The sequence below is a fragment of the Triturus cristatus genome, chromosome 5_2, assembly GCF_964204655.1.
Source record: "Triturus cristatus chromosome 5_2, aTriCri1.1, whole genome shotgun sequence".
In the NCBI taxonomy this organism is placed as follows: Eukaryota; Metazoa; Chordata; class Amphibia; order Caudata; family Salamandridae; genus Triturus; species Triturus cristatus.
In genome coordinates this window covers 311,347,830-311,492,008 of record NC_140588.1, presented here as the reverse complement: position 1 = coordinate 311,492,008, position 144,179 = coordinate 311,347,830, and positions in this window count along the sequence as shown.

The window sequence follows — 144,179 nt, the reverse complement described above, 5'->3', positions numbered from 1 at the left end:
GCAGGTTCCAGTGGATGCTGGTGATGTCACAGGTGGCCACCATTTTGTGCTCCAGGCCCTCAGACAGAAGTTTCAGGGGTAGGTAAAATGGCTCCCTGAATCTGCAGCAACACGAAAAAGTCTGGTGGTTCCCAAAAAGGAAAAATTCAAACAGGGTTTGAGGCAAAAGTGGGACAAAATAAATAATGATGAGGAGGGACCACCCAAAGGGCTGACAGGTCTAACAGTCCCTAAGTGCCAAAGTACATGCAGAATCTTCAATTAAATATTTGGAATGTAAATATACAAGCAAAATGTAAGAATATGATGAAGATTTTATAATGTAAGAAATGTTTATTTAACCATACAGTAGGGGTTTCCCCTTTATATACAAATGGATCCCAGATTGAACTGGAAATCAGTTACCTTTCGATACGAAGGGATTAATATCTTCCATTACCCCACTGATTTTTAGGATGGGAATCTGGACAGAGCGGCACAGTGCATCAGAGCCCAGTTTGCTTTCTGGTCTTCTCGTCCACTCTCAGTATTGGGCCACGTAGCACTAGTGTTTGGTGGTGCTACCCCAGTTATTGTATTATTTTGCCAACCTTCACATACTGATCCCTCGTTCCTTCTTCACACACCTCCCATGTCTGATTTGGGGGCTGCACACCACCGTGTAGCTCTTTTCACTCTAAAGCCACCTATTTGAGTGGGTGGATTAGTCTGTCTGGACTTAGAATGCCATTATTTAGCTGCCCAACTCCAATAGGTGTTTCTCAGGCTGTCTGGCTGCCCCATGCATAAGACAAGGTTTACCCATAAAGACGTTGAGGAGGGCTTATTGCACTACTCATTGTTTTTACCCAATTCCACCCAAGATCACCCCACCTGGCTTTTAGAACTGGTAAACTAATCAACACGAAGAAACTCTATGCTCCTGCTTTACCTTTGCTAGGCCTCTTCACTCGCACAGGATGGTTTTACTCAGGGCAAGTCCATCAGGGGCATATTAAAGGCCTCTCAAAATTAGGGTCGTTGTTTGTTGACAACGAGCTACTAGATATCCAAAGCCTTATGGCAGACTAGTCTTTACCTGGGTCAATTATTTCATTACAGACACCTTGAACAATCATTTAAGGACCTATTTCATGTCCACCACCTAGAACCAGCCCCACATGAAGTGTACCAGATGCTCTACACCATCGAACTGGCAACAAACTGATATGATCGGTGTACAGAGCTTTCCTGCAAATTGGGGACCACTATAGGGCTTCCCTCCGTGCTAACTGGGAAACTGACATGACCAAACCTCTGCCTGATGCAAACTGGGCTAAAATATTGAAATATTCCCACAAAGTATCCTAAGGCTGCCATTTCAAGTATATTCAATTTAATATTCAATTTATATTCAATGTTATATTCTGAACTGAGCCTACCTACACTGGCCCACATTAAGAAAATACACCTGGAAGCTAGAGCTGCATGTACTCACTGTATGCTTTTAGATGCCAATCTGTTTCATATGCTATGGACTTGCCCCACACTCATTTCATACTGGCAAAGAGTTCTAGAAGTGTTGCGACCACGATGGGCCGTGTACTAACAAATTTCCCAGAAGTGATCCTATTGGGCATATTTCTCCATCCTAAGTGCGAGAATCCCTCCACCAATTTCCTCGACCTGGCTCTTCCTCTAGCAAAACCTAATATTACACAGCTCTGGAAGTACTCAATTCCTCCAGCTATTGTAAGTTGGAGCAAGGTCTCGCTCACTTGGTTTTGATCTGCAAGCACACTGTTACACAGGAAGGAATGAGCAGGCCTGATAAAATATTTTATTGTACAGGCATAGGATATTTTGGTGGAGGACTTTAAAGACCTAACCAAGGATGATACTCAGCCCCCATAATCCACCTCCCACAGCAGATGCACTCTTGGTTACTCTATAGTAGTTATTCTTGCCACATCTACGTAACTACTCAAGGAAATGGTTTAAGGGTGCTTATTTTCAAAATTCTGTAATGATTTACCCATGGAAGACTTTTTTTCTAAGCACCACAGGGTTCATTGCTCTGTTTCTCTACACTTATTGGTAAAGCAGCGGCAAACGGTCAGCGGGGATGGAGAGGGACAGCTATTATGGGTCAGTTTGTTATACATAAAAAATTAACAAATGTATGCTAACTTTTCATAAATAGCCCAGCACTGTTCTTCTGTACTTGTACTATTGAATCTATTGCAACACACCTGGCTACTATCATGCTATGTAACTTCTTTTTGCATGCAAGAATAACATATTTAAAAAAATCAGACAGTAGTGTTTCAGTTTAGTGCATTAGATCACAACATTGACATTTAATTGAAGTTAAAGTTTCTAAACAAGAACTTTAATACATTAGTTAAGCCTGCTCTTAACAGTACCAAGAGTGAATAAAGTGAACGAAGTTTCTGGTGTCCTTTACATCATGTCCAATATTATTGTTATGGATGGTGGAGTATTCCAGGCTAATAAAACAAACAAGTGAGTTTATTGTACACAGTCCATCTTAAACTGAATTACTTGAAAGTGCTCTCGAATGCCACTATCAAGTAAATTAGACATAATGAAATACATTGATTTGACTAAGATCATACAATATAGCTATGCAGGAAATCTGGGATTTGAACCCAGGGTTCCCAGTCACTCACAGTGCATTTATACCACTGATTAGATTAATCTATTTTTCTCATTCCCATTTAAGACCAGAAGACAGTGTTTTTGTACAACTCTGTAAGATGAATAGTATACTTTGTTAAATAAATACAGATCACGGGCTAATCTAAAAAACACTATATACAAACAAAGATCTCTATTGAGGATAAGGGAACACAAGACACCATATGCTAATATCACTGGCTTTTTAGACATTATATAGCTATTCTAGAGGTGAGTGAGCCACTGGAAGCTTGAGCCAGGCTTGAGCCTGAAGCCTGGCTCTGTGTCAGCTCGAGGTCCTGTAGGAACCTCAATCCCATTAGGAGCAGACCTGTCATGTGGCTTCTGCTTGCCTCCTTCCATCTACCTAGGATGTAGCATTGGGGACAGGGCTGCTGACTTTGGAACTAGGAATCAGGTTCGAGTCTCTGCAATGGCTCAACATCCTGTGATTCTGGGTAAACCACTTAATCTCCCCATGCCAGTAAACAATGAATGTGACCGTGGGTAATGTAAGTTGTGCTCACGTAAAGTACTCCAATACCTTTGGGTTGAGTTCACACTATATACAAACTTCAGAAAAATGCACAAACAAAGTAAAAACAAAGCACTTAAAATAAGGAAAGACAAATACCCATTTCCTGGCAGATTTGTACAAAGTTAAACTAGAATACTGGGATAAATTGGGGTTTCCCTGCTTAAATTGTGTGTTTTACTTCACTTAGGGCCTCATGTAGGTAGCCCAATACCGGTCGGTAACGGCCGATTTTCGGTAATTATACCGTTACCGACCGGTATTTAGGCTTTTGCAATGTAGGGGGCACATTACAGGATTCGGTAATTTACCGAATCGGTAAAATTACCGAATCGGTAATTTTACCGATTCGGTAAATACCGAATCCTGTAATGATATCTAGGGGGAGTGTGTGGGTGTCGTGTGGAGTCGGTATTTACCACCAACTAATAGTTGGTGGTAAATGAAGAATGGCTCTGTAAATGTATTTTCAAGCGCTTAGAAGTGTGCAATGTGGCAGACATACATGCCCTTAGGGCATGTATGTCAGGGGTGCAACAGGGTGTCAATGTGACACCCTGTCACCCTTGATTGTGTTCCCCCCATTACCGAATCGGTATTTACCGATTCGGTAATGAGGCATACCTTCCCATTGATTCAAATAAATGGGAAGGTATGCCTCATTACCGAATCGGTAAATGCCGATTCGGTAATTACCGAATTTCTACGAATCGGTAACTTTTACCGCAGGAATACCTACATAGCATTTACCACTTCATAAATAGCGAATCGGTATGATTTGGTATTTATGAAGTGGTAAATGCCAGGCCACCTACATAAGGCCCTAAATCATTAATATGCATGAAAGCACTTTCAAATATGAGAGTTCCGAATACCAGCTGCACTAAAACCTATTGTATTTAAATTAATAGACTTTAATATGAAGTGTTAACCTCAATGCTTCACATGTTAAAGAAATACACTTCTCTTGCATTATATCATATTTTATATAATGTTTGTTATATTGATTTACACAGCAAACATATCATGGCTTGGCTCGTGCACAGGCTCTAGGACCCGAGCCAGATCCTTGGTTCTGCACTATTCGTTAAATTTGTTGACTCCCCCACCTTGAAGCTATTCAATGCAGCGGTTGAAGTGCATTAAAAAACTGCCATTGGGACGGAGTCAGCAAGCGCAGAGGCGAAATGAAAGGCATGGCTAAAAAGAGCAAAATATTCTGTAACTATTTTGTTGATCTCTCACTGCCCATTGACTGCATATAAAATAACACACTGAAAAATGAATGAACTTTAAACTAATAAGTGGGAAATGCACTATTTTATGATATGAAACCTCTATCTGTTAATATGATCACTACAGATGTATATGTGTGTAACCAGAGACCCACAGGATTTAAATCCTATTTGGTCAAGCAGGAAAAAGTGACTTGTATTTTTTGTGCTAGGTGGTCCCTGAAAGCATTATGAATGTTTAAGTCATTATTTTAAATGTGCATTAGACACAGTATAATAAAGGCTACCACTAAATGCACATATACATTTAGGTTAAAGATAAAAATTGCTTCTAAAGCATAGATTATGTAATATGCAGACTACACCTAGTGCAAACATTTTTTATAATGGTACATTAAAAGCATGCACTCCATAGCTCAGCCTGGAACAACCTTAAAGAAGATATCTTGTCATCAGACAGCTTCAAGTGATTCCATCAATTAACGCCTCGCAGGCAGGCTTTACATTTGCCAATTAAGCAATTGCACACATTTGCATTTCTTTAGGGAAGCAGACACCCTGACATGATTTCTTTTTAGCTGTTTGCCCCTCCCTCCTGAATGCAGCACAGGAGATTCCTTCGCTTGCACTTCAGCGGGGGCATTTCAATTGTGGAAATTAACTTTTGTACTTTAGCTGAGAGGCTACGATTACAGACAAATGCTGTCTGTTAAGACATCAGTCACAGACAATGGACTTTAGGGCAAATTTACGGACAGTCTGTGAAAATTACGGACGGTTGGTCACCCTATAACCACCACATCCTAGATCTGGGGCAATCGGACAGCCCTTTTCAGCCATTAGCTCGCTTCACTGTGACTGATTGCATTTTGCTCTTGCATATGTGCACATCGATCTAGAAAATAGTCAATTTCATTGGTAAGGCTGGTAGGACAAACTCTGTTTTCATTTCAATTATTTTATTTTATTTATTTTTGCAATTTGTCATTCTTTGTCGGCCATTTTTATTCACTTTTTTGTGGCTCAACCTGCCAGACCAGTGGAATCCACACTTTTCTTTATGGGTAGTCATTAAATGATGCCAACATAGAACTTGGAGCCACTCAGAGCAGCAGTAAATTAAAAAAAGGGGGGTTTCATTAGTACACAGTATCCCAGACATGTTCTCCTAAAATAATTTACATACATGATACTAATAAATTCATCCTTGTTAGAACAATGCAAACACGATTCCATTAAATGGTTACTTATTGACATGCTCTGACTGTTCTGTGGAGGAAGGATCTTTCACAGCTGTGTCTGTAGCTGGTCTGTGAGGGGGTAACTTTGTGTTCCTCCTGCCGCTGCTCTGATTGATTTGTGAGGCACAGGGCCAGCGCTAGGCATGGACAGTGTGGGAAGCTGCCCATGGCCCCACTCCTTCTCACAACCACTGGGCCCCATACCAGAACACCAGCTTTCAAACGGCTCCAGTGTTAGGAAGCCCAGGGAGCAACAATGGTGGAGGGCTTTGAGGCCCAAAGGTGGGGCCTCTCATGGGCTGAAAGGGTTTCATAAATCTAATTGCTGCATCTGCATGGTAACAGCGGTTAGATGGGTACTTGAAGTGCCCTTAGGTGTGAAGTGAGCCCTACCACTCCGTGAATAAAAAGCAGGGTGTTCTGCACAGCAAACAAGCATTGGCAAAGTCAATAGGTCTCACCTTTATAGTGCGAGTGCAACGCTGTTGTCTTTATCTATTTGTATTTATATTCATTAAAATTAAAAGTGTGGTCTAACAAATTGTGTTTTACCTCTTTATTGATTAAGGAGTTTATTGTACTTTATTCCACACATTTCAATCACTTCAGATGGCCTTCATACAATGTGTCAGGGATTCTCTTTTAAACACACATGAACCATTTCTGGGCCACACAGATCATATAAGTCGTAAAATATATCTGCAGTAATCATCTGAGGGTGACAGAAAACCAATTTACTAGCCTCTGCCTTCAACCTGCCTCCTGCACACTTTGCTTTAGGCAATAAAACATGGAGTACATGCACACAGAGGGGAAGAATGGCACCACAAAGGACCGTTGGCCCAATCTGCTTGCAAGCAATGTTGGGGTTGACTTCTGGGATACATCTGACTTTGTTGCTGTCTGTGTGGTACCTGTTGTCACTGTGAGGCTAGCAAGCATTACTGTTAAGTGTACTGTACCTGCTTTGGGTCTCATTTGCGCGTTTTTGGTACAGGGCAGCACCACAAGGAATGCAGCACACATTCAAAGAGGGAATAAACGAGGAGAAATAAGGATATTTCTCCTTGTTGCACCTCCCTAACGCCCCGGGGTAGCCTTAGAATCTGACGCATTCCCAGGTTTATGATTCCTTGTAAATCTGGGAATGCTTCAGATTCCCTCTGTTGTGTTGAATCACCCACAGCAACACCTATGGAACCCCCCTTTCACACAGTGTTCTGCATAAAAGGGCACATATTTACAAGGCCATGAAAGCCACGCAAAGTCGCTCTGCTTGGCCTTGTAAATATGCTGCGGCACATTGCACCACTGGAGCATCAAAAAGTGATGCTCTGGCGGCGCAAAAGTGCTGCTATGGACCTTGTAAATGAGGCCCTTGATGTTTAAGGTAAACTCACAACTCTGCTACCATACAGGTTATGTGTTTGAGGGAAAACTTGCAGAGTTGGTGGCCGTGCTGCACCAGTTCTTTGTATGCTACAGCAGTCCTGTGTCTCTCATGCAGGGTCAGATTGGTAAGGCGCGCACTTGGGCAATTGCTGAGGGGCCAGTATCGAAGTTCCAGCTGAGGGCTGCTTTTTTGGCAGCCTGGAGGGCCGATTTGGGCTGTGTCTGGTGTGTTCAGATGTCACCAGCGGGCCAGTGGGGCCATTAGTGGCCTTTCTGGAGGCAGATGGGCATCCATTACCTCCCTTTCATCAACAGGCAGAGGTGTCAATCCCTTCCTCTCACTGGGCTGGCCAATTAATGTGTGCATACTGAGTGGGGGCTAGGGCCTGAGCAGAAGTGGCCTCACTTGTTTTCAGGTGTATATAAAACTTCGCCAAAGCAGTGTTTTGCGAAAGGCAATATGCAAGTGTGGGCCACTTTTTTTTGCGTGCACAAGACGATTTCTAATCCCAATCCAACCTTGCATTCAAGATTGCATGACTTTATATCTAATGTGTGGAAAGTGAAGGTGCATTCATGCTTATTGTGCCCTCTGAATTTAGCCATCAACAAACAACCATTAACTTCTAACACGCTCTGCTGGTCATGCTCAAAGTTCACCATCATAAATGTTACCAGGTTATGGAACATGAGGGGGCAACTCCAGTTTTCCATTTTGCTGAACGTGGAGGGGGCATATACATATTTGAATTTCACTGGTATAGGGTGTATGGAATGGGACTGGTAAGGTGTCCTATTCCTTGTATGGGGAAAATATACTACTCGCACCATTATACAAGGGGTAGATTCTAAACTATGAAATATCCAATTAGAATATGGAGGCGTAATTTCAAAATATTTGGAAAGGGCAACATTTGCACTGTGCATGTTTGGCAGTGGGGTGAGGAGAGCTGGTACACTGTTCTTTGGATCTCTAAGTGGAAGGTGGAGTGCAGATACATATTGATTGCCATATTTGGAAAGACGCTCCATCTCTAGCACAGAGGGAGCTTGGGAGCTGAGAGAAGAGTGTCAAAGGGTATGTCATGTTTAAGGGGATGAGAAGGGAGATGTACTGTAGGAGAGTGTCTGGATTGTCTTGGATCAGAAGGGTATCAAAAAGGGGTGGGTTTTTGGATTGTCTTTCTAGGGGTTTTCATGGGGTCTCCATTAGGGGTGGGCGGAATTTGCGAAATCCACTTTCGCAAATGATCGCGAAAATGTTAAAAATTATCGCAAACATGTGGAAATATCGCGAAGATGCGGACGTTTTTTTCCCGCACGTTCGCGAGATTTTCTGCATGGTTGCGGCTCGCCAACTTACCCATGTGGTTGCTCGCGGGCGCGGCCATCTTGTTTTCAGTTGTCTCGCGGTGCATGATCGCGAGAAGAAAGACGTGATCGCGCGACGCATGACGTCACTGCGGGCGCGAACTGTCGCGAGACAGCGCAAATGGCTAAAAACAATACAACATCTCATGGAGAGCGCGACCGGATCAAGAAAACTTGTCGGCGAACGCAGGGATTCAGGTAAGGCGATCATGCGCGCGCGGGAATGTATTATTTTACAGCGCCAGCAAGAACCAAATTATCGCTAAGCTGTAGAATACGGAAATTTTGACATTTTCGCGCTTTCCGCGGAACGCGAAAATGTCAAATTATCGCAATTTCCGCGAACGGAACGAAATTTTAGCCCAGGCCTAGTCTCCATAAGGAGTGTTTACAGTAGTTTCTAAATTGTTGTGTGCTGGGAGGCTTTGGGTTATGTAAGTTATTAGGCCTGGGTTGCAGAGTATAACTGCAGGGTGACGGTGGGGGTGAAATATTACCATTGCGAATGAGCAACCTTAATCCCCTTAATACCTGGGGGAGGGGTGTGTGTAGGGGATTATGCTTTTGTAATGTAAGCAGTGTAAACTTACAACCCGGTCTCAAGACTGTTTACGATTAAGTCTGCAAGTTTTCTATTTTTACCGATTTTTACAGATAAATACAGACAGAAAACAATATGGTTTCTGACGACATTTATTTAAGTGTAAAAATATTGAAAATCTGGCTTCTTTTAAGTGACTGTCCATGCTCTTTCATGAATTCCAAGGCCAACAGCTGAGCAGTTACATATTGGGGAATTCAAAACCATGATGGAATTCCCTAAGCTAATGGCCTGTGTTAATATACACTTACAGTATGTGGGGGTGTTGGTATGCTATGTTTGGCTGCTTAATTTGCTAATAGTCACAATCATTGTAGTATGAGTGCACGATTATCAGTCAAATAAATGTGAAAATATATAATTTTATAACTTAATTCATTCACAAAACACAAAATTAAATACTGATAAGATTGCCAAAAAATCAATATGGATAAACTGAAATGTAAAAAAATAAATACCATAAAACCGGGAGCCCTATTTAAGATGCATAACTATGGAATGGTATGTATGGTTCAGACTTCTAATTTGGCCTCCTGGCTGGTTTTTAAATCCCCAAGCTGCAACCACTCAGGCTTTCAAAAAGGGGCCCTTTTTAGTTTTAAATGTCTACCGAAGGACTTGCACATTTATTTACTCTGGCATTGCTGAATAAGAACAGTAACAGTGTGAGAATGAGTGAGGCTGCTATAATTTGACTACTTCTGATTTTCACAGGGGACAATTATTTAACTGTTATTAAAAGCATATTTTTATATACCAAGCCTTTATCCAATATTCTTTAAATAGACTGTATTTGAGTTTGTTACCCAATTTAATGTGGTCGTACACTGACCACAGAAGGATGACAGGCAAAGTTAATCAAGCAAGCATCTGAATCATCGCCATAAGCAGTTAAGTGTCTAAGCCACCAAGCTCGAGTACTTGCGCACAATCAAAGCTAAGATCCAGATGAGGGAAAGAGAATTCAGTTAAATGAGATGTAGGCAATTAAACAGATGCTGCCTAGACGACTACCCAGGCTAAAGCCTACCAGTTCACAGGGCCATGAGTGGAGCCTGTTAGACAGTAATGTGTGACATAAACCGATAGGGGTTGATCGAGTCCCTGTATTGTCGAGTCTGGTAAGTGTTTAGATTGTCCCATTTGGGAGCCTTCAGAGGAATGTCTCTATTGGAGGTCTTAGGGATGGTGGAATTGAGGAATTTTTCATGGCTAAGGACATTGGGCGAGGAAGGGGGTTGTGGATTCCACTGCAGAGAATAGAATCCCTAGATTCTGAGTACACTTCTGAAGCTTAGGGGCTGTGAATGGATCTGTTTGGAGTATCCTGTCAAAACAAGGTAAATATTCTTCCAGGAATAACCTATGTCTTACTGTCTCCTCACTGCTCCTTCTCACTGTTCTGTGCATGTGCATCTCCTTTTGTCTATGCCAGCGGCTTTTAGACCACTCCGCCGCACAGTCGCACTGGGGAGGAGGAGACTGACCGGTGAGAGCACAAGAGCATGTCTCACAGCTCCTATGCCGTGAGCTGAACTCATAAAGTCTCCATGTTAGGACCAGGCAGAATCTGGCTTCCATTTCAATAATAAACGAAATAATAACCCCACCCAACATAATTTCCACACTCAACAGGGTTGCAGGACTAACATTTAAAAAAAGATTAAGCTCAGCGACAGTGGAGCCGGCGCTGCACTGATCATAAGCAAAATTTAACAAGCGGGCGTGTGCAGAAATAAAGAAAAGTGCACCACAACAGACACAGACTGTGTACACTTTTTCCATCTAGGATTTGTTTCTGGATTTACCATAGGCTCAGCTGTGGCTGGGATTCCAGCCTGGCTCCCCATGATGCAGGTTGGGCAGCAGTAGCCACTAGGCCACATCACGCCCTGTGAAAGCTTGGCCCATTTTTGGGGCAAGGTTCCAAGAGGACTTGAGCTGAGCAGAGGCAGGCCTCTGGCTCAAGATTTCAGTGGCTTGCCCACCTATACAGCTCCTAGTGCAGGGTGCAGGGTGCAGTGTGTTTAAAAAGTTGTACATATACTTTTAAATTTTATATGTTCTAGTAGTGAAAAACTCCTAAATGTTTTTTTTTTCACTGCTATAAGCACAATATCTCTCATTGGATAACATTGGGTTACCTTATTACAATTAATAAGTGATAACGTTTGATTAAGTGAATTATTCAATGATGCTACAGTGCACTCAGGGGTATATTCACAAGAACCTGTGGTAACTACTGCAAGAGTAGCGTAACGCAACTTTCAATATCGCAGCCTATTGCGGGAAAATAACCCTGTGTCAACGTGGAATTCACAACAAGGCGGTAGCATGCGATAGTCACCAGATAACGCGCCAAATCTCCATGTGAAAATCAATGCCACGCCGCATAAATGCGATACGCGAACACACAAAAAATACGATGAGGCCAACTGCGGTACAAAAAGTAGCGAAAACCAGCCACAGGCCTGCAAATCCCATGCGTCTTGCGGAACAATGCCCCATAAAAACCACAGAAAAAATACACCAAAAACAATCCAAAGTGCGTAGCAACATGGATGCACCCTGACACAGCGCAGGGGCCAACTCGAACCCCACAACCCCCACAGACTACCAGCAAGGAACAACGGGGTCGGGGAAGGCCAAGGAGAAGAGGAAGAGGAAGATGGGGTGCAGACAGCAGGAAAACAAGACCAGCGTCACGGAGGTGACAGAACACCACCAGCAACTGACCCACTAGCAGACCACCTGGATTGCAGTCGGAGTGCCGAGGAGGCCAATCCAGGAGGCCAATAGGTGCCGACATGACGTGACTACCTTAACCAGGCACAAACCCACTGCCAACAGGAAGGCAGCAACGGCGACAGGAGGTGGCAGTCCAGCTCCACTAGAGGAGCTGAAGGAAACCCAGGCCACAGTCATCAGTGTGGAGACGGTGCAAGGAGTAGGGAGTACGGACACAGCTCAAGAGGACCTGACACAACCTCAACAGGGAGTGCAACGAACAGGGACTGGGGGGACGGGGGGAGTGGGCACAATGGCATACATCCACAATGAGGTGTAGCACACTGCACACCCACAATCAGCCAGGTCCGTGGGCCCGATCCCCTTGGCACAGTGCAGCACATGCACATAGCACGAACAGCACACCCACATTGACCACAATGAGGAACAACACGCATAGCCAACACTGCAGAACAAAGGACACAACTGGCTCTGCACATGCACAGAAACATGCCTACTTCATCTGACGGAGCCGAAAACTGTGAAATGGAAATGTACATGCACAACATCACATCTGTCATGTAGACCAAATGTACACTGTCCCGCAGAAGAATCCAGCACCCCCAAACAGTCACAATGTACATTGCCATATGGTCTGCATGCAAACCCGCACAATGCGCCACCATACATGTCAACACAAAGTCAATACGCACCTCCACTTCACATCGCAGAGGGGCACACAACACCTTCAGCAGAGCACAGAATACAACACATCAGTGATGCCAGGAAGGACCACCATACTGTCGACACCCACCCCCTACAACAGCACATGGATATCCCACACAACCTGGACAGCCAAGCTACTCAGAGGAGAACACCCAGCCTGCAACAGACCACATAGCAGGAAGCACCCACAAGCACAGCTGGCTCACAACACTTCACCCACCCAAACATAGCACCCCAATGCCATGTTTCCTGCATGACAAAAGGAGGTGGCCCAACCAGTGTGGGTGGGGTCCGAACCCATGGAATGCGAACCAGGACACATACGTAGGTGTCTATCACCCTTCAGGGGCCACCAACACCCCACTAAGGAGACCCACACTGCCAGAGAGACACATTCACAGTACAGAACCACGGGCAGGGGCGCTCAAATAGCAATCACACACCCATGTTGGCTCTGTGTACGAAGGCCCTGGCCACTCCCCTTATGAATTGAGTGGGTGACAACAAAGCTAAATGTCCAAGCTCGAACCCTCTGCCTGCGGTGACATGTCTGCATCCGATGTACACAGCACAATGTAATGGTGTAGGGCCCAGGGCCCTCATGCATACAACAAGACCACAGGGACACAAGCAGATATCATGTTGAACTGGCTACGGGCACATGCACCCGGCCCCTTTATTGGCAGGGCCACATGTACAGTGATGCCTGTGCTGAATGTGTGTGGGTGAGTGTAAGCCATTCCGCACGGAATGTCTGGTGCTGGCAACCACTTGAACATTAGACACCAGTGCAACGGAAACAGAAAACACATGCATACATAAAAGAGTCAACTGCTGAGCAACATGGAGGGAGCCGGAGAAAGTCCAGAGGACAGCCAACATGCAAACAGAAGTGTCCGTGAGTTTCAGTGCACTGGGGATGGGACACTAGAGATGAACGCGCCCATGTGAAGAAAAAGTCTCGGATTGTGTCCCTCCGACAGATACCTGATGCAGATGCAGTGTGTTGTGTCATACCTGCATCATCTTCCCCATCAATGTCTCAGGGCCCCCACACTCTTTGAGGTGACATAGCTGCGCAACCTCTCCACTGCTCGAAACTCAATTAGTAACGGACAATGGCTTGCGGTGCACTGAGACACTGGCACCACGTAGGGCCACAGACACGTGTGGTTGTGATGCCATGCACAGACTTGTTGGCACCACATCGAAGTAAGTATAGTGACTTGTCCTATGTCTTAAATGGTGTTCACTGCCATGGTGTAATCAAGACTCAGTTCCAAATGTGTGACCTACCTGACCGTGGTGTAGGCCTGAGGCAGCGGTCAGCACAGGCCATTCACCGAGTGTCGCCGGCATAGGTTAGATAGCCCCACCTGCCTGCGTAGTTCAGGTTCAGTGTCACCACGTGTCCGGACACCTCCTTGTATGTGACCCGGGTTTTGTCCGGACTGAGCCGCATCTTACTCTTACTCCTCTCCATGCGACCACTGGTAACTACTGGTCCGCAGGGTAGTCCTGGTCCCTCATCCATGTATCGCCAGATGGCATTGAACAGGGATAGTGGCACCACATGTCGCTTGCTGGCATTGAACAGGGTTAGTTGCACCACGTGTCCCCGGCTGGCGTTGAACAGGGTTAGTGGCACCACGTGTCACAAGAAGCCCATATGAAACTATGCCTCACTGATCAGGTGGGGACTGGTGCTGTTGACGCTGGCCTGGATTTGGGGTCACTGCCATTTATGACTCAGAACACAGTTTCACACAAGGGACCTACTGGACTGAGGAGTAGGCCTGAGGCGGCAGTAGAGTACGTCAACGGAAAAGGACTAAAGCGGGCCCGTGTCGTGGAGGCCGTGATGGTCTGAGGCTGGCTGATGACGGCTGATAGCCAGAAACCGGTACTAGGATGCTTGATTCCGGTCCAGGGAAGACATGGCTTGGCAGTTCGGGCTGGACTGTTCCCATGAGGCACAGGATCAAGACTAATTCGCATATGGCCATGTCTGAACTGGGGTGGCGTGGTGAGCAAAATACCGATGGATCAAACCCAGATCTGTGACTGGGGGTGAATGTTTTGCCAATGTGCAACATTCCGTCCATCATCTTGTGTGTTTTGCTGTTCACCCTATGTGGGAAGGGTATGCCCAGACGTGGGTCCCGTGCTCACTACGCCACTGGAGTCAAGCTATCCTGGCTGATGACGGCTGATAGCCAGAAACCGGTCCTAGGATGCTTGATTCCGGTCCAGGGAAGTCATGGCTTGGCAGTTCGGGCTGGACTGTTCCCATGAGGCACAGGGTCAAGACTGATTTGCATATGGCCATGTCTGAACTGGGGTGGCGTGGTGAGCAAAATAACGATGGATGAAACCCAGATCTGTGACTGGGGGTGAATGTTTTGCCAATGTGCAACATTCCGTCCATCATCTTGTGTGTTTTGCTGTTCACCCTATGTGGGAAGGGTATGCCCAGACGTGGGTCCCGTGCTCACTACGCCACTGGAGTCAAGCTATCCTGGCTGATGACGGCTGATAGCCAGAAACCGGTCCTAGGATGCTTGATTCCGGTCCAGGGAAGACATGGCTTGGCAGTTCGGGCTGGACTGTTCCCATGAGGCACAGGGTCAAGACTGATTTGCATATGGCCATGTCTGAACTGGGGTGGCGTGGTGAGCAAAATACCGATGGATCAAACCCAGATCTGTGACTGGGGGTGAATGTTTTGCCAATGTGCAACATTCCGTCCATCATCTTGTGTGTTTTGCTGTTCACCCTATGTGGGAAGGGTATGCCCAGACGTGGGTCCCGTGCTCACTACGCCACTGGAGTCAAGCTATCCTGGCTGATGACGGCTGATAGCCAGAAACTGGTCCTAGGATGCTTGATTCCGGTCCAGGGAAGACATGGCTTGGCAGTTCGGGCTGGACTGTTCCCATGAGGCACCGGGTCAAGACTGATTTGCATATGGCCATGTCTGAACTGGGGTGGCGTGGTGAGCAAAATAACGATGGATTAAACCCAGATCTGTGACTGGGGGTGAATGTTTTGCCAATGTGCAACATTCCGTCCATCATCTTGTGTGTTTTGCTGTTCACCCTATGTGGGAAGGGTATGCCCAGACGTGGGTGCCATGCTCACTACGCCACTGGAGTCAAGCTATCCTGGCTGATGACGGCTGATTGCTAGAAACCGGTCCTAGGATGCTTGATTCCGGTCCAGGGAAGACATGGCTTGGCAGTTCGGGCTGGACTGTTCCCATGAGGCACAGGGTCAAGACTGATTTGCATATGGCCATGTCTGAACTGGGGTGGCGTGGTGAGCAAAATAACGATGGATTAAACCCAGATCTGTGACTGGGGGGGAATGTTTTGCCAATGTGCAACATTCCGTCCATCATCTTGTGTGTTTTGCTGTTCACCCTATGTGGGAAGGGTATGCCCAGACGTGGGTCCCGTGCTCACTACGCCACTGGAGTCAAGCTATCCTGGCTGATGACGGCTGATAGCCAGAAACCGGTCCTAGGATGCTTGATTCCGGTCCAGGGAAGACATGGCTTGGCAGCTCGGGCTGGACTGTTCCCATGAGGCACAGGATCAAGACTGATTTGCATACTGCCATGTCTGAACTGGGGTGGCGTGGTGAGCAAAATAACGATGGATCAAACCCAGATCTGTGACTGGGGGTGAATGTTTTGCCAATGTGCAACATTCCGTCCATCATCTTGTGTGTTTTGCTGTTCACCCTATGTGGGAAGGGTATGCCCAGACTTGGGTCCCATGCTCACTACGCCACTGGAGTCAAGCTATCCTGGCTGATGACGGCTGATAGCCAGAAACCGGTCCTAGGATGCTTGATTCCGGTCCAGGGAAGACATGGCTTGGCAGTTCGGGCTGGACTGTTCCCATGAGGCACAGGGTCAAGACTGATTTGCATATGGCCATGTCTGAACTGGGGTGGCGTGGTGAGCAAAATAACGATGGATTAAACCCAGATCTGTGACTGGGGGTGAATGTTTTGCCAATGTGCAACATTCCGTCCATCATCTTGTGTGTTTTGCTGTTCACCCTATGTGGGAAGGGTATGCCCAGACGTGGGTCCCATGCTCACTATGCCACTGGAGTCAAGCTATCCTGGCTGATGACGGCTGATAGCCAGAAACCGGTCCTAGGATGATTGATTCCGGTCCAGGGAAGACATGGCTTGGCAGTTCGGGATGGACTGTTCCCATGAGACACTGGGTCAAGACTGATTTGCATATGGCCATGTCTGAACTGGGGTCGCGTGGTGAGCAAAATAACGATGGATTAAACCCAGATCTGTGACTGGGGGTGAATGTTTTGCCAATGTGCAACATTCCGTCCATCATCTTGTGTGTTTTGCTGTTCACCCTATGTGGGAGGGGTATGCCCAGACGTGGGTCCCATGCTCACTACGCCACTGGAGTCAAGCTATCCTGGCTGATGACGGCTGATAGCCAGAAACCGGTCCTAGGATGCTTGATTCCGGTCCAGGGAAGACATGGCTTGGCAGTTCGGGCTGAACTGTTCCCATGAGGCACAGGGTCAAGACTGATTTGCATATGGCCATGTTTGAACTGGGGTGGCGTGGTGAGCAAAATAACGATGGATTAAACCCAGATCTGTGACTGCCAATGTGCAACATTCCATCCATCATCTTGTGTGTTTTGCTGTTCACCCTATGTGGGAAGGGTATGCCCAGACGTGGGTCCCGTGCTCACTACACCATAGGAGTCAAGCTATCCTGGCTGATGACGGCTGATAGCCAGAAACCGGTCCTAGGATGCTTGATTCCGGTCCAGGGAAGACATGGCTTGGCAGTTCGGGCTGGACTGTTCCCATGAGGCACAGGGTCAAGACTGATTTGCATATGGCCATGTCTGAACTGGGGTGGCGTGGTGAGCATAATAACGATGGATTAAACCCAGATCTGTGACTGGGGGTGAATGTTTTGCCAATGTGCAACATTCCGTCCATCATCCTGTGTGTTTTGCTGTTCACCCTATGTGGGAAGGGTATGCCAAGACGTGGGTCCCGTGCTCACTACGCCACTGGAGTCAAGCTATCTTGGCTGATGACGGCTGATAGCCAGAAACCGGTCCTAGGATGCTTGAATCCGGTCCAGGGAAGACATGGCTTGGCAGTTCGGGCTGGACTGTTCCCATGAGGCACAGGGTCAAGACTGATTTGCATATGGCCATGTCTGAACTGGGGTAGCGTGGTGAGCAAAATAACGATGGATTAAACCCAGATCTGTGACTGGGGGTGAATGTTTTGCCAATGTGCAACATTCCGTCCATCATCTTGTGTGTTTTGCTGTTCACCCTATGTGGGAAGGGTATGCCCAGACGTGGGTCCCGTGCTCACTACGCCACTGGAGTCAAGCTATCCTGGCTGATGACGGCTGAGAGCCAGAAACCTGTCCTAGGATGCTTGATTCCGGTCCAGGGAAGACATGGCTTGGCAGTTCGGGCTGGACTGTTCCCATGAGGCACAGGGTCAAGACTGATTTGCATATGGCCATGTCTGAACTGGGGTGGCGTGGTGAGCAAAATAACGATGGATTCAACCCAGATCTGTGACTGGGGGTGAATGTTTTGCCAATGTGCAACATTCCGTCCATCATCTTATGTGTTTTGCTGTTCACCCTATGTGGGAAGGGTATGCCCAGACGTGGGTCCCGTGCTCACTACGCCACTGGAGTCAAGCTATCCTGGCTCATGACGGCTGATAGCCAGAAACCGGTCCTAGGATGCTTGATTCCGGTCCAGGGAAGACATGGCTTGGCAGTTCGGGCTGGACTGTTCCCATGAGGCACAGGGTCAAGACTGATTTGCATATGGCCATGTCTGAACTGGGGTGGCGTGGTGAGCATAATAACGATGGATTAAACCCAGATCTGTGACTGGGGGTGAATGTTTTGCCAATGTGCAACATTCCATCCATCATCCTGTGTGTTTTGCTGTTCACCCTATGTGGGAAGGGTATGCCAAGACGTGGGTCCCGTGCTCACTACGCCACTGGAGTCAAGCTATCTTGCCTGATGACGGCTGATAGCCAGAAACCGGTCCTAGGATGCTTGAATCCGGTCCAGGGAAGACATGGCTTGGCAGTTCGGGCTGGACTGTTCCCATGAGGCACAGGGTCAAGACTGATTTGCATATGGCCATGTCTGAACTGGGGTGGCGTGGTGAGCAAAATAACGATGGATTAAACCCAGATCTGTGACTGGGAGTGAATGTTTTGCCAATGTGCAACATTCCGTCCATCATCTTGTGTGTTTTGCTGTTCACCCTATGTGGGAAGGGTATGCCCAGACGTGGGTCCCGTGCTCACTACGCCACTGGAGTCAAGCTATCCTGGCTGATGACGGCTGAGAGCCAGAAACCTGTCCTAGGATGCTTGATTCCGGTCCAGGGAAGACATGGCCTGGCAGTTCGGGCTGGACTGTTCCCATGAGGCACAGGGTCAAGACTGATTTGCATATGGCCATGTCTAAACTGGGGTGGCGTGGTGAGCAAAATAACGATGGATTCAACCCAGATCTGTGACTGGGGGTGAATGTTTTGCCAATGTGCAACATTCCGTCCATCATCTTATGTGTTTTGCTGTTCACCCTATGTGGGAAGGGTATGCCCAGACGTGGGTCCCGTGCTCACTACGCCACTGGAGTCAAGCTATCCTGGTTCATGACGGCTGATAGCCAGAAACCGGTCCTAGGATGCTTGATTCCGGTCCAGGGAAGACATGGCTTGGCAGTTCGGGCTGGACTGTTCCCATGAGGCACAGGGTCAAGACTGATTTGCACATGGCCATGTCTGAACTGGGGTGGCGCGGTGAGCAAAATAACGATGGATTAAACCCAGATCTGTGACGGGGGTGAATGTTTTGCAAATGTGCAACATTCCGTCCATCATCTTGTGTGTTTTGCTGTTCACCCTATGTGGGAAGGGTATGCCCAGACGTGGGTCCCGTGCTCACTACGCCACTGGAGTCAACCTATCCTGGCTGATGACGGCTGATAGCCAGAAACCGGTCCTAGGATGCTTGATTCCGGTCCAGGGAAGACATGGCTTGGCAGTTCGGGCTTGACTGTTCCCATGAGGCACAGGGTCAAGACTGATTTGCATATGGCCATGTCTGAACTGGGGTGGCGTGGTGAGCAAAATAACGATGAATTAAACCCAGATCTGTGACTGGGAGTGAATGTTTTGCCAATGTGCAACATTCCGTCCATCATCTTGTGTGTTTTGCTGTTCACCCTATGTGGGAAGGGTATGCCCAGACGTGGGTCCCGTGCTCACTACGCCATAGGAGTCAAGCTATCCTGGCTGATGACGGCTGATAGCCAGAAACCGGTCCTAGGATGCTTGATTCCGGTCCAGGGAAGACATGGCTTGGCAGTTCGGGCTGGACTGTTCCCATGAGGCACAGGGTCAAGACTGATTTGCATATGGCCATGTCTGAACTGGGGTGGCGTGGTGAGCAAAATAACGATGAATTAAACCCAGATCTGTGACTGGGGGTGAATGTTTTGCCAATGTGCAACACTCCGTCCATCATCTTGTGTGTTTGGCTGTTCACCCTATGTGGGAAGGGTATGCCCAGATGTGGGTCCCGTGCTCACTACGCCACTGGAGTCAAGCTATCCTGGCTGATGACGGCTGATAGCCAGAAACCTGTCCTAGGATGCTTGATTCCGGTCCAGGGAAGACATGGCTTGGCAGTTCGGGCTGGACTGTTCCCATGAGGCACAGGGTCATGACTGATTTGCATATGGCCATGTCTGAACTGGGGTGGCGTGGTGAGCAAAATAACGATGGATTAAACGCAGATCTGTGACTGGGGGTGAATGTTTTGCCAATGTGCAACATTCCGTCCATCATCTTGTGTGTTTTGCTCTTCACCCTATGTGGGAAGGGTATGCCCAGACGTGGGTCCCGTGCTCACTACGCCACTGGACTTAAGCTATCCTGGCTGATGACGGCTGATAGCCAGAAACCGGTCCTAGGATGCTTGATTCCGGTCCAGGGAAGACATGGCTTGGCAGTTCGGGCTTGACTGTTCCCATGAGGTACAGGGTCAAGACTGATTTGCATATGGCCATGTCTGAACTGGGGTGGCGTGGTGAGCAAAATAACGATGGATTAAACCCAGATCTGTGACTGGGGGTGAATGTTTTGCCAATGTGCAACATTCCGTCCATCATCTTGTGTGTTTTGAGGCTGCCAAGGTCGCGGTACTCGGGCCTGGGACTTGCGCCGGAACGTGGTGGGCCCTCCTTGACACACGCCCGTGTCGGCAGGTGACCAGTGAGGGCTGGCTGCGCAGGGGCGGGCCTGACGTGTTTGTGGTCCAGCGTGCCGGGGTCCGGCAGGTGCACAGTGTCGCAGGCAACTCCACGATGCGAGGAAGGTGTCGGCTTTGTGGCGGGGTGAGAGGCGCCGCCCTGGCAGAGATGTTGGGGTTTCCGGAAGAGGTCCACACCCAGGGCTACCTGCTTCTTATTCACACCCCGACGCTGGTGTGGCGTACACTGGGCCATCCTACTACAGTGACGCTTAGGGGGGGTTATAACAGGCAAGATTTCCATGAGGTCCCCCACTGGCTGTGGTGACATGGTTGCAATCATGGTCCACTACACTCCATACACCAGAGGTGTATGTCACCATGGAAATGGGTGTGTGCTGCATACTGCGGTCTGTCCGGCACATCTCTGCCACTCTTGTCATTGTATACTTTCCCAATCATGGTACTACTGCATCCTTCACACATGCCTGTTTGCCACCTCTCCCCACATTTGGCTGTTGTGTGGCTGAGGTAACATGCCGTTGATGGCTCATGTTCACGGCTTGGCCAGGTAACCATTGTGAGTTGTTCTGTCGTGTCTGGTGGGTGGGCATGTTGTTGTGCATGTTGGTTGTGATTTTGTGTGTTTTGCTGTTCACCCTATGTGGGAAGGGTATGCCCAGACGTGGGTCCCGTGCTCACTATGCCACTGGAGTCAAGCTATCTTGGCTGATGACGGCTGATAGCCAGAAACCGGTCCTAGGATGCTTGAATCCGGTCCAGGGAAGACATGGCTTGGCAGTTCGGGTTGGACTGTTCCCATGAGGCACAGGGTCAAGACTGATTTGCATATGGCCATGTCTGAACTGGGGTGGCGTGGTGAGCAAAATAACGATGGATTAAACCCAGATCTGTGACTGGGAGTGAATGTTTTGCCAATGTGCAACATTCCGTCCATCATCTTGTGTGTTTTGCTGTTCACCCTATGTGGGAAGGGTATGCCCAGACGTGGGTCCCGTGCTCACTACGCCACTGGAGTCAAGCTATCCTGGCTGATGACGGCTGAGAGCCAGAAACCTGTCCTAGGATGCTTGATTCCGGTCCAGGGAAGACATGGCCTGGCAGTTCGGGCTGGACTGTTCCCATGAGGCACAGGGTCAAGACTGATTTGCATATGGCCATGTCTAAACTGGGGTGGCGTGGTGAGCAAAATAACGATGGATTCAACCCAGATCTGTGACTGGGGGTGAATGTTTTGCCAATGTGCAACATTCCGTCCATCATCTTATGTGTTTTGCTGTTCACCCTATGTGGGAAGGGTATGCCCAGACGTGGGTCCCGTGCTCACTACGCCACTGGAGTCAAGCTATCCTGGTTCATGACGGCTGATAGCCAGAAACCGGTCCTAGGATGCTTGATTCCGGTCCAGGGAAGACATGGCTTGGCAGTTCGGGCTGGACTGTTCCCATGAGGCACAGGGTCAAGACTGATTTGCACATGGCCATGTCTGAACTGGGGTGGCGTGGTGAGCAAAATAACGATGGATTAAACCCAGATCTGTGACGGGGGTGAATGTTTTGCAAATGTGCAACATTCCGTCCATCATCTTGTGTGTTTTGCTGTTCACCCTATGTGGGAAGGGTATGCCCAGACGTGGGTCCCGTGCTCACTACGCCACTGGAGTCAACCTATCCTGGCTGATGACGGCTGATAGCCAGAAACCGGTCCTAGGATGCTTGATTCCGGTCCAGGGAAGACATGGCTTGGCAGTTCGGGCTTGACTGTTCCCATGAGGCACAGGGTCAAGACTGATTTGCATATGGCCATGTCTGAACTGGGGTGGCGTGGTGAGCAAAATAACGATGAATTAAACCCAGATCTGTGACTGGGAGTGAATGTTTTGCCAATGTGCAACATTCCGTCCATCATCTTGTGTGTTTTGCTGTTCACCCTATGCGGGAAGGGTATGCCCAGACGTGGGTCCCGTGCTCACTACGCCATAGGAGTCAAGCTATCCTGGCTGATGACGGCTGATAGCCAGAAACCGGTCCTAGGATGCTTGATTCCGGTCCAGGGAAGACATGGCTTGGCAGTTCGGGCTGGACTGTTCCCATGAGGCACAGGGTCAAGACTGATTTGCATATGGCCATGTCTGAACTGGGGTGGCGTGGTGAGCAAAATAACGATGAATTAAACCCAGATCTGTGACTGGGGGTGAATGTTTTGCCAATGTGCAACACTCCGTCCATCATCTTGTGTGTTTGGCTGTTCACCCTATGTGGGAAGGGTATGCCCAGATGTGGGTCCCGTGCTCACTACGCCACTGGAGTCAAGCTATCCTGGCTGATGACGGCTGATAGCCAGAAACCTGTCCTAGGATGCTTGATTCCGGTCCAGGGAAGACATGGCTTGGCAGTTCGGGCTGGACTGTTCCCATGAGGCACAGGGTCATGACTGATTTGCATATGGCCATGTCTGAACTGGGGTGGCGTGGTGAGCAAAATAACGATGGATTAAACTCAGATCTGTGACTGGGGGTGAATGTTTTGCCAATGTGCAACATTCCGTCCATCATCTTGTGTGTTTTGCTGTTCACCCTATGTGGGAAGGGTATGCCCAGACGTGGATCCCGTGCTCACTACGCCACTGGAGTCAAGCTATCCTGGCTGATGACGGCTGATAGCCAGAAACCGGTCCTAGGATGCTTGATTCCGGTCCAGGGAAGACATGGCTTGGCAGTTCGGGCTGGTCTGTTCCCATGAGGCACAGGGTCAAGACTGATTTGCACATGGCCATGTCTGAACTGGGGTGGCGTGGTGAGCAAAATAACGATGGATTAAACCCAGATCTGTGACTGGGGGTGAATGTTTTGCCAATGTGCAACATTCCGTCCATCATCTTGTGTGTTTTGCTGTTCACCCTATGTGGGAAGGGTATGCCCAGACGTGGGTCCCGTGCTCACTACGCCACTGGACTTAAGCTATCCTGGCTGATGACGGCTGATAGCCAGAAACCGGTCCTAGGATGCTTGATTCCGGTCCAGGGAAGACATGGCTTGGCAGTTCGGGCTTGACTGTTCCCATGAGGTACAGGGTCAAGACTGATTTGCATATGGCCATGTCTGAACTGGGGTGGCGTGGTGAGCAAAATAACGATGGATTAAACCCAGATCTGTGACTGGGGGTGAATGTTTTGCCAATGTGCAACATTCCGTCCATCATCTTGTGTGTTTTGAGGCTGCCAAGGTCGCGGTACTCGGGCCTGGGACTTGCGCCGGAACGTGGTGGGCCCTCCTTGACACACGCCCGTGTCGGCAGGTGACCAGTGAGGGCTGGCTGCGCAGGGGCGGGCCTGACGTGTTTGTGGTCCAGCGTGCCGGGGTCCGGCAGGTGCACAGTGTCGCAGGCAACTCCACGATGCGAGGAAGGTGTCGGCTTTGTGGCGGGGTGAGAGGCGCCGCCCTGGCAGAGATGTTGGGGTTTCCGGAAGAGGTCCACACCCAGGGCTACCTGCTTCTTATTCACACCCCGACGCTGGTGTGGCGTACACTGGGCCATCCTACTCCAGTGACGCTTAGGGGGGGTTATAACAGGCAAGATTTCCATGAGGTCCCCCACTGGCTGTGGTGACATGGTTGCAATCATGGTCCACTACACTCCATACACCAGAGGTGTATGTCACCATGGAAATGGGTGTGTGCTGCATACTGCGGTCTGTCCGGCACATCTCTGCCACTCTTGGCATTGTATACTTTCCCAATCATGGTACTACTGCATCCTTCACACATGCCTGTTTGCCACCTCTCCCCACATTTGGCTGTTGTGTGGCTGAGGTAACATGCCGTTGATGGCTCATGTTCACGGCTTGGCCAGGTAACCATTGTGAGTTGTTCTGTCGTGTCTGGTGGGTGGGCATGTTGTTGTGCATGTTGGTTGTGATTTTGTGTGTTTTGCTGTTCACCCTATGTGGGAAGGGTATGCCCAGACGTGGGTCCCGTGCTCACTATGCCACTGGAGTCAAGCTATCTTGGCTGATGACGGCTGATAGCCAGAAACCGGTCCTAGGATGCTTGAATCCGGTCCAGGGAAGACATGGCTTGGCAGTTCGGGTTGGACTGTTCCCATGAGGCACAGGGTCAAGACTGATTTGCATATGGCCATGTCTGAACTGGGGTGGCGTGGTGAGCAAAATAACGATGGATTAAACCCAGATCTGTGACTGGGGGTGAATGTTTTACCAATGTGCAACATTCCGTCCATCATCTTGTGTGTTTTGCTGTTCACCCTATGTGGGAAGGGCATGCCCAGATGTGGGTCCCGTGCTCACTACGCCACTGGAGTCAAGCTATCCTGGCTGATGACGGCTGATAGCCAGAAACCTGTCCTAGGATGCTTGATTCCGGTCCAGGGAAGACATGGTTTTGCAGTTCGGACTGGACTGTTCCCATGAGGCACAGAGTCAAGACTGATTTGCATATGGCCATGTCTGAACTAGGGTGGCGTGGTGAGCAAAATAATGATGGATTAAACCCAGATCTGTGACTGGGGGTGAATGTTTTGCCAATGTGCAACATTCCGTCCATCATCCTGTGTGTTTTGCTGTTCACCCTATGTGGGAAGGGTATGCCCAGACGTGGGTCCCGTGCTCACTACGCCACTGGAGTCAAGCTATCCTGGCTGGTGACGGCTGATAGCCAGAAATCGGTCCTAGGATGCTTGATTCCGGTCCAGGGAAGACATGGCTTGGCAGTTCGGGCTGGACTGTTCCCATGAGGCACAGGGTCAAGTCTGATTTGCACATGGCCATGTCTGAACTGGGGTGGCGTGGTGAGCAAAATAACGATGGATTAAACGCAGATCTGTGACTGGGGGTGAATGTTTTGCCAATGTGCAACATTCCGTCCATCATCTTGTGTGTTTTGCTGTTCACCCTATGTGGGAAGGGTATGCCCAGACGTGGGTCCTGTGCTCACTACGCCATTGGACTCAAGCTATCCTGGCTGATGACGGCTGATAGCCAGAAACTGGTCCTAGGATGCTTGATTCCGGTCCAGGGAAGACATGGCTTGGCAGTTCGGGCTTGACTGTTCCCATGAGGCACAGGGTCAAGACTGATTTGCATATGGCCATGTCTGAACTGGGGTGGCATGGTGAGCAAAATAACGATGGATTAAACCCAGATCTGTGACTGGGGGTGAATGTTTTGCCAATGTGCAACATTCCGTCCATCATCTTGTGTGTTTTGAGGCTGCCAAGGTCGCGGTACTCGGGCCTGGGACTTGCGCCGGAACGTGGTGGGCCCTCCTTGACACACGCCCATGTCGGCAGGTGACCAGTGAGGGCTGGCTGCGCAGGGGCGGGCCTGACGTGTTTGTGGTCCAGCGTGCCGGGGTCCGGCAGGTGCACAGTGTCGCAGGCAACTCCACGATGCGAGGAAGGTGTCGGCCTTGTGGCGGGGTGAGAAGCGCCGCCCTGGCAGAGATGTTGGGCTTTCCGGAAGAGGACCACACCCAGGGCTACCTGCTTCTTATTCACACCCGACGCTGGTGTGGCGTACACTGGGCCATCCCACTCCAGTGACGCTTAGGGGGGGTTATAACAGGCAAGATTTCCATGAGGTCCCCCACTGGCTGTGGTGACATGGTTGCGATCACGGTCCATTACACTCCATACACCAGAGGTGTATGTCACCATGGATATGGGTGTGTGCTGCATACTGCGGTCTGTCCGGCACATCTCTGCCACTCTTGGCATTGTATACTTTCCCAATCATGGTACTACTGCATCTTTCACACATGCCTGTTTGCCACCTCTCCCCACATTTGGCTGTTGTGTGGCTGAGGTAACATGCCGTTGATGGCTCATGTTCACGGCTTGGCCAGGTAACCATTGTGAGTTGTTCTGTCGAGTCTGGTGGGTGGGCATGTTGTTGTGCATGTTGGTTGTGATTTTGTGACGTGTGCTTTGCCAGAGTTGTGATTTGCATAGTTGTGGAGGTGAGGTGAGTGGGGTGTTCATTTGGAATTTACCAAGGGGCTGTGTATTTCCCTTGGTGCCATCCTGGGAACGTTGGTTGCTGATGGACTGTCGGAGGATGGAGGAATCATGCACACTGGCTGTGTATTTGAAGGCAACATTGTTGGAGGTTCCACGGTGTTCTGTTGTTGCCTGCACATTGGGGTGGGACATGTGCTTTCTGTTGCGGTGAATGTGTGCTGTGTCACCAGGGGGCACAGGTGGGACATGTGTGCTGTGGATTGCCCCCAACACGTGCGTGCATCCTGCTATGGCTATGGTCCTTGCTTGGTCTCCAGCGTGACCTGCGCATTCTGTTGGACGTATGGGGACTGAGGTACCAGGGTGATGGTGATATCTAGGACAGGTGTGAGGGACTTGGATGTGGCTGGCAGTAAGACTCATCCGACTCTGGAAGGTGTTGGTTGAGGGGTGCCAGGGGCCAACAGGTGCACCCAAGCCAGCAACTTGGTGTGGGCTAGGATGTTGGTTCTCCTCTGTGTTGGTGAAGGAGGCCTGTTGGGCGATGATGGTCAGGATGCGTGGGATAGTTGTCCCTTTCAGCCTGTGGCAGACGGTGACATTGTCAGAGGTTGGGTCTGTGCAGCTCTTACGCTTCCTGGGGGTCTACTGTCTTTGTCTGCGCTGCGTCTGTGGTGGTCCGGGGGGGTTGTTCCGGGTGTGGGTTGTGGTCCTGGGGTGGTGTCGGTGGGTGTTGTGGCCCTCTTAGGTGTCCGGACCACTTGATGGGTGGCTCCATGGCATCTGTTGCCCTTCCAATGTGGCCCTGGGCTGTGCTCCCTTTGTTGTGCAGGCTGCCGTCCGACTTTACACCAGGTCAGAGCAGGTGTAGATTTCCTGGTGCTAACGTGCCTTATCGCCTGTTTTGTGTTTTTATCGCAGTTCTGTCTGGTGGTTGAGAATGTTGAGGTGTGATGTTGTTGCAGCTTTTGGCACGGGAATGCCCACTCTGCATCTCATTAGCGATAGTTGCGGGGGGCCTCTGTGGCGATGTTTTTTGCAGCTGCTATCGCGGCTAAACTGGTGCTGTGGGCTGTTAACACCAGCTTGTGAATGGGCGATAGCTTTATCATGACTTTGGCTGCGATAAAGTGCCATTGACTCCGCGATAGTTCCTTATGGATATGCCCCTCAGTGTCCAAAAAATTCTTGTGATGATGGTTCACTGTTTTTTCTGTGTAGCATTTCCTGTTCCTGTAATGAGGTCTTCCCGAGTGCTGGTTCGAATTCATTGTTGAGGCCCCTGATGAAGGGTCAGCATTGACCCGAAATGCATTGGGTTCCATAAGGATATGGATGATTAATACAATTGCCACCAAGGAACCATTGGAAAAATGGCAAAAACGTGAAATAATAAATCACAAAATGAAGATTTCATTTTGGATGCAGTGTTTATTATTTGACCTAAATGTTGATAAACGTTAGAAAGTGGAAAAAGAAAACGACCTAGTTTTCTGAAATAAGTGCTCCTGTCAGCCGGGTAGGGATCATTCCTTCCTGACTCTCTTGTTAGTAACGTTTGATTAAGAACAGGTTTAAGTGTCATGTTTAATCTCAAATGAATTGTAATTTAAAACCCCTCATAATGGTAAAGTTGGATTTTAAGTCAAATTCTGAAAATACTACATTTAGAAAGTAAGTATTTTCTTGTCCTATTCATTTAGTGCCTGCAGTCCGTGTCCTGGGTCATGTGAATAGGTGTATTTGGCAGCTGGCCTTTGTGTTTTCCTCCCAGACAGTGAGACAAAGGGGTATTAGGTGTTGGCAGGATGGACCATTATGTCAGGATGGGAGGGGCAGAACTGTTCTCTGCCCCACTAACATAGGAAAGGAGCTCCCTCAGCACCCTCACTAAGAACGTGAGACCAGGCAATTGTCACCCCAGACACTATGGAGCCTGGCAGGGGACGGAAAGACATTCCAGAACTAGATATGGGGGAAAATTAAGTAGTTTCTCCCACTACAAAGTTGACACCAGGTATACATATTGGACCCTCAGACCAACTCTTCAGTACATTCCTGAACCTCTGGAAAGAAGAAGGACATCGTTGCTGCCAGAGTACAACCCTGCTGCTTGATGCCTGCCCTATTCTCTGAGAAGGAAGACTGGACCTGCTCCCTTCATCCCAGGCTAACCTGAGTAACTCCACTATCAGTTGACTGACCTCCAGTTCTGAATTATAGTGACACAACAAGTTCAAGAGGCCGCTCTAAAACTGTCCAGCAGATCTACTGCAACTGGACCCACCTGGACGTGCAACTGGAACATCCTCAGCCCTGTTGACCTCTGATAGAGTCCCTGATCCTTACGGAGTACCTCCTCATCATGGATGGTCGTCACTGTAGTGCGAAGAACAGGTGAGGCGTCATGGACGATAATTGCTGTAGCGCAAAGATCCTATTGGGTGTTGCAGATGGTCATTGCTGGAGCTTGGCATTAGCGGCCACCGTGGGCTGCCACTGTTGTGCGAAGAGAGGGGTCCACCGGAGCTTCGCGTGGGTGGATGGCATGGACAGCAAAATCACTTTTCCTTTTCTTTAGAGGAGTGCCAACTGATACCAGCCAAGGATCCAGGATTTGATGAGGTACCCCTTAAGGATCAGGGACTTTATCAGAGGTCAACAGGGCTGAAGATGTTCCAGTTGCAGGTGCAGGTGGGTCCAGTTGCAGAAGGTCAGCTGGACAGTTGTAGAGAGGCCTCTTGAACTTGTTGTGTCTTGGCTGACCTACAGTTCTGAATTATAGGGACACAACAAGTTCAAGAGGCCTCTCTACAACTGTCCAGCTGACCTACATCATACCACTCTGACAGCCATTCTAGCCAAACACAAGCATGCTTGAGCAGTCATAAATATGTGTCAGCCAGCATCCCTCTCGTCATACCTTGTCTGTATGTATTCAAATTATCTGAAGGCATGGTTTATGGGGCACTGTCGGGGGGAGTTGCAGTTCTTAAAGCACCATGCATGCTGACGTCAACCTATGGAGAGAACATCTTGATGGGGCTGTGGCCAGTATGAAGAACATATTGTGCGCCTTTGCCCAGCTTTGTTGAATGAGCGTAAAATCAGGTAAGGGTGAGAATGGAACAAATTCTACATTCATACTTGTTGGCAGGCGATTATTGCAGCCTTCAATCCAAAAATACTTCCTCAAATATTCAGCTGACTAAAATCATCTCACTTGCATCCAACAGGCTCAGCCATCCAGCGACATTATTGGGGTGCTCCGCTCCCATCCCCCGTGCACCCGCAGTAGGCCCGACCCCCAGAAATCCACTTCATGACCAAACTGCTGCTCCCTTCATTGCACTGGCACTTTATGAGTTATTTTCCCTTTTTTAAGTAATGCTGGTATTTAAACAGTCTTTGTGTTTCTCCAACACCAAGTGTGATGTAACCTTGATGATAACAGTTCTTCTGAATAATTTGCTGCTCCATCCTTTGCACTAGCTCCTGCAGGACATCTTCGCCTACTAGCAGACCAATGTGGTATGTTACTTTAAACTGATTTAAGTGGCCCTTTGAATTAGGCAAAAGTGACTGTTTGTACTTTTTTTTATCTTGCATTGCTGTCCTTACTATTTTTATTAGGTCCTTCTTTGCACTAGCACTTGCTCTTTTATGCTAAAACTGGTTTACGTGGCCTTTGCATTAGGCAAATTCGACTGATTGCACTTTGTTTACCTCGTATTGATGTTCTCATTGTCTTAATTAGGTCCATCTTTTATGCTACAGTGACATGCCAAATGATTTTAGTGTGACGTCATTCTGATGACAATTGTTTTAAGGAACACCCACCTGCTATATCTTGCGCACTAGCACTTGTGAGACGTTTCTTCACATTAGTAGATCAGTGATGTGTGCTTCTATGGCCTCTGTGCTAGGAAAAAGTGACCAATTGCACCTTTTACTTAATGTATTGATGTTTTTATTGCTTTTATTAGGTTGTCCTTTTCCCTAGTACCTTGGTCCTCTATGTATAAGTGACTCGCAAGAATTGTCTTAGCCCGCTGTACTGTTTTAGACTGTGCGCTCTTCCTCTATGCCGAGAGTTTCTCCTATTTTGCATGTCTTGCACTCCTATTTTTGTAAAATTGTAATGATTTTAATTCACTGTACACAGTAAGGATTATTTAATATGAGACCTTTTCTATGGGTCCGGGGTAATAAGTGATTAATTGGCAGCATCTGTGGAGGATACCATTGTTTTCAATTGCTGTTTCAGAACTCTTTCATTTAATTTGGATAAGAGTTATTCCTTTTAAAAACCTGACTCTCAAAAGCTGGCAATAGCGAGCAGTCAAAGCTTAATCCAGGATGTGATAAAGGTATTGGAACTCTAATATAGTTTTTTATATTAATCATAGTCAATTAGCACCTTATCCAGCCCAGCTATGTCTTTTAAAATGAAATAAAACACCAAGATATGTGTTATGTGACAAATAGTGCCCCAATATCTTAGAAATCACTGTGTGTGCACAATGTCTTGCAAAGTGATAACAGACAGTTATCCACCATGCACGACTTAAGCGCTGCGATTCCCAGGGAAGGTGCTAGGCTCAGGTAGGGAAAGCAGAGGATCCACAGTTGACGACGGACCTATGGCCACGCCAGTTGGTGAGATACTTTTTTAATACTATGGGTGAACTAGGCTCTTTTCTTGGGCTGTCTTGCCCAATGGTGCACAAGCCAAAAGGCTGCTGCAGCATTCAGGTTGGTGTGCGAAGAGTCAGTCTGACTGTGCTTGGAAAGTGAGCCGGCTCATTGTCATGTACAGGATGACAATGGACTGGCCTGGGCAAGCACAGTATGATGTACGCCTCCTCCCACAGCAAATAATCCCAAACATCAGGGAGTGACTGTTGCGAAAAGAACAGTTGATGGACAGAATGCAGAACAATGTCATACATTCACCCCAGTAGAGAGATCTGGGCCTAAATCCATCGTTTTATTGCTCCCCATGCCATTCCATGACAGTTGGGCCACAGGAAATGGGTGCTTTTCAGAAGCACAGTTAGAACTGGCCTCCTGTTGGAGGTGTGGATTACAAGGGGGAATGTACAGGAGATGGGGGTTGCAGGGGAGGAGGGCAGGAGAGAAGCGAGGGGGAATTCCATAGAGTATATCAATGCACATGGAGTGATCTGCCAAACACCGAGGCTAAATAAGTAGGTTACCCAGTAGCTTCAGGGAGAAAGATCTTGCATTGGAGGTTGGAAGACCAAAAGTGGTTGATTAAGTATCTGGGGAGTGACTGGAGTGACTTGTGGATGATGGAAATGGTCTTGCTTTCAATCATCACTTTAGCCAAGATCTATTGAATTTACCTGAGGGCAGGTGCAATATGTTTAATATTACTTAAGCCAAATATGATTTGAGCAGCATGATTCTGGCACCTTTACAATTTGGCAAGTGCCTCTTCTAAGATATTAGGGCCATTTAAACTATATGTCTCTGGTATTACTTTAGCTTTATTTTGCAAGTCAAGCACCTCCTCTCCCAACTTACCTATTCCACGCTGCTAGATTTTCTTTCCATATAGCTGTAAACGACACAATGCCTACTATAGTAAACCCTTTTTGTTTTGTTGCTTTAATGTATCTCCTTGGTGTCTGGCTGTTAATATAGCTAAGGTAGTCTTGTTTTTCTTTTTTAGCTATGTCTTCTGTATATCTTTAAGTTAGCTCAGCTCTCTGCATCTCTTCAAAATTGAGCTTGAGGGTAACTGCTGTGTTTACGCACCCAGGGCCTGATTCACAAACCAAAACTTACACTTTTGTGTAAATTTATGAATGTTTGCTATTCACAAAACTATTTTGCTGGTAGTGTCTTTACAACTGTGGATCATCACACATAAATAGATAGAACTGTCCAATCCTTTTATGTGCTGAGAATCAGCAGTCTTAAAGATACTACTTGTAAAAACACCTTTGCGATTAGCAAACAATTGTGAACTTTCAAAAAAAGTGTATGTTTACCTTTTTGAATCAGGCACGGTGTGTGCATGTCTGGTTCAGTCTTTGGTGCTTCTGCGTGCCAATATATTAGACACCCCACCTGTAAAGGACATTTGTGCTGTCTCCTATTCTTCTCTTTTGGATTTTCTGTGTTCTTTTGTGTACTGCATCTCTTGCAGGTTACTTATCTGGTCAGGTCACGTATCTGTTTGTGTTGATCTCCCCCGTGCCGCTGAAAACCAAATGCCTTATCTTGAACTGCACTGGTGTAAAGCCGTAAAGGTGGAGCTGGGGAATCACTAGAAGACCTGCTGTATAGTTCTGGGACAATCTGACTTGGAATTTTTATTCTTCCCTAATCTGGAAACAATTAGTGGACATTTGAGTAATCATATCAGTTTTGGAGAGATCTAGGCCTCATTGTTTTCATTTTTTTCAGCCAGTTGGATTAAAGTAATGTATTTTCACATAATAATACTTCTTTAAAGTATACGTACTTATTTCAGGATTTAGAATTATTATTTATATTTGTAACCATTTTAGTGATATCCACACTAGGTAAATAGTTTCTTGCAAAGGTGCTTCAAAAATGCCAAAAAAGGAATGTTCAATTGATATCACTTCTGTGATTTCACATGATCGTAGAAGGACCTTGCATGTTTCTATTCTGCCCCCACAAATTCTGCCCGCGCAAACCCCAGAACTGGTCCTGGTGAGGCATGCCAACTAACAGAACTCTTGTCTTGCAGTTGTCGTCTGAAAAGGTGAGTGAAGCTTGCACTGCTTCAGCACATGCCACAGCTACGTGTGTTTGATGAACCATTCACTTCTCTTTCCTGTGCCATTAGTGTTCTGTATTCGTGATCCATATTCTCTGTAGGGTTTGGTCAAATTTATAAGACAACTAGTCATGTTGTATGCCAAGTGTACAATTAGTCTTGTGAACAGAGGTTCTACACAGGGGAAAGCTGTAGACTAACCCTTGTATTCAGTGCCCAGTCGAGCATACATGAAGACCCAGCCCGAAGGGTACTTGGGGCAGCATAATAGATGCAATGCATGGGCACATTCAATGTATACCCTCTAAAATAGACAAAAGGTGATGAAAGGAATGCTTGCAATAAGTCTAACCTATGGCAGTAATTCTGGGTAGCATTCAAACCCATCATTATGTTTCCCATGATGCCACCTCAGTTTAGACCTAGCCATTTGCATCCATACGCAAACCAGTCTTGACTCTGCTCCAATAGGAGCAGTCCATCCTGAACTGCCAGGCCAGGTCCTCACTAAAGTGGAGCACAAGCAACCTAAAATGGTTTTGCCCTGACTGAGGCTCTTCACTCAAGTGTATCTCGGTTCCAGTGGCACAGTGAGCAGTGGACTGGTGTCTGGACATACCCTTGGCTACTTTGGGTATTGCATTAAACAGACACAAGGTGATGGTAGAAATGCTTGTAATAGCTCTAACCACTGGCAATTACACGGGGAAGCATTTCAACCCATCACTCTTTTGCCTACATTGCCACCTTGGTTTGCAACCAGCCATATGCAAACCAGTCTTGACCCTGCTTCAATAGGAGCAGTTCAGCACAAGCAGCCAGGCCAAGCCATCACTGAACCAGAATACAAGCAAATCAAGACTGTTTTCACCTTGTTTGGGACTCTTCATTCAGGTGTAGTTTGATTCCAATGACACAGTGAGCACAGGACCCACACCAGGGCATATCCTTAGCCACTTACGGCGTTACAACAAACACACAAAAAGTGATGGGGAGAATTTGAATATGTCTTGACTCTGCTTAAATAGGAACAGTCTAGCCGAAAACTGGCAGACATGGTCCTCCCTGAAACAAAACACGTACCACTCCCTGTGGAGGACAGTAGGAGGTGATCTTGCTGTGGATCCTGGAGGAGCGAGTCCCTCCTGGAACTTCTGTGGACCAATTATGACTGGAAATCCCTTAAGAGAATTACCCCAGACTGTGGTAAGACACACTGGTGCACTGGAAGGGCCAGGAGCCAGTGAGTCCTAGGAACTGCAGGTAGGCAGTGTGGTCTACCATGAAAGCCATGTGCCACTGCTGCTAGAGACCTTGGCCGAGGAGAATACAAAGGACCTTCGAGTAGAAGTACAGGTTTCTGTCCTCTCTGGTGATGTTAGAGGCTAGGAGGCTTAAACCTAACACTCCTTGCGGCTAAAGAGAGACAACAGCATAAAATGCAATTTACCTCATGCAATTTGACCCAAAAGACTCAAGATAATGGTTTCTGCTGCTCCCCTTCACAGAGAAGCAGCCCGGTGTGTCCCCAGTGCCACTGGATGAGAAAAGCCTGTACTGTTTTGAGCAGTTTCAAAACTACCTTGATGCTCCCCCTTTCACTGCTGCATGTCTCCAGGTAGGGCCAATGCCCTGGGGGCTTGATAAAAAAATGAGTGCTGTTGTGCTCTACAGTTTCTACCCATGGGGAAGGCCAATGGCTTCAAGGACCCGGGTCCAGTGTGGAGCGTGCCGCAGTCCATAATTTGGGCTACCGGGGAGGTCTAGTGCCTTAGGATCATTGTTGAGTGCCTTCCTCATTCCTCATTTGTTCCTCATGTATGGGGATAGTGGGGACCACAATAATCTATAAGCCTCACCTATGCAGATGGGAGTAAATAAGTGAATGGAGTTGACTCCCACGCGGTGTCAGATTACCAGAAGCCTACAGGTACTACGGAGTCTGGCGGGTTTCCGCAGGATCCACAACATTAACGCTGTGAGTGCTCTACTTGAGGTCGGGGCAACCGAGGGAAAAAAGTGGCAAAGAGGGCAGTTCAGTAACCACTAAACAAAGCAGAGGAAACTGACAGCCACATCCCTGGGCAATCAAGTGGGGCGGGAAATCTTCTTGGGGGACTGCAGGATTTGCCCCATTCAGCATCAGTGATTACGCCGCCCAGTAACCTTTCCCATCTCCCTCACAAGCCACCTAGTGAGTCCAGGGATGCTGCAAGCAGGGTAGGATAAAATCACTTCACCTGGTGTCCAGCCGTAACCAGGGTTATCAGGGCATGTAAGATTGGGTGCGTTGTCTCTTGCATCTTCGCATTGCCTATTCATCCTCTCCTTCTGAGGTCAGTACATTTGGTAAAATTAAAATGTCAGTGGAACAACTGACAGTCCCTAGAAAACCAAAACTTCAGGCTTTTTTTTTAAACTTATTTTTATTGACATTTCCTATATTACATTTCAATACACAAGCATTGAATAAATCAACAGACAGCATCCTCCTATTAAATCAACGTATTCCTACAAACTATACAATCTCAGGAGATCTCTGGTCAATGGCTCAAATGTTTATACCGCACTATATTTCAATAATCAGGTGGATGGCGTCCTCAAAATCGCAATATACAATGACAATGTCTAGTATTAAATATACATTTCGTCCGAGTCTTTCACGTGGGTGGCCGGTAGTATTGCATTAGGGTATGACAAAATAACTCAGCACCAATAAGGAAAAAACAAACAACTTGTATAACAAACTCAAAATTGAGCAGTGGAGTGGTATGAATTAGAAAGCAGCTCTTCGTATCTGGGGGGCTCTGAGCTTAAAGGCAGAGGGCCCTCCAGGGCATAGCAAATGAGAGGGAAGAGCTTCCCTCCCCAACATTATACAACCTTTGCCTTATCTCTTGTCTCCACGGCAATTAGGTTGAGTAAAGTAACACATACGCCCTTGCCTATGCAAAGATAGGAGCAAACCATCAGGGCTCAGTGTCATCACTCAAATTATCCCGCTCTCCCTCCCCTTCTTCCTCACTAGTGTGCACCGGCTGCTCCCATGACATCATCATGTCCTTCCATAATTCGGCTATGGGGTGTATCCGCACCCCTCCAGCCTCCTCCCAACTCAATCCTCTACACTCAGCACCCGCCCAATTAATCACATCTCGATTCCAGTGGTCAACTGCTGGTCCCTGCGCAGACTCCTATACTAACGCTATTCTGTGCTTAGCAAGACCTAAGGCACGGTTGATCAGTCTGCTCCCAACCTTATGTTTCCGTGGGCAAGGACAGAGCCCAGCAAGCATACCCAGGCAGTAGATGCGAGTTCCCTCCCCAGCACCTCTTTAAGTTTAGAAACAATGGCGTCCCAGTAAGGGCGTATTATTTGGCAATCCCAGAGCATGTGCATGAAATCAGCATCTGGGTGGGCACATCTCGGGCAGTTTCGTATATCCCCCCCATAAGTGATGTTGAGTTGGTGAGCGGTCATGTAGGTCATATGAATGACATTGAATTATATATAATTAGGACACATGTTTTGGGAAATCTTCTTGGGGGACTGCAGGATTTTACCCCATTCAGCATCAGTGATTACGCTGCCCAGTAACCTTTCCCAACTCCCTCTCAAGCCACCTAGTGAGTCCAGGGATGCTGCAAGCAGGTTAGGATAAAAACACTTCACCTTGTGTCCAGCCGTACCCAGGGTTATCAGGGCATGTAAGATTGGGTGCATTTCAGGTTCTCCCTTCCCTACCCCCACAATTGTCCAAAGGTGCGTTCTAGGGCTTCATTATGCAAGAACTACCCCGGAGGAAGACAACTACAATCCACCAGTTCCTCAAAGGGAAGGAGATTTTTGTTCAGGTAACAGTCTCCTACATTGTCCACCCCTACCTGTGTCCAAGACACCAGTTGATCTCCAGTAAATAATGACATAGGGGTGCTGTGTGGTAGCACCACAAGGGGGAGCATAGGGGTATTTCTTGTTTTTTTTCTAACTTCATCCAGGGATCTCTTCTAGGCCTGTAGTGCGGTGCGCTGCAACACTGAGCGATACGGGGTGGGGTGCTCGAGACCAACAATTTTGCCAACAACAAGCAGGGGAGACCATCCGGCTCCGACAAACATATGCCCTCCTCATTCACCTCTTCTAACCACTGCGCCAACCATTGCAGTTGGGCAGCCAGCATATAAAACTCAAAATTTGGTACTCCCAGTCCACCTCTGTCATGGGGCACTGTAACGTCCTCAAGGAGACTCTTGGACACCCACCGTCCCACACTAATTCTCTCTGAAACGAGATTAGAGGGTGAAACAAACCCGGCGTCATTAAGACTGGGAGGTTGGCAAAATAATATAGGAGCTGGGGTAACATTACCATCTTGGAAAGAGAAATCCTAGCCATAATAGGGAGTTGTAGGGTGCACCAAAATTGAACACAAGATTTGAGTGACCTCACTGCCCCACCTAGGTTCCCCTCCTTCAAATCTTCCAGAGAGTGAAATATCTGGATACCCAGATACCTAAAGGAGCGGGAGGCCCACTGAATTTCCAGCTGCGAAACCACTGGCCTGGGTAGTGGTCCCATTATAGGAAACAGGTACGTCTTGGCCTTATTAACCAGGAGACCTGATACTCGTTGGAAGCTCTCTAAGATCTGCATTGCTGACGCGGTGCCATTCAGTGCATCCCCCAGATAGAGCAGCAGGTCATCTGCATGAAGCGAGATAGTATTTATCCGAGCACCCACCCTAAGACCCAGCCCTGCACCTGCCAGTCAGGCCTTCACCGCCAGCGGCTCTATTGCTAAAGCAAACAGGAGGGGCGAAAGATGGCATCTCTGTCATGTGCCTCGGAAAATCATATATTGAGCCGAGATTACCCTGCCTGTTTTGACCCTCGCAGTTGGGGACGCATAAAGTAGCTGCACCAACTTCACCCAGTCGTCTCCAAGGCCCATTCATAACATGACCTCAAAAAGGTATTCCCAGCTGATCATGTCAAATGCCTTTTCCAGGTCAATCGACAGCACTGCTGCTTGCTAGTCCCAGCATGGTTCTTCATCATACAACAGGGAGTAGAGTCTCCGAGGATTGTAGGAGGTACAGCGGGAAGGAATAAAACCATTCAGGTGTGGGTGGATAAGAGTTTTCATGTGCGAAAGCAGCCTACTTGCAAGGACTTTACTAAGAATTTTAAAATCCAGGTTTAACATCGAGAGGGGCCTAAATTCTGTCACTCTGGCAGCTGTCTCTTTGGTTTTAGGGAGTGGGATCACAAGTGCATCCGGTGTTGTACCAGGTAACTCACCCCGTTCAAGTCAGTCGGCGTAGAGGGTCTCCAGTCGTGGCTTCCGACTAGCAGCAAACCACTTGTAAAATTCATCCGGGAGGCCATCCGGTCCCGGCGTTTTACCAGTCGCCATGTTACCAACAGCTGCACAAATTTCGTGCACTGTCACCGGGCCTCCCAGCACATCCAACGCCCGGCAATCCACCACTTGCAGTGGCAGGGGGTCCAGGAAGTCCTTAAGGAGGGATGGGTCAACCACTGCCACGGCAGTGTACAGCCTCTCATTGTAACTGTGGAAGGCACTATTAATATCCTCTGGACGATAAAGGAGCCCCCCTGTTTCCCGACGCAGCTGGGTGATAGACGACCCACGGGCTTCCGGTTAGATCAACCATGCTAGGAGTCTTCCGGTCCTCCTCTCCTCCCTCTGCATCCTATCCAGGTAGTCCTTGAAACTATGACACAGGAGTCGATTTAGTACCTCCTGGTAAGCCGCTCTCATCTCCCGTAGCGGAAGCAAGGATGTGGGGTCAGCATCCTGAGCATTGTCCAATGGCGTAATTTCTCTTCCAATTCTAAGACCTCACCCCATATTTCCCGGTGTGCCCCAATTGACTGTCCCATACAGTGCCCCTGCACCACCACCTTGAAGGCCTCCCATTCTACCAAGGCAGAGGAGGCCGTATGTGCATTTGTGGAGAAGTAGGATTCAATAAGCGTCGCCAGGGAGGACAGGTAAGGGACATCCTCCAATGCCAGCAGATTAAGCCTCCAGGAAGGAATCAGAGGAAGCCTCCCCAACGGTTGGTAAGTCATCAAGTAACTGGCTGTGATTGGACAGGGTGCGCCCCAAGTATTCTGTATATGTAATGAAGCTAGTAAGTGTCGGCGTACAGAGAAAGGTGTCCAGTCTAGTGTGCACCTGGTGGATCGGTGAGAAGAAAGAGTATTCCCTGTCTCCCTCCTGTTGTTGTCTTGAGATATCGACTAAACCCGAGTGTTGGATCCAATCCCGTAACCCCGTGGCCGTGCGGTATGACTGTGACCACGGGAGTGGCTGGTGGGAATGATTAATCGCAGCGTCCGCTACACAATTGAAATCCCCTCCTAGTAATACCTGCCAATCCATATGCACTGCAATTCTGGCCGATAAAGAAGCCAGGTACGTTACCTGATTTTCGTTGGGTGCATATATGTTGCCTAGTGTCATCACTCGCCCTGCCAGCCTACCCACCGGAAGGATATACCTGCCCTCCGTGTCTATCATAGAGTCCGTGAGGTCAAAAGGGACACCAGGTTTTATCCATATCAACAGCCCTCTCAAGCGTCTGAGAAGGCTGTCGCAAAGACTTGCCCCCTCCACCTTTTGCGGAGGTTCCCCACTTTGTCCGCGGCCAGGTGCATCCCCTGAAGAAAGGCGATATGTATATCTCTGCTCTTCAATTAAGAATAGATGTTGTGCTGCTTAGCCATGGACCCCATGCCTCTTATATTCCAGGTCAAAAACCTTATGACATTATGCGTTTGCACCACAACAACAATGAATCAATCGCCCACCACCCAGCAAAGCCTCCCCAAGCCCAGCCCAGTTCCCAAACTTGTGTTGAACCACTCCATTCTGCAAACAACCAAAAATAAAAGAAACATTTATGTAGCAACCATGCTGCTGAACAACTCCCAGACTCCAGGGCAGTCTGGCAACGGCCAGCCACCCAATCAGTGTGTAAAACATCGAACACTAGCTGAAGCCCAGCTCCGGAGAGGTAGGGGACTCAGTGGGGGGTGGCAAAGATAAGTGTGTTATCCAAAGCGGGTAAGGTGCCCAGGGCGCACCGGCCCAAGCTCAATGCGGTCTAAACCTGGCCCCAAGCAGGCATCAGGGGTCTCATCACCTCCCAGGGAGTCACTGATAGCATCTTGATGGTTTCTTCATCAGATGATCTCGTTTGCAGTGTTGGGGGTCACCACTGGCAGCGTCACAGTGCCACTATGAGAAGAGTCTGATTCTATCCCCTCAGTTTCTCTCGAGGAGCGAGACCAAGCCTCCGAGCGGGGTCTCCGATCCAGCATGATGGCCGCTACTGCCTGCAGGGCCTCATCTCTCTCTTTTTCGGTTTGCGAGGACGTCTGCTCGAGGTCCCCTTTCTGAGACGTCTCCTAGGTCTCTTCTTGGGCTCATGATTATCAGAGGCCACCGCTTGCCCTCGAGCCGGTTGGGGAGCCCCGGTTTTGTACGCTTCTAACCATTCCCAGGCAGATTTGGGGTAATCGCAAAAGTGTGTCTGTCCATATAGGAGTATACGTAGTCGGGCAGGATAGATCAAAGAATACTGGAGCCCCTCCTCTCTCAGTGCTTTCTTGACCTCCAAAAAGGAGATCCGCTTCCTCTGAACATCCAAGATGTAATTGGGGAAAATGGAGACTGTACCATTATCTTCAGCACATGGGCCTTCCATCCGGGCTTTATGTAGCAGGGCATCTCTAACCCTGAAGTGGAGAAGTCTAGCCTCACACTCCAAAGTGTAAAAGGTCGATAGGCCCTCAGGAGCCACCACAGTACAGAGCCACTGCTCTAGGAAGGATACTATGTCAGCACCCTCAGTTCCTTCAGGTAGTCCAAGAACTCTAATATCGTCACTCCTATTACGCCCCTCGGCATCTTCTGCTCTTCACTCCAGGGTGCGGACACAATCTGTGAGGTCTCCCATTAGCGCCACCAGTGTTTTCTGCACCGGTTCAAGGACTGTGATTCTGCATTCTGTGTCCTTCACTCTTTCGGCTAACTTATTGTGCTCCTCTCTGAGTAGACTGAGGCCCACTGACACCGTGGTGATGTCTTGATGGAGGGTGGCCTTGGTGTCAGCTATAGCCTCCAAGATTATCGTCAGTTGCTGCTGTACCGGGTAGCCCAGGTCGCTTAACGCATTTACTGGGAGAGTTTCTTCTGTTTCCTGGGCAGTCCCGGTCGGGGTCCCTCTTGGTTTACCATGACAGCAGGACCGCCTCAGACTCTTCCCTGCTCATACCAGTGTGCCTCTAAATATCACCGCCCAGGGTCATCTCGTACACTGCGGGGTGTCCCAGCCAGCCTCCCCCTTACACTGGCACCAGGCTCCCAGGGATTTGCACTCAGGTTCCAGCTATGTCTCTCTTACGTGCTCCCGCATGGCCCCATGTCTCTTTCCTCTTATGGCAGCCCCATTCAAAGCAGTACACAACCACAGGGTCGTATCCTAGGGATTCTTCCTCACCTCAATCCGGGGCTAATCACTCTCTCGTGGTCTTCAGCGAAGTCAGCGAAGTCACACAGTTCGTGCCCTCAGTGGGTGTACGTTGAAGCCCCACCCTGATTGTGCCACATCAGATGTCCCCCAGCTGCACCTGGCCTGCACAAAATCCCTCAGAAAATGTTTGGCGGCTGGTCCATCCCACAGACATTCCCGGCAGCCAGTGCGTTGTCACTGCGCAGGTGTTTCTCACCTAGTACTCCGTTGGGCCCTGGTATGCTATTCACTTGGGACTACCCCCCTCTCCCAAGGCCCACCACAGTTAACAGTGTACGGGGCCCGTTTCTGGTGAGGGCAGGATCCTCCATGAGGCCAGCCCGGTCGCCGTACACAGTCCCAGCAACACCCTGTTATCCGGATCTTAGTGCCCCAACTCACCTTAACTATCCTTCGTGGTGGTGGACGGTCACATAGGAGTGCAGCATGACTCCCAGTGATCTGTCCACACCTCTGGTGGCCTAAGGTACAGCCATACTCTTTCTTCCACCTGCCTGCGGTCGGGCACCTCCTCGGATCCTCACAGGCTGTGAAGCGGGTCGGGGGTCGAGCCGCTAATACAGGGATATGCTGTTCAGGCTATGTCCAGTCACCGTGAGTCCCGGCAAAGCAGCCAAATTGCAGCCCGCAGTTCACCCTTGCATACACCCCAGCACCTCCCCAGAGCACTACTCCTCACGCGTCTCCTGTATGTGAATCAGGAGCTGGGCAGCCAACCCAGGGATCTACAATGCAGGCCCACACCATTCAGGGGCTACACTCCAGCTCATAAGGAAGTGTGGCTGCCCCTAGGCACTTCAATGCACCCTCTGGCCTCAGAGTGAGCCGCCAGCTCTCGGCGGGAAAGCACGCTACTCCGCAATCTCCGGTGTCACTGTGGATCTCCACTGTTTAGTCAGCGTTAGCCCAGGCCCTCCGACATCGGGCCCGGCGATTTCCAACCTGGCTCACCGCAACTCCTCGGGGCTCACAGTCAGCGTTCGCAGGGTCCCTCTCCTCTCCTCTCCTCTGCCCTGCTCAGCCGCAGCCCCACTGCACTTTTAGGACACGCCTCCAGTCTGTCACCAAACGTTATGCCGCCATATTGGTGTCCGCAGGCCGGCTCTGTCAATGCACAGCATTCAAGCGCATCAGTGCCCCGAGCCTCTACTGCGGGGCTCTGATCTCCAGATTCATCCCGGGGTGAGTTTTGGACCCTGTCCACCACCTTGGTGATAAGATTACTACGGGCCGGTGCGGAGCTGCAGGCTCACACGACTGCCATGTTCGGCTTCCAGGCCACGCCCCCAAAACCAAAACTTCAGTTTTACATGTTTTAAAAGTAAGTTATTTTCCAAATTCTTTCCCCATTTAATGTTGTCAGCCCTAATTCCTAAACAGAATGCATAGATGAGGAGCACTGTAGTAACCAAAATATTCTGATCATGGACCCAATTCTGACAATGGCTTCCAAATACATCCGCTTGGAGTTTTGGCACCACCTCTATCAGTCTTGAAAAATATTCTGTGGGGCAGGTTTACAAGACCCTTGCGACACATTTGCGTTGCCGTTGCATCACTTCTGTGACACAGTGGCGTCGTAAACAATGCACCACATTGCGACATATTTACAACGTGACGCATCTAAGGAGATGCGTCACGTCGTAAAGCCCTGCGCCACATTATATCTGCGCCAGGTATAATGTATGCAGGGTGGGAGTTCCGTCGCAAGAAAGCCTCGTAAAAGTGACGCAGTGAAATCTACAAGATTTCACAGAGTCACTTTTACAATGCCGCTGCATCAAATCCTTACACCTGCTTGAAGCAGGCGTAAGGAGTGACGCAGCATGCTAGGTAGAGGCCGCCCCTGAGCATTGCTGGAGGTGCGTCGCACTTGCGACAGGACTCCAGCAATGCGCCACCCTTATCACAGAAGATGCGACACGCTCTGTCTATCCTTGCGCCACAGTGCGCTGTATTGTAAATGCGACGCAAGGGTAGTTTTGCGTGTCACATCTTTATTGGCGCATCCCTGCTAATATGCAGAGATGATCCAGTCCTTGTAAATCTGCCCCTCGATTCTTTTTATTGCAATCAGAGTATAAATACTGTCAGTTAAGTTTTTTGGAGCTGAACTTATTGATACACTGAATTGTAAATTCCAGGCAGGGTTTGTTAGATTTGTAAAATGAGTGAATATGTATAGGAGAGAATTACCTACAGTGCTCTGGTGTGAAGATTTTTTGCATAAAGACAAGACCCAACCCAAGTGTGGTACAAATATTTTGCCCTGAGACCAGAGTAATTTTTGCATGCCACAGTGAGGCTTTTATTTCGAAGGAAAGTGATGGAGCATGTTAGCCTTCTTGGTGTAACGCCGTGCTCCGTCACTTTGGAAACACAGTCTGCACCGTATTTACAACAATGCAGTGCAGCTCTGCGTTTTTCCCCGTGCTGGTGCTAATTACAGCTGCTAGGCACCAACGCAGGCACCCTTCCATCATAGTGCAAGGGTGCCTGCATTGTGGGAATGATTGTTTATGTGCAGGAAGGTATCCCTTCCTGCACATAAACAATCTTAAATGGCGATTTCTAACTTCTATGTGTGCTGCTTTGTGCAGCACACATAGAAGTTGCAACTCATCATTTTTTTAAATGATTGTTTATGAGCGAAGGGACACCTTCCTGCACATAAACAATCATGCATGGTGTTTTGCACAAGGCAGCACACATAGAAACAGAATAAATGAGAAGAAATAAAGCATTTCTCCTCGTTTCACCATATTAAGACCAGGATTTCCCTGTTATTAATTTGAGTGCTGCCCCATATTTACGCCACCCTTGTAAATATGGGGCAGCATTAAAATCAATGGATGTTGCGGCAGAATGTCCAGCGCAACACCCATTGCCCTCCTCATTCACGCTAAGTTTAGCGTGAATGGGTGTCTTATTTACAAGCCAGCGTTAAGTCTCGTTAAGTGGCTCTTAACACTGCCTTGTAAGTAAGGCGAAGCCCAAATCGCCACAGGAACATCGAGAATTGTGACGTTCCTGTGGTGATAAGAGCTTGTAAATATGCCCCTTAGTTTGGATCTGGACAGAGCCATTAAAATTGTTAAAGATGAAGGAGCAAATTTACCAAGGACTTGCATTGTCTATTTTGTTGAAGGCAAGTCCTTAAATGGGATTTAAAAAGCCACACATGGGGCTACTTGCCCCGCCTTGCATGACTTTGAAAAGAAATGTGACAGATGCAGCATTACATTTCGTTTTGATAGGCGTTCCATTGATGAAGCATGGGAATTCACATGTATCCACCCATGGCATTTGACTCAATCCCATATTTACTAAAGCCAGTTAACCTGGGATTGCCCCAGAATGGTGCGCCTACCACAGGGATGCATAACGAAGAGAAATATATTTATTTCCTTTTACTTCCACTTTCTATATTTGATGCATTCTGCAGCACACATAGAAAGAGGAAATTACCTCTCAGGATTAGGTGTACCTTTCTGCACAAAAACAATCCTGCTTATAACGCAGGCACCCTTGCAGCATGGCGCAAGGGTGCCTGCGTTAGTGCCAGGCAACACACAGTGCACCAACGTTAGGAATGAGCAGAAGTGTACCATATTTTAGTAGATATGGCACATTTCAGTTTTCTTCCTTTCACGCAATGCAAGAAAGCAAGCTGCCCTACTTTTTTTCGTATTATAATAGTAAATCTACACTAGGCCTGGGCCAAAATTCCGTTCCGTTCGCGGAAATTGCGATAATTTGGCATTTTCACGTTTCACGGAAAGCGCGAAAATGTCAAAATTTCCGCATTCCGCAGCTTAGCGATAATTTGTTTCTTGCTCGCGCTGTAAAATAATACATTCTCGCGTGCGCGCAATCGCCTTACCTGAATCCCCGCGTTCGCCGACAAGTTTTCCCGATCCGGTCGCGTTCTCCACGAGATGTTGGATTGTTGGTAGCCATTTGCGCTGTCTCGCGACAGTTCGCGCCCGCAGTAACGTCATGCGTCGCGCGATCACGTCTTTCTTCTCGCGATCATGCACCGCGAGACAAGTGAAAACAAGATGGCCGCAACCGCTTGGGTAAGTTGGCGAGCCGCGACCACGCAGAAAATACCGCGAACGGGCGGGGAAAAAACTTCCGCATCTTCGCGATATTTCCGTGTGTTGGTGGAGATTTTTAACATTTTCGCGATAATTTTCGAAAGTGAATTTCGCAAATTCCGCCCACCCCTAATAAACACCCAAGTTTTAATTTTATTGGAAAATGAATCCTTGACAATGACTATTTGGGAAATCTATTTGTGTTCACATGATGCTACTTCTTCGGTGCTCCGCGACTGCCATTGATGGGATGAGAACATTACAAAAGCAAAGCAAAATAATAAAAATAAATACTATCCTGTTTCGCACCCACAAACGCACTCTAAAACATATAGAAACGGCAGCCAAGGGATTAACTCAACTTTCTGCTTGGATGGAAAATCATTGAGTTACATACTTAAAAGTCAATTTCTCAAAGAATGTCAAAGTCATTTCTCTAAGATAGAGAGGCTATCAAAATGATTCCATGTACATGCAGACTCTTGTTAGGATTGTTAAATGCCACACAGCAGGTATAGCGCTATGGTCTATTGTGAATGGTTACAATGTCGCTGTGTCAGATTTAGCAATTCACACATACCTCAGGCGGATAGCTTCAAAGTAGCAGGAACCCTATTTTCATGGCCCTGAACTGTATTGTGCCCAGTTTAATATAACAAATGGTTTCCTCAGGGGTGCAAGAACTTTCTGAGTAATCTTCGCACAGGGCAAATTTGCATGTTTTGAAACATCTTTTTATTCATCCAGTGTAGAGCTCTAAAAACACGCACATGGCAAGCAATCAAAGAGTGAACTGATGTCAAACTGTTCAGAAAAGAACTATACTTTTTTTTTTATCTGAAGCTCAGTGTGGCTAGAGAAAAATAGAACTTGTATGAAGTTTCCCATTTATATATTTTCATCAACTCATTCTGTAGTTTGTCACCTTACGATTTTACAAAATGTTTGCAATTAAAATTGAGTTCTCAGGTGATACCTACGTAAATATGAAAATATTTTTGTCACTAGAAGGTGTTCAGTGGTGCCTAGTCTCTTGACCACAGTACCTTAACTTTAGCATAGAAGTTTAATCAAAGTTGGGAACAACCTGGCTTTTTGTCGTTAGCAAAATTCAAATTTTTAAGGCACAATAGAGAGCTTCCTTGAGAATATCAGAATATAATCCATAGATTTTTTAAACTGTAGTTTTATTAGCGTTACTAAACAAAATATCCCTGACAGATGGAAGGGAAAAACACACATAGAAAAAAATATTTATTTCTCCTCTTTTCCCAAATATATAACACACCTATTTTACTTCCCTGTAGCCTAAACTTCCTTTCTTCTTTTATGTGGTCCCTTTTTCCATTCCATGCATGTTCACTGTCCATCTTCTCTCCCCAGTCACTGTCCCCTTTTCACCTAGGAAGCAATTTCAGAACGGCATACTTGGAACCCCGCTGGATCCCAGCCTTGCCCTCGTTGGGGCGTGAAAAATAAAAAAGAAGGCTGGACTACCGATTTGGCTTATGAAAAAGAGGGAACTAACTAAAGCGGGCTAGCCAAGGTGGAAGGGGGAAAAATAGGATGAAATATAGACCACTTTTATAGTGTTGTAAAAATAAGGCAAGTCACTAGGAGCTGTTTCCAAGCTGCAAAAATCTAAGGGGCTCATTTACAAGCCCTGTGTGCCGCATGAGCATCACTATTTGTGACATTCTGGTGGTGCACAGGGCTTAGCCATAGCTACAAGGCCACGTACAGCCAACCTGTGTGGCTTTTTATGGCCGTCTAGACATGGAGTGAGACAACGCAGCACAAGTCGCTGCGTTGTCTCACATTGCGATGGGGAGGCATGCCATGGGTGTTATGGTGGGTGTTCCCACGTAACAACAATGGCATTTGACACATTTCTAGATTCACACCAAGCTGTAAACCTGGGAATGCGTCAAAAGCCTATGCCTCCCCAGGAAAGGTGTAAAGAGGAGATATTACTTTATTTCTCCTAGTTTTTTACTCTTTCAATGTGTGTGCTGAATTCAGCGGCAAGCATAGAAAGAGGAAATCTCCTCTATTGATAATTTTTTGTGCAGGTAGGTGCCCCTTCCTGCACAAAAACAATCATCCCCGCAACGCAGGCAAACTTGCACCACGGTGTAAGGGGTCCTCCGCAGGCGCAAGGCAGCTAATTAAGCAACAGCGCAGCGAAAGAGGACAGAAATGTGTTGTATCTGATAGATACAGTGGATCCCGGTCATTTTATTTTGCCAAAGGGCAGCACAGCAGGAAGACTTGTGGCATTGTCCGACAGCAACGTTTTGTAAATGAGGCCCTAAATGATGAGTCACATTCCAGTGACCTAAATTCCAGCTATTTATTGGCCTCATAAGTGTCCACTTCCTGGTACATCTTTATCATATATATTTACTAATGGATTAGGTGTTGGATTGGATAATAAGTGATAATTTGTCCACCACTCGTAATTCTGATTCCTATGCAAACTGCTATTTGCACAAAACTTTGGACGTCGCTGTTAGAACTGGGGGTCTCTAGTTGGCAGAGGTAGGTACCTTTGACCAAATAGGGACCCTTGCTTCTAAGTCAGGGAAAGGGGATTACACTGCTGGATAACCCCTGCTCACCCCCTTGGTAGCTTGGCACGAGCAGACAGGCTTATCTCAGAGGCAGTGTGTTAAGCATTTTTGAACACATACAGTAATACAGTAAAAACACTACGGATGGACACCACACAGGTTTTATAAAAATAAGAATTCTTTATATAGACTTAATACAAGACCACAAACAACAAAAATCCACAATACTGTACTCAAAAATAGACTTAAAGATGGTAGAAGTCACTTAATTCAAGTTGATGATAAATGTGACAAAGTTCCCACAAAAGTGTCTGGATGCGTAACGCAAAACAAACAAAAGGATCGCAGGGATGGAGATGCGTCGGTTCCTTGCTTCGGGGGAGATGATGCGTCATGCCTCACTGCTTGCGCAGAGTGGGGGATGAGTCTTGGCCCTTACCGGAGAGGAGGTGATGCGTTGATTCTCGTACTGCGTTCCGGTTACGATGCGACAAGATGGCGCCTCGATGCGTTGTGACAATCCGGTGCAATGCGATAAGATGGCGCCCTTGATGTGACGAGGTGAATAACGATGTATGCACGCCTGTCGTCCGTGCGGCAAACTTTGTAACTTTGGAGCCGTGACAGGCCCTGCGACCCGCTTCTCCGGTGATGCGACAGCTACCTCTGCGGCGGCAACACACTTCTCTGGTGATGCGTCGGGTAACAGGTTTGACGAAGGCACGCTTCCCTGGTGATGCGGCGGCGACCTCTGCGGCAGCGACACACTTCTCCGGCATTGCGACGGCAACAGCTGCGACTGTGAAACGCTTCTTCTCGTTGAGTCACGCTTCCAGCTCCCAGCGACACGCAGGCTTCTGCAGAAAGAATTCCCAGCAAGGAAATTCAGAGGGAAGCTGGTGGTGAAGTCTTTTATCCCTGAGACTTCAGCACAAGGCAAGCACAATTTCATGCCCTTGGAGTAATATTCTGCAAGATGATGAAAGTTCTTTGAAAGTTCCTTCTCCTCTCCTTGGCACTGAAGACACCACTGTAGGCCAACCCAGCAACCCAGCACACTGGCAGGGGGGCAGTCCAACTACTTTCAGCTTCCTTGGGTCTTCTCCTTGGCAGAGGTTTGTCTTGTTGTTCCAGAAGTGATCTCAAGTCTTGGGATCTGGGTCCCCATATTTATACTACTAAATCCTTTGTCCTCTGAAGGCAGAGGGGCCTGTACCTAGTCCAAACCAGTTCTGTGCAGCCCTGGAGGACTTCTTTTACAGGACTCCTTCTTTCCTTTGGCAGGGTGGGCCAGGGACATCAGACGCACCACAGGAGGTGGAGCCAATATTGTGGAAGGCAGGCACAGCCCTATTCAGACCCAGGTGCGACTCCTCCCACCACTCTACAGGCAGATAGGTCTATTCAGCCCTGTGCTGACTCACCCTGCCTCCTGGAATCCCCCAGCCCCTGTCACTCAGAAAACCAGACACACAATACACAAGCTAGCAGAGGCAGGCTGGATGGTTAGGTAAGAGAATACCTACTTTCTAAAAGTGGTATTTTCAAACACAGAATGTTAAAACCAACTTCACTAAAAGATGTATTTTATCATTCTGAGTTCAGGCATACTAAACTCGAATTTCTACCATGTTCCCTGGGTCAGTTAGGATTATAAAATGTTATAATCAAACTGCCCATTCTGGCCTAGGGGGACTGATAGCCTTGCAATAGTGAAAACGAAAATAGTAGAAATCCACTATTAGGACATGCCACACACACCAGGGCATGTCCTACCTTATACTTACAATGCACCCTGTCCTTGGGCCTACCTTAGGGGTGTCTGATATGAAGAAAATGGAAGGTTTAGGGACTGGTAAGTGGCTGCACTTACCCAGTCAGCGTGGCAGTACTAGACTGCACACAGGCTCTGCAATGGCAGGCCTGAGACACACTTTACAAGCTGCTTCTGTCGGTGGCACAACCAGTGCTGCAAGCCCACTAGCAGCATTTGATTTACAAGCCCTGGGCACACATGGTGCATTATACTAGGGTCTGACAAGTAAATCAAATAACCCAATTATGTAGTCACTCATCAATACATCAATTTACCATAGGGAGCACTTGTACTGTGGCACTGAATAGCAGTGGCACAGTGCCCAAAGCATCGAAACCAGCAAAACATATCAAAAACAGAGGAGGCAATCAGAGATAATGAAAGGGAGACTCACGCCAATGGTACCAGGTTTAACAGTCGCCCTAACCTTGTAAACAGGGACACAGAAGGTTGCGGTAATTCATAAAGGGTGGGGGGAATAAGGACCAGTGCAGGGCTCCTGCAGTAAGAGGACGGAATAAAGTAAAAATATTTATAAACGTGTTTAGTATTTTTTCTTCTTTGTTGAAATTCTGGGGAAGGGGCTAGCACACAGTGGAAAGTACTTTTTCATCATGGAAGTAAGAAGATTGCAATAAGAATAATGAATTGCATTTCAAGGATAGTCAGGATGTTTAGAACATGTCTGTCCCGTTCTGGACTTGGACAACAGTTAGTCTAGGAGACTTTGCATGGTGAAGGCAGAGACTATAGGGCCTTAAGTGGGATGAAAAACGAGGGGGTCCTATGTAATTAAGGGTGTGACTTAAACATATAAACTATATTTCTGTGATTGTCATTCCATGCCACTCTAGCATTTTGGGTCCTCTCTCAGCTTTCTGTTATTGCATTTAGATGTATGAAATAACAACTGACATACACCTAAAACAAGCCAGGACTATTAACTTCATCAATGGTTGTTGGCTGTTTAGGAAAAAAGAGTAACAGCAATGACTTTGTTGCATATAATTTACACTGATTCTGAAATTGTGAGACTGAATTAAGCATTACTTAGGCCTGGGGATCAGGTAGTGGTCTTTAGAGTGTTGCAACTCCCTCCTGTTAAATTAACTCTATGTTAGCCACGTGCGCCTTTTTTCTCTCTACACCTTGTACATCTGCATATCTTACACCTCATCTGTTTATTCAGCTCCCTCTTTTCACTCTCCTGACTGTACTTCCTTGGATCTTGCTCACTTCTCCAGCCACCAAATACACAACTTACTTGTACCCACTGCATTTTATTTTACTTTCACTGTGTCAATATTTTGACAGCTGTGTATCTCCTTCACATACATTTGCATGGAATCACAATTGAAACTGGAATGTGACCATTGCTCTGTGCCAAGGATTGAATGGTCATGTATTCTTCACACCTTTTTGACTCCCTGACCGGCACTGTGAGAAACTCGCACTGCCTTCATTCACAACTTCAGAGCATCCCAGTCCAGGGTTGGATTGGGATTAAAAATCGTCCCGGGCACGCAAAAAAAAAAGCAGCCCACATTTGCATATTGCCTTTAGCAAACACTGCTTCTGCAAAAGTTTATAAAAAAGGAGGGGGGGGGGGTGTCAAAAAAATGCACAGATTCGTTTACACTGGTGAAATACAGCTGAAAACAAGTGAGGTCACTTCTGCTCAGGCCCCCTGCCCCCTCTCAGTATGCACACATTATTTGGCCAGCCCAATGAGCGAAAGGGAGTGACACCTCTGCCCTTTAATGAAAGGGAGGTAATGGACTCCCATCTGCTTCCAGAAAGGACACTCAGCCACCCACTGGGCCACTGGCGGTATCCGAACAACGCAGAAACCACCCAAATCGGCCCCCCAGACTGCTCAAAAAAGCAGCCCACAGCTGAAACTGGACACCGGCCCCTCGGGCATTGCCCATGGGCCCGCGTTACCAATCCGACCATGCCCCAGTCATATCAACTGGAGGTGACTCAGTTCACATTCTGCATTACACAAGAGTAATATGGTACAAGAAAACAAAATACAGAAAAGCAACATTCTGTAAATAACTAACACTCTAGGGAATGAAAGATTAAATAAAACATGTGAAATATAAGCTAGAACTAAGGCCTTGATATGGATTTCCCTAACAATTTCTACATATATTTGTTCAGATATAAAGCAGTTTTAAAAACAGGAAAGTTAAGGACATGAATATAGGGCCAGGTGGGGACCCGTTTCATTGTCCATTTTTTAAAATTATTACTGTTGGGCCTGAAACCCTGAGGGACTTTGCCCACTTAAAGCCCTGGCCCCCGCCCGAAAACACCTGAATACGAAAACGTTACGGAAGGAGAACAGTTTGAAGCTGTATAAATGTGTCTAGGTTTTGAATTAGCTGGGTCTAGCACAGTCAAGGGAAGGTTTGTGAAGAAGGGACTAGTGGTGCATGTGAAACCAGGGACAATAGATGCCAAAATGCAATAAATAAACAGAAGCAATTCTCACTCTGTATGCTTTGCTGAGATCAAAGATCAGAATTCGAAACTGCCACGATGGGAGAAATAGACTGTCAATAGACTGTCGCTGTGAGAAATGACGAGGTTGTTGAAAGAAAAAGTAGAAAACATTTTAACAAAATCCAACTTGGGGATGGTTGATGTCTCTGCTTTCCTCACTTCGTTGTCTAGGTCTGGTTAGTCTTCCCCTTTCAGCTTTAGAAATGTCAGCGATGCACTACCACTGTTTGAGAAAACAACCTCACCTCCATCTTGTGCAAAAGCCCAGAGGTATTCAGAATGAATCCCACATGCCTTCATTACTCTGTCTCACACACACATATATGCATGTACCATGCAGGCAACACACACAACCACACACAGCATACACTTGGGATGTTAGTGCTATGACTTTGGTAAGCACAGAGAAGCAAACTTCACATGAGTGCGCCAGTAGTCCTCTCTAATGACACAGATGAAACAATCTGGTCCCAGGTATGGATTTATAAAGCACATTATGCTACCACCATCGCCCCTATGTGCTACACCCATGACAACAACAGCAGTCCACTGTCTCTCAATGAGGGCATCCTTGGTGCACCCCTGTAGGTCACAGGAAAGGGCCTCACTCAGATTAAGGGGCAGGCCAAGGACTAAGTGCCCACACTATATTAGTGTGACACAAGGGTCTAAACCAGCAAGCATTGGCATAGCCAATAGGTCACGCTTTTGGGACATTCTAAGTATTTAGTTATGCAGCATAATATCCTTAGTGCAACAACATCAACTGTTGCATGTCTAAACACTTATAAGGTCCCCAAGGCGAGACCTATTGGCTATGCCAATGCTTGTTATCACTGACTTTGGTAGGCAGGCATAGACGATTTTGAAATAATCTGTCCTTGGTAGGACCAAATTACTTCCCGGTTTGGTGAGCATTAGAATTTCACTGGTGTGCCAAAGTTATAGAATTGCTCATTGAAGTATTTGCTGTACCTGGAGGTGGGATGAAGTTGAAGATAGAGCTTCAGATGACATTAGGGGAAAGTGGTGAGAGGATTTTGAAGGTGTTGGCAGATAAGGTGTCCATATCTTCATGCAGGTAGTTTTGAAATGTATTGTATCCCTGTCACCCGAGTCAACATTTTTCGGCATTTCTTTGCTTGGGAGCCTTCTATAGCAACACATTTTGTCTTCCCAGCCTTTAACAGTGACTGAACTGCAGTTGGGTGCATGGATGCAATTTTTGTTGTAGTAAGTATCTATTCATGGAATTGCTGAAAGGTGTGGTGGAAAGGTGGGTGGCATCAAGAATTTGGCGCTAAACAATCAGCATAATTTTGGTCGAGGCTGCCAGTGGGAAGTTGGGCAGCCGAGTTAGCAAGAACCTGTCCTCCCCCTGCTACTGACCCCACTATGGCGGACCAGCAGGTGGGTAATTGGATCACTAACACCTTGGATTCCCTGATCCCGAAAAAGAGGAGGCCTCTCAGAGAAAGAAGAGTTGGCTCTGCCCCTTGGTACACGCCCGAACTTAGGGTTCTCAGAACTTCATGCAAAAGATTAGAACGCGCTTGGAGAAGAGATCGGACCGACGAAAATCGGAATGATTACAAGGTAGGGATGAGGAAGTACAAGGTGGCTTTGAAGGAGGCTAAAAAGAACTTTTTTAGTGTTCGGATCGAGAAGGCAAGCAATTCCCCAGGGGAATCTTTTAAGATCTTTAAAGAGCTGCTGAAGGCCCCGGTTCCCCCAGTTGTCCATGACAACCCGCAGGAGAAATGTGAGGAGCTCGCCAACTTCTTTCATTTGAAAATCGAAAAGATTCTGTCCTCACTGCCAGCGATGTTGCAGAGCGTGGAAATGGACATCAGCTCAACAATAAGTCCCGCTGAGCTGCTATCGTTCGGCCCCTTCTCAGAGGAGGAGGTCGAAAAGATCCTGAAAAAGATGAAGAGTGGGTCTCCAAGTGACCCGGCGCCTATGAAATCCCTTAAACAGGTGGCAAATGTTCTTTCCTCTCCGCTTGCGGATCTTATTAATCTTTCGCTTGCACAAGGAATAGTGCCTCAAAGGTGGAAATCCGCTGTTGTCAAAGCACTTTTGAAGAAACCGGGACTAGATCCGTCTAATCTGGCCAATTTTAGGCCCATTTCACTCTTGCCCGGTTTTTCTAAAGTCGCAGAGAAGCTGGTCAATTACCAACTTTCTCGCCATCTTGAAGACCACCATTTGCTAGGGGATTCCCAGACGGGTTTTCGCCCTGGTCAGGGGACAGATACAGCCTTACTGGCAGTGGTGGAGGAAGCAAGGAGCATTCTCGATTCAGGGGGGTCAGTGGCAGTGATCCTCCTGGACTTGAGTGCGGCCTTTGACACCGTTAACCATCAGGTGCTCCTCCAACGGCTGGCAGAGGTGGGTGTTAAAGGGATGGCCCTTAAATGGTTGAAATCCTTCCTCTCAGACCGGTCCTATCAAGTCTGGGAAGGGGGAGAACAGTCCACCTTGTTCCCTCTTCAATGTGGAGTCCCGCAGGGCTCATCTTTGAGCCCTACCTTATTTAACACCTATATGGCTCCCCTTGAAAGAGTGGTCTCCCCTTCAGGAGTGAAGATCATCAGCTATGCTGATGATACGCAGCTGGTTGTGGGCCTCACCCAGCTGGAAGAACAACCCGAAGTCCTCCATGACTGTCTCTCCAATGTTCATCGTTGGATGTCTCAGTCCGCGTTGAAGCTCAACGGTGACAAGACTGAGCTGATGGTGCTGGGCAAGGCCTGTCCCTCTCTCATCACCAGTTGCTGGCCGCGGTCCCTGGGTGATCCACCATCCCCAAGAAGGAAATCAAGAGCTTGGGGGTTTGGTTGGAGGAAGATCTATCCTTCAGGACCCATGCTAGGAAAACCGCGGGGGTATGCTTTGGCTTGCTGCGTTCTGCTCGCAAAGTGCTACCTCTGCTCCCTAACTCTTCCAGGAAGCTTTTGATTCGCGGCCTAATTTTGTCGCGGCTCGACTTCGGGAACGCACTATTTTTGGGCGCCCCAGAAGCAACTTTCAAAACCCTTCAGCAGGTGCAGAATGCAGCAGCGAGGGTGTTAATGGAAGTGCCGCGTAGACAATCAGCTGCCCCCGCCCTGAAAGCGCTCCACTGGCTCCCTGTTAAGGAGCGGGTGAAATTTAAGGCGCTATGTACGGCCCATAAAATCTTGTACGGCAGGGGCCCTTCTATTCTGTCTTCTATGGCACGCCCCTACAAGCCCACACGCCCACTGCGCTCGGATCAAAGACATCTGATGCAGACCACAAGAGTAAAAAGAGCTCGCACCGGGGGCCGACGCTTCTCGGTGCAAGTAGCGTTACACTGGAATTCCTTGCCCCTTAAGATCCGCGCTGAGCCCAATATCCTGCACTTCAGGAAACTACTTAAAACACACTTATTTCCAGTGTAGGATTGAGTAAGAGCCTTTCGTGTCTGTGTTCACAGCGCCGGGATGCCCCTGGGTAACTGTGCGCGTTACAAATTTTATATAATAATAATAATAATAATTTTTGTGTGTGTGATGTCTGTGATTTTGGCGGGATGGACGATGGTTGAGCTAGCCTTGATGAGCTTGAGAAGGTCTGTGGTTTAGACTTTTTGCAGAGACAGGTTTGTAAGAAAATTGGTATGTGTTTGGAGAAGATACAGGTGCTTTTGGATCTGTGTCGTTTGTGTTGCGCACGGCAGATGTATATTTTAAAGCAGTAACCAGAACCTAAACCCCAAGGAAGCCTGAAACTAGGTGGGCTGAAAGTACTTAACATAGTATGCAGTATTATTGCACTTAATCTTCAAGTTTTACGTCGTCTTTCGCTGTGTTATTTCACATAACATATCCATTTGAGAATGTTTCTCTCGGGTCATAGGAGCCAGAAGAAAAGATATTTACAACTTCTCATTCACAACAACTGCGCATTTTTCAGGTAGATTTCGAATCATGTGTATCTTTTTGGCATTTACAACAGTTTGGCTCGATTATATCCACGGTCTTTTGGGGTTATTTCGGCCTAGTTGGGGGTAGCTGTCAACCAATCAGGTGGCAACAACTGTTTGGGGCTTCCATCTACAGTGACGCCAGCCTGCCAGCTGGAGTTTGTTTGACCGTCACTGTGAGTTAATCATCTGACTGGGGGCGGGGTGAGGGGGGTTCCAGTTCTGTTGTTGTTCCTCCCAGAGCTCCACACCCGCTCTCCCCGCCTCCTCCTCTTGCTTGCTCAAGTGAGTGAAGGTGACTTGAAGTTGATTCGAACGCGTGGAGCGGTCTGCTGGCGACACGGTTGGAGCTGGTACTTTGAAATGAATGGGGCTGGTGGCTGTGTTCAGTGACGCGAGAAGCAGAAGGCGAGAGAAGCAGCCAAGAGAGGCATTATGTAAGTAAAAAACATTCATTGAGGGGCTATATGTGGGGAAAAGAGACGTGATGGGGAAGGAAATGTCAATGAAACTGAATGAACCTGTGAAACACACGTGAAAAACTAGAAAGGACATAGTGACAAACGGAGTGAGTGAAAAAGAAACTAAAAGTATGAATGTGAGAAACTGCCAGTGAATTAACGGGATTGTGCTAGAATACAGAGACTATTTCAGGAAAGATAAAAAACAAACAAGAAATGAATGAACAGAAAAGCTCTACAGTCATAGAAGGAATGATTACAAGAAAGAGCAGTAATGTGAAATAATGAAACGATAAAATGTAAAAAGAAACACTTCGAGAGAAAGAAAACAAGCATTGGCCGCGCGACCGTAAAAGTAACGTGAAAGCGAAAGTGATCGCGATCAAAGCGAAAGTGATCGTGATCGCGAGGACGCGCTCTGTGGTAAGCACGTGAGTGGTGCACGCGCAGCAGTGATCGTGCTGGAAGGGAGACAGATGGCGGCTGCGCGTGTGCATTCTCGCGTGAACGCAAGCGTTAGGCCAGCGAGGTCTGGTAGCACTTTGAAAACCATACTAAATGTCTCACAGAGCAGCGCATGCGCTGGCTCAGGCAAGACCTAAAAATCAGAATTACAGATACGAACAGTCAGGCATTCAGGGTAGGGAAACACGACTGTAGACCATGCAGAGGAGATTCCTTTCCGAACACTCTCAAACATCTGTGTTTGTTTTTTAGCTTCTGGCAAAATAACGAAAGAGGACTAATGGGAATTATTTTGTAAACTTGAGCATGCAGCTGTTGACAAACACATTTTATGCAATAGGTTTACCTGCCTGGAAATACTTGACATAATATGATTGAACATATTTTTCAAATGCATGCCTACTCCAAATATGTCCTTTGCTTCTAACCCCCAAACTGAAAGCACCGCTTAATTTCACCCAGTGGTTGTCGGTGGGGTCAGCTTGTAGTCATTTTTGGAAACTGGCACTTATTTTTCCTCAGAAGACATTTATCAAAAGTAACAGAGGGAAAAGCACACAATGCGGAACGACGGAGGAAGAGAAAGATGGAAAAACCGTCACAAAGGGGAAAGGAGGAGCCAGCAAGAGTGCGATAAAGGGGGCGAGAGTGTTGAGTACTGGACTAAAGAGGCATGCAGTGGAGTTATGACTGTGCAGCCTTTGTATTCAGAGCGCCAGCATTTAATTGCACCAGCCATTGACTTTTGAGCAGAGCTTCGTGCACCGGTGCGCCTTCTTGTACAAATTAAGCACTTACTGAAAGGATGATTAGCACATGTTTTTTAAGTGACTGCACTTAAGAGTAAAGTGGGCATACTCTAAGGCGCTGCTGTGATTCCTCTGCCGCAGACTGCAGTGCAGGACAAAGTGTTGCTCCTGGTGACTTGATGATGTGTGGATGTCTGTTCAAATGCAAGAACAATTCACTATTGTTTGCAGGTAGCCATGTTGCTTTGATTTAAGCCTCACATTTCCTAAATTCTGTCTCTCCATCCACCAGCTCACATGAAGTTCAGAAAGATTACAGCATGGAATTCACTTCCTCTTTTAGGAAGAATGAAGAAACTGTAGCATTTAATGATTATATAGATGAACTGTATGTGTGACACCAGTTGGTTTACAGACCTTCTGCTGTACTCAAACTATGGGAATGTCACAAGCACTGATGTGGGCCTATTTTCTCAGTGGTATAGGTGTAGCAATTCTATCTTTAAGAAATCTTTTTGTATGCTTTGATACCTGAAATTTAGGGTACATTGTATACTTTTCTTAAAAATAATACATTTACAGAAATGTGGATTTACCTGTGCACACAGATTTCAACTTCCTAAGGCCAATTACATATATTTCCTCTCAGTTGAAAGGTGATGGCATGCTAGGGCTTTGATTGCAAGGGCCATGGTCACATTCCCTCAAGTAGCTCCCCTTCTTACGAATCAGAGTATCAATCAATCAAAATAAGCGTTATTCGAAACCACAAGGTGAATCATAAAAGCTACAGTTGTTAATAGTAGGAAAACTAATTAAACAGTAGAAGATATCCAACCGAAAACGGGTCAACACGAACCTGTGGCGCGGATTATACACATTGGCTAAGTATGGCTGCATATAGGAACAAGTCAAGATCATTTGATTACTCAACACAGTGGGTATCTAGATTTCAGAGGCTAATCTAGTTTCCTATAATAATGAAATGCATTGCAGTTTCAAGGCTTTTCTTTGAACACTGACCAGACTCTCGGGAAGATTGAAGTATTCGGGATGACCGAGGTCTGTCAGGAAGTTGTACACATATTTTAAGGCAATGGATGTTAAGGGCATGTGAAGATTCTAGACAGTCAGCAATTATGGCTCGATTGAGAATAGTATGTTGAGATAACCATATTTTGTGCCATAGTAGAAGCGGCTGAATCCTTATCAAATCTGCTATTTAAGGGGCTCCTAGCTCGGAGTGACAAACATAGGTTGGGCTACTTTTCGGAAGAGCAAGGAGAGTTCTTAAAAAAGCATTTTCTTCAAGACGGAGTATATCAATCTTTCCATGCCCCCAGAGCTCAGCACGGTACATAGCGGAGGATCTACATTTGGCCTTATAAATTGTCATCAATTCCTTTGGATGTTTAATGCCAAGCCGTCTAGCAAAATTTAGTAGAGCCATTATTCTTTTCATAAAGTGGAGTCGCCTTGATTTAATCGCCCCTTGACAATACCTAGATTGACTGAAGACAATGCCCAGATATGAGAATGATGCTGTAAACTGAATTGTGGAACCCTCAATGAAGATTTCATGGCAACGAGTGGCCTTCTTTCCGATCTTCATGGTGAAGGTTTTGCTAATATTAATTTTTAGCCCAAGGTTTTGCATGAACTGAGCAAAATCGTCAACTAGACGCTGAAGGCCAATAGGAGTACGGGCCATTTGTACAGCGTCATTTGCATAGAAAAGAGCTGGTGTGGGCCGATGTCCCACATGTGCTTGCCAATTTGTCGCCTACGCTATTAATATGGAGATTAAACAGGATGAGGGCCAGTACGCATCCCTGGCGTACTCCTCTTCCTATTTTAAATGGCTCGGTGCAGTTGCCATTAAGGCCATAGTGCACTCTACCCCTGCCTTGGGCATGCAAATCCCTAAGAAAGTTCATGATAGTGCAGTCCATGCCCACGTTAGCCATGATTGACCAGTGGCGGTGCGTCCGTTGGGGCGCTGGGGCATTGCTCCACTAATGCCACATGCCCCCATTTGCCCCCATTCGTTTACACAAAAATGTACATCTCTAAACAGTATCACTGATGACGCTAATTGCTGGCCGGTCACCGGGCCACACCCGAGGCAATCAGGAAGCTGAAGGGGGTGGGGCCGCGGCAGCACTCAGTAGTGCGCATGTTTGGTTTTGGGCTGGTCATTTTTACGACCTGCCCAAACATGCTCACTAGCCTTCCCCTTAGGAGAGCGAGGGTTGCTTCATGCCACACCCCCCGGTCTCCTAATGGGTGGGGAGTATCCCTGCTCAAGCCAATTCTGGCGCTTCTCCAGCAGCACCAGGATTGGCTGAGAGGCACCGCACACGTGTTCACACTTCACCGCACAGTATGAGAGGCTGGCACAATAGCCAGGCATAGGATGCCGCGCGTGGGTGGTACTTGGTAAACAAATGTGGCCAATCACTGTGGCTTAACAAGCCATGGAGAGACAGTGATTGGCCATTTTGTTATGATGATGTCGCCATCACAGCAGACCGCATGGCGTCACACATATGACATCGGACACACACGAGTCGTCGAGTCGACAAGACACACCTCGTGTTCATTGAGTGCTTGCCTGCCTAAGTCTACTGCTCAAGTCATCGTGGCTGGTGCTCGGGTCACCAGATTGAAATTTGTTGTTGTCACGTATCAAGGTAAGTCAAGTGTGAAATGCATAATGCAGCCATTTTATTATTTCTGTGAAAAAATGGGATGGGTTTGTCCGTATGGTGTAATGGACGTTTTTGGTTTTAGGCCGCAGCTCTTGTTCGGCTGCGCGGCCTCCAGATCTTAGTATACAGCACTTGGAAACAGATTAAAATGTTTAATCTGTTTCCAAGTGCTATATACTAAGATCTCAAGGCTGCGCAGGTGAACGAGAGCCACCGCCACAGATGGGGTCCCCGGTCCGCCAAAAGAGAAGGCTGTGCGGCCCGTGCTGCATGCAATCTTGAACTGTCTGTCTTACAATGTTCATGCATAGCTTACCATTCAAAGAATTCGAATGGCCTCTACATTGGTAATCGTTTCGAGCTGCTCGAAACGATTACCAATGTAGAGGCCATTCAAGTTCTTTGAATGGTAAGCTGAGCCCCCTGCATCAATCTTGTGGGGCTGAGGGAAGAGGTCACAGTCATAGCAGTTACAGCAATAGGCCTTAGGCCTCATTCGCAGGCACTTCCTTGAGCGAGCTCTCACAGACCCCCAGCTCACATTTTATATCGCCGCTGTGAGCTCGAGCTATGCCGCACGCCATGAAGCTGACTGACCAGTGGTCACTCAGCTTCAGACCAGATATGGGGAGCCCCGAGGGAACAGAATATGGTAAAGCATGACAGACCTGGGCAGGGCAGACATGTGCAGGGACCGAGCGCAGCATGTGTGGGCCCCTGTGTTTGCAGTATGTGTGGGCCCCTGTGTTTGCAGCATGTGTGGGCTCCTGTGTCTGCTAGAGATGGTAGGAGGCCGCACCAACTCATATGTCTTGGCCTAAGCGGGTAGCGGGGTGAATTTATTTAACTTGTTCTGAATATGGTGGACTCTCTGACCATACCTCCACTTGGTTCGCTCTTTCTTTTTTGCATGGGATCTCCTTGTTTATAGCAGTTTCTCTGTACATGTACCCTTTGCATTTCCTTGTGTAGACCTCAACTCTTTTAGGAAAAGTCTCTTCAGCTTTTTATTTCTCTATTGGTCTCTTTCTCGCTGTAACTCATCCTCTCTTCTTGGTCTCTCTCTCTTTCTCTGTCGATCCCCCTTACCTTGGGGTTGCGCCTCATCCCATTCCTGTCTCTTTATGGTTACCTCTCTGATTGATTGCTGCCCCCTCTCTTACATTCAACGCCTGTTGTCTCCTTCTGCGCCATCTTCTCTGTCTGTCCCGTCAATCTTTTCCTTTCCTTGTACATTGCCCCCTCTACTTTCCTCTCATGTGTCTCTCTTTCTTCTTTCTGGGTTGCTGTTTCCCCCTCCAAGTCTCTCCATCTTACACTGGTTCTCACCACGCTTCTCTGTCTTTCTGTGCCCCTCTCCCTCCCAGTCTCTTTGTATCTCACCGTCTCTCTATGGTTCTCGTTCCCTACCTCCTCTTGCTCTCCACGTGTCTCTCCCACTTTCAACGCATCTCGCCTCCCTCTTTCGAGCTTTCTCAGTCTCCCTCTCATTCCCTCTGTCTCCCTCTCAATTCCTGTCTCCCTCTCATTCCCTCTGTCTCCCTCTCATTCCCTCTGTCTCCCTCTCAATCTCCCTCTCATTCTCTCCGTCTCCCTCTCATTCCCTAAGTCCCTCTGTCTCCCTCTCATCCCCTCTGTCTCCCTCTTAACATTCAACCCAGTGTCAATTAACTCCTGAATACAGCAATCAGCAAGGAAAAAGTGACCAATGAAACCTTTACAAATTGTCTGGCACTGCGCCACGTGTGCCACTTTTCTGGTAATTGTTTTCTTCAGTTAGAAATGTTTTATATATACATATACAATTTGGCAAAAGGTGAATTATGTGCATAGTGCACAAAATTCTGCTTCAGTGTTCTTGCCCATATGAACTTTCAAAAGTCACCAGCCACCAATGGACTGGTCAAGTAAGGTTCAAACTATGAAAAATAAATAAAAAACGAAATAAAGCAAGTCAGAGTGTTCGCAACGTGGCTACATTGATTTTATTCACACCCAAACATATTAGCGCTACTTTACAGAGTTTGCCAGTGAAGCAGTACTTTTGTTTTCTTGTCTTTTTTTGAACAGCATTACTTTCCCTGGTGGGGAAGTGCACCAATGATGGGGTACTGCAATGACTGATGGGTGGCTTTGTAACCATGTTCTTCCTGCTTACATTTCACATGCTTTAGCTTTACTTTGCTTTTTCCAGGATGTTGGTACTTTTCTATTTAGGCAGAATATTGCTCTCTTGTCTAGTGCGGAATTTGAATGGAGTTTTCAAGTATATTATGGTTCTAAAAGCACTCACTACCACCTTCCTGGCCTCTAGCAATTTTCAGAAACAATACACAAATGTCATGATAACGCTGATGGTTAATGTTTTTCCTAGAGAGAGATCAGAGTTTTGTCTACTGGAAGTTTTGACTCATGGAAAGTGGTGCAGAAGGTTAATGTGCCTGCTGCAAAGAACATGTACCTGATGTGGATCACAAAATGCACATGATGTAAATAGGTCAGTGAGTCACTGCTTTTGTCAGAGAGATCCTTTTGTTACTTGCAGTTTGTAAGTTAAAATCCTAACATACAACAGTGAGCTATTAACTGTCATCTAAGAGCTGCATGCAAACTGCAAGGTAAAAATTAGAGTGTTATGTTTTTTTCCCCCACTCTTTGTTTGATTATCCTAATGTTTCAAAAATAAATTGTTATATTTTTATTTTCAGCACCTGGTAAAGCCAGACAACCATTACCTAATTTTTGGGCAATGTTTGGGCGAAGCACAAGAAGACCCAACCTCCTTTGCTGCTCTTGCACCCCGGCCATAACCCAGCAAACGCCAGTGTTAAAGGTAAGGAAACTGATGCTATATTTTTTTAGATTGGAGTTAGGGCTATGTATGTGGTCACTCTACATGGTGGTTGGGGTGGATGCACATTTTGAATATTTACCCTCAGTGGATGTAATTTACTAATAGCCTTAGCCCTGTGCTTTAGGCAATAACGGTTGTTAAAGGCTCTATCTATCCCATGCCTTGTTAAAGGCCCTCAACTTCAAGCAGTGTCTGTTTCAGTGCCTTCAGCAACCAGTATGGCACACAGAGGCAGCATGCAGTAAGGCTGTATTTTTATTGTGCAAAGGGGAGCTTTTGGAGATATATTGAGATAATGCACAAGATATATGTATTTATACTGAAATTTGATAATGTTGCACCAAACCTTATACGTTGTACTTTGATTATTGACAGGTTGGACATGATCGGCCTGACCTAAAGCTACAACAAGTTACCAAGGACAGAGGAAAAACTTACAAACGTACATTCTCAAACACTTGGTACACAAAAACTGATTGGCTTACAGGGTGTGCATCAAAAAATTCTCTGTTCTGCTTCCCTTGCTTGCTGTTTAGTGGTGGTGACATGTCTTGGACAAAACAAGGAGTGATAGACTTGAAGCATTTGTCTGACAAAATAAAGAAGCATGTACACACAAGAAGCCATATGGAAAACCTGAAGAGACTGGGAATGTTGAAAGACACACCGGTTGAGCACCACATAAGTGATGCATACCGCCAAACAATACAGAAACAAAATGAAGCAGTTGATAGGAATAGACACATACTATCAAAAATAATTGATTGCATTTGTTTCTGTGGTGCTTTCGAACTGGCATCCATGATGAATCTGAAAGTTCCTCAAAGCCTGGAATATTCAGAGGCCTTGTGGATTTAATAGCAAGCATAGACAAGGAAATTTAAGCACATTTAGCAAGTGCTACAGTGTTTAAGGGCACCTCTAAAACGATACAAAATGAACTCCTTGAGTGCATGCTAGGAATTATGAGAGGCCATATTGTCCAAGAGGTACAAAGCACAGACTTTGTGGCTATTCAGGCTGATGACACCACTGATGTGGCCATACAAACACAGTCCGCATTAGTCTTTCGGTACCTTGACAAAGACAGTAAAGTTGTGGAGAGGTTCTACGGTTTCGCACATTTAAGAGACTCTACTGCAGAAACCATTACTTCAACTATACTGCGTGAACTGAACTTCATTTTTCCAGAGCTACCTCAAAGAAAAAAACTTATTGCACATAGCTATGATAGTGCGTCCGTAATGAGTGGAAGCCTTGGTGGAGTACAGAAAAGAATTAGAGATGTTTACCCTAATACTCATAATGTACACTGTTACGCCCACCAACTTAATCTTATTATGCAACAGGCAGTATCAAAGATCTCTGAGATACAAATTTTCTTTCAGGATGTAGGGTAGGAGGCATGGCAGCATTCTTCTCACGTTCCCCCAAAAGAACGGAAGCACTTCAGGAGATTGTGGACAAAAGGCTTACAAGGGGATCCTCAACTCGTTGGAACTTTAACATACGTACAGGCAACCTAATCTATAAACACAGGGAGGACCTTCAGAAACATTTTGACGCTATAGAAGCCAATGAAGCCTTTGATTACAAAAGTCAGAATGAAGCCCATGGCTTTGCTAGAACACTACAGGACAGAGAGTTTCAGTTGTTTCTGTTTTTATTTCAGGACATAATGTATTTTGTCAACATATTATACGTCCAGTTACAAGCGCGCGACATAGATACTGTCTCTGTACAAAGAGATAAGAGTATGTTTATCACCAACATGAGCAAAGTGAGAGAAGGGGTTGACAATTTAGACAGCAAACTGCCAGAGGATTCTACTTTTTCAAACCGCAGGAAAAACATCAGCAGTCTGGTCCGAATTGTAAAGGAGATATGTGACATTATAATTGTGCATGCACAAGAACGTTTTTCTTTCACAAAACATTTGGTGAGTGCCACATTATTGCAAAGTGAACACTTTGCAAAATATTGTCAATCCTTCCCTGAGCAAGCTCTGAATGATGCTGTGGAAGCTTATCCTATGCTCAACAAAGAGGACCTGAAAACTGAGTTGACTGTACTGTGTGGAATTAGTGTATACCGGAAGGCCACTGGTGCCATTTCTTTGCTGGCTTTAAATCAGAAACTTAATATGGAAAGGTCACTTACAGAGACAGTGGCTTTACAAACAATTGTCATTACCACTCCTATGACAAAAGCAGAGTTGGAACAATGTTTTTCCACCTTAAACAGAATTAAGACATTCTTGAGGAACACAATAATTCAGGAAAGACTGAATGATCTAGCAATGCTCTCTATAGAGAGCGTCCTAGTTAAAAGAATCCCAGACTTTAACGTTCAAGTTATTGAAAAGTGTGCTGCTCTTAAAGACAGACGTGATGATTTTATCTACAAAAAGTGAACAATATGTTGAATGCTGCTAGTTTGCGACCTGGTTAGTTGTTTGTTAAATAAAAAACATCTGTGAGGTACTCAAAAAAGCATTGTATCTCGAAGTCTGTTATGAAGCTCTGTGATTATACTGAATAAGCAGCTACCTATGTTATATGACATCTCGTTATTAATGTAATAACTGCACTTTCACAATTGCATTATCAACCTTCATGCTTTCTCAAATTTGCTTGATAATGCACCATTTGTCCACTCTTTTTTCAAAATTTTCTTAGAGGGGAGAAACCCCCCGAACCCTCTTTAGGTTGTTCGGGCTTGCTCGCTACCCTCGCTTGCTACAGTGCAGTATGACAATGATTTTACGCCACACCACTTTCAAATGTCACCAGCAGCCACTGTGATTGACCATAGCTTATTGTAAGCTACCAAATCAAATGCACAAGATAAATCTACAAAAACTGAAATCAAATTGCCACCTTTCAAATGCACATATTTGCCTAAAAGTAAATCTAGATTAATGGCCTGCTCTACAGTCCCGAGCCCAGCTCTAAAACCGTACTGTAGGTCCGAAAGTATATTGTTTGTATTTGCTCAGTCCTGAAGTCGTCTTAAAATACGATACTGAGAGGCAGGTCTTATAATACTGTTAGGTAACGAACACCTGGTTGTCCTATCTGTAGACATGGCATACAATACAGAAGAAAAACAGGACCATGAACAATGGTTTATGGTCTCCGTTTCCTGCCTCAGACAATGGACAAGCCATGGACAAGAGAGACTCAGTCCAGGTTAGAAAAGTATTAGGGTGTATGTGATTGTGGAGCAGCTCCCACATAACTATAAGAATTAATGTACCAGCTTAGGCTGTGCTCTACTGGCTGCTCTTGGTTTGCCCATAAGTTAATCCATTATCCTGTTGAACAAACCTGCAACATAATTTTCTTCCATCAAAAATAGTTATCTTTGCCTCATTTTATATGCATCTATGCAATGGCATTAATGAGTTTGGTTGATTGCTAGTTACTTTATACAGATCAGCAAAGCACAATATCCCCCGAAAAGGCATCCCGGCTCTTAGATGGTATGATTCTAGCCAAACTTATGACATAGGGGGACTACTCGAAAAGCCAGGTCTTAAGCTTCTTGCAGAATGAGTGGAGGTCTCTGGAAGGTTTGTGAAAGAAGATGTAATTATTGAACTGTGCTGGGCCAGTTTTATGTAGTACCTTGAAAGTGAAGGTGAGGAGTTTGAATTGTGTTCATTTGTGTATTTGGAGCCAATGAAACTCCTTTAAGTGTTGTGTTACATTTGTGTGACATGGGGGCTGAGAGTGATAATGAACACAGAGTTCTACGTTTTTGTTGATCCAGGCAAGGAGAGTGTTCCCGCAGTCCAGCTTGCTTGTGACAAAGGCGTGTGTGATGGTTTCCCAGGTTCTGATTGGGAGGCATTTCAAAATCCTCCTCAGCATTTTCAGGGTATGCATTGACTTGAGTGGTCATGTTGAGTTTGCATACGATGAGGATCCCAACGTTCTTGGCAGGGTGATGGGTGGCTTGTCAGTCCTAGCTCTGTTGGATGCCAGGTGGATTCCCAGGGTGAAGTTATCCTGAGGATCACTGTTTTGGTGTTGTGGATGTTCAGCTTCAGGCAGCTGGTCTTTATTCATTGGGTGATTTCACTCATGTAGGCAATGAACTTGATCAGGGTACTGGACGTCTTGTAGATAAGGTAGATAATGACCTGTGGGTAATCCAAGTAGGATCGGACGTTGATATTGTGAGAGTGGAAGATGCTGGCTAGATGGATCATGTATGCATTGAAGAGGTTCGGGCTCAGGGAGGATCCTTGCGGAACTCTGCAGTTGAGATAATGGTTGTCCGAGGTTTATGGTGCCAGGCTAACTGACTGGGTCCTTTCAGTCAAGAAGAAGCAGATACATTGGAGTATGTGTCCTTGGATTCCAATGTCATGTAGGCTGTTGGATGACGATAGGGTGGGAATCCATGTCAAAAGCTGTAGAGAAGTCTTTGCTTGGCAGTTTTATGTGCAAAGAGGGTTTGTCCTATCAAAGTAGGCAGTCAGACAGACAAGAACTTCTACCAATTGGTGGTATCAGGGAAAACCCTACTGACCACGACAAGGGGTAAGAGAGGTGAGAGTAAGGATACTTCCTCCCAGGTTAGACTCTATTCACAATAGTGTATCCTGATCCCGATATGGTTAAAAAAAGATCTTTTTCAACTCCTTAGTAGGTGTATACCGCCGAAGCGTGAAGGAAATGATTCCTTTTGTTATTTAACCCTCACACTTCCTATTGGTGTCATGCTTTATTATCGGGTTCACACCAACTCCTAAAGGTCAGGGTGGGCTCAACCGTATCTCAGAGAGCACTTAGGAGATGTGGGCCAGGGGGACTTGAAGATAAGAATTTTACTCCACAACCCAGGTATCCCTTTATTAGTGGCGATGTAGTGGATGTTAAAAAAGTATAATAAAGGGTCTGTGTCAGAGGTTATGGTCCTAAGATCCTAAGAGATAGCTAACATGTTTCAGCCCGTAGGAGGATGGCCAAAAATGGTCCTGGGCTTTCGTCAGGGCAAAATGAGGATCCCTCCCTGGTAAAGATAACAATTATTGTTGGATGACCTATATATTATTATTTGAAGGTGCAGAAAGTTGCAACCGTTCGTGAACAAAATTATGACAGTTAAAAATAATAATCACATTTCGGAGAATACTTATCTCCCTTCTTCCAGAAATGAAAAATTCAGCCGAATTCAGGAGGAATTCGCACATCAACGGGGTCCCGATAGGGTAGCCTTGCAGTCAAACGTACTCCAAAGGTACTGCCGGGCACTATACCTATTTGGTATCTTGGATTGCCGAGGATTCCGAATTGGGCGGAATTTTTCATTTCTGGAAGAAGGGAGATAAGTATTCTCCCAAATATGATTATTATTTGGAAAAAGCAAACAGAGGCAGAAAGTACAAGTCTACAGATCAAGAGATTGAGGGAAATGGGGTTGAAGCAACCTGCAAAGAGACCCTAGGTCAGAGGTCTTCAAACTGGGGGGCGGACCCCCTAGGGGGGCCTCAAGTGATCGCAGGGGGGGCACTAGGCTCTGGCCAGAAGAAACATTATGCTTTGTTTTCAGCCGAAAAAAATTAGCGGCAGTAAGCACGTCTGTAATGGGCCATCAGTACCATCCATTGTCATTTAAATCCTGGCTGGGAGAAGTTGTCAAAAGGGAAAGGACTCCACGTTTCCTCCAAAACCCCCACCACCATTTCAAATAATCACATTGTGGATACTTTTATACATTAGTAAGGCCTGCCTCACCAGCATAGTATGTTTGGAACACATGTATTGTTTGCATTTCTAAAACAGTGCCAGAACTTAGCTGCAGTGTTTAAATAAGTCTAGACATATTTAAACATTGCAAGTTTAATAGCATAAATGTGAAAACTTTTGAGGGGAAGAGGGGGGGCCCGGCGATTTTTTTTTTCAACAATGGGAGGGGCGCGGAATTAAATTTTTTTAACACAGATGCAGCTTGTGGCTCCCTTACATCGACTCCAGCGTCCCCCGGTGGCTCTTTGATTCTGTGGTACAGGCCATCGGCACTTAAATGAAATGCATTTCAAGAGATCCCTGCAGTTAAAAAACTTGCTTCCTTAGCAAAAATTCTAAAAGACAAAAGGGACGCTACCAGCAGATGAAAGAATGGAGCAGCAAAGTACGAGTGCAAGTGGCAGCCCCGCAGAAGCTCACTTCTAATAGGGGTGGCATGAGCAACTACAGTACACAAATATTGGGATGGAATCTTGCAATGTTTAGAGACTTCCTCCTCGCCTACTCCAGCTATAATCGGCCTGCCTACAGTCTGGCCACTTCTTCCCCTCAGATGATGCACTAGCTGGTAAAGGAACATTGGCATACCTGCCGTTCATGTTGGGAAGATCGAAAGGAGTACACAGTGAGAGTGGAACAGATCAGACCTCTGTGAGGATGGATAAACAGGGTGACCTAGAACTGGCCACAATAATAGAAAAAGAGCCCTCGTCAACCAGGGATCAATTATGAAATTAACTAGAGTTGACATTATGCTCCTCTCCACCTACTCATCCTAAATCTACAAAGACTACACTAAATCAGATCTTAAGCGATCTTTAAGAAATGGAGCTGTCCAAAGAAATCGCTCAACAGAAAACCGGCAAACAATTTGGGAGGATTAATAAAAATATTCAGCAACTAGCTTCTCGCATGACCCAGGTGGAACTGATGCCATCTACTCTGGAAGATATTTATAAAAACAAGAAGAAGTCTGCTCAAGAATGCAAGGAGAGTTGAAAGATCTTTAATCAAAGCTGCATGACGTTGAGAACAGAATCCATATACTAATTTGAGGTTTGTTGGTGTACCTGAGGATCGGGAAGCAGTGTGAACTACTACAGAGTTCATACCAGATATGATCAACAAATATGTTTTTCCTGAAAATTCAGCAGAGGCAGATTTAACTATAGCTTGGGCCCATCGGGCCCTGACAGTTTGGTCTACAAATGCCAAGTACCTACGCACAATCCTGGCAGACTTCAGCGATGTCCAGATCAAAGAACAGATCTTGACACAGGCAATTAAGAATAAGTCCTTCTCAACTTTGGACAACTTTACCTTATGGATGTACATAGACATGCCGATCTTGGCAGCACGGCAGCTTCAAGAATTTGTTGGACTAATTGATGACTTTAAGCATCAGGGTGCACTGGTGGGGATTGTGCAGCAATCGAAAATCAAAGTGATGTTTCAAGGCCGGTCACATATATTCTAGTTTGTGGACCGGGCTAAGGAATTCTTGCACTTAGTCAGGGAGGAGGAAGGGCACAGAGGTAGCATTTCCGGGAGAGAAGAAGTTTGTAACTCTGTTGCTGTGCCTACAAGGCAAATTGCTCCTTGTTCCTCGATGCTATTCCTCTTTAAACCCATCCTTTTTTTTCCTTTTTTTTAAAACTTTTTTTTATTAAAATAATAGTCAGCATTCATAAACATAATCTTGAACAAACTTTGGGTTACCTTCACGTTCAATAAGATACACATACTACAATGGAAATACATGATATTGAATTGACAGTCCCTCTGGAATCCCACCATCCAATTCACTTGGTCCCTGCGCCCTCCCCACCTAACCAGTCAAAACCCCCCCAAATTCCCTCTAATCTTCCCATCGCTGCCAAATTTTCTCCCATTTCTTGGGGCATCCCCTGCTGTTATCGATTGTCTTTTCTGCCGTACATCACCAGTCCAAGTCCCTTTTCCACTGGGAGACTTCAGGCGGTGAAATTGCCCCCGAAATATTCCTCTTTGCAACCATTGCTGCCACCTTTTTTTTCTTTTTGTCGCTTCTCTCTGGTCTAGAATCACTTCTCGGGTGGAACAATAAGCATCGTAATGTATTCAACCATCTTGCTTCCCTCTCATCCGAAAGAGCTCAGAGAGTACCATACCAAGGTACTCACTCATTCAGTGGGAAGGGGGATGGGAAGGGTGGAAGCAAGGGGTTTGGTTTGGGGAAGGGCCAGTGACTGGTAGGGCTTCAGGAGGGTTCAGGGGTCTGGATTGAGGATAATGGGACACGGCGGAGAAAAAGATAAAAATCAGAGGTAGAGAGGATTGGAAGCAGTATGGTGTATGGGGCTATAAGCCTGCAAATGAAGAGAAGTCTATTTAGATGTTATTTTAAGCAGAAAGGGTCATGCAACAAAGGTTTAAAAGATGGCTAGTAAGGGAACTGAACAGATTTTTTAAATTTTCATGGCAGATAGGCAGAATATTAGGATAGCTTCATGCAATGTTAATGAGGCTAACATTCAAATCAAGCTTAAATCTATTATACAATGGCTTATGTCGACTCAGACACAAATAATACTGCTCCAAGAAACCCACCTGAAACTTCAATCCACTCCTCCTAGACTGCCAAATTGTATTTCCCAATCTTTCTTTGCATTGATTGAAGCAGCAGTTAGGTGGGTGGTGGTTCGGTTCACGCATAAATATTGGGGAGAAGTATACCAGCTTATTAAAGACCCTAAAGCAAGATGAATAATAGTTAGTGTAAAAGTAGATTGTCAGGTCCTCCAGATCATTAGTATCTACAGCCCCATAGAGGATGATGCATCTTCTCTTGAATATCTTGAGAAAACATTGCATCTACTGTCCTGGGTTACGGCTATGCAAGCCAGATTCATTGAGTTTTTAGAAAGGAACAGTGGCTCAGCATCCATATTCTCTGCTTGGGAATCATGCAAAGCTTTTTATCAGGGGGGAGAATTCTCTTTCAAAGCTAGCCTTGTTAAATTAAAGAGGGAAAAGACAATGCTAAATCAGCTCGAGTTAGACTAAGCAACCCAACAGCACTAAATATATTATTTCCCAACAACGGAGTCTAACTTGAAACAGGCTAGAAATTATCTAAAGGAACAAACACTATGACTCCCAGGCACTAGTGCAGCAAAACACACTTTTCCAGCTGCTTTACGAGGAGGTTGACCATGCGGGGAGATTTCTTGCATGGTCTGTTAAAAAGAGGCACAACAATGCTGCAATTAAATCAATCTATGATGAAGACTAAGGCCTGATGGTCACCCTAATGGCGGAATTTAATGAGGTATTTCTCAAGCATTATAGCAGATTCTATACACCTTCATCTCCTACCTCTACGGAGACAATCAGCCAATACTTTAAGGCAATAAGTTTGCCCTTGATTAGCAAAGATCAGCAGACTCAGACAATGAATCCCATTACGATAGGCGAAGTGCAGGAAGCTATAAAAAACTCTTCCAATAGGAAAGCCTGTGGGAGCCATGATATACTCGCTGAGCTGTACAAAACATTTGTGTTTCAAATTGCGAGACTGTTGGTTCAATTATTCAATGAAATGTATGAGGGATGTTAGATCCCCAATTCCTTCACCGAAGCTGTAATAGTAAGCTCTCTAAAAAAGTATAACCCATTCGCTCACTTAACGATTATAAATTGTTAATTCAAATTCTGGCTTAAGAAAGTTGTGGATAAGAATCAATGTTTTTAATTTAGGCCATTGACTTTTTTCTAATAATGATATAGAAGCTGTGATCATTATGTTCGATGTGAGAAGGCTTTTGATTTAGGTCAGTGGGATATTCTTTTCTCTATTTTATTAAGGCTCAATTTTCCTCCCAAACTGGAAAGCTCTTTCAGAATTTATACAGTGAAGCAGAAGCCAAAATCATAGTCTAGAAATTAGACATGGCACTCGTCAGGGTTGTCCATGTCCCTAGTGCTTTTTGCACTGGTATTGAACCTTTAGCCTCACTGTTGTGGCAAGATCCTCGGATTAGGGTACCTTTGCCAGGGGCCCCCAAGCCTCAATTGTTTGCTAATAATTGGATCCTCTATTTAGAGGGGGTAAAACAAAATATTGCAAGAAAATTTAGCAAGATAAATACAATTTCAGAGGTAAGGGGCCACAAAATGAATCATTCAAATTCAGAGGTGCTGCTATTCAACTGCCCGGTGCAAGTACTTCTGATTGAGATCCAGCCCCAAGTATGTAGGTTGGGCTCGATTATATATCTAGGCATTTTTGTATTTTACGATTTCACACAGCTTTCTCAACTAAATTAAGCTTCGAAGCTCTCCAAGGCAAAGCAATTATTAAGACAATGGCAATCTCTCCCGCTTTCGATTATTGATTGAGTAGCACTTGTAAAAAATTACGATTCTTTATCTTTTTTTTCTTCATATTTTCAAACATAATAATGAAAGTTCCTCACAGCTATTTTAACAAAGTTAAGCAGGTTTTGCACCAATTCATTTGGTGAGGAAAAAATCCCGTACTAAATTGGAAAATGTATAGTTGTGCACGGAGGGCGGGAGGTCTTGCTCTGCCCCATTTCAAGAAGTATTATCAATCAGCTTTTTTTGATTGGTGTGTCCCGGCAGCTATAACACAAGAGTCAGAAAGGAATTTCTATTGTAGAATAATGCTCCCAGAAAGCAATATGCAGCTGATTCCATTCCTAAACTCCCAAAACTTAGCAGATACAAGCTCCCGTATTTGGGGGCATATCAACAAGGGCTTTATCTCTGCTTTTTTGGCTTTAAAAGCCAAAAAAGCAGAGATAAAACTAGCGCCCTATCAACAACAGGGTGCTAACACGCAAATTTGCATGTTAGCACCCTTTTACTCTACGCTTCCCCTTGCATCTCTAATGAGATGCAAAGGGGGCGTTCCAGAGTAGAATAATAGGAGAAATGTCGCTAAGCGACATTTCTCCTATTATCAAGAATGTCGCTAACCCTGTTAGAGACAAAAAAAGCAGCGCAAACCGCGGTTAACGCTGCTTTTTTACGTCTGCTGATTTTCAGACTTAGCCATGATATCCTATGGAAGGAGGATATCATGGCTAAATTTGCCTGTCCCTATCAACAAGGTAACGTGTGATTATCGCTGGGTTTCCAGCGATAATCTCACGTTAGCCTGTTAGCGTGTAGATTTTTATCGCTATTGAGATAAGCGTTGCTAATAGCACGCTATCTCAGCGATAAAAATTCACGCTAGCCGGCGATAATTATCCTCACGCTAAGAGCGCTGAGCGATAATTATCGCCGGCTGTTGTTGATATGCCCCATAATTATTTCCAGGTTTTCTCAAATGAAGGAAGAACTTAAATTTGCTTCTTTTCGCCCTGACATTTTGGTAGAAGATTTGAACTCACTAGGTCTCCATCTCGATAATAGGATAACATTGGGATCCGCCGGTTTGGGGAGCTCCTGGTCAAGGGAGGATGACGACATGGGACCAGCTAAAAATGGGCGACTCAGAACTTCCCCCTCCCTATTTTTTACTTTTTTCAGCTTCGCAATTCTATGCAGAAGGTACAGCTTCCAGTGGACACCTTGGCCACAACGATTTGCCATGCTTATTACGTGAGCAGGATAAGAGGGGTGGGGAGTTGGTATCGAATAATTCAGCTGTAACTCCATGTTAAAATTATCCTGTAAGTCCTGCATGACATTCAGACTTCCATAGGGTGCAAAATAGAAGTACATTCATCGAAATCTTATAACAAATAGTCACACAATGCCGTTAGGGGAGCTAACTTCAAATGTATGGCCTTTTTTGTATGTGATGACTGTAATACACCCCTTCTCTCTTGCATAGAATGTTCCCGTCCACTTCAGGGTCATGCTTTAGGTTTAGACATCAATTGGGAGACTGGGTACATGTATGTTTCACCTGCTCTGCCATTACTGATTTCTGAGATCTAATCTTTCAGTGGCATAGCAGGACATTTCTGACTTATGTTACCCCATTGATTTCAACAATACTCTCAACTTATCAGTCAGACAAAAAGAGCTATTATTTATTTCATCATTAGTGGCCAAATCCTTGATCCTCCAAAAATAGAAATCAGCAGATTCTCCAACCTTCGACCAATGGATATATAAAATGAAACTGGTGGAATTCAAGGAAAATGGATACTCCCAAAGAGTGGGGGCCGTGGTGAAGTTCCCTAAATATTTTGGGAGAAAATCAGTGAGTGGGGTCATGTTTTATTTTTATTTTCTTACTTTTGTTAGGGGGTAGAAATCTTTGTGTTAAATATTATGAATTATATCATGGAATGTCGAAGAAATCTGTGATTTTAGTGAAAGTTGTAACTAAATTAAGATTTCTATTAAAAAATGATTCAATTGTATAGACTATATGTAATGAACTATGCCTTTTTCTACCTGTGACTATAAATAAATAATAAAAATAAAAATTAAACTGTTAGTGACAGAGAGCAAGAACGTTAAACGAGAGATTTGCCCCTGAGCCATAATCATGCTAATACAGCATGCCAAAGGAGGGGAGAACTTCCTAGATGAGAAGGGGAGGGGAGGGGGCAAGGAGGGAGATAGTGATGGAGTTGCAACATTAGTTAGCAGAGCCCAAGCCACCAAATTGTGTAATGCATGGTATTCCATTCTAGGGTGCATCAATGTACTTTTCTTTCATGAAAAATTTAGCACATGATTGGGCATTCATTAATTGTGCTTCTGCATGATTGTTGGGCCCTGACTTGCACACCCCCACACTACCTCCCTGAGAAGCCTGTGACGGTTTGCCATCTCTACCGCCTAATGTCAAGTGTTGAAGGGGCTGTACTGTATCCTGCTTGGAGAGCCATGATAGGATAATACCTGGGACGTCAGAAAAAAACATCTTCAGCCCCCACCACCGCTGTAGCTCTGTAGCCCCTGCTTGCTCCGTGGCCCATTAGCAGTAGCAGACAGGTGTAATGGGCATTTTCACCACATAGAGAAATAATATGCTGTTTCCAGCTTAGGCTATTATCATTCTAGGCATTAAGGGTTTAATATTGGTTTCAACAATTTAAGACCTCTTTTAAGAAAGATGCTTAGATACTTAAGGCCTTTCAAAACACATTTTACTGCATGTGTACCAAGGCTGGCATTTGTGCTCAGCCTGGGCCAATTTTAATGCCACACAGTTGCTTCAGTTGATCTCATATTCAGAGAAGGAGAAATGTTTTTAATTATTGTCATTAAGGCAGCAAGACATGCTTTGGGGCTGAGTATATCATTAAGACATCATCCAACTATAGAAATGATTTCACAAGGCTGTAGCATGTAGGTATGTCCTGATTGTGGTAAACTGCAATAGATAGTGTTTTGAGGGTTAACTGGAAAACTAGCGGCAATGTTAGTGTGTTAGTGTGGTCCCCTGCTGATTGGAAATGGGTGTGATAAGAAGCCCCCTCAGTTTACCTATGCTGTAGTGTATGATACAGCCACTTCTTTTTCTTTTTTAAGCTCTTCTTTTCATAGTCCTAAAAGGCAAGCCTAACTCGTGGTCACAGGCCATCCAGGTATACCACCATTGCTTCATCCTCGAGGTCCTGTGTTTACCATAGGGGAATTGAATCACTTTCCACAACCTAGAATCCAGACTTTTTGCTCTGATCCCAATGTGAATGTGAATCTATGATATGGGATAGTAGCTGCTACATTGTTACGGAATAGGAAAGATTACAAATTTGCTGGAGAGATGATTTAGGGAGCCCATAGATTTTGCCCGTTTAAAGGCCATGGACAGACCTGAGACCAAGTGCTCCTCATCTATCTCATTAAATTCTCTGTGGAAGCCATACCCTCCTGCTGATGCACATCTGGGACGTGTTTCAATACCTTCTGATACTTTGTCTCTTGTAATCTAAAATTCAGAAGTTACCAACCCTTTAGGGGTGGAGTGAAGGTGTCCAGCCATCTTAGAAATTCTTCTTTCACTGCTGATGTATCTCGCCCCTCCATGCCTCATAATGTAGGGTAAAAGCCTTGCTAATTTCAAGTGGATACGTTACAAGTCTACCCGAGCTGTCGAGCATGGCCACTGTTGTAATCTGTGATTCCTTTTGGCGCCATTGAAAAGTGAGCATCTATCTGGCCTTTTCCCTGTGCTCATATTTGCACTGCTGTAATTTGATTAATTCCCACTCCACCTGAGCGGTGAGGAAGGAATATACACTTCTATGATAATAACCGATGCAGTCATGCAGGTGTTGGGTGTACATTGCTTTTTCCGTTGAGATATCTAGCTATCATTTCCAGTATTAGCTGTTCCTCCTAGGGTGCCTCCTAATATGGGATAGGGCCGCCATCATATGGCCAAACATTTGCTTTACTGGCAGCCCACAATAATTAAGCTAATGGGACTTAAGCCTCATTTTCTTTTCTTTGTACTCTATGAACCTGAAGTGTATTTTTATATTTAGGGTGTTTGTGCTTTGTGGGCTGGATGTGCCATAGAAAGGAAAGAGGGGACACAACCGAAGTCAAGCCTGACTTACACCACCAAGCGGTCTAAGAGACCACACTCCAGAATACAAAAGTGCAGTGCTTGGGGAAGTACAAAAGAACCAGTCTAGAAGTAGTCAATAAGTAGTCAATGTGCAATGATGTATTGTGCATATTAGAAAGTACAGAGGTGGCTCCTCCTCAGGAGCGGAGGAGTGTCACCTCGCCTGGTGCGAGCGCAGTAGGCAAACACAAATAAATAAAATGGTATGTCAATGACATTTTATTTCTTTGCCACAGCACTGGCTTGCGCTGTGTACAGAGCGCAGTTGGGGGTGCGGCTGATTTCTGCAAATGCATATTGACAGCACTGGTCTAGAGAGCGCATGTCAGATTGGCCGGGCCGTCTTGTGACGGCCAGCCCAACATGCTCACTGTGGACCCATCAAACCAAAGGCTGTGAAACAGCCGGGTGATTGCTTGCACAGGCCCCCAGCTTCAAAATCAGCACTGGGTAAGCCTGCTCCCACCAATCCTGGGGCTGCTTTCAACAGAGAGCAACTCCAGGATTGGTTGGAGTTGTGATCCACGACCAGGAAGGAAGTCCTTCCTTTTCCTGCTCGTGGACATCAAGCAGAAGTGCTGCACTGGTCGTGCTCTGGAATTTATGGTGAGTCGTGCGCCTTCGCCCCCACCATTTTTCTTTCAAGCCAACCGCCACGGAGAAAGTATTAGAAAATAAAATGTACTCAAGGTCTCTTCGGCGCAAGATGCGCTAGAGATATCAACAAGGTTGTGGTCTGTCACCACTTCCCATATCACTGTTATATCTCCATCATTGCACCCGTCTACTGGACTCATCCTGCCAAGGAAGCGACCCAGGGTCAGGAACCAGTCTCCTTCTACAGTCAGCTTGGATATCACAACTCCATGAAAACATGGGACAGAAGGGAAAGAAAAAGACTTTTTAGGCATTAGAGGTATTTAAAGAATTATATATCAGCGTTGTGTCCATCATTTTGAGTTCAGTAGTTTGGCAGCTATATTTGGCATCAGGGTCAGTCAAATGTCATAGTGGCTTGGGAAGGTATTTATGAATAATGATCGCTATACCTCACCATCTAGAACTGCCATTAGCATCCCTTGTCTTGGAGTCAGTGACTCCTGCCAATGACATTGCACACCTAATCATGTTTAAGTTTGCTCTTTTCAATTTCAGTTAAGTGGGTTTCCAGCAGCAAAGTAATGTCTGTGATCTTCATATGTATATAGTACAATTTTTTTTCTTACTATTGATGAAACGTGACAATCAGCTTTAATACAGAGAAAACAATATTAGTGCCGCAGAGTGGGATGAATGGTGCATCATCATAAATTTAGTCAATAGCAAAGTGGGACGTAGTGGTCCTCCAGGGAGCATCTCCTAGGTCAGATACAAGGTAGAGATGTTTAATAGATAAGAGAAATATAAGTAGTAGGGAAATCCAGGTGTATCAACTATCAGCTGATTTGAAAGTGGGTACTAAAAGAGAAATGGTGGAGGAGTCTACAAAGTGTAGGTCAGCACTAAATAGTCTGCAGACAATTTATGGGCCTGATTCACAAAGCTTCTGATCCACACTGTGCTGGTTGTTGTTGACTGCTACTTAGTTGGTTCTCGCTGCCGTGAGTGTTTACTGTTTTGTTGGTATTCACAAACTATGAGCTTAACTTTACTAAGAGTAATTTTACAACTAAGGAGACTCCACAGTCAGGGCGGAGAAGTCTGCACATAATAAGATAGGACAGGCCTATCTTTATATATGCAGAGTCTCTGCAACTAGTCTGGAATATCTGCAATCGTAAAATTATTATTAGTAAATTTTAACTTGTAGTTTGTGAATACCAAACAAACATAAAACGTACTCAAAAGTTTACGTTGACCTTCGTGAATCAGGCTCAGAGTTCCCAGGGCTAGTTGCATCTAGGCCTATGAATAGAATGCCTTGAGATGGGTTCAGACACTCATGTCATGCCAGTGAGATCCTAGTGAGTAGCATTCAATATCACAATGTGGACCAGTGTGTGGACTAGAACCTATACTGTGGTAAAACATAGGGATGTGTGGAGTATATCAAAGTGGAATGGGGTTAAGCAAAGTTCAGTAGTAAGTAGCAGAGAGGGGAAATTCCCTGTACCCCTCCAAATTCCACAAACCTAATTCATTCAGCAAAATTCACCTCCCCACTCATCGATCAGGCCCCAGCAAGTGCCACACTACATGAGAATGTCCCTGTGGTAACAGACAGGGCAAAATCGTTGAGAGATGTAATAAAACACAGTCTGCGGCCTGGGTCAATAGTGCGCAGGAATACAGTATCAGGATGCAAACAAGTAATGGAATGCTTGAATTAGTCTCAACCACTGGTATTACTCAGGACCACATCCTAGTTCATCATTTATTTGCCCACCATGCCACCTCAGATTACTCCAAGCCATATGCAAATCAGCATGCTCTTACTCCAATGAGATCAGTCCAGGACCTCTAGGAACTGGAACACAAGTAACCCAAGATATGTGCCGCTCAATTCAATCAATAGATCCATCACCTTTTTGCTGTTTTAGTTGGTTACCTAAGTGCTCCTTTTTTACATGGTTGCCCCCACTTTTTGCCAGGTACATAATGTGATTTTGACTGAACGTGCACTGGGTTCCTGCCAAACAGGTCCCCAGTTCCGGAGCTCTTTCCCAAAAATTCACACTTGTTTTCCACAATTGACAAAAACTTTGGCACCCTCTGTAAGCCCCTAGTAAATGGTACCCTGGAACCTAGGGCCCGAGGAACTAAAAAGGATACGTAAAGGCTGCAGCACGAATTGTGCCACCCTAAGGAACACCTCACCAAGCACATGCACGACTGCCATTGCAGGCTACGTGTCTTGATGCAGACAAAAGTGAAAACACAACATGTCACAGATACCTGTATGCCATGTACCTGAGCCACTGCATATGATATTTGTAAGTCACCCCTACAGCAGGCCTGATGGCCCTAAGGTAAGGCGCTCAATATTATATGTGAGGGCATATCTGTATGAGCAGATGTGCCTCTGTGCTGGTCAGCTCTGTTGGTGCCAGTGCAGGTGACCAGGGAAGCTATCTTTAAACCATGTACTGGACACTGGTGAAACGGAGTCCTCCAGCTACATGATGGCTTCACTGACAAGAGGGATGTTTGGTACTATATATCTCATCTTGATAAACCCATACTAATGCCATTGTGAGATTTATGAATACATGCACTCAGAGTGCATCTTATTAGTGCCCTCTGAAAACCGACTAACCTCTATTGTGCTAGCTGACTGTGTTCTGCCAGCCTTCCACCGAACTCACTGTTCTGACCTCCTAGAATGAGAACCTTTGCTCTCAGGAGACCCAGGACAAAATCCTGTCCTGGAAGAGGGTGTAACACTCCCTCCCAAATAAGGAACTGCTAATTAGCCTCCTTGGGTTGGCGAGCTTCGAAGGAGCCGCCACCTTTGGAATGCAAATCTGGCTCCCCCCACTGGAGAGGAGCCACCCCCCTTTCCAGAGCCCACTTGGCACCCTGACAGGTGAGAAATTTAGCTAGTCAGGTAGAGGTCGCACCTCTAGGCTGGGCTACCTGTGAGGTGCACACAATTTGTCAGAGGAGTAGTGATCCCAGGGGTCAGTAGCCCATTGGCTATGACCCTAAACTCCCCTAATGCCCCTAAATGCAGTATTTAGGGAAACTTCTGGCAACAGAGAAGCACATCCCGACAACCTACGAAGAAGAAGGGCATGAAGAGCCATGAAAGCAGAAAAGAGCACCTGACCTGACCCCAGCCTTGCTGACCTTTCAGACGTTCTCTGTCTACTCTGTGGTAAAGTCAACTTGTCCAGCAGCTAAGTGCCTCCTGGACCTGGGAGAACTAGCTGCCTTCAATAAATACCCAGACCTCCTGTGAACAGTGGATTTGTTCAAAAGAAACTCCAAGGAAAAGACTCTGATAACACCAGGACCGCCAAAGACCTGACACCTGAAGTCACCTCTGCCCCTGACGCCTCCATGTGTGGAGTGGCCCCGCAGTGCCAACATGGTTCCCTAGTGCTCCAGAGTCTGAGTCCAGCATGGTTACACCCATCGTGGACTCCCTGATGTCGCCTACAGCCTCTACATGCGTATCCCCCCCGAACACGACTGCCCCTGGTAAGGAAACCCGACGCCTAAACACACATCTGCATCCGTCACTCACAGGCCTTGGAGAAGAGGGCCTCTGGTGTCCCCATGTCCCAGAGCATCGCAAGTCCTAAACCGTCCTGTTGGTTCGCACGTACTGGTCTCCCAATCAGAGCCTTCAGCCTCTTTTCACAGTGACAGATCTCCATTAAAACCTAATGGGCTCCTAACGCTGTTTTGCACCCTGCACCAGGCCTCCCTCATGCCGCTGGTGGTATAATGCTGGTGCTGCCTTGGAACTTGCTTACCACTCACCATAACTCCTGAAGATTGGTCCTTTAAGTCGATGTAATGTACCTGTTTGCAGAACTTGTTCTTCCAAGGATATCATTGCAGAACTCAGGAATTGCAGTGTCCACTTTTTAAAGCGAAAATAATTTATATTTAAAAACGAACTTACCAGAACAATTTTTGTCTGATGACAAATTATATATAAAGGTACTTGGTATTTTATAAATTGGTGTGGATCTCCTTCTTGAGTCGTGTTGTCTTTTATCAATCATTGTGTGTATTTGCAAATGTCTTGCATTCCTCTGTGTTAAGCCTACGGCTGCTTGACCACACTTGTCCCTAAGAGAAGCACTTTGGGATTGCATACCGGGGCCCTGTCCACTAGTAAGGGAACCCCTGAACTCTTTACATGGTTCATCAGATTATTGATCTATCACGTAAAGAGCCATATTCCTACAGGGGACCTTTGTCTGGAGTGGCATAGTGGGCAAAACGAGATGGTCTGGAATGCAGTTCGAGCAATTCTCAGTGACTGAGTTTAATTCAAGCATTTAATATGTATTCTTCTTGCTGATTCAATTGCTTCCCTAAGTGTCACAGGTATGCCCAGATGTGGGTCCAGTGCTAAGTATGCCATAGGACACAAGCTCCAAGCTAGACTCTACTGATGGCCCCGAAATAGTGGTCCCTTTTGGAGGGGGCCTTGTTTGGAAGTTTGGGATGGAATGTTGCCACGAAGAGCAGGATCATTATTGATTTGCATAAAGTTCGGGATGGCCTCTACCATGGCAAGCTATTTCTCCTTTTTATATTTCAATATTTTGGAACAAACAGCAAGTAGTTTTATGGTTAATATTTTCATGCAGAGTGTATGGTGGTATAACACTTTGCGCTTACATTAATGTTAAAATAAGGAATAGTCTCAGGGGGTGAGATTCATAGTCCTGATAAAAGCCACAGGAAAGGGTGGCAGGAACATGTTGGCCAAGTTTTAGGAAAGAAAGCAGGGTAATTAACTCAGAGGATACTTTCTACCTTTCCTTCCCATATTTTAATAATACCACCTGGAGGACTGAATAAAACACAGTTTTTTCCTATTAGACAGGTATTTGTAACCTGACTAGAACCCCTCCAACTCCTATCATCCATCATTCTGTGGTCGTATACTAAACAGTGCTCCCAAGGTAGCAGGACACCTTTTAGGAATGGGGTCTCTAGTTGGCAGAGGTTTGCACCCTGTCCAAGTAGGGACCACCACTCTAGTCAGGGTAAGTCAAATACACACCCTAAATAAACCTGTGCTCACCCTCTGGCAGCTTGGCACAGAGCAGTCAGACTTAACTTAAGCAGCAATGTGTAAAGTATCTGTGCAACACTTAAATTACTATTACTCAATGAAAACTAAAAAAAGACTCCACACTGGTTTAGGGAAAAGAGAACATTTATGGGAGTAAAACAAGACAAAAATGACAAAAATCCAATAAGCAGAAGTCAAGATATGATTTTTTAAAGATTAAATGTCAAAACAGTGCTTAGAAGTCATTAGCGGTCACTAGGTTATTTGAGACTGTGAGGGACCAGTGCAAATTCAGAGTTCAGGCCAACCGTGATGAAGGGTTGACCTGCTATAGGACCCACACAGGTCCAGCTGAAGAAATACCTTGGATGGAGTTTTGTCCATGTCGAGAGTCTACTGCGTTGTTGTCAAGCCTTGCAAAGGAAGCCCTGCGCCATCATTGAGCTCTGTTGAAATGAATGAAATGCATCGTCGTCGAGTGGTGCAGAGCGTTGTGGTCGCGCCGCACAGGCTGTGGACTCTTTGTTGTCGAGCAGCCTCTGCCTCTGTGTCAAAGTGCAATTTGGCCGAAATTCTTATACAGTCGAGGCAATACATTGCTTTTTGCAGAAATCAGATGCAGATCCCACTTCTGAGGCCCAGGACTGGAGGGAACACCTCTGGCAAGGGTACCACTCACGGATGGCAGAGTCCAGCATCTCCTGCACTATTGCAGGAAGTGTTTTGTGTCTCTGAGACTTCAGAAAAACAGGAGGCAAGCCAGCAAGCCCTGATGGGTCCAGCTCTTGTTAGCCCTTGTCAGGAGGGCAGTGATCAGGCAGCCCAGCAAAAACAGAGAAGCAGTTCCTCACAACAGTCAGTCACCACAAAGTGCCAATCCTTACAACACAGCAGTCATTGCTCTAGCAGAGTTCCTCCCAGGTCCAGTAGTGAATTGATCAGGTGGGGTCAGAGCCCTAGTACTTATACCCAAAAGTGCCTTTGAAATAGAGGGTGACATCAAAGGAGTTCTTTAAAGTGCACAAGAATCCCTTTTAACTCAGTCCTGACTGCCAAGCTCTCTGTGGGGCGTAATCAGCCCTTTGTGTGAGGACAAGACAAACTTATTTGGATTTAAGTGTGAACCACCTCTCCCCCTTCCTGCCCAGAAAGGCTATCAAAATGCAGATGAATGAGTCCTCTGTCACACCCAGCCCATCCTGAGTTTGTGGCTGTCTAGAGTGAATGCACAAAGTGTAGCTGTCACCCAGCCCAGATGTGTATTGGAGACAGGCTGCAGGCACACAGAGCAAAGTTAAAAGCAGAGAAATGTCAACTTTCTAAAAGGGGCATTTCTAAATTGGTAATGCCAAATCCAACTTTACCACTACAGAGGATTTATAACCACCATTCAAAAGATATGAAACATGATGTAGCTACTCTTTTCTGATCACAAATTGCATCGTAAAAAATGCTTTAAGGAATCCCCCCATGCTAGCCTATGGGAAGAGCGGGCCACACGACAGTGAAAAATTTATTTAGCTTTTTATCACTGCCAGGACATGTTAAACGAAAATGTATATGTCCTATATAGCACCCTACCGTTAGGGTCACTTATGGTCTACCTTGGTGTGACCGATGTGTAATAAAAGGGGAATTTAAGGCTTGTCAAGTGGTTTTAAATGCCAAGTCGAGGTGGCAGTAAAATACACATACAGGCCCTGAAATGGAACGCCTTAGACAGGTTTGAAAGGCTACTTGTGTGGGTGACACAACCAGTGATGCAGGCCCACTAGTAGCATTTAGATTACAGGCCCTGGGTATATGGTATACCACTTTATAAGGGACGTACAGGTTAACTATATATACCAATCAGGTGTACACCACTATTAACATGTTTTGGGGAGAAGCAAATGCACTTTAGCACTGATCAGCAGTGGTAAGGGCTCAGAGTCCTAAGGCCAACAAAAAGATACCTCAAAAAAATAGAGTTAAGCAGGCAAAAAGTTGGGGGGAGAGCACCCTAAGGTTGACAGGTATAACAACACCCCCTTCCACAGCAGAGTGGGAATAATCAAATGATGAAGCATTCCACCAAGGAGTAACTATGGTGAGTGAGGGTTATACTATAAAAAGATTTTTGTTTTCCTAAATGGAGGATTAGCCCACACGTTCGAGTAAGGCTCTAGTTTTTATTGTACTCTCCTCCATCACTGTCAGTAAATCACTTTAGTTCTTTCATTGATCATGTCCCATCTGGACTAGAGTAATGACAAAGTGTTTAAGACATATAGACAGACAGATGGACAGACAGACAGACAGACAGACAGACAGACAGACAGACAGACAGACAGGTAGATAGATAGATAGATAGATAGATAGATAGATAGATAGATAGATAGATAGATAGATAGATAGATAGATAGATAGATAGATAGATAGATAGATAGATAGATAGATAGATAGATAGATAGATAGATAGATAGATAGATAGATAGATAGATAGATAGATAGATAGATAGATAGATAGATAGATAGATAGATAGATAGATAGATAGATAGATAGATAGATAGATAGATAGATAGATAGACAGAAATAACTGGCTCAGCTTCAATTAGTTATATAATAGTTAACTCTCTATATTAGCATGACATACATGAGCACTGACACTGAAAGCAACCTAGAAAGCCATACAAGTAGGATATACAGGAAACATTGGTTTACAAATATACCTGTAGTCCTCAATTAAAATACCTACCAGCATGACATACAGGAGTGCAGTTATAAATGTACTTCATTACCTCAACAGTATAAAGAGGATACCTTTATAAAGAATAGTTTCAAATAGACGTATTATGGTATGCTGTGAAATAGCAGAAATCAGATAAACAAAGGTCACACCAAACAGAATTTTGAACAGTATTAGCAGCTGACAGGAACTGGTAAAGCTGGAATGTGCTCCGTACTCAAATCAAAAGAGTTCTTCTATCACATCAGGCTGTAAACCCAAAGGCAGCACTAAAGTAATAATAATGTAGAAAAAAAACACTGGCACTGAAAGGAACTACCTTGTAGGTGGATGTGCTCCTTGTGAAAGGAATACATTTAGTCACTCAAGGTGAAGTTAGACAGTGACTGCAGTAGGCTGACCCACTGCCCCATGCTGTATGCTATTTTGGGCTGAAGACAAATTTGAATGACACAACAACAGACTAATGGGTGGTGATGGAAGAACGTCTCTTTAAGTAAGTATATCAAACGTTATAAAACATTTTTAAAATCAAAATGTCTTCTCTAATGACAGACTCAAAATGTAGTAATTCAATCAGCAGTCAAATTGCACTCTGAAGATATCAAGATGAATTATTGGATGACTAATCAGATACCAGTGTTTGTGTGTGAGCGTGCATGTGTGTGCATGCTTGTGCGTGAGGGCCGCCAAACAGAAGGAATCTGCTCCACCACATTTTTGAGTTCTTTAGGGTAACCACCCAAAAGATGTTCGTAATGGAAGAAAGATTTGCTTCGCTACATGATGGCTGCGAGCATAGAAAGGAGAAAGAATTAACATATTTATGCAAAGCTGTAAATTGCATTGAAGAATATTCCAGAAGGATCTGAATTACATTAATGTCTTTGAATTGTGCTTGAAGCCTTTGGGTGATCATTGTTTGCTGAAGGTGAGTGCGGTTTTCACAAAGCACCCTTTAGGAAGGCAGGTGCAAACACAGCAGGAATGCGTTAAGAGCTACTTAACAGCCTTAAGGAAATTGGTTAATACTTGTGAGTGTAGGGGTGATCTGGCAGAAAGACTTAATGGACAATTTATGTTGCAATCTTGTTATTCAGAAATGAGGGAAGTGTTATTGTTAAAGGGTAATCCCAGTTTTGAGGGAAGTGTTGGAGGTGTTAAACGTGGTAAAACATAAGATTTGGAAAAAGGAGAATGGTAAAAATGAAAGAGAAGAAGTAGTGCAGATAGAACAGAAGAATGGAAGAGAAGGATATAAAGTGGTTCTACAAACCAGGGGTGAAATAAGAAAGAAGGCCTGACGTTGTGCTAGAGTTGTGAGTGCAATAGGAATGGGACGGGTATGCCCAGACGTGGGTCCTGTGCTCTCCATGCCACTGGAGTCAAGCTAGCCTGGCTGATGAGGGGTGATACCCCAAAACTGGTCCTAGTATGCTTGTTTCCAGTCCAGGGAGGACTTGGCCTGGCAGTTCAGGCTGGTCTGTGCCCATGGGTAACAGGGTCAAGACTGAATTGAATATGGCTGGGTCTGAACTGGAATGGCATGGTGAGCAAAAAAACGACAGATTTAAGCCCAGATCTTTGTACTGGGGTGAATGTATGACATTTTTCTGCATTCTGTTCCTCAATTGTTCTTTTTGCATTTGAGGTGTCATCAGCTGAGTTCTGGAATAAAGGAGACATTTATGAAAATGTTTGCATTAAATTAGGTGCAGTCTGATTGCTTATTACCATACTATTTAAACCCTGTATTTTGTAAGAATGCGCTTTATCTAAAAGACTGCATCATTTTGCAGCAGCCTAGCTTAGACTGTGCGAAATACTAATTTAAAATAATGACTTAAATATTCACAGTGCATTCTGCCACAGGCAGTGACCTCATAGGACTATAAACAAGGCAGCTGGAATTATGCTGCAGTAGGCCAAATTATGAGGTAGGGTTGACTGAATCACGTGGCAAGAAAAGGAAAATGATGCAGCCTAATGCAGAACATTTTGTGATAGTATTATTGCATTATTTTGTAATTTTTACACTTTCTAACACTGTCCTGGTATATATTGGTGCTTATAGGTATCAATTTACATCCACAGAAAGCAAAACACAAAATAAAAGTGACCAGTCAACCTTTGCATAGGGCTTTCCAGTGCACGGCAACACATGTTGCTGAATTTTTAGTAACTTTTAAACTGTTTGAACTAAAAACATTTTTTTTTGGTTAATATCTGCAAATTATGCAGCAAATGATGGATTATGTGGCAAATGCTTCAAATCCACAATTATGCGAAAAATGCCGCAGCTGCACAATCTCATAATTCTAGTGGCTCTGACCATAAATACAAAAGTCACTATTCCTCAATTCACCAACTAATGTTCACTAATGTGCCGCTCAGCGTTAACACTCACTGACATATGCAGTGATGGTATTAGCTAACTGAGGGTTCATAACCTAAAAGAGTATATTTATCACTAGTTAATTTAACTTGCATTTACTTTTCAATTAAAATCTTGCTGTTAGTGCATTATTTTATATGCAGTTACCTAATGGTCCAAAAAAAAAAACTTCGATTATTTTGTTCTTTTATTTATTTTTAGCCACCTCTTTGACCCTGCCACCACACTCACCGCCCCCTGCCCGCAAGGAACTCTGATCACAGTTGTCATTCTTTTGAATGCATGTTAGACTTGGCATCTTTTGGTGTGTTTCCCCAGTCTTTTTGCTCTCTGACCTCCTGGTTTTGACTCTATTTTTGCTGGTTTAGTGTCTCTCCGCACTTTCTCACTGCTATTCAGTGTTAAAGTGCAAGTGCTCCTACTGTAAATTGTTATTATGGACTGGTGTTTCCATGATTAGCATATTTGATTTACTGGTAAGCCCCTAGTAAAGTGCACTGAGTGTGCCAGGGTCTGTAAATCAACTGCTACTAGTGGGCCTGCAGCACTGATTGTGCCACCCACATGAGTAGCCCTGAAAAGTTATCTCAGACCTGCCACTGCAGGGTCTGCACGCAGTTGTAACTGCTATGTCGACCTGGCAAGTGCACCCACTTGCCAGTCCCTAACCTTCTCTTTTCTTACATATAAGTCATCCCTAAGGTATACCCAAAGTACACCTGTGGGCAGGGTGTTGTGTATGTTAAAGGTAGGACATGTACTGGTGTTTGTGACATGTCCTGGTTGTAAATTACAGTGTATTTCGTTTTTCACCACTGCAAGGCTATCTGTCCCGTAGGAAAGAATGGGAGTTTTACTTATAACATCTTATACGCATTACTTCCCATTGGGACATGATAGGGAAATGGAGTTTAGTATTCCTGAACTCAGAATGTTAAAATGTATCTTTCAGTGCGGGTGATTTTTACATTCTGTGTTTTAAAATGATACTTTTAGAAAGTAGATGTGTTCTTACTTAGCCATCCAGGGTGCCTCTGCTAAGATGTGTGTTGACTGTCTTGCTTTGGAGTGACAGGGGCTGGGGATGTACAGTGACTCCAGAGAGTCTTGATGAGTTAGGGCTTGGCTGAATAGACCTGGGCTGCATTTAGAGTAGTGGGAGGAGATTTCCTTGCACCTAAATGGGCCTGGTCTGCCTTGAACAATGCTGTCTCCACCTCCTGCCAGTCGTCTGGGCCAGAGAAGACAGAACTGGTACTGATTATTCTACTGAAGTTCATGGCCCCTTGTCATCAGAACTGGTGATGTCATCTCAACTGAACTGTTCCTCTGAGGTCTCCCATGAAGGTAGCGTAATCTATCCTGAATCTGGGACGCTTTTATCCTGGAACATTGCAGGCTTAAAATCAAAGACCAACGACCCTAATTGGGCATCGTTTATTAATTCTTACGATGTTTGTTTATTCCAGGAGACCTGGCTCCTAGAGGCTCACCATTTTTCTGTTTTTTTTAACTTTAACGTTCTGGCAGTAAAGGGCAATAAAGGGCGCCCCTCAGGTGGCTTAACTGTCTGGATTAAGCAGGTCCTTGGCATAATTGTCAAGGAGTATCCTACTCTACATCCGGATATCCAGCTTCTCAATCTTAAGTTTAAAAACGGGAAATCGCTGGATATTTATAACATTTACGCTAGAAGTACTGGTGGCAAAAAGTCTGACACCATAACTCGCCTGGATGAACTTATGTCATGCTACTCTCAGCACTCCCATGTAATCATTGGAGGAGATTTTAACACTACCTTTGAACCCCTACTTGGTGCTGATTGGAGTGTTTTGGATGAAGAAGACAGTCTATGGGGTGTTCCTAAACTAGACTTAAAACCTGTCACTCGTTGGTCTGAAGTGGCAATCCAGATCAACGCCCTATGTTTGAACAAAGGGCTGCGTGCAACGAATGGCAGGACTGAGCACGATAAACTAGGGTCCTGCACTTTCAAGAGTGGCTCACGTGCTAGCAGAATTGATTATCTTTTGCTATCACTTGACTTATGGGAAGTTTTGAGAGGAATGGTGGTTATTGACAGACAGGAGAGTGACCACTATCCTCTTTCTTTGTCACTCCTGTTTTGGATGAACCCTATCTCTCCCCACGACTTGTCCGCTCAACTCCACCAAGATGTTGACATTTCAAATGATATGCGCCATGTTAGATGGCCCAAGGTAGCTCAAAGTCAAGAAAGTCTTAATTGTATTTTTAGTAGTTTAGTGCTTGCTACCCGGGATTTAGAAGAGTACAAAAAAATTACCTCAGATCTATCTTGCATGCTTGGAACATCGATTCACAAATCCTTTTTCTTAGAACTTAGAGACATTTTTGTGAGGCCACGTAAACTAACCAAGAGTAAGCATGTTTCTTCCCCTCAATGGTATACTGCAGAGTGCAGAGAAGCCCGTTTGAACCTGGGTACTGCCCTTAAAACTGGTGTTAGCTCTAGTGTTCGCTCTGCAAGATATGCTTATAATAAAGCAATACTAAAATCCAAGCGAGCATGGGATGATCGAAGATGGCAGGAACTCAGGGAAGCAGGTGCCCAAAAGGGCAGTTCTCAAGTGGGGGAGTGGGGGCAATCCTGATAAGCCCCAAAATTGGGTTTCGCAAGATGCTTGGGTTGAGCATTTTGAGTCCCTCTACGCCATAGGAGAGGATCAGTGCGTTACCCCCGACCTCCAATTTACCTATTATAAGGATGATGCTTTTACCCTGAGTGATCTTGACAAAACCCTTAAACTTGTGGTCCCAGGAAGGGCGCCTGGGATGGATGGAGTCCCGGCAGATATCTTTTCGTATAACAGCGAATCTTGGGGAAAGTATATTTTACTTTTGGCTAACCTGATTGCAAGAGGTGCACCGATACCCACCTCCTGGTAAGGTGCCGAAATTGTTCCAGTTTTTAAAAAAGGGGACAAGTCCCTTCCTGGCAATTATCGCCCAATCAGCCTGATTGATACCACTCAAAAACTTTTAGGTAGGCTGATTTTGAATAAAGTGCTGGAATGGGCTACTGAACATTCAATCCTTTCCCACTTACAAGCTGGTTTTAGAGCCCGAATAAGCACCATTGACCAGGTGTTGCATTTTGCTATGCTTCATTGGAAGATCGTACTCTTAGGAGGTGGCAGTCTATACGCTGCCTTTATAGATTTAAGGGCAGCTTTCGATCTTGTCCCTCGGGCTTCTCTATGGGCCGCCTTAGACAAAATGGGTATGCCTCCTGCACTGCTTTCCCTAATTGCTAGACTCCATGTGGACAATTTTGCACAGATTAGATGGGGTTGTGTTGGCCAAGTGACTATTCAGAAGGGCACCTATTTATATTTCTGTTGCTAAATTCCTTGGAAGGGATTGGGTGATCAGGAGTAAACTATTGGTTGGGTGATTTAACTGTTACCTTGAATTATCAATCATGTTGCAAATCCCTCTTATTTATTGTTTTAATCATTTTAACGATTTTTCTTTTTCTGTAATTATGTGAATTTTCTGTATGCTTTTATGACAATTGTCGAATAAAGCTAACTTGACTGACTGAAGACGGAACTGGTTTGGACTAAGCACAGACACTCTCTGTCTAAGAGAGCAAATTAATTTTGAGTATAAATATTGGTGCCCAGAACTTTAGAACTCGCTGGAAGTGCTGCCAGGAGGAGTACTGCCCCTTTGCTGTGTTGTTGCTTTGTTGAGTTGGCCTGCAGTTGCTGCTTCTGCCTTGGGCAGTTAAAGGACTGGACTGAACTTTCTTTACTTGTGCTGAGTACCTCCAATGGCTTGAAGAAGAGCTTGCCTCCTGTTCTGAAGTCCCAGGGACTGCAAAGACTTCACCAACCTCTGGGTACCACTTCTGGAACTGCTGTTTCAGTTGCCACAGAGAAGGGAAATGCAACCGACTCTGTTGCTGGCTCTGTGTCCTGACGGCACCGCAAAGGCCCTGTCCGCATCTCGCCCAGCAACCCTGGTCTCACCGATGATGACAACTGCTGCCACCAAGCTGCTGCTTGCACCGTGACCTGTGGGCATCGCACTCCGCACCACCTCGCTTCACTTCGCCATCCTGGTCTCACCGACCTTGTTGCTGCTGCTGACTCCTGCACCACTGACCGCATCGTGGCTGGGGGCACTGCTCGTAAGTTTCACGACGCACCACCTCGTCCCACTCAGCAGTCTGGGCCGACCGACTCCAGCTACAACTAACCAGCTCTGTTGCCTGCACCACAATCTGCCAGCACCGCATCATGTACCGCCTCGCCCTGCACCATAAGCCTTGGTCTCACCTACGCCATCTGGATGATCGTCAGCTAGCCGCTGTCTGTACCGCATCGAGGGGGCACCGCACCCTGCACCGCTTCCATTTTGCAACACAACCGCGAAAGTTGCCCCGACCGGCTCGCACCAACGTGCCAGCAGCAATGAGAAAGGTACTGTTACTGAGTCTGTCCTCCCTTTCGCAGGCCCGTACAGACGTGGTCGGCTGGAACTGTTGGACTCCATTGTTTTCAGCATCGAGGTAGGCCTGGATGGAGCTACCATCCCGTGCGAACTGTGTTTTGTATTGCTACAATTTTAAGGATATCTTGCAAAGTATATATTTTTAAGTACTGTATGTTGGATTGTCATCGTCCTGGTCTTGTTTTGGATATATGAAAATATTGGATATTTTTATAAACTTGTGTGGTGTCCTTTTGCAGTGTTTTCACTATATTATTGTTGGTTATGTGCAAATTCTTTACACACTGCCTCTGAGATAAGCCTGACTGCTCGTGCCAAGCTACCAAGGGAGTGAGCAGGTGTTATTTTAGCAGTGTAACGCCCTTACCCTGACTAGGAAGAAGGGTTCCTACTTGGACAAAGGTGCAAACTCTTGCCAACTAGAGACCCCGATTTCTAACAATGCACTTCAAGGGCTCTGCGTAAAGGAAGACAGCCTGGAGATGCGGCAATTAACCAAGGCAGCACTTCAAGGCCATCTTCGTTTACATGCACTTGCAGAAGCATTTGTGCCCCCCTGGGAACCCTTCCATGGCCCCCTGGGGGCGCGCCCCACAGTTTGAAGACCTTTGCTTTAGAAGGATGTGGACAAACGAAGAAACTACCAGAAACACTGGGAGTCAAACTTCCTTAAATTACAGGTATTCCGCTTAGTTGACTTAAATCTACTGGCAATGCCCCACAGGGCACTTCAGCTTTTTTGTGTTTTAAAACACAATTTGCTTTTCTAACTATCACTTCTGAATGCTCTCTTCTCCTATAATGTTTCATCCTGAACCCCAACTTTGAGTATGCAATCCGTTGACATATTAAACAGACTTCAGTTTCGGAGTCAGCCAGTGAACAGGTCCATGAAAGACCAGAGAAGGAATGCATATCACAAGTTATCAGCTAAATACGTTTTTCTTAATGATTCACTTAGTTGACACATGCTTTCCTCCAGCCCTGTTTTTAACCCGTCATGGTTTGACTCAGCTGCAGCGCCTCCGCTAAGGTGGAGAAGCGCCGCCCCACTGTTGTTTGAGCAGTGCAAAAAGGAAAAATATAATGGTAATAACACAATTTTATGATCAGTTTATGTTCCGTTACTGAGGCAGTTTTAAGGGGCAGAGCGGGGCTGGGCTGTCGTCACAGCCAGCAGGGTGAGGAGTGGTTGTCGCATTTCAGTGCGCATGACGGTTTGGCCGGCATCTTGGGCTGGCCAAACAGTCATGTGCACTTAGCAGGTTCTCCACCTGGCTTTATTGCACAGCCTGGGCGGAGAAGATGCACAGGCTCCCACTCCCTGTCTGAGCTCCAAACCAGGGTGCTCAGACTAATCACGATGCTGCTTTCATGTTGGTGACAGTAGTGTCATGATTGGCTTAGGGGAGTTTTTGAGCCTGCATGCGTCAACCGAGGAACAGAAGAGGTCGGAGAGAGGGGGCAGCCGGCAGCCAGTTCAGTGAATTTTCGTTTTTTGAAAACCCCCTGCCCGACCTATTTGTACCATTCCATTACAGCCGCCACTGGTTTGACTTGAAATCCTTAGTCTGCTTATTTTGCCCATAAACCGTTTCCAATGTTCATGGACATCGATGACTTAAAGTATAGGGGGAGCCCACAGCAGTGTCAACCGGGTACCTAATGTTTAATTTTTTTTACTTTGACAGCCTACAGTATATTATGAGAGCTTGCATTCAGCAACAGATCTTGACACTTAAAAAAACTGAAGCACTAGACTGTGGGCCACCTGGCACCCTCACAGGGTTTTAAAATAAAAAAGACACAATAAACGCATCTTCATGAACCTTTGGCTCTTGAAATCTAAAAAAGTTTTAGGGTCAGATATGACATAACTCAGAATACCTGAAAAGTCACTTCCGTTTATTTTGTGTACTTTCATTTGTCCCCTGTACACTTGTCAATATGTAGTAGCTGCAAGAGCTACTGCATATTTGTTACTAATTAAGGACGCTAATGATCAGAGGCTGAAGTTAGTGAGGTTGAAGTTAGTGGGATTCATTGGGAATGATGTTCGCTAACTTTTTTAATTTTATCAAAATAGTTACAATACTTTTTGTTAACCATTCCTGCACTTTTATAGCCTGTTTCAGAAAAGTTAACTTACACTTTTGTTTAAGTTTGAGATCCTTTGTTATTCACAAAAGTATTTTACTAGTAGTATCTTTACGACCGCAGAGCCTCCGCACATAAAAACATAGGATTGTCCTATCATTTTATGTGCGGAGACTCTGCTGTCGTAATGATGACATTGAGTTGCCTCACATTGAAAGCAAAAGGAGGAAACAACGCAAGTATAGAATATATTTTATTTTACTTACGCGTCCTCATGCTCATTGACCTCAACCTCATTGCGGTTAGGATCACAGTTCCAATCATTTTTGTATGCACTTCGACCACTGCTTATGGACTCTCATGGAATACCAGTCTGTGCTTCCAGCAAGGCAAGAGCAGACATGCCAACCCTCCTGATTCAGGCGGGAGGCTACCGATTTCAAGGCTCATCTCCCACCTCCCGATTCCTGCATGCAGAAACTGATTGCCGAATGGTGATCTGCTGGTGATAAGGCAGCCTGCCCCCAGTAGTTGTCAACATATGTTGGATACGTCTAAACTTTCAGACATGCATGCGTGCGCATGTCAGTGGATTTTCCAGCCACAGGGCAGTCTAAATAGAATGGTATCTGGAAACAAACATATTCCTACACTCTTCAAAAGCATACGTGCCAATGGGCCTGATTCAGGCAGGAGACTCACGACTTTTTGGAGCTAAAATAGCTTTCTTCTGGCAACCCCAGCCTGAAATGGCCTCTTTTTCAATACAAATCAATGGTGGAAAAACATTCTCCCTATTATTTTTTTTAAAATCTCCCACTTTCCTCTTCTAAAATGTTGGCATGTATGCAAGAGCAATATGATGTCATGTCATATGAACCAACAGCTGACAGACTGGCCGGTGGCTTCAAGTGGAGACTTTGCTTTGGTTCATCACACCAGCCAAGTATGCTCAAGGTACGGTTAAATCTGAATATTCTTTGGCATAAAACAAATACATGGGCTATCGTACACAAAATGACTTTACGAGTAATCAATAAGAAAAACACGGGAGCCAATAGACCTCTCGATATTTCTTGATATGAAAATGAGCTCGCCCTCTGTGGCCACCAATCTCAAACATGTCTTGGACCATCGCCACACATTGCCAAAAACCTAAAATAATCTGCAAAATACATAAATATCTTTTGAGCAGAGAATGTGAAATCGACAGAAAACAAAATTAGTATATGTGTTATAGTGCTTAACGTATCACAGGTGCAGTCACACTCTGTAATTGGCGTGCACCCACACTAGCAGTGTTAATTGAACGTCGTTGGTGTGGAAAGCAGAGCCTGGTCTCCGAAGAGAAAAGCAGTGGGGTGGAGCCTAAAAGGGCCAACAGACAGCTTTTCACGTCACACCAATGGAAAGAGAAATGGTCCTTACCGAGAGACAATGGGGCTCCCTGGCAGAGACATTTACCCATTTATGTGTTTGTGAAGTATTTGAGTGCTCTGCATGTCTCCTATTGGTCACTTTAGCGCACTGTAGTCGTGCCAAAAAGTGCACATGTAAAAAGGAGGTGGTTAGACCCTAAAGGTGAAGAGCAATTATTGTGGTATTGTGCCATACTTTGTAGAGTAATAATAATCCACATTTGTAAAGCTAGGCACTGTCGGGAAGATTAAGCAAGCTATTGCCCAGAGTCACATGGTGCTGGGTTAAGTTGCCTCGGGCAACGGGGCTCGAACCGTGATCCCCAGATTCTGGAGTCAGTCGCCCTGGCTGCGGCACCACACCTCTTGAGTAATTCCTTCATGACAACCATGTTTGTCAAGAATGCTTTCGGAATCCTATGCTTTTAGGCCCTCAGTGTGATGGGGTGCTGGTAATCCAGATGTGATTGCAAACTCCTGTTTGCTCCCACATTTGGGAACAAGTTGCAAGTGTTTGCTATTTCTGGCAGGCCGCAGCTGCAAACTGTGGGAGCAAACAGTACCCTTCCTGGTTGCACATATCAGATAAGGGATAACATGCACTGTTAGGGTCTTATTTCCCGGTGAGAGGTTCCAGGTATACATTTTGTACCCTTTAATTAACACTGAAATTAGCGGGTGTGCAATTTTTACCCGTTTTTTGTACTTCATCCTATTGCCCTTAGACTTCCTTTCTTGGATGTAGAGATTGTTTTAAAAACCCCTCTCTTAATATTTCTAACGTAAATATTCATCCCTCTTGCCTTCTGTGTTTTGGTGTTTTGAGGCACTACTGACATGTTGCGCCCTACACATCTTTAAATTAAATAATACAAATAAATATACAGTCATGTCTGTAGCAGATGTGCGTTCACGGTTCAGGGGTGAACATCTGTTAAAGCTAAGAACAGAACAGTCGTCCCTGAAGGTTAGAAACACCCTGCAAGCATCCCCTGAACGTGCTCGCTCCGACGTCCGTCTCAAGGCACCGACTCTTCACAATACTTAGTTAAAACAATATATATATTAGTTGACAAGTGTCAGGCAGTGCTAGATGTGTGAAAGAATGAGGGCCTGTGTCTGAACCTTTGCTTGGAAGCCCTTAGTTGCCACATTGGAATCCACCTCACCCCGCTTTCATCCACTCTCTGCCCCTTTATCTCACCCTTGCATGTTCCTGGTTTCTCCCCTCATGACGGTATCCATCTCTCTCTTTCTTCTTCTTTCCCTTGATGCCTGATGAGTAAAAATAAGTGTTGTTCCCCCCAAAAAGAGTGGCGGTGGCCCCCCACTACTAGCAACCACGGGCTCAAACTCAGCACTGAGTGCAGAGGCCACATTTTATCTGACGGGCTCGCCACCAGTGCCGCCAAATGCAGGGATTGCTGAATACTAAGACAGCCTAGTCTTGATTCCACCCCTATCCCTTTTCTTGGACCACCCAACACTTTCTTTCTCCTGCCATTATCACTGTTTTCCTACATTTCCCGTACCTTCTTTCTCCCTTTTCTCCATTTGCCTTTATTGCTGTGGGTCAAATTCTGATGACGAATAATTTGTGCCGGTGCCCACCACTTGCAACCACAGGCACTAAAAGTCTTGCTGTGCCACCTGATAGAGTAGCAAATAATTACGAAAATGAATAGTCATGGGTGTCAGTTAGTGCAATGCAAGTATTCTCAGAAGTTTGTTGTCAGAGGGACAGGTGTGAGCCCATAAACCCTAATGAGACCTCAACTAGAGGTGAAACAAATGCACTCTAGCCGGATAGGGACCGAGGCTCCCAAGACCGGATTCCACCACATAAACACAGATTGAGGCTAAGGGGTGCAATACTAAATGCACAGGTAAGCCATCTTTTGTGGTCAACCTCGTAACATTGAAAAATCGTCAACGTGCTACTGTAAACAGAGAACACACTGAGCTGCAGAAAAACTGCAGAACATAAGACAACATAATAACATAACATAACATCACAAGAAGAACTCATTGCATGTAGATAAGGAAATAAACACCCCAAAGGAAAAGAGGCGCTCTTGTACCATGAAAGATTAAACTGATGACAAAGGAAGCAGCTCCATGAATTTCGAAAAGGTAGGACAGATATGCCTGAACAGTAAATGACTTATTTGCAGATCATGTTTCATTTTCAAGTGTCACTTTTGCTGTACCTCGAAGACACTTTGAGAGGAGGGTGTTATCTGCCAGCAGATTGCACAGGAAAGGAATTATTTTAAGACTTACCACATGCTAAAAGGTTTAGTGCAAGTCAATTAACACAGTGATAAGCCTCATTAGCACTGCTAATAAGGCTTAGGCAATACTTCTCAACGCATGGCCTTATTCAGGTTTCCAGATGGAAATGGTAGTTTTGATTTGTTTGCTATTCCCTCGGGCCAGGTTAAAACAGAGAAAATGTTGTTCTCTCTCTTTCCTTTAAAGTTTATCATCTGTTTGCATCAAAGCACTTGCACTAATACAATTTTAAATGTAATTCCTTACCGATAATTAGCAATTAATTATTGAGCCAAGAGTGTATCCGAAATAAATCATTGTTATTTTGCACACCTTAAAATCATTGGGGCAGATGTATAGTTGTTTCACACAGGCCAATGCAGCAAGCCACCTTGCTGCTCTGCGCTGTGTGAAATGTAAAGGGCAGGAACGTGCCATGTTTACCATTATACGGTAAGTTCCTGGCCTTTCTTAGCACTGGCACACTTTTGGCTGCCTAGCACCAACGCAGGCACCCTTGCGTCCAGGCAGGATTGTTTTTGTTTTCTACACAAAAACAATCCTGAGAGGCATTTTCCTCTTTCTATGTGTGCTTCAGAATGCAGAACACGTAGAAAGATGAAACGATGAAGAGAAATAAAGATATTTCTCCTTGTAATGCTTCACTTGGGGAGGCAAAGCATTTTGATGCTTTCCCAGGTCTTACACTAATGGTAAATCTGGAAATGTGCCAAAATCCATGGGTGAATGCGTTGGAACACCCACGCACCTCCCATGGAATGCCATTGCTGTTGAAGAGCATTGCAAGGCAGCCTTGCGTTACTCTAGATTTATGAAGCCACGCAGGGTGACGCAAGGTGTCCTTGTGCGGCTTGATCCATCTCCCTTAGGTTTTGTATTCCACCCCCTTGTGTGGCGCAAGGACGATGCAAAACCTTGATAAATATGGGCCTTTGTAAAGGAATTGCCTTTTAATAAATCCTATTGCTCTTTCTCCCCAATAATGTGCTTTACTTAACGTCACCATCCTCCATATGAACACCTGGGGAGAGAGACAATATCTATTGTTAGCTGGTTAAAAATGCGAATTTTATATTGTGTGTTATGACAAACTTATTTATTGCTGAATCCAGTAGCTGACACAAACAGAACTCCAAATATTGTAAGAGACATTTTGTATACGTTTGCATGCAAATACCCTATTATGTTATTTTTGCATGCACTGTCTCCACTAGAAAAGGCGAGTGGTAACATCATGGCAACAAGCTCAGTTTGTGTTTTGCTGCTATTAAGCACAAGTGGTAAAAGGAGGGCAGATGCCGTTTGTGCACGTTTTAGCCCTGCAGGTGAGTGCTAAATGGCCTGAGATTCTTTACTAACACCTAACACCTAGGTGATGCACGAAGGGATCATAATGTTGCACGAGAACAGAATAAATCGTAATTATTTTAAATGCTGGTGGTCCAATTCCAGTCAGACCTCCACAGTGGAGGAGGTTAGCTACTTCTCCACTTAAGAATATGGAATCAAACCTGCAAATCAAAGAAAAGTTTGCCACTATCATCAGTCAATAGTTCAATAGCAAAAAAGCTTAAGTCACATCCACCAATAATTATGCCTTGATATTTAGAATACATTCATGCACATTTTTCGACAGCCCTCATCTTGCCATCTATGAAATGTGACAGGAGAAACTTTCATCTATAAATATTCCTAGAAAACTATATTTTATGACTTTCTAGTTTTTTTCATCACTTAGGCTCCAATTCCATTTTTTCTTGTTTTTTCCAAAGCTCATGTTTATTGTTATACTTTCACTAATTTTGTGGCCAGTGTCTTCACCATGTATACCTTAGACATGTAGTATTAATTTTATTTTCAAGTCCAAAGGCAAATCTGAGATGCTAAAGCAATAGTGCCTTTTGAGATGGCAATACCGTAACAATCCTCTTAGACTAGAAGGATTAGATCCTTGAAAGCAATGGCGTAGGAAGACCCCAAACATAGTTTTTTCAGTCAAAGCATTCTATTGATGCTGTCAAAAGTGGAAAACATATTTTTAAAAACTCAGCGTTCTGGGTGAGATTGTTTTCTACATTTTGTTTAACTAGAAGCAACAATACCATGAATTTATATGCAATGGTCATTGCCTTTGTTGAAACTCTCTGTTGGTTTATCTAGGGACTGTACACTACAAGTACCTAAATTACATTTATGCATTTGTGTTTGACACAATGAAAGGAGCTATCTTTTTTCAGCCCAGATGACCAGATGTTTTAAAATAATCATGGTCAAAACCTTGCCTCTAGAATCCACTAGATCAACCATCTGACTATTACGGGGATTCGTCCACACACTTAGGTCTTGTATTTGTCAAGACATTTGATTTGACTAAAATTTAATACATATGAATGATAGTATTTTCAACTATTAATATCACACAGTATGAATGGTAACTGTAAGGTTTTATTATGGATTGCCACCAAACCTTCCTTAGAGGCCGGGACTACTTGTATGTAAACAAGTAAATAATGTGAGCCTAGTGGGACTTTCTGCCTAGAGGGACCTTCCGCTAGCTTTCCTAATCTATTGGCCTGTTGTACTGTCATTGACATTTTTATGCTGTCCAACATATATCATAGGGCAGTAGGAGAGGCAACTTCAACCAGTGGCCAACTTCACTGTGAGGGATGGGGTTCTGATCTTGAACAACGAGCACAGCCACACACAAAATATTTCTCTTAAGTACCAGGGTCTACTATGGCATGTCATTCTTTTTTAGACAAATACATATGTTTACTTTTAGCAAGATATATATCTACAGTATCCCGTGGGAGGACAAGTATATTTCAATCTTAAATCATTAGGATGAATTTAGGCGATATTTAACTAGGACATTCACTTGGCATCCTTGAAATTGGTTTAAATTTCTCAGACGGGCATTTGCAGCGTGAAATTTATGATCTCTAATATCAGTGTATATGGTTCAGAAAATTGATGATTGACTTCTGTCCAAACATGGGGATTGGAATATTAGAGCAATGTGATATATTAATTGTGAAATAACCTTAAGAACTTTAAAATATAGTCTTATCAGGAGAGTCGGTCTTAATAGTATTGTATCGTATTTTACGACTATTAATATCCCACAGTATGAATTGTAACTGGCATGTTTTAATTTGGATTGCCTCCGAACCTTCCGTAGAGCCCAGAGATTACTTGTATATAAACAAGTAAATATTGTGAGCCTAGAAGAGTTAATGTCCACTTGCAAATATATGAATTGGGTTAAAGTAACTTTGGAATTTTTATGTACTTGTAACATAACCTGTATCTTATATGTTTATCCTAAACGTGAACGTTATGTTAGTATTTTTTACGTGTTCATGTTACTTGTTGGGGTATATTTTCACAGTTGGTTGGGCATGTAATCACCTTGAGAAAGGCTTCTCTCGAAGCTAAAACACGTCAGAGCAGCGCAAGTCCACACAGAAAAGCTTGAGAAAATAAAACAGGCATTGTCAAAGGCCAAAAAAGGCTGACAGCCAATGCCAGACGTGATGGCTTTGCCTATGCTTGTTTAAAAAATAAGGACATGATGAGGGAACTGGTTCGCTCCATTTATAACTGCAGTGCGCCATCAACAATGAAGGAACATGTTATTATTACCACTAGGCATACTGCCAAGGAACACAAATGTACTGTTTCTAACAGCCTATTTCATACTTAAATAGTAAAAAGTAACTTCAAAGCTACCATAACCAGGGAGAAGATTGTCAACTTTTTCAAAGTGGTGGTACAGATCTCCAAATAGGCCATTTAGGTCTAGATTATTAAAATAGGAATAGTGATTAACTAATCATGATTTTTTGCAAATCGCAGTTAGTAAATCGCTATTCCTTATGTACGAAACTCATTGAGTTTCATTTAGTGATTCATAGCGGGTCGCAAATAAACCTACCTCATGCATATTTACGACCCACAATGATTTGCTGCCATCACAGAAATGGTAGCCTGCTGGGCCCAGCAGACCTAAATGTCTGTAATTGCTGTTAAATAAAGCAATCTTTTTATTTTAAATGCACTTTCATTTCCCTAAATGAATGGGCTACTTCTAACTTTGAGTTGGGAATAAATTAAGACTGTTTTATGACTGCCTTTCGGTCGCACAACATTCGTACATACCAATGTGATTTGGTATAAGAAAGGCACACTCTCAACACGCCTCTTCCAAATACCGAATTGCAAAACCTCAACTGCGATTCGGTAACAAGCTACCAAATTGCAATTTGGGCTTTGTGCATCAGAAAAATAATGTTTGCAACTGCAAATGGCTCGATTCTGTTAATCGGACCATTTACAAATGCAAAAATGCTTTGTACATCAAGCGGTTAATCTTATTTAATTCGAATTTATAATTGATCACTCTAACCCCCTGGTATCCAAATTTCCAAAATCTGTAATTACTTTTTTTTTGGCTTGGCACCAAACTTAGGGGCTGATTTCGATGTTGGTGGGACCGCCACTGACAGGTCGTCGGTGGTGGTCCCGCTGACAGACAGCCCTTTGGGCCAACCGCCGCATTAGGATGCAGGCAGATGGACACTTCCATCTCAGGGGATGGCAACCGCCAGGATCTTCTCATCCCAACTGGACCATGGTCATGATTGTGATCCTGAATAGAGGCGGTGCTTGCTTAGGCACCGCTGTCAGGATCACAATGTCCATTTCCTAAAGCCTTTTCATGGCAGTTCCACTGCCATGAAAAGGCTGTCAGGAAAGGATTTTGGGGGCCTCAAGCATGGCCCCTGTCCCCCAAGGGCCACTGCTAAGTGGCCAGGGGGACACGTGGTGCCCCCCCAGAGATCCATGCACTGTGTGCCAGGCACCACATGCTGCCTGGCACAGGGTACCACGTTTTCCTGGCCACAGCACAAGCCTCAGTAGAAAAAGGCATTTTACAAACGTGTACATGGCAGTCTGACTGAAATATGGTGGTTGGGACCGCCGACTACTTGACAGCCAGTCTCAATCCAGCTTCGATGGCGGTCAGACACTCATCCAACCGCCATCGGAAAGAGCCCCTTAGTCTGTCAATTCTGAAGTACAAATCATTTTTTTAAAATTCATTCACTAATACATTTGGAGGGGCCTTCTAGTCCCCACCCATCATTTTTAAGTACCATTTGAAGAATGCTTTCATTTTGTTCACTTTTATAGTCATGCTAGTCTGGCCTATTCTTCTCTAGCCGTCATATAAATTTATAATTTTCTCCACATGCAATATAATCAAGCAGTGCTGTTACTAATACATTTAATATGTCTACCAGTAAGGCTCTCAGGACTGGTTCACATTAATCAACAGTGATACCTGAATCTAAGTTCAGTGATATTCATGTGTGATCCATTGAGCTCAAACTCTCTCCACATCAATGGAAATGTACCCGATTGCTGGGACAGAAATGTCCTCTGCATGGTAAAGATGTGTACCCCTAACCTGAGTGCCCAACTGTACTGTTGTCTGGATCCCTAATGCTGATTTTATTTAAGGGTGCGTGGAATTGGCAGAGTTTGATTCTGTGGAATTCGAAAAAAATTCTGCAGAATTCAGCGGAATTCTACGATGAGGCAGCATGGGCATTTGGTGCTATTTTCTTAGCAAAAAATGTACCCTTGCATCCAAAAATGGATGTGAAGATGCATTTCGCGCTACGAAAATAGTGCAGCCAAACACCACTTGGTGCCCTTAGAAACTCAGTAGTTATTATTCTGCAGAGTACGTAAGGGCACCATTGCCGAGTGGTATGCAGTGATTTCTAAACTTTAGAAACCAATGCATATCACTCTGCAGTGCATACCCTGCAGCACTCATATACTCTGCAGTGATTACTGCACAGTATGTAAGGGTGCCGAGGGTATGCACTTCAGTGATCTCTAAACAGGGCAGAAAGAGAAAGCAGTGCCTCAATGTTTAAAAATTACTGCAATGGTTTTTATTAGGGACTGCTCCCTCTTCCCATCTTGCTTAGAGATCACTACAGTGCATACCACTCAGTGCCCTTACATCCTCTGCAATAATCTGCAGAGTATGTAAGGGTGCAAGGAATATGCACTGCAGTGCATACCCCACAGTTCCCTTGCATACTCTGCAGTAATCTGCAGAGTATGTAAGGGCATCAAGGGGTATTCACTACAGTGCCTTTAAATACTTTGATGTAATTACTGCAGACTATGTAAGGGTGCAGAGGGGCATGCACTTCAGTGGTTTGGTTTCTAAACAGGGCTGCAAGAGGAAGCAGTTCCTCTATGTTTCAAAAACACTGCAGACTAAACTTCTGCTGGCCTTTTTAAATACAGAGGGACTGCTCCTTCTTCCAGCAACAAAAAAAGCTAAAGCAACAACCACTGCAGATAAGTTCCACTGGAGGACTGGCAGAATTTACCAGTTATTCCACATTACAAGAGCAACGCAGAATGACCGAATTTCTTCTATTATGCCGGCAGAATTAAAAAGCCCCCCCACGACAATTTTTTTGGCATCTGCAAACACAGTTCATGCGTGTGCTTCATGACGTATGCCTGTCTCTTGAATTTCGGTCTGGTTGAACTGGAAGAGGCGCCCAAAGTGCTACCCTTATAGTCGTCGAAGGTTACAGCCTTCAACAGGAGTTAAGCAGCCTGAGCACAGTGGTAGCAGCATACCGTGTAGTGATTAGTATTTGTGAACAGGACCTTTTTACACGATGTCAATGGAGTGAGGCCTACAGATTCACTCACCGTTTTTAATAGTTATGCTGCTGTGTGCTTAGCTCACCCTTTTTTTTTTTTTTTTTTGCTGAGTTTTATATTGCGCGAACTAGACCCGAATCCAATCAGGTATCAGAGCGCTTTAGATAGCACCAGTTACGTTACATGAGGACACACATTAATTTTTTGTTAGGCACGGGTAGATTAAGTGATTTGCCCAGAATCACAGGATGTTCGGCGTCATTACCGAGACTCGAACCCAGTTCCCCAGGTCCGCGGTCGAGCGCCCTAGCCGTTAGGCCAACTTCTCTACCTACACCCTTGGCCTACCTCAGGTAAATGTAATTGTAAAAGTATTTATATAGCACTGGTGAGGCACTGAAGCGCTGTACGGCGAGTTGGGCGTTACTCCGGAACCCAAGCTTAGTGGTTAATCCAGTAGTTATTGTTAATTATTGTGATTAGTCATGCGCACCCAACAAAAAATTGCATGCATATACTCCGGTTACTTTGTGACAGATTATATTAATACCACTTAGATGTGATCATTAGTGGGGGCTAGGTGGTTTCAGGTGAATTGCTAGTGAGATAGATATAGCAACACAAAAAGATGATAGATGGAATTATGAACATTGTCAAACATCACCCTTAGTCACAGATCTGGGTTAAGTCCATCATTATTTTGCTCATCATGCCTCCTCAGTTTGGACCCAGCCATATGCAAATCAGTCTTGACCCTGCTCCTCATGGAACAGTCCAGCCCGAACTGCCAAGCAAGATCTTCCCTGGACCCGAAACAGGCATCCTGGAGCTGGTTTCGGGGTAGCACCCCTCATCAGCCGGGCTTACTTGAATCAAGTGGCAAGGTGAGCAAAGGACCTACGTCTGGGCATACCCTTCCAACTTAGGGTGAACACAGCAAACACAAGGTGATGATGGACAGAGCACTGAAACTTTTCAGACACTCACCCCCAATCACAGATCTGGGTTGAATCCATCATCGTTCTTTAGCTAAATTCGCCACCTCAGTTCAGACCCAGCCATATGCAAATCAGTCTTGACCCTGATCCTTATTGGAACAGTCCAGCCCAACCTGCTGAGCCAGGTCTTCCCTGGACAGCAAACAAGCATCCTGGAACCTGTTTCTGGGTATCACGCCTCATCAGCCAGGCTAGCTTCAATCAAGTGGCACAGTGAGCACGGTGCCCACATCTGCTGCATACCCTTCCCACTCAGGGTGACTATAGCAACACACAAAAGATGATGGGTGGAATGTTGAACATTGTCAAACATTTACACCCAGTCACAGATTTGGGTTAAATCCATTGGCCCTATTAACAAAGAGCCTCCACACACCGGCCGGAGGCTCCGCAGTCGTGGTGGGATCTCCGCAATGGGAAACAGCAGTGAGGATATCCTGCTATGACTGTGGAGCCTCTGCTCAAGTAGGGAGTCTCTTTCAGGCACATGCATCAACCTTTTTTGCGAGCGCAAACGGTGCGAAAAAGGGCTTTTGTGATGCATCAAAGTGTAAGGCGCTCGCAATTTAAGAAATCGCAATTTATTGCGATTTCGTTAACTTCAATTGCATTTAAGGAATCGCAATTTGCGATTCCTTAAATGCAATGCAATAATCACTTTTAAAGAGCGATTTCGTTATTTGGGGCTGCAAATTACAGAGCAATTGAACTGGTCGGTAATTTGCAAAAAGTTTGAAAAATGCACTAAAGTGCATTTTTCAAAGTTTCATGTTGCACACACACGCCCTTGGGGCATGTGTGTGCGCAACATGGGTGCACCTCACAATTCCATGGGTGCAACAGTAAGTCCTTTTGACACCCTTTAAATTGCATGCGCAATTTGCGAGTACCTATTGGTACTCGCAAATTGTGCATGCAATTTCCCATTCATTCCTATGGGCCTGTAGGCCCATAGGAATGAATGGGGAGCCATTCCTTAATTGTGACTCGCAATTTGTTAGTCACAATTAAGGAATGTTGAGGAATCGCTATTTTTATAGCGATTCCTACATGCATAGGCTTTTGCGAGTCCTTTATTGCGATTCCTTAATAAAATAATCGCAATTAAGGACTCGCAAAGTCATACCTTGATGCATGTGCCCCTTTGTGAATAGGGACCATCGTATTTTTCTCACCATGCCAGACCCAGTTTGGCTTGGTGCCACTCCAGTTTCTGGTCCAGGGAGGTCCTGGCCTAGCAGTTTGGGCTGGACTGTTCCCATGGGGAGCATGGGTCAAGACTAATTTGCATCTGGCCGGGTCCAAACTGGGGTGGAATTGTGGTTTAACCCAGATCTGTGAAAAGGGGTGAATGTTTAACAATGTTCAGAATTCCGTCCATCATCTTTTTGTGTTGCTATGGTGAGATAGGTAGGCTGGTGGTGCTTAGGTAATCTTAGATTACAAGGATAGGGTTTTAAAGAGGAGAGGTAGTCATTTTTAAAAAGAGGAATCAGCCAATTGCTGGATTACAATAAGAGAGATTAAGGCAGACAGGCATGAGTCTGAGAGCAGGCTATACTCAGAGATAGAGGGCATGCAGAGGATGGAAGGTAAGAAGAGGGTCACTCTGAAGAAAGAAAGGCCAGAAATCAAGCTGAAGGAAATCCAAGCAATTTTTCAGTGCATGGTTTTAGGAGTCTTGTGGGAGGCTTTCTGAGATTGCCAGGAATTTGAGGATGTAAGCTCTAGAAAGAAAAAACATTACATACAGTGCTCCATGTCTGGGACAAGCAGCATAAACACGAACGTCCAAGTGTACACATCATTTAAACATTAAGTGCCCAAGCCTGCTGTGTGCCAAGTTTAGGGCATCCTTTTAAATCTTAGTCAGGATTATCCCAAGCTTGTTGCAAGGTCTGTACACTACCCCAGGGGAGGTGGTGCTAATGCCTTCTTTATCTTGTTTATTTTAAGAATGGGGAGTTATGCAGTAATGTTGAAGATCCCGCATTACAAGTAAGTGCTCTGCATTTGAAATTCCTTCCCTTTATGTTCGATTGTATGGGACTGGTTTGTATTTCTGTTGTTGTTTAACTGATGTTCTAAGTTCGAGAACAGTACTGGCACTTGGTGTTTACACCTATGCTTGGGTGCTCCGTTGTGGTGTGATGCGCAGCGCAGGAGTGGGGACACAGAGTTGGTTGTATGTGTGCCTGGGATGGGTACAGTACAGGGATAGAGAAGTACTGTGCAGTGCATATGTGGTTAGTACATGTGCTGGGTGCATGTATGCCTGAGAGGGATACATTACATTAGAGATGTTGTACTGTGCAGTGCTTTCTGAGGGAAAGCATGTGCTGGGTGCATGTGTGCACGTGTGAAGTACAATACATGAAGGGTAAAGTTTTGTGCAGTGTGTACATAGTGAGTTTGTGTGCTGACAGTGTGTGTGTTGGTAACCAAATCACCATGGTTAAAAAGCTTCAGTGCTGAACAGTGCACACATATTGAGTGTGTGTACTGGATGCATGTATACATGTAAGGGTACAATGCACAGAGGAAACAGTGCTGGACCAAAACTGTGCTCTGAATGTACACTGAGAGAGTGTGTCTACAATGGTACATTGTATTGAGGACACTGGGTTCTATTTTTGGAAGTCCAGGCCTGACTGGTGAAGACATGAAGAGGTGGGCAATCCCCACAGACAGATTTGTGAATTGCTGCATTCATTTGAGCTGGTTGGGGACACACTGAAAAAGAAGAGACTTCCGTTACATTTCAAAAGACTGTTCTTTGACTAACTGGTGCAGCACAAGGGAAAGGGTCTGAACGCATTTCAGGAAGGGGGATGAGGCTGGTAAGGTAATCATGAAGAGTAGTTTGGGGGTCCTGAGATTCACCTTTTGATGCATCTATCTCTGTGGCTGACATCCAGGTGTGAACTCTGGTCGCTCTTATGAATTGTGAAGTGGACAAACAGCTTTGGAGTTATGCCTGCTTTGGCAAACCTCTTTCATGAAGGAAGATGAAAAGGAGAAGTGGTCACTTTAAAAGAAGCAGAACCCCAACATAAAACTTCAAAGACCCAGTCCCTAAATCACATTTTATGTCTGAAATAGGACTATAATAATGGGAGGTTGAGTCCCCAAGAATATGTCTTCAGCCAAGCAGCCAGACAGGCTGAGTGAGGAGGAAAAGTTCTGCAAGAGTTCTGCCTGTGTCCAGGACAGGAGGCCAGGGCCTGCTAGTCTCCAAGCAGGGTGAGGGAACATCACCCAGGAAAACCAAGACCACCTGCCCTGGAGCCTGGAGGACCAACACCTGTCTGCTTACCAAGGACAGAGTGACCTGCGAGGAAGAGATCATTGAAAGGAGCAAGGTCCAGTGAACAGCCCCACTGTGAGGACTCCCTGTGCGAGGTGTGAGGATTCGGCTGTGCACGAATCAGGCCGTAGCCCGTGTGCAAGTCTGTTTTCAACAATCCCATATGCCAGGATAGGGCTGCCGTTGGCTGAGCCAAGTATTGAGCGCTGTGTGGCAGGCACCGAGTCCACACAGGCTCATTGAGGTGACCCCATATACCAGAGCGGGCCAATGTGGTTAATTACACCCGAGGAGTCTACATTGCGTCCAGAAGGGATCACAGTAACACTGTATGCCAGGAGGGGCTGCTGGGACCAAATCATCAAAGACTTTGGGCCTTCGCCGGGGAACAGAGTAAGGCTGTGACGGGCGGATCTAGGTGAACAGAAGGATCTACCCTGACCCGTGGACCAGGAGGGCACCAATTGGGAGCCAAAGGACTGCATTTTCCCCATCAGGGAGAACCTGACTTACCACACCATTGAGAGCTGGAAGCTGCTCTGATCGCTGAGAAGAGCAGTTGTGCCACTCAGTAGAGTGAGCCTGCACCCACCTGAGGCTGCCACTTGTACTGTGAGATGCCTGACTACTCCGAGCATGAACTGATTTTGCAAGTGCCCACGCTGAGGGAACCCTCTGTAATGGCAAACACTTCATGCTGCCAGAGGGGATAAGAATTGAACTAGAGCCTTTGGGGTCACGGGGGATTTGCTAGTGAAGGTGCTGTGGCACCTTAGACACTTTTACCTAAAATCCTGAAGAGTTAAAGGGGACTCTTTAGTACGGCCTAATAGTTTGCGTTCTCTGATGCGGCCGCCAGTGAATGGGAAATAACCTGCAACATGTTACAGGAAGGAGGGTGGGACAGAGATTCGTTTGACAACTACTAGAGCTCTAACTGCAAGGGGGATTGTGTTGTTGCATTTGAATGTCTCATCTCTTGGCATGTGTAGAGTTAGAAATAAAATACTACTTTAAAAAAAATGCAAATATTTGGCTGAACATTGATATATTGCTAGTACTGTTTGCACTATGAATTATGAATTGTGTTCACTGACCTTTATCTAACTACACCCCCCGAGGAAGCCTTGACTGCTCGACCACAGCTACCACTTAAAGTCAAGTGCAGAAGGGATACTTTGCTCAGATGAGCAGGATCCATAGTAGGTCCGTCCCTGGACATCAAGAGTAAAAGACCTCAATCACCATGATTGGACCCAGTAATCCCTGCATGCCCTGTTGCCCTCCGTGGTACTGACACTGGAGAATAAATAAATGACAATAGGATAGATCCACGGTGGCCCAATATTATGATCAGGAAATATTTTTTTAAGTAAGTTGGAGGTTTCAAATTCAATAGTTGTTTTAACCACAGTAGTAGTTATAGCAGTAAGAATACTTCTTAGAGCACTAAACTCATTAAACTGTATTTCCATCTCTTTGAATATTAATATTTTGTGCTGACTCAGAAGTAGAGAGTTACCTACAGGCAATAATGACTGTTAATTTCCCTTTCTGTAGTTACAGACCTAAGCTGCAGGCGCGGTCCCACAGTAGGTGGGGGCGGTACTTAAAAAACATTACTCTCCTGCAATATGACAAAAAGAAAAGAAAAATAGGAAGTGTTGCAAGAGCAGGAGTTGACTTTTACCTAAAAGATAGTGTAAAAATGTCTCCATTCTCCAGAAGAGCGGCAATTCCTCATTACATGATTAGAACATAGAACTCAGATGCCCAAGATGCCTTCAGGTCTACTAGGCTTTATAAGTATCAACACAACTAAACTAATTTCTAGAATGCTAAAGAGCTTAGAACCTACCATTTGACCTTCACTTTGTAGCACACCCCTTAAACATATTAGTCATCCATCTTTAACAAGGATACTCTACATTTTCAGTGTGGTCTTATTTTGCAACCATGTATGATGCATTGCACTCAATGAACTGTGGTAGTTGTACTGCGGAACAATAATCAAATGTGTTAATGCATCAAGTTGTTTAAGCTTGTATTTTTTTTTTCTTTTCATAAACAGGACAATACCTCATCTGACAATAGACAGAACATACCCTCTATATCCAGCACAGCTCATTCAGGATCTATAGAAGACTATCATGTGAATTCCAGTTACAACTTATCAGCCAATAGAGCAACTCAGGCTGTCTGTCTCAACAGTTATTTTAATTCTGAACACCCACAGAACACTCCAGATAGATCTCACAGAACTCTCATGAGCACAGCACCAGAGCTACAAGGGAGGCTAAGCAAACGTGTATCAATAGCACACCTTTAGTTCACAAATCTAATCCTTGCAGAGGCAGTGACCACATCACAAACTCTTAAGCACAACATAGCAATATGTCCATGTAGCTGGTAAGCGTTGCTGCTTCAACAGCACATCACTCTACCCACACAACCATCAACCCTCATTGCCAACGCAACAACTTGTTCAGACCACATCACTTGCTCATGCATATAAAATGGCAATAAAATCATATAATTGGCTGTGCTTTTCCAGACAAGCATCACATTCTACTACACACAAAACCTTACCTCATAGAAAAAATGCACCACCTTTGTTTAACCATACACCAGAGGCACACAAACAACAGTGTTTCAGAGCTATATATTTACTGATGATTAAAATCTCATACAACATTTTTGGATTAGGCAGTAGAAAATGGTTCACCCTCCTTTAATGAGATAAACTGCACAGACAATGGAAGTTGGGTTAAGTTTTTGGACTCTACTTAACTTCATGAGCACAAATTTTCTTTCGGACTGGCGCACACAACTGAGCAATTTCCCACAATTGGTTCCAGACACCTTTTTTGAGTATCAGCATTTGTACTTTACTAATTTAATTAAATACATTTTTTATTCATTTTCAAATCTTCCAATCCTACTTCTGGTCACTCCAAAGACTATGTTACTATAAAAGTATTTTCCCAGTAGTCCTGGACAGTCATCTACCAGCAAGAGAGTACTCCCTTCTTTTCCTCTATCAAGGAATCCAAACCAGGTTTGCAGTTATTGTTTTCCATTTTTTATCTATGTAATGTAGCAAGAGATACATGATTCAATAAGTATTCTAAACATGATTATAAGATAAACATCCTAATAGCTTGCCCACCAAACCAGGCAATCAATAAATCCCAAACATGAAAAGAAAAGAAAAGAAAAGAAAAAGACTAACAGAATGTAGAAAAAACAAAAGAAACCTGAGGCAGTGAGATAAGGGGAATCATTCATCCCAACAACTGCAAAATTTCAAAAGTCTCCTTACAAATCTGATTCTCAATGCATAAAGATTTTCATATGGTCTTACCCTTAGCATTTTTAGCAACCATTGGCTATGAGTAGGGACTTTTTTGGATTTCCAAATGGTCAAAAGTAATGCTCTTGCTACCAAGGTAGAAATAAAGAAAAACTGCCTCTGCCATATTGAGACCTCAGGGTGCTGAGTCATAATGCCAAACAGAGGACCATAAGCACTCGAGACCAGCTTCAGGCTCGGTTTTTGACTGGTTTCCCAAAAGATCTCCTTCCAAAAGTTTGCCAGTAAGGGACAGGTAAACCCCATACAGAGCCATGGCCGTTAATATTCTTACATCTAAAACAAGCAGGCAGAACTTGTTGATGCATTTTATGAACCAGTGCCGGAGTATAGTACAGAATCCAGCTACTAAAATATGACATTTTATAAGGATTAGCTACGCAAATGGCCTTGGCACTCAGCTGGTTATGAAATCTCCATTGGTGTGCCCCAATTCTACTCCCAGTCGAGGATGCAGTTTTATTCAAAAAGGTTGATACCACTTCCTCGTAGGGCTTTTGATGCAATACCCTATACCAGTTACCTGAGACCTGAGCAAGCCATGCCATGCAGGAACTGTGGTGCATGCACAACATATGCCCCTCTGCATGCACCCTCATGCACAGTAGGAAATTTAGGGCCCCCTTTGTTTCCCTATCGCCAGCCCTTTCAGGGCGGTCTCACCTCCATGAAAAGGCTGGCGATGGGGAAACTCGTAATATGCATGGTGGTGCCGCATGGTGGTATCATGGATCCTTTGCAGTTGCAGCGGTCCCAAAGCGATCCGACTGCCAAACTCATAAAACTGTGATCGGACAGCTGGTGACTCAGTCCCTGACTGCCACCACACTTCCACCAAGAGTTTGGCAGTCTGATGGCCCGCCAAACTCAAAGTGTTATCAAAAAAGTCAAAAGGTTAAAAAACACTGCTCTAGCCTACGATATACTCCCAATCTGTAGTTGAGAATGAATCAATTTAGAAAGACCTGTCGCCTTAATATCGACTCAAGTATATAGTTGTGGTATGATATCATTTACAAAATATGATGTTTTATACTTTGTTTAAATGTTGATGTTTATAATATCATTTACTTTATTATTATTGTACACAATGTTGTTTTTGTTGCATTTGTATGTTTTCTTTACATGTAATGTTTATTAATTATTCATTATTATTATATTATTCTATATACTGTTTTTGTTGTTAAAATGCAATCTGTTTTTTAATGTATCAAAGTTTTTACAATTTTCATTAAGTGTTAATTTTGTATGTCAAAAGAACTGCATTTGAGTCATACAGTTTTTTGGTATTGGTTGAGATGTCATTTTTAGTGGCTCATCGAGTTTTTAGGTGAATGGGGGGAGTAAATGAATTAATTGTATTTGCTATTGAATTATTATTTAACTAATTATTTAATGCATTAATTATAATATAAGTTATTTTTCATTAATTTATAATGAATGTAAAAAGTGTTTGGGGCATGTATGGGAATAGAGTTGAAAGTCTTTTCAGTAAATAATCTATTGATATGTATATTTTTAATTAACTTAGTAAATTATTAAACCATTTGATATAATTATCCGATATATGTGATCAATACAAATAAAGTTAATGGGTTGTTTTTTTATTTGGGTGTTTGGGTATTAATATTTTTATATGTATTTTGCATAATGTAACAATTTTAATGAATATGAATTTATATAGGTAAAATAGCTTATTTTCTATTAATATAGTTTGAAAATAAATAGGTTTTGAACTTCAAGTGTGAAAATATTTTGTAGCTCGATGTAATAAAAATAAGTATTTTATGTTTTTAATCAGTCATTTGATTACATGTTAATGTATTATATTTAATAATTCATTTAAAAGATTGTATTATTAAAATAAAAAAGAGGGTACTGTGTTCATAGAAATAGGGCGTGATGATTTTGAAAATTAAAGTATAAATAGTTTACAAAAGAGTTTACATTTTAAAGTTATTAAGTTATAGTTAAAGCTGATATATTGATAAATTAATTAAAAATGTAAAAATATTAAGTTGTGCATTTAAATTATTTAATAAATAGTAATAACTGCTAGATTTTACTAATTAAAATTGATAAATATATTTAAAATATGCAAAGCAAAATGTGGATATGGTAAATGTGCATTCTGTACAAAAAAATCTTGTTTTTAAAAATAAGTGAGATTGGTATTAGAATAGCAATTTTGAAGAAACAAAACATTTTACCAGTTCTCCAATGGGGGCTTGACTGTAGTTGCAATATTATGTTTAAACTCGCTAAATTTGGACACTTTCCTTAATAGTACTATGGATGGATTTTAAACACTATATCTAAACCCCGTAGTATATTTTTCTTAATAGCAAAATATAGAATCTAACTGTTATATGTTTGCTATTTAAGTATATTTAATAAAACATACTCCTTTTGGGACGAACAATTATCAAATTAAAAAGAATTAGAAAATACAGTATATGAAGCATATATTTTAAGCACCGATTTAAAATATTTTGCCACTTATTAAGTAGCATTTATTGATAAGACAACTTGTTCGTTTGGTAAACAGTTTGTAAAAATTGCAGCATTTTTATAAACACTATTTAGATTTTAAAAATATATTTTCTGTGCAGCAGAGGGCTACTTCCTCAGAAAATCCACTTTCCCTGAACTGACACACCTGGGAATAGATGTTACCCTGTGGGGAGACCACGCTCTCCCTGACCTTGTTTTTCGTTTGCGACTTAAAAAGCTGCCCTAGATGCCTTTACAGTTGCTCATTTGGTAAGCGGGTGAAATTACTATTTCTTTCAAAACAACACCTCTGATAGCTGCTGGGTTGAATTGGAAAGGTTTAAACTTTTCCCCGCTTGCTGGCTTCCTAGAGGGGCTGATCTGCGGCCCCTAATGTACTGATGAATCTGATACATTCTGTCAAATCATAAACACAGTAGTGCTTCACTAGTCTATGCCCATGGCATGCAGTCCAATTCACTGAATGCGTGAGCATCAAACATATCTCTGTAGTAGATTATTGAGGACCCAAGTGCAGTGCTAGATGTCACATCCTCCTTCCACAAATGTGTTGTACTAATCCTCTGCCAAAAGAGCTATGAAAATTGTAGGAGAACCGGCTCACATACATGTTCAGACTTTAACCAGAAACATGTAGGAAGTTATAGGACTTCGGGAGCCAAAGTCTGTGTTCTGCAGCTCTTTTTTGGGCAGCTTCCCCTCACTCCGACAACTGGAACATGTTACATTCCTTTCTTTTCCTTTCTATGGTGTTGCACAGAGCAAAGCCATTATCCAACAATGCCACCAGTAGAGAAAGAAGCAGCATAAAGTTATACAATGGAGAAACACAGCAAAATACACAAATGCAGACACTATGGGGGCCATTATGATGTTGGGCAGATCGCCACCGCCCGACTGGCGGTGGCGATCCGCCCAACATCTTTCCCCGCCCGCCCTTCAATTACCCCCCGCCATATTACAATGGCGAGGACGACAGCGGCGGACGGAAAGACCGTCCGCCGCTTTTCCGCAGTCAGGCAATTGTTACGATTGCCTGCCATGCGGTCCTGGCCCATAATATGGTGGCGGTGTTTAGCAGGCACCGCCCGCCATATTATGATGTGGGCGTATTAGGGCCTTTCCATGATGGCGATGCCGCCATGGAAAGGCATGCGGTCTTTTGCATTCAGGGCCCGTTGCGGGCCCCTGGGGTGTGGGGGGGTGGGGAGTGCACTTGGAGGGTACCCATGGTACCCCCCTACATTGGCATGCACAAGGTGGCACGCACCGCGCGGTGCCTATCATGTAATGCATGTCAATGCATAACATGCCACTTTTACATTGCGGCGGGTGCTGCTTACAGCACCGCCCGCTGCAATGCATAAGATGCGTGATGTGACCTCCTGATTGCCCCGGCGCGACCGCCGTACCTCTGGTGGTCGGTCCCATTTTCCGTAACGGTGGCGGGCGGGCATCGTAATGGGACCCTATGGGTCTAATTCTCAAAGGGTCAGTTGTAGTTCAGGTGCTGGGAGGATTGCAGGTTCCTTGCTCTCCTCCTAGAAAACTTCTGTGAATTTCATTTACTTACACATGAGAACATCTGTGTGTAAGTAACAATAGGGGAGAGGATGTGGTCTCACGGCTTGAATGTCAACTTTGGGACTGGAAAACCAAGGTTCGAGCCTCAGGGTCGACTTCACATCATGTGATTCTGGGCAAATCATGTAATCTCCCCGTGCCACAAAAAAAAATGAATGTGTCCTTGTGTAACGTAAGTGGTGCTCATGTAAAGCGTTCCAATACCTTTGGGTCGAGTTCACACTATATAAATCTGCCTCAAAAAAAGAAACCTGTGCAAATGTACTAGCTAACATTTGTTTTTCTTGTTTTCGCCACAGGCAAAGCACTTGTCCCTTTAGAAAGACCCCCACCAGTTTTGGGGCATGCACTCTGTCCATTTAGGAAAAGGATTTACTCCAGTCTTTTCCAGAGTGTGTAGGGGCGTCCTAAACATGTTTGAAAACAGCTAAAAATGTGTACGTTTCTAGCTGAGAATACTCATTCCCCATCTAAAGGAGTAGATTTTCTTACCCAGCAAAGTTGGTGTAAGTAAATCTTTTTGGGGGATGTATTATGAAAGGATGCAGTGGTGGATAAAATAGCTGTGCACCGATGTTTAAGGTATTAGACCTTCCAAAGCACATACGCTTAACTCAGTAATTATCTGCATCACTCAGTAGCAGAAATCACAGTTCCAAAACAGAGTGAGGCATTCACTTCTCCTTTATTCTGAGATATTTCAGAGCACAAGTTAATGATACAGCGCTAGAAGTGCAAAACCACCTTTCCTGAGTTGGAAAAGTAATGTTGCACTTATAAAAAAGGATATTTGTGCATGCTAGTCAAATTTAGCAAGCACAAGTATATTTCTCAATTGGGCTCTATGGAATCAAGAACAAATAAACCAATAAAGGTGGTTCATACATTTGCTAGGAGCCAGAATTCCCATTGTGTGCTGTTGCAGATGTTAAATCTCCACCACACCGGCTTTAGGAATTCCACTGTACTTATGGTCTGACTTAACAGCACAGCTATTGCCAGACAATTATGTGACCATTACTAGAGAGGGGCTTTGGCTCCATGTTTTGATTGGGTAGAAGTTGTGTGCTTCCCCAAAAAGGTGCTTGCTCTCCACACAGCTGTGTCCTTTTTTTATTTACTCAGCTGTCTGAGCTTGAATTTTTTGGGACACACACATGGTACTGTAATGCTATTAAAATGCCTTAGATAACTAGATAATTTATGTTGTTTTTCTCTGGCAACAGCACAGATTAGAGAAGGGCAGTCATCAACCTACATTGATTTTTAGGTCTGGCTTGACAGTCAGATGCGGCTCCTCCACTAGGGCAGAGGAGCGTCGCCCCAATGCTTTCTCGCAGTGTGAGGAGCAGAAACATAAAAGGGTGATAGTTTTCAGTTATTACCATTTTATGTTTGGTTGCAGGCGGGTGGGTGGGGCTGCTCTGTGAGCAGGCAGGAGAGGAGTGGTGTGCCCACTCCTGAGGGCTCAATGACTGTTTGGACGGTCCTCTGGTGTCGCCCAAAACAGTCATGAGCACTCTGCCCTTCTCCTTGCAGGATGCAATGCAGCCTACATGGGGAACATGGCCTCCCCATAAGGACATGGCTGGGCGGCGTCCCCACCAATCACAACGCTCCTTGCAGCATTGTGATTGGCTTAGGGGAGGGACCGACGGGAGCATGGCTGCCTGATTCCTGTTCCTGCCAGAGGCAGGAGAGCACGAGCAGGAGTCGAGAAGATGTTGGACCAGGCTGGGGGAGAGGTAAGTCTTTTTTGTTGTTGTTGTTAAATTAAACCCCCCTCCCCATGAGACCCCCCTCCGGCCCACCACCCATGAGACATGCCGGCCGCAACTGTTGGCAGTGCAACTATCACCTGACCTACTTACACCAATATTATTCTACAGCTCTTTGCCTCCACACAAATACAAATTCATTTACTTGCTATTTACATGTAATTCTTCACATTACCATACAATATCATGCAACAATGTCTCAATGGGAGTCAATGAAGAAGTACAAATTATAACAGAAAATGTATTACGCAAAGAACACATAATCCTATTTTTTGTAAGTTCAAGGATTTGAATTTACCAAAAGAAAATATCGCCTATATACTTTACAGAGATTTGGAAGCAGAATCAATAATGTTTTTAGATTGTGTTTAAAGTGCAGGGTGAACACATTGTGCTCGTGAAAAAGGTGTTTAAACGGTGCAAGTGAAACAAGCAAAGAAACAAAGAAATCAGCGTATAGATTGGGAGATATTTGATGCAAATATTATGCACAAACATTTGTTTCATAATACAATTAGTGAAAAAATCACGACATAATTAGTAATCCTAATTGGGCTGATAAAATTGGACCACGTTTCAACCTTTGTAACTTAAGGTCATCTTCAGGACAAGAGACCACAAGCAAGAAGATTGCTGCCTCCAAGGCAAGCTGGTGGAATTATTTGGAGCGGAATCATCAGAGACTGATCACCAGTGAAGGGGAAAGGGGGCCACAATGAGTCTTTTAGGATATCTCATCATATCAGGGCAATCCCTTGAACAAGGGGCCATGAGAGTGAATTGCTGATTTAGCCACTCATGTGCAAGGGTTTTTCAGAGGTATGTGGTTTCTATCAGTCGAACTGGAGTAAATCAGGAAATTGACGGGAGCCTTGTTGCTTGCAGCGTTTCCTGAGCAAATCACATTACCATACAACATTCTTTTAAAGCCAGGCCTATTGTCATTTCCAATACTTGTTTTGAGTTTGTTGCCATGGCGGCAGAGTTATCTCCCTCAAAACATGGGAGACGCCACTTTAGGGGGAAATCATATAGCAGCCAGCCAGTGCCACTGTGAGACTGTATAACTCATCCCCCATTAAGGTCACTAGAAAGATACGGGGCAGCAGGGATGTACATTGCCTGAGTGGCCATATCTTGTCTTTGTCTCACATGTAGCTCGCTTCCTAGCATTTTAGAGAGGCGGCACATATTCCATGGCAGTCTTTCAGTGCCTACCTTTTCAAACAAGGTTGTGCACTGTGCTATCAAGGCAGAGATTGCACCACCAATACATAGATTATGTTGGTGCCCTGGAATTTTCTACCTCAGCCATTTAAATATTTGACTCTCATGTGCACAAACTGGCTGATGCAAAAAATGTATTTGCAAACTAGATGATGTAGAATGCCATCTTTGCACTGATCAGTGGGTGCAAATGTTGTTTATGTACCAGTCAGTTACAAATGTCTGTACAACATCGCTCTCCATAATCTTTATAATCCAACTTGGTGTGTTAGTCTAAAACACCGTCTGCTTGACACAAATAAAACATTATTCACTTTATCTAATAGGCCTAAACAATGCGATGGCCTTGACTGATTGCACTAAAGTCAAAGGTACTGCAAATGGATTCATAGATTTCACAGATAGAGCGATGTTACCCCGAGTGCAATATATCTGTTGTGCACTTCCCACTTACGCATCAAGAGAATTTTAAACTGATGTCATCTGAGAAATGAATACGGGAAATCATTTGCCAAACAGTAAAATTTTCAGAAATTGCACAATGATGCTGCCATGTGCCAGAAAATGTTGGGAAAAGGCCAATAAACTAATAATCGTATTGGAGCGTTTTTATATTGATTCAGACACACACCTCATTGTGGGGCTTCAAACCACATTTTCAAGTGAGTAGTAAGCTACAGCTTTGGGGAGCGCGTGACTGGCAGTGTCCTATTTGTCGTCATCTTATGTGGGAAGCATTTTGGTGTCATGTATTACTGACCAGAGAGGTATTCTTCAGAGGCGGCTCAGCCCTTTTAAAAGTAGCTGGGTGATCAGGTGGCCACTCTAGAATGCCCTTCGGCGCAACCCCAAAGCTCTCAACCGGGGTACGTTATAAACAGTGTTTATAAGAGGCCATGATTGAGAGCTCTTGAGTTGAGGTTGAAAGCAGCATGAGTTTCTCACACTGCCTGGCACTGTGTGAAAATAAATTAAACATTACAATAAATTAAAAGGAAAAACAAAATGTACTTACCAAATCCATTCCTCTCCAGTCCCCCAATTCAGCAGCAAGGGGTCTCTGAGCCAACTCCTCTCACCAATCCAAACGCTGCTCTCATACTATTGACCAGCATGAGAGCAGCGTCAGGATTGGCTGGGGCGGGCTCTCTCTACCCAGCTGTTGAAGACAGCTCGGGTGGAGAGGCTTCAACTGAGCATATCAGGCTGGTCGTCACAAAAGTGCTAGTGTCAATTCCGATGCACACGCTCCCGTTTAAAATGAAAGTTCATCAATTGTAAAAAAGTAGTGACTTTTGACGTATTCAGAACGGTTAGAACGCGTATCCGGCAGTGTGTGGAGTGGACAGCGTACTCGCTAAATATCTTTTCATGGCTCACATCGGCCTTCATATTCAATTACTTCACTGTCATATACATCGGCTAGAAACTGAATGACTATCAGAAACATCATTTGGCTACTGCTTTGAAGATTCATGACAGAAATAATTGGATGTGATTACATTGCAATATTTGTGACCAGCCGGGTCGGAATTATCACCGGTATTAAGGTTTTGAATTCCTTGTTGGATTCGTGACAGCCCTGAAGAAGTCGAGGGTTAACACCCTAACGACGAAACATGTGTTGGCTGGACCTTGTGTTGTTTTCGTGAATAAAGACAAAGAAAATACGTCAAAATACATTACTTGCTTCCTTCTACTTTTCTACAATTGATGAACTTTCATTTTAACAGGGGGCATGTGCATAGGAATTGACACTATTGACTTCGGACCCTTGGGTCCCAACATTGAGGGTTTATGGAGTTTTTCCCTTACCTGTTGCACAGCAAGAATTACAATTGTTTGTTTACATTACGTTATCTGGCAGGCGCCATTATTCCTGTGTTACTTAACACCCCCATATTGCTAGCACGTCACAAGAGAGCTGTCCAAAGTGACATGCGCATTTTAAACTTTAGGTGTGCACCATTCCTCTTTCCCTGCTGCCACTCAGCAGTGCTCGCCATGCCCCAACTTTTGGCTCGATCTGTTCGGCTGCGCTGAAATATGAAACGGTACTAAAGCCATTTTTATTTTTAGGTCTCGCCTGACCCAGCGCATGCGCTGGTCTGGCGAGACTTATTGAGAGGGCTCCAAAAAGTGCTACCAGGCCAGCCTAGAGCTACAGTGTATGGGCGCGGGCGCGCGCGCCACTTTTACCGCGATTACTTTCACTTTCGCGGTTGTACGGCCGCTTTGACGTTTGATCGCGATCACTTTCACTCTCGCTTTTGGGACCTTATAAGTGTTTAGTTATGCAACTGTTGCATGGCTAAACACTTATAAGGTCCCAAAGGCGAGACCTATTGGCTATGCCAATGCTTGTTCATGTTTGCTGAGCGGCAGTGAGGGCAACGCTCCTGCGCGCTAGTGGACGCTTCGCCACTGCTGACTATTTGGTCTGCGGACACAGCGCCTAGTAGAGTGATGGAGGACAAGGTGTGAGCTATAGGTAGACCAAATATAATTGTAATCAGCAGGCACTTATAATTTACTCTGAAGGTCATGTGTTATGTGTAATGATTTCTAGTTTGCTAGAGACGGCTGAGAAAGGCAGATTCATAGCATTGTGAGCGCCTGGAAAGTCATCTGGTCGTACTGTGCTGGAAGAGTTCGTTCTTACAGATTCTGACTTTGATTAAATTGGCCTCTGTTTATCTAGTCTTGATAATGCCAAAACGTACGCCGGGACACCGCCTCCCGGCTGCGAGGCTTTCCATCAGGCTCTATGCTAGTTAGTGTCTGGGTGTGGAGAAAACAGCTGGAGCTGAGAGACCCCCACCTGCATATGGGTTGGTGGCCACATGTGTTGATTTTTCCATTTCGATAGAAAGGATTTCGCTACGAAAAAATAAATACAAATTCTACCGAGCTCCCTTCTCAGTGACTCGTTTCTCCCAAAATACCTGGAACCAATTTTGCAGGCCCCTAGTTGTTATTTTTGCTGTAAACGAGATGTTAGGAAAATATTAAATCCATTGAAGTTTTTAGATTGTCGAGGTCTCTTTATCGAGCGCACTCTCCGCTCATATTTCGTTAATAAGATCAGCGTGGATTGTTCGGGTAAATCCAATAAACAGCACAGTTGTGTACGTATCTGATACACAACGAGCTCTTTGTCTCTCCCCAGTGTGACATCTTGAATACGTTTGTCTTTTCTCCGACGGCCTGCCCATCCGCGTTGTCTCGATATCTCAGCACCCCTTCTTGGGCTCCACGAATCATGCCCGTATTTACTGTACAAACGCGCCGCTCAAATAAATGGCCTTGCGCAGTGGCCGCACACTCCAGGAGTACAGCCATTTTGAATTGAGAAAATACATACCAAATGACGAGAATACATGTTCGTGAAGGGATCTAGGTGTTGAATCAGATTACGTCTCTGATTTCGTCTATGAGATGGAGAGCATGACTCTGGGAGTAGGGTGCGGGAGAGGTGGTGCAGCATAGTAAATGGCGGCCACGTGATAAAAGCACGCGGACAGCACACAAACATTGTGGAGAAGTGGCTCAATGATTAGAGCGGCAGACCCTGATGCAGAGATCTAGCCCAGGACCAGGGTTCAATGCCTCGGCGGGTCTCACCTCGGTGCCATTCCAATCCAACTCTGGGCAATAGCTTGCTTAATCTCCACAACACTAATGATGCCTGGCCTCCACCTTGGGGGTGCCCAGAAGTGGACGCCTCACAGGGAAAGCCAGGATCGGTTCCACAGCGGTATTCGTACAAGCGCCTTGAGACCTTTGCGAGTGAGTAGTGCGCTATACAAGTATTGATTTACAATTTAACATTAAGCTCAAATCATGGCTTGTGAAAGGATCCCAGGCCTACAATGTCTTTCCCGCTGTCCAACCAGTACCCTTTTAAAACGGTTTAACTCGCCAACATGGAGGTATATGTTGGACATTACATCCCAAACATTCCAAGCATGAGATGACACAGTCCCACTAACTGACATACTTAGGGGGAGAGCCATAATTAGAGCAGCAGGTGCAATGCCACTAAGCCCCACTGTTGTGAAGACCCCAAGTATGGCTGTTTGTAGACAGGGGCAAATGTTCCTTGCTTGTATGCCATTAGTGATCCATTCATCAAAATGCTTCAAATGTTGTGTAAACACTACCTCAGACTCCAGCAACAATCGTTACTTTTCGTTAAAGTTCTAGGGTAACCACTGAGGGCCAAATTTATGACCTGGTTTTTATCGCTCTTGCACCATCAATGTGCAGCAAGAGCAACGCAAACCTTACGTCAGATTTTTTAAGCCAGTAAAACCACTTTGTGTGGCTTTAAGAAACTCAAATAAGCTAAAGTAACACAATGCACATCACTACATTCAGTTACTCTGCCCTGGGAAGGTGTTCCATTAGCGTTGTGTGGGTGTGGGAACACCCACGCAACTCCCATGGTTTTTGACGCATTCCTAGATTTACAAATCCTTGTTAACCTGGGAATGCACCAAAATGATACACATCCCCAGGGGATGCGTAGCAAGGAGAATTTTTTTTATTTCACCTCTTTACTTCCTCTTTCTATGTGTGCTGCATTCGGCATAACACATAGATAGAGGAATAGGCCATTCAGAATTGTTTTTGTGCAGGAAGGTGTACCTTCCTGGACAAAAACAATCCTGCATGCAATGCAGGCACACATGCACCATGGTGCAAGGGTGCCTGCGTTGGTGCTGAGCTGCCCGTTGAGCACCAGCGCAGGGGGAAAAGTCAGGAATGTGCCATATGACTTAAATACGGTGCATTTCTGCCCTTTCCCAGTGGCACAGCACAGAAAGGTGACTTGTTGCACCACTATTTTATAAATATGTCCCTGAATGAGTTGGCTCACTTACCTGAGAAGCAGTGATGATAACCAGGAATATCCCAGAGCAAAAGTCTTCATCCTGTCAATTAGGACTCCAGTGTGCTCTGCAGAAGATTGTGATGGGGTCCTTTGGTGGGGCCAGCAAAAAAAAGATAAATCATAGTAATTTAAAAAACAAAGACTGGGAAGGGAGTAGGATCTCAACTTAGGTGTCCAATGCTGGTCTGCCAGTGCCAGATCCATTACACATTTATATACTATTCACGTTCCATAAATTCATTCTAAGATTTACTAATGTTCAATGTGGGCACTTGCAAAACAGAAAGCAGTACACTAGGTAGTGTTGGTCAACTTTTATGTGCAATAAGATTTTTGCATCAAAAATCCAAGGATTGCACAGCTAAACAGCATTAAATGGTTGTTTAAAATGTGCACTTTTTCCAAGGTCACCCAGGTTTTTTTTGCCTTTTAACTGAACTCTATTTTTGCTGGCTGTAGAACTTTACCACTGCTAACCAGTGGTAAAGTTCTTGTGCTCAACCTGGTAACATTGGTATACCTTTGATAGTTTTTTTCATTTACCTATAAGTCCCTAGTATATGGTACCAAGTGTATCCAGCCCTGTTAATTAAATGCTACCAGTGGGCTTTAACACTCATTGTGCCACCCATTGTAGTAGCACTGTAAAACCTGTCTCTAGGCTCACCATTATAGCCTGGCTGTGCAGTTTTAAAACTGCAATGTCGACTAGACAAAATAAATCCTTTTGACAGTCCTAAACCTATCTTTTAAACCTTAATAGGTCAACGCTAAGTATGCCTCCCTGCCCTTAGAGTCGGAGTGCATGTTATTTAAAAGGAGGACATGCAAAAGTATAATGTTAAACATGTCCTTAAAGTAACTAGCAAGGTGGATGTTCCATTGGAAAACAATGGGATGCAATGTTAAAAATTAGTAATCTATCTTGGGAATTGGAATAGCTAGAAAAATAACAAAAAAACTATTTTATTGGTTATTAAAATTCCAATTCAATTCAATCAATCAATACGTATTTGTACATCACTGCTATTCTCCCATGAGGGTATCCAGGCACTAGGTTGTTAGGCTCATTCGAATCAATACGTATTTGTACATCACTGCTATTCTCACTTGAGGGTTTCCAGGTGCTTGATTGTTAGGCTCATTCGAAAAGCCAGGTCTTGAGTCTGTTCCCTGAATTCCACCAGGGAGGGTAATATCTGGAGGTGGAGAGGAAGGCTAATTGAGGACTTGACGGTGAGGTAGGAGAAGGAACGGCCTCCACTGAGGCTTTGGCTACTGCGCGGTGTCTGTGCGAGGGCGAGGGAGGTGGAGCAAAGGTCTCTGGAGGTTTGGTGGCAGTTCAGGTGGTGGTTGATGTATGCTGGTCCTTGGCTGTGGAGGGCTTTGTAGGCATGTGTCAACATCTTGATTTGGAACCTTTTCTGGATGGAGAGCCAGTGGAGGTTCCTGAGGTGCAGAGTTATGTGGGCCTATTTAGGTAGTTTGAGGATGAGTCTGGCCACTGAGTTCTGTGTCATCTGGAGTCTCCTCGTGAGTTGGGTGGTGATTCTTACATACAGTGTGTTGCTGTCGTCTAGCTGGCTGTTGATTAGGACTTGAGTGATTGTTTTCCTTGTGCCGATGGAGAGCCATTTGAAGATTCTTTGGAGCGAGTAGAGGGTGTGGAAGCAGGCAGAGGAGAACACGTTAATATGTCACTTCATGGTGAGTTTGCTTTCTAAGATGATGCTGAGGTAGCTGGCGTGGTCTGTTGGTGTTGCTCAGAGTTTGGCCTGCCACCAGGTGTCGTTTCACGGGGAGGCATTGTTCCCAAAGATCAGCACTTCGGTCTTGTCAGTGTTGAGCTTCAGACGGTTGGTCTTCATCCAGGGGATGAACATTGGGGGACATCACAGATGGTGCTCTTTGGTTCAGAGGTGAATGGAGGTAGGAGGATTCTCTGTGTTCATCCCATGAGGAATGATGTGATCAATCTGATCTGAGGTCTTTTCTCTGGATCCTGATGTGGTGCAGTCTCTTGATGAGCGTTTGGTGGGATACAGTGTTGAACACTGTGGAGAGGTCAAAGAGGACCGAGGCGGCCAATTACAATGTCACAACCTGTTTGACAGGTCTACAGGTTTACATGTAACATTTGGTGTGCTCTTCAAAGAATGGAAACAGAACGGCAAATCAATTTTTATGTATCCACTGTCTGGTTGCTGTAAGCAAAGCTTTGTTATACCAGACTTCTGCGGTTCTTGTGGGTAGAGGGACTGCATCAAACTGGTTTTTGGTTTTAGTTGAGGGAGGACACTAGGATTACCATAGTTCACTCCCCACACACATACACCTAGTCCTAAGAGCCCAAGTTTAGGATAGCCGAAGATTTTGGCATTCTTGAAAGTTCCCAAAGTGGAAAGAGTTAGCAAAAGAACGTTTGCCCTATTGGTTAGGGCTTCCCATGATGGCATTCCCATCCACTCGCACGTGACAGGCATAAATGTGGCACCTCCAGGCACCAATTTCAGAATACCCCATGGCATGTAGAAGACCAGAAGAGGAATAAACTTGCTGTCTGAGACCTGAGAACAGCTCTAAAGGACTGGAACTGCTCTCCTTCTTGTACCCAGGACAAACAAGTGGACTCCAAGGGTCGTAAGGCTGACCTCTTGTTCAAGACACAGGGATACAAAAAGCTACAAGAAGCTTTCCTGCAACAGCCTAGCTGAAACGCGGAAACTGGGTCTGGGTTGGACTTGGCTGCCATGCTCTGGATCTCTAAGAGCCTTCTCTGAGTTTTTGGGTGGCTTTAGAAGTGTGCTCCTTTAGTGAATTGGGACTTAAAGGGCAAAAGTCTGAAGGTAAAACATTTGACCAGGGTGAACGTGGTTGGTGTATCCAACCGACGTTCCATCACGGTCAGTGTCAAATTGTGCCGCGGTCCCATGCTTCAATGATCTTTGTCTAACATGGCACTTTGTGCTTTTTGGTGCTAGTTCTCTTCAAAACTTTAAAAATTCATATCTCTTGCCATTTTTGTTTCATTTGTTTATTACATTATACTCTATTTTTCCAATTCGTTTTGAGATTCTTATTGTTTTGCATTTCAACTTTATTAATCTTTTAGTACTGCATAAATACTGTACACATTGACTCTAAGTTAAGCTTGTTTGCTCTGTGTCATAGCTACCATGGGGTTGAGATTAGGGGTGGGCGGAACTCACGGAGTTTTACTCTGTGTAGTACCACAGAGTTGCCAAAAAACTCAGCAAGATTCCACTGTGTTCCGCAATTGGGCAGAAATATGCCTGTTGTGCTGCTTGCAATGCAATTTTGCGGCAGTATCGTGAGCAGCATTTGAAAATCAGCGCAAACAGCATCATGCGGTGTGCAAGAGCACGTGGCAATTCTAGTAAATGTCATTGCTGCTCAGGTAGAAAATCTACCCGAGCGGCAGCAAAACACGTCGAGAAGCAGTCCTCTCACTGCGGCCAATCATCACCGCCAGTAACCGCCCGCATTGGAAAATTGCGCAGGGGATTGCCAACTGTTGCTCGCGTTGGCATTTCTGTACCCTCACAGGCAAAAATTCTACAACACAGAATTTTGCTGGCACTCCATGTCACAAGAGTGATGCAGAATCGTCACATTCTGCCAATTCCGCCAACCCTAGTTAAGATAAGATTCATTTGGTGGCTCTAGTGATTCACCTTAACACAGATTATGGTTATTACCTCTGGTGGGTACTGATATTGATCGTATAATCCCCCATAATTTATTCTTTCTGCATTGACTATATGAGGATAATTTACCTCTCATAATTCATATTGTTTTGACTAAACAACACCAATGAGAACCACTGTTGTGGTTAAGATATCAATGCTAAATTAGGTAAAGCATTGCACCCTTGCTATTGGTGTAGCATTGCTGCAGGGGGGACCAATGACGATAGGTGCCAGGGCACCACACTCCTCCTTTTTTTAGGTCGAGGACTGTCCGGTCTGCCGAAGGCAGAACCGGAAGTCAGAGATTTAATGTTTCTGAGAGTGGCTCTTTAGCCCGCCTCTCTTTTTGCCTCTCCTCCATTGGCTGGATTCCTAAACGGAGGCCAGCCATTGGAGGAGAGAGCCGTCCCTCCAAATAGGCTCCGTCTTTTTCAGATTCGGGGGCGTGTTCCGTGCTATTCTTTCCACTTTTTAGCCACGCCCTTTCTCAGGCGTGTTTTTCTCTCCTCCAGCCAATGGCAAGAGGAGAGAAAAAGAAACACGCCCCCGAATCTGAAAAAGCCACTGCGTTTCTCCGAGGCATTTCTGCTTCGCCTCGGAGAAAGGCGGCGGTGTATATGGCGTCCTCTCCCCCTGCTCTGCATGTTTTGTTACCTCCGTGTTTTAGCTTCCGATCCAACTGGCTCTGCAGAACCGTAGGGCGCATGTGACCAGTGGCACTGAGCAGCGAGTGAATGACGGCAGCTTGCCCCACGCTGCTGCAGTATGGGCTGAGCTCCACTACACGCAGCAGGCACTAGCAGCGGCATTTGGCAGATGGCCTATCCTGCTGCGGTACGGGCACAGCCTGCTCCACGGCACGCAGCCTGGGCTCGGTGGCAGCTGGCCTGTGTGCTGCTGCTGCTGCAGCTGCAGTGTGGGCTCACATCGACCAGCCGCACCCAGCACCGGCTGCAGAGAGCTCTTTCTGGTGCAGGTTTCAGTCCGCAGTGGAATGCACCACAGACCCCCCACAGTTGTGCAGCGTGGGCCTGACAGTCCACGTCTGGCAATACAGAACCAACGCTGGGGCCGACTACCTGTATGCAGCACTAGCTTCACAGCTCCAGACCCACACTTGCTCAGAGTGGTCTTTGGCTGTCTGGCCTACTGCGGCCTCAACCGGCACCACATGCTCCGCATTAGTGCCCGATCGGCTGCAGCCAGTACCTGCACCATAGGCTCCGCATTAGTGTGATATAAATATATAATGCATTATGCCACGGACAGTAAACTTGTGTACTATGGCTTATGCCGAGCATTCCCTCCATGGCCCCAGATGGGTGCAGTATGGACGGAGTCCGAAAGTCCGCACAGGGCTTCGACACTGGCTTAGCACGAGCTCTGCCCGACTAGCCGCAGTCAGCACTGCTATCGGACACTACACAGAGGTGCAGCGTGGGTTATGTTTGACAGGCCACATCGAGTACCACTGACCCCACACAGGTGCATTATGGGCTCTGCCCTACCGGTCACACCTGGTATCACCACCCCATGGCGTCAACTATCGTAACATAACTCAGTACTTGTCTCTGCATGTCTAGCTTGCCTGGCGGGGCTCCGGTTCTGAATGCGTTGTTGTGTGTATGCGTAGGCTGGTAACGTTATATGTGCTTGCATAAATGTGTTATTTTATTTTCACGGGGCATATCCGTTTGCGTCCATTGGAGTTTGTTTGTGCACTGTGACTTTACATGGCTGGCCTGAGAGTGTGTTCTTGCTGCTGTGCTCAAGTCTTGGTCCATCTTTGTGTATTTGCCTCTGTATGTGTCTCTGTGGCAGTGTATCTATGTGCCTGTCCTTTTATTTGTATGACTGTCTGAATTTGTCTCTATATGCCAGTTTGTAGATTGTGCCTGCTTAATTTCATATTTCTATGTCCGTTTGTTGGCGTTTCTCTGTGCCTGTTTTTGTTTGACTTTGTACCTTTGACAGTTTGTGTGTTTGACTTTTAGTGTGCCTGTCCGATTAGGTGTCTCTGTGTCGGTTCCGTCGGTGCCTGTCTGTCATTAAGTATTTCCCTGCTTGGCGATGTGCGGGTTGGCTTGTTGACCTTTGTGTCTGTGTACCAAGATACTTTGCCTTTCTTCTAATTTGCGCAATAATTGGTATATATATTGTGTGCTGTAATTTTGTGTCTCTCTATCGTGTGAACCAGTTGTGGTTTTCGCGGTTCTAGTCATCTCGTTGGACAGTTTATCACTTCCTGTCTGGCTACATGTGCTATTGAATTTCTACGTATATTTTTGCGAGCATGTTGGACTTCATTGTTCTTTGTTATGGTGTGTGCACAAACCGTGCTTCCAGGTGTTCGTGTGGTTGTCTTTCTATCTGAGTTTAACTGACTCTGTTGTGGACTGTGGTATGCATGCGCTTCTATCTATACATCAGTTGAAGCTTGCTGTCTCTCCGTGTATCTGTAACTATTTGCTTGTGTGTCAGCTTACCTGCGTGTGTTAACAAATGTACCTGTCTGTATGTGCTTGCCTTTCTGTCAATGCTCCTGGTATTTCTGTTTGTTTGCCCGTGATTTCATCCTATGTCCACCCATGCGCCTGCTTGTGTATGTGCTATGGGTGTTGTGATGTCTCTCTGCTTGCTTTCTTCCCTCTTGCTTCAGAACCCCCACACTGTTCTCCCATGCCTTCTTTGTGTCCCTCCTTGGTTATTAACATTCCTTATTAACACCCGCGGGCAGGTAACTCGTCTGTGTGGTTATGGCTGTGGGATACACCCACTCTCTCGGAGAGAGCTGTTATTGTGTAGGACGGTGTATCCCAGAGCCATAACCAGCCCAGTGGGTGATATTTGGAATAAGGTAACACTTTAAGGTTTTGTAAAGCGCCTTGAGGCAGAATGCTGTGCTTGGACGCGTTCTAACAGGTTATGCCTAGGGGAGAGCAGACTCGCTCGGTGACTCTCCCCCACTCAGACTTCTGATCTTGCTTCCTGCAGTGACCTTTTAAATGAGGATTAGTGTGACCTCACTCTCTCTATCTCACTACCTCACTCTCTATCTACCTCACTCTCTATCTACCTCACTCTCTCTATCTCACTACCTCACTCTCTATCTACCTCACTCTCTATCTACCTCACTCTCTATCTCACTACCTCACTCTCTATTTCAATACCTCACTCTCTCTATCTCACTACCTCACTCTCTCTCTGCTAATGCAATAGGTATCACATATGCAAAAAAAAAAGCTAATGCCAATAGAAATGACAATGCCATTTATTTAGGGATACAAAAATGATAAAAAAATAATGAGCAATACCAATAGCTCTACCTATAATATTGCCGAGACCATTGCATTGTAAATGCTTGTCTTAAGGATGATGATTGTCTTTCAGGCTGAGCAAAGTTCAGCCTGAAAGATCTTCACAGGACTGAAAACCTCACAGCCTGAGGGTAGTGACATCTTCAGCTCTGCAAAGCCCATAGAGGATCCGTCCTCTCATGACGAGGTGGAGCGTCACTCATAAAGTCAGCCCTGGGCTCTTCAGGTTTATGTCCTGATGTGACCTGGGCTGATAATCAATGACAACTCACAAACCCTTTCTCAACTTGCCTGAGAGTAGGGAAGGATCAACAAGTCTTGCTAACCCCACAATACTATGTTACGATTTTGGGTGCATGTTGTTTAAGTATGAATGTACCTGTATTTGCTCATGTGCTGTGTGTGCGCAAGTGTGTGCGTGTATGTGCTTGTAAATGGTGGGTGTCAGTATGTGTGCGTGTTTGTGAATGCATGGGTCAAATTGAGTGTGCATGTGGATGGATGGGTGTGAGTATGTGAATTCTTGAGTTGATGAGTGGAAGTGATTTTGTTTGTGTGCCCAACTCACTACTCCTCCAAATTATGAGCTGCCATTGCATTGCTGATGATATTATCAGCATGCTATACTGTGTAAATATCAAGTGTGCTTTTTTGACCATTCGTGCAATGTTGCTGAATTCCTCGAAGTGTTACTTTGCACAACTCTTAGTAAACCTGCCTTTCAGTGACAAATAATTCAAAAGCTGATTTTTTACACAGTGGTTGCCATGAAAATCTACAATGAAGTTGGTCCATTAAACCAATGTTACACACCACTACTCTAGACACTTCAGGTTGAGCACAAGTGCAGGACTTTGTGTCCAAACATTTTGTGAAATTAATTAATCTTTGAACAATTAGAGACTTTTTTAAAAGGCATAATTGAAAAAAAATCTTAATTCATGCTTTTATAAAGCTACAAATTTCTGAAATTCACCCATATATGTTGTCAGAATTATAATATTACACAAACCAATGTAAAACTTCAATCTCTAAAGGAAAGTTGATGGAAACTCCCTGCCATTCCACCACCAAATTAAAGGACAACATCATAAGGATCGTTCTGGCTATTACAGTTAAGCGACTACAGGCTATCGATTAAATGGCAACAAAGGGAGCCCATGCTTGCAAAGGGGTCTGTTAAAAGCACTGTCCAATAGAAGCTTAAACTATGGACTTCTCCTGGGGTAATGTTGGCTAATTGTCTCCTGAAATACACTCAGCAACACCTCCAGAAGGCACAATCACAAACAATAATTTGTTTCTCTAAAATAGTCTCAGTCCCCATCAAATAACATGTATGACCTTTCGTGCTGTTTTCAAAGTTCAGTTGACCATTCATTAAGTTGGCAAATTTGACAAACCCCCCCTTAGGATTCATGTCAGTTTTGTCAAAAACGCTTCGGGGAGCTTCACCACTTGTCAGCCATCAACGAACTCCTGTCAACCATGGCCGACTGCTGACTAGAAAATCCTACTGGGAGCTGAAGTAATCCCCTTGAAGACGCCGCTCTTGGCGGACAAGCGTACATGTCGCGTTACCTAATAGAAACGGAGGAATTCTTGAGATTCTTTCTATACATGTTGTATTCTTGCACGTTATGGGCAGCTGTAACAATACCACAATATTTCATAATTTAGAGAAAAAGGCCTCATTAACCTCCCGAACTCCAGCCTCTTTACACCAGTGAGGCTGGACTGAGACGAGGAAGACTACGAATCGGAGTAATGAAGATCACCGGTAAGTAATTGGTTCATTACGAGAAGCCAGTTGATACCAATGACACCAACAAGGGTTATAATTTATGCAATGAAAGTCTGCAAGGCGAAATACCAGTGACAAATGTGAGACAGTCAGCACAGTAAGTCCTATTCCCATATGTTAATTGCCAAAATCTTATAAAGTCATCCCCCTGGAATAACAGGACACCTGGAACCTGGGGAAGAAGGAGGAAATAAGACACATTATAACTAGCCAAAAGTAATGCGGGCCGAAGTGTTGCAATACATTGAACTACAATCTTTTTTATACTAATAGGACCCCAGTGGTACAACAAAACCACTGCCAGTGGAAACTCTAATATCAAATTATCAAATACTTTTGAATGTATAGTTTTAGAAAAGCATGTCACAAAATACATCTTCTTGGTATGATGAGCAGTAATAATGTGTGCAGCAACATTTGCAGACTAACCTTGAATGCCCTTACAACAATCTAAAACAAGGTAGTGATGGAACTGAGTCGCACATCTATTCCCTAGTAGCTAGAACAGTTTTTGGTGCCCATCCGGATAGAAAAACATCCCACTACCTAGGATGCGACTGTCCACAAGGCCCAGGAGAAGGGCACTAGTGGCTATAACGTAATTTCTAACTGGGTACTATCCCGGCACTCTTGTGTAACAAATTAGTGTATCACACAGTATGGTGAGAGGTAAAATTTAACACAGCAGTATTAGTGCTCACAGTTCTGACTTTCCCCCAATGTTCCAAAATAAACAGTACTGTACCAACAAAATTCGGTCATAACACATAGTTAATTTAATTTGCATGTGATTCTGGATTCCAATGTTCACAACATGAGTGAATAGTCCCTTAACATACGTAATTCAAACTTACAATATTCTGAATACAAAAATGCATAAATAGTTCCTGTGCAATGCACCAGTTCCTCGTGCAGCAAAAACAAGTAATAACGTATTCGAAGTTCAGTAGAATGATGATCCAGAAACAGCCGACACGTGTTTCGTTACCGATGTAACTTTTTCAAGGCTGTTGGAGTAAGGTTATAGAACACTTAAACCTGATCAAAGTGTACAAATACAGTCACAAACGTGATTCAATCCTATGATGATGCTCATGTGTGTTAGTTCCAGTCACATATAGAGAAAGTAATCCCACAAAGAATTACGGTTACCGAGGGTAGTGAAGTTTCCATACATTCATTGGTACAGTGATATTCACCATAAACCCAATAGCTAGGTAAACCAGAAGGCAGGAAAAAATAGACCCCAAACTCAAAATCACAAACCAAACAATGTGGAGTAAGCAAATAATCAAATAGTCAAAGAAGTAAGGTGGATGGAAAGGACCCAAGAAGCCCAAAATAAATCATAGTGACGTTCTAGAATACTAGATCAATAAATGCAGAGTCCTGAAGTTTTACCTTCTATTGTGTCATGGATAAGCGCAAACATTGTGCCATGACATTGCAGTCCCAAGGAATATTCCAATGCTAGGCCAGGATATGTGCCGAAAGCCTGTAGGTGAGTTCTTTCCAATCTGTCCGTGTTCTGAAATAGACATGTATGCATAAGCCACTTAGGAACAACAAAATAATTTCGTGTCTGTAATCGGCACGTCTCTTGGGACTGGCCCATCCACAAAGTCGTCCCTGACACCCCATTACCTTATGTATGAACTCCCTATAAAGAGACTGAGAAGAAATTTCCGTGGTCCCAAAAGTCCAGGGTCTGAGAATCCGAGCCCTGGTGGGGATAATTAGCGGGATTCTAAAGTAATCCAGGCAAACGCCTAACAAGAAAAGGAGTAAAAGAAAGAAACGATTTATATCTACTGCTGACCCATGTCTGTCAAGCAAAGTTTACACTCAACGTATTAAAAGAAATAGCCAATATTACGCGCTAAGGCAAGGTCAGTTGTATCGTATACGATAAGAGCTTACTATATTCTGCTCATTTTCAGGACCCCTCCTGCGCAATAGTATGCGTAATCAAAGTAAACCCGAAAGTCTCAAAAAGGACCTGAGAACAAGAGCCAAAAAGAGTCAGTGATTATCTGGCCACCAAAGTATGGGAACAAGTAACATCTGACAAATAGAAAAAATAGCCAATATTACGCGCTAAAACAAGGTTAGTTGTATCGTATACGATAAAGGCTTACTATAGTCAGCTCATTTTCAGGACCCCTCCTGCGCAATAGTATGCGCAATCAAAGTGAACCCGAATGTCTCAAAGAGGACCTACGAACAAGAGCCAAAAAGAAACAGTGATTATCTGGCCACCAAATTATGGTAACAAGTAACATCTAACAAATAGGTTGGCATATCCGTTCTTACCCCCAAGGAAATTATGTTTAAAACGTGGTAGAGTGGGTGTCCAAACTGTCGAAGTCGCGCTATTCGAACAATGCCCAGTGTCAGTTATGGACGGTATTGGGAGGGAAAAAACACTTATGATCTCCAATCAAGTAAACAATAAACCTATAAAACAAAAGACCCAATGTCACCGAGTACTGAAGACAAGAAGTCACAAGTAAGCAACAGATCAAGTTACTTAGCGTAATAAAACGCCCGAGCGCACATGTAGGAGCAACCGTGAAAGTGTTGCAAGTCCCAAAACCCGAAATGCTCCTGGTAAGCTCAAGACAAAAAAACAACAATGATCTTACTTAGTATATTCTTATGTTGGCCATGTTGCAGAAAGTTCTTCCGAAAAGCACTATGGTAGGTGCCTGCATGAAAAAACGGTAATACATGTTAAGTACAATATAACGTTATTCCAGGACAGAAACAAAGTCCAACCCTAAACTAATCTCAATATCCACAGTAAGCGCGGGCTCTCACATGTTCACTTACTAGAGGTGCACTACAGTAGTTTAGCAAGTCATGCAGCCGGCGTCCGTGAAGGCGGTCTCTGACGGTACCGTCACCTCTATTAGTATCCCAAGATAGAAAGAGTAAAAGGACTCCATGTCTTAATTAGACTTCCTGTTCCGGGATTCAGAGAAACAGGACTCCGTTTCCTGCAAATACATCCGCCATATTAGAGTGGAAAATTAATCGGAGGAGGGGATGGCTATATGTTAAATACCTAGGCAAACCACTAACGGTCAATACGGTGAGCGGTTGCTAGAAATATGTAGGAAACCCCCTCATATGCGTTCAGACTGGGGAGAGTAAGTGAAATATAAAAGTGCCCTAATGTCGCTCTTCCAATTAAATCAAAATTCGGTTGTAATATAATCCACAAGGGCAGAGTTAGTTCTCTCTCAGCCCTTAAGAGAACCTATCTATCCATTCCAAAATAAATTACAGCAAACATCAATGAGAAAAGAAATGTAATGCCATATGAGCTAGGTAAACAAAAAAGAAAAGAACAAAGGAAAATCTTGAAAGAAATTAGGCATAGACAAAGGAAGAACTGTGAGGGTTAGTATACACAATGTATTCCGTAACATTTCCAATTAACATCCTACAAGTCCTAACAAGTTCCTGTATTTGGTACATTCAGTATAAGGGCATCTAATCTTTAAGAAAGACTTGTAGCTCCCTATCAAAATTGATGCCCTGTTCTACGGCCCGTAGCCGAATAATCCATTGTGCCTCCAGCTTTCTGAGGTTCAGTGTACGATCACCCCCCTGGGGTGATTGTATGCCTGAGTAATTCCGTGAAATTTGATATTGAGGAGTGAGTTATCTGAGTGCATAGTGTTAAAGTGTACTGCCAGAGGATAGCTCTGATCATTTTTCCGAATGGCCCTCATAAGTTCCTGAATCCTCTCTTTAAGCGTACGGATGGTGCTGCCAATATAAATTTGGTTACAGGTACATATTATACAGTAGACTATGTATTTTGAATCACAGTTCATGAAATCTCTGATATAGTGAATAGTACAGGTGTTATAACTAAATTCCTTAATACCATTCATCGCCAAGGGGCACATGTTACAATGTGTACATCTATAAAACCCTTTTGGTTTGGTTGGTAACCAGGAAAGCGTCTTGGACATCGGTGGGAGATAGCTTCTGCATAATATATCCCTCAAAGTTTTGTTCCTCCTGTGTACAATCTTAGGTTTGCCAGTTAGGCATTTTTCCACTGATTTATCGAGTAGTAGCAAATGCCAGTGCTTCGACATTATCTTGTAAATTGCCTTACTCTCCACATGAAAGTCAGTGATGAGACCTATTTCTTTGGTATTAATGTGTTTCTTACTCGCCACGCTCTCAATCTTTTTTAGGAGCGAGTCTCTAGGTGTGGAAAGGACTCGCTTCTTAGTGGTTTTTAGGACCTTTAGTGAATATCCCCTACGTATGAAGCGTTCCTGTAAGTGGTGTAATTCCTGCACAAAGACCTCATCCTCACTGCAGTTTCTACGAAGACGGAACATTTCCCCTAGAGGAATGGCATTGATTTTGGCCACAGGGTGTGCACTGTCAGCATGCAAGACTGAGTTGCATGCCGTTTTCTTTCTGTATAGTCTGGACATGATTTTGTTGTCTTTTACATAAAGAGTAATATCTAAGAAAGCAGCATGTGTAGTGCTAAAGTTGGAGGTGAATTTAAGATTAAAAGTGTTGTCATTAAGAAATTCCGTTAAAGAAATGAATTGTGATTGGCTTCCTGTCCAGATGATGAAAATATCATCAATGTATCGTCCCCAGTACATGATGTGTGTAGTAAGTTCTGGTGGACCATTCATCCAAAGATGTTGCTTTTCGAACATGCCCATGTAAATGTTTGCTATAGATGGTGAAAATGTACACCCCATGGCTACTCCCATTGCTTGTTGGTACCATTCCCCTCTATACACGAACACATTATTTTCTAAGACCAATTTGGTCATGTCTAAAAGCATCATCGTATGTCCATAGAGTGTGGCATCTCTCTGAAATAAAGTGTCTTTTAAGGCCCGTAAGCCTGCTTCCCATGGGATGCTGGTGTATAAGGCACACACATCTAATGTGGCAAAAGACATGTCAGGTAGCCACTCAATGTCCTCCAATTTGTTCAACAGGTCACCCGTGTCCCTCAAATAGGATGGAAGGTTCAATACAAAGGGTTGTAAAAAGTGATCAATGTATTCCGAAATATGTTCTGTAGGGGAGCCCAGGCCAGAGACTATTGGTCTGCCCGGGGGGAACACCGCTGGCTTGTGTACTTTAGGAAGTACGTAAAAACATGGGGCTTTAGGTGTGGAGTTGAAGAGGTATCTAGCTTCTCCATCACTTATTAGACCCTGTCCTTGCCATGTCGTAAGTTTAGATTCAATCAAAGAGTTTATGTTTTTCAAGGGATTGGCTGATAACTTAATATATGCTCGGTGATCTGATAATTGTCTATTGATTTCCTTATCATAGTCACTCTGTTGCATTAGAACGATATTGCCACCCTTGTCTGCTTCTTTCACTATTATCTGTGTGTTTGCCGAAAGTTTTTTCAGGGACAGGTATTCAGATTTCGTTAAATTATATCTATAGTGTTTGTGTGCATGCCTTAATTTATCCTCAAGAGCATGTAGATCTTTTGTCACAGCTCTGTGAAAGGCATCGATCATATTGTCTGCTGGTAATCGTGGCACAAACTGTGAAGTAATCTTAAGCCCACTATCCAAATTAATGTTCATTTCTATGCCCAGATCTCCCAAAACATTTGACATGGAAATGGAATCATCATTCAAAGAGGACAATAAATGTACATTTGCAATATCACCAATGGTTTTATTACACGGTATGGTCACCGGGTCAGAACAGGGCAAAGGAGTCTGGTTCTCCTCAAAATGTTTTTTGAGTTTTACCTTTCTCACAAATTTATAAAGGTCCACATGAATATTGACAAAATCCGGTTTACTAGTGGGACAAAAGCTCAGCCCTTTCATAAGAGCCGTTTCCTCACATTTAGTTAGTTTACAATTAGACAAATTGACAATTTGTACATGGTCAGGAGATTCTGCCACCGCAGTCTCCGTATTTAGCTTGTTGGGGATCGTCTGCATCAGTTCTTTACATTGCGGGCCGAGGATCTGGTATTTTTGGCCCTCTCGCTCCCCGCGTTTCCACCTCCTGCCCCTTCTAGTTTTTTTAGGTATCTCGATTGTATGTGTTCCGTGTCCCCTTTCGGTAACAATTCAGCTCTTCTAAAAAAGATGAGCTTGTAGTGGGGTCCGGGTGGTTGCCCTGAATAACGGGTTCTGGTTCTGTAGTGTGACTAGTTTCACTGCAGATGCTGGAAATGTCCGATCCACTGGTGGAAGGTACATTTGGTACGCTGGTAGCTGCCGTGTTTCTAGCAACTTTTGTAGATCTGTCCTCATCAAATTTTTTTGCGAATGTGAATACTCTGCCATTTTTATAATCGGTCTCGTCTCGTTTGAATTTTCTCATCTTTTTATCTTTAATATATCTTTGGTGACCATTGAGAATATCTTTCAGAATCTGATAGTTTTTTTCAGTGGGCTCCGGTAAATTGAGGTTTTTTATCTCCAGTTCTAGTATTGCAATTTCGTTTAGCAATTTGTTCCGTTTACGATCTGCATGTCGGATGAGAACATCCATCATTTTATAGGAGGATGAGGTAATGAGTTCTTCCCATTCCTTTAAAAGGTCCGGACACCCACTCTACCACGTTTTAAACATAATTTCCTTGGGGGTAAGAACGGATATGCCAACCTATTTGTTAGATGTTACTTGTTACCATAATTTGGTGGCCAGATAATCACTGTTTCTTTTTGGCTCTTGTTCGTAGGTCCTCTTTGAGACATTCGGGTTCACTTTGATTGCGCATACTATTGCGCAGGAGGGGTCCTGAAAATGAGCTGACTATAGTAAGCCTTTATCGTATACGATACAACTAACCTTGTCTTAGCGCGTAATATTGGCTATTTTTTCTATTTGTCAGATGTTACTTGTTCCCATACTTTGGTGGCCAGATAATCACTGACTCTTTTTGGCTCTTGTTCTCAGGTCCTTTTTGAGACTTTCGGGTTTACTTTGATTACGCATACTATTGCGCAGGAGGGGTCCTGAAAATGAGCAGAATATAGTAAGCTCTTATCGTATACGATACAACTGACCTTGCCTTAGCGCGTAATATTGGCTATTTCTTTTAATACGTTGAGTGTAAACTTTGCTTGACAGACATGGGTCAGCAGTAGATATAAATCGTTTCTTTCTTTTACTCCTTTTCTTGTTAGGCGTTTGCCTGGATTACTTTAGAATCCCGCTAATTATCCCCACCAGGGCTCGGATTCTCAGACCCTGGACTTTTGGGACCACGGAAATGTCTTCTCAGTCTCTTTATAGGGAGTTCATACATAAGGTAATGGGGTGTCAGGGACGACTTTGTGGATGGGCCAGTCCCAAGAGACGTGCCGATTACAGACACAAAATTATTTTGTTGTTCCTAAGTGGCTTATCCATACATGTCTATTTCAGAACACGGACAGATTGGAAAGAACTCACCTACAGGCTTTCGGCACATATCCTGGCCTAGCATTGGAATATTCCTTGGGACTGCAATGTCATGGCACAATGTTTGCGCTTATTCATGACACAATAGAAGGTAAACTTCAGGACTCTGCATTTCTTGATCTAGTATTCTAGAACGTCACTATGATTTATTTTGGGCTTCTTGGGTCCTTTCCATCCACCTTACTTCTTTGACTATTTGATTATTTGCTTACTCCACATTGTTTGGTTTGTGATTTTGAGTTTGGGGTCTATTTTTTCCTGCCTTCTGGTTTACCTAGCTATTGGGTTTATGGTGAATATCACTGTACCAATTAATGTATGGAAACTTCACTACCCTCGGTAACCGTAATTCTTTGTGGGATTACTTTCTCTATATGTGACTGGAACTAACACACATGAGCATCATCATAGGATTGAATCACGTTTGTGACTGTATTTGTACACTTTGATCAGGTTTAAGTGTTCTATAACCTTACTCCAACAGCCTTGAAAAAGTTACATCGGTAACAAAACACGTGTCGGCTGTTTCTGGATCATCATTCTACTGAACTTCGAATACGTTATTACTTGTTTTTGCTGCACGAGGAACTGGTGCATTGCACAGGAACTATTTATGCATTTTTGTATTCAGAATATTGTAAGTTTGAATTACGTATGTTAAGGGACTATTCACTCATGTTGTGAACATTGGAATCCAGAATCACATGCAAATTAAATTAACTATGTGTTATGACCGAATTTTGTTGGTACAGTACTGTTTATTTTGGAACATTGGGGGAAAGTCAGAACTGTGAGCACTAATACTGCTGTGTTAAATTTTACCTCTCACCATACTGTGTGATACACTAATTTGTTACACAAGAGTGCCGGGATAGTACCCAGTTAGAGATAACCTTGAATCCCCCTTAATTACAGCTTTTCAGATTCTAGATTGACCATTTTTCTAGTATCCACAACAATCCCAACAGTCTCTTGGTGAGTGAATGGTGTTTTCATTACCCAACACAATGATAATCAGAGGGACATCAAATTATTGCCCCAAAATGAAACATCTCATAAAATATAGCAGATATGGTAGGTCATGTATCAATGCTATCAATAGCCACTTCCCCAACATTTTAAACTTGTCCACAGTTTTTGGGGATAACAGGTGAATATATTCCTTCTGAAAGCCATACCACAATCTCCTTTGCATGGAATGCTGGTAGAGATGCAGGAGAGAATTACTGACCCACTGCAGGAAATGCCTGTTTTGTTCTGCAATGGGAATTATTATTGGTAACCTTATAATTGGACTATTTTCCTTTTCTAGTCGTTTAGCAGGAAGTTAAGAGTGAGGTGAGAGCAGTCCATGTAGAGAGTCTAGTTTAAGAGTTGCAGATAAGCACAGATCTCTTTGGTGGGCACTAATCTACCCCCACACCATTAAGGGCAACAGCTACATGTCATACTCGTGGCAAACCACCTGTGAGTCATGGCCTAATCTATTTTGTGGAGATGCACATAAGTTAAAAAGAGGCCTATGCTGGGTGGCTTTCTGGGTTGCTATCTGTTTGTGTAATCCCAATTGGAAATTTCCATTGACCAGATATCAACAGCTCCCACTTGATCTAGCAGTCACTTGTCCAACATATCACTAGTGTATAAATCGGTGGCTTTCACTGTTTAATAAACATAGCAAAAGAAGCAAATACATGAAATTAGGCTGCATCAGAAATCAGA